At 38.6% G+C, this 125,465-nt stretch overlaps 3 protein-coding genes and 1 pseudogene across 5 annotated transcripts; 2 read left to right on the top strand and 2 right to left on the bottom strand.

Annotated features, from left to right (window-relative positions):
* Positions 1 to 47,506: 47,506 nt before the first annotated feature.
* Positions 47,507 to 125,225, bottom strand: LOC119803842 (zinc finger protein 431-like). Of its 3 annotated transcripts, none has more exons than XM_042054282.1 (5): positions 125,133 to 125,225; positions 52,672 to 52,730; positions 51,788 to 51,914; positions 51,527 to 51,587; positions 47,507 to 50,400 (listed from the first exon to the last, which is right to left on the bottom strand). In XM_042054282.1, exons 3-5 carry the CDS (start codon positions 51,819 to 51,821, stop codon positions 49,452 to 49,454), a joined length of 1,044 nt encoding a protein of 347 aa, XP_041910216.1. In that variant the 5' UTR covers positions 51,822 to 51,914; positions 52,672 to 52,730; positions 125,133 to 125,225; the 3' UTR covers positions 47,507 to 49,451. The 3 variants fall into 3 exon arrangements, with proteins under 3 accessions (XP_041910216.1, XP_041910215.1, XP_038171201.1); XM_042054281.1 differs by lacking the exon at positions 125,133 to 125,225 and adding an exon at positions 59,140 to 59,248; XM_038315273.1 differs by lacking the exons at positions 52,672 to 52,730; positions 125,133 to 125,225 and adding an exon at positions 59,140 to 59,275.
* On the top strand, positions 78,815 to 82,616 carry LOC119803841 (zinc finger protein 239-like). The gene is made up of 3 exons (XM_038315272.1): positions 78,815 to 79,964; positions 80,164 to 80,224; positions 81,448 to 82,616. The coding sequence occupies exons 1-3, from the start codon at positions 79,820 to 79,822 to the stop codon at positions 82,403 to 82,405; spliced, it is 1,164 nt and encodes a 387-aa protein (XP_038171200.1). The 5' UTR covers positions 78,815 to 79,819; the 3' UTR covers positions 82,406 to 82,616.
* LOC119803839 (zinc finger protein 431-like) lies at positions 89,600 to 107,104 on the top strand. The gene is made up of 4 exons (XM_038315270.1): positions 89,600 to 89,682; positions 104,399 to 104,525; positions 104,718 to 104,778; positions 105,805 to 107,104. Exons 1-4 carry the CDS (start codon positions 89,680 to 89,682, stop codon positions 107,102 to 107,104), a joined length of 1,491 nt encoding a protein of 496 aa, XP_038171198.1. The 5' UTR covers positions 89,600 to 89,679.
* On the bottom strand, positions 119,985 to 125,242 carry LOC119803811 (annotated as a pseudogene).
* Positions 125,243 to 125,465: the final 223 nt, after the last annotated feature.

Raw genomic sequence — 125,465 nt, 5'->3', positions numbered from 1 at the left:
AGTTGTAGATGCTCTATGAATATCCAGATTAACCATTGTTTGCAGTCCACAGACCAGGGCAATCAGGAATCTGGGAAAGGGACTGACCTTATCTTGAAACCTAATTGCTATATATACAGAAGTTCATCTAAAATAGAAGATCTGGGTAAAATGCTGTGGCCCTGCTTAACAGGACTTTTCCCTATTAAGACATTGATCCTTCGAGAAAATACATGAGAGATTTTTTAATGTGCTCTAATACAAATCCCAAGTTTCTGGAGTACATGACCATAAAGTGTGTCTCAAGTTTTCAAAATAGTTTTTGAGATGACAACTACATCATATTTACATTCTCCTTGCTGCCTCCAAGCCCTAATATGCCAGGATTGCTTTATAATTCCTAGTTTGTTTTTCTTTAACAAGTTAGAAAGTAACCACAGTTACACAGTAACACTAGTACCTTTATGGATGTGACCTGTTTGTCTGCGGGATTCTGCATCTCTGAGGCAATGGGATGGCTGCACTGGAAAGGGAGTGTGTAATGGAATGTGCACACAAAGGACCCTGTGCTTTGAATGAGCAACAGGATATGTAATAGGAGAGTGGAATAATGTGTACTAAATACAAACTGTCTAAACAGGGGTCCTGTCTGCTGGGCTGGGAGGGCAGACCTGGAAGGATTCTGCTGTCTGAGTCATTTGATCTCTGATCCTCCAGTAGAGGAGCTGCTATTATTGGGAGGTCCAGCTGGGTGGCCCTAGTCAATGAGGGATTCTGGGAAGGGTTAGCAATCAAGAGTACTAGTGGCAGACAGTTTGTTAGTTCTTTTCATGATTGTCTTCTGTCTCTGCTGTAGGGATGGTTAGGAAGACCATAAGCGATCCCGTAAAGAGTGGGGGGTGTTCAGAGCAGGTCTGTTGAAATGTCATTTCTGCTGGGACTTGGAAGGACCATGAGCTAGACTGTAGCTGTGTTGGTCCATGTGGTTCATGTTGGCAGTGGCCCTTGTTCTCGGAGCCTCTTTGTGTAATGAATCACTGGGGAAGGGAGACTCTGCAGCCCTGGAATGGAAGGAAATGATGCCGGTTGTATCTCTGTCCAGAGAATACACATGGGCACTGTTTGGTTGTGCAGTGGGAAGAGAGATTACAAAACCGAAGGTTTAGTTTCTACAAGTTCTGAATATTGCATTCCAATTTCAGGTTAGTGTTACAAAGATTAAAAATTGTTTAGGACCTGGTAGAGCAATAGTTGAGTAGAGTGCTTTTAACATGGTGCTGCCATTAGCTGCAATGGTGTGATCCAGTAAAGCTTAGTTCCAGGGGACAAAAGGAGTTTCTGATGTGCAGAGATTTCTCAGGTGTGCATTGTGTTAGACAGGTAGATACAGCACAATCCACATATTCTGCTATATGCCATGTAGCAGGAAGCAGATTTTAAACCATTTTTTAGGTTGTTTTGGGATTGAAAAAGATTAATTAGAATAACATTTCATCAGGCATCTTAAAATATATGCTCAGTTAACAGAAAGGAGTAATTAAGACCACAGAGATAGGTTACAGAATAGATTATTAACTTTTAAATTTTTAAATGCTAGGAAAAAGGAAACAACAGCTGTGGGGAGACGTTAGATAAAAAAAAAAAAAAAGCCCTGCTAAATTAAACCAACCTATATGCTTTAAAGATACATTGCATTCAGAATATAAACCAATATATGTATTAAATTGGGGAATAAAATTATAGAGACCACCTAAATCCTTAAAGATTAGTTTCAAACAAAAAGATCTCTTGAGCAAAACAGACAATAGTTCATCAGAGAGCATTACCATTCAATCTTAACTAGTAAGATAACAGATGTTTTCCTTTGGATTAAATATAATTTCCAGCAATAAATCTTCATAAAGTTAGGGTTAAGGCAGAGTTTTGTTTTGTCTTTACAAAAGTATGAAAACATCGAACTAAGGAATCTAAAAACCACTAGACAACTGAGATATCTAAAAAATAACACATCATCCAAATAAACTATCCCCCTTCAAAAGAATAAATTGGCCCAACAGTCACTTATTATAATCATGTTAGGTGTGTTTTCAAGGTGAAGCAAAAAGACATTTTGTTTCCTTTTTTTTTCTTTTAAGATAAATTCCTCTGTGTTCCTCTGGTTTTCCTGGAACTCACTTTGTAGAACAGGCTGGCCTCTAACTCAGTGAGATATATCTGCCTCTGCTATGAACGTGCTGGGATTAACGGCGTGCACCACTACAGCCTGACAAAAATTCATTTTAAATAGACAGGTGGTGTTGTTTCTTCATTTTAAATGTTGTTTGCTTTATTCTTCCTGTTTACTCAGGTAATATTATATCCTTCTGGGTTCTCTGATGGAGCTAAAAACTCGATAATTGTAATTATGCGTGTTAACAAATTGAAAAAAACGAACTAAAAATGTATAAAGTATATAAGGCTAAGAGACATAGAAAGATTATTTGAGGCTGGTAATACCAGTTAGGTAAAAAGTAATTTATGTATAACACTTGGGCTTACTAAGATATTATAGATGATCAAACATTTGCTATAAATTTACCAAATGCAAATGGATTGGACATTGTTAGTATAATTTTCCCCTCTATATATTATATATAGTTATTGTATTTAGTGTATATATAGCTTTACCGTGTTAGTTAAACCTTCACTTTTGAATTAGACAAATAGGGAAATGTGTGATATTTTGATTATATTCTGATAATAAAGCTTGCTTAGCGTTACAGCAGAGCTAATCACTACCAGACCAAAATTTACCACAGAGGTTTGGAGGACTCTGGACAGATAGGAGTCAGGATTCCTACGGCAGGCCTAAGAGAATATTAGCACGTTACTAACATGGAGAAACTGAAGAGGTGGTAGTCACTATTTGCTGGTGAACTGCTTCTCTGATCTTTCAGTTTCTTACCCTGCTGTCTGACTCCTGATTTCTTATTGTTAAATGTCATTTAGATTAATGCTTCAGCAGGGATAGAATGTTCTAAGCCCTTTGAAAATGAAGCCCATGAACCTGAGATAGAGACACAGGATTTGTCATTTGCGCTGCTGAATTTTCATCTTTCCTTGGCCCAATCTTCCCTCAGTTTTCCTCATTCCTCTCTTTCATTTATCTTTTATTTTTTCTCCTTTCATCTTGACTGCAGTGTTTCCTCCCACCATTGCTCTCTGTCCCAACCTTCCCCCAAATCTCTCTTCTTTGTTTAACTTTAGAAAAGAGCAGGTCTCTCATACATATCAACCAAACATGGTGTCTTAATTGGGTTTCTGTTGTTGCTATGAAGCACAATGGAAAAAACACAAGACTGGGAGAAACGCGTTAATTTGGCTTATACTGCTATATTGTTGTTCACTATTAAAGGATGTCAGGGAAGGAACTTAAAGAGGGCGGGATCCTTAATAGAGTTTTGTATGTTGAACCATCCTTGCATCTCTGAGATGAAGCTGACTTCATCATGGTAGATGATTTTTATGATGTGTTCTTCCATTTGATTTGCTAGTATTTTGTTGAGTATTTTTGCATCTATGTTCATCAGTGAGATGGGTCTGGAATTCTCCTTGGTTGAATCTTTTTGTGCTTTGGTATAGGGGTAACTGTAGCTTCATAAAAGGGGTTTGGCATTCTTACTTCTGTTTGCATTATGTGGAATCCTTTGAGGAGTATAGTTATTAGCTCTTAGTTCTGACAGAATTTTGAACTGAAACTGTCTTGCCATGGGCTTTTTTGGTTGGAAGGCTTTTGATGACTTCTTCTCTTTCCTTGCAGGTTATAAGCTGATTTGAATTGTTCATCTGGTCTTGATTTAATTTTGGTATTTTATTGACTTCAGCCCTCAATTTGATTATTTCCTATCCTCTACTCCTTCTGGGTGAGTCTGCTTCTTTTCGTTCTAGAGCTTTCAGGTGTGCTGTTAAGGCACTGGTGTGAGTTTTCTTCACTTTCTTTGTGTAGGGCTTAGTGCTATGAACTTCCATCTTAGCACTGCTTTCCTAGTGTCCCGTAGACCTGGGTATTCTGTGCCATCATTTTTGTTGAATTCTACAAAGTCTTTCATTTCTTTCTTTATTTCTTCCTTGACCTAGGGATGCTTTAATAGAGCACTGTTCAATATCCATGAGTTTTTAGGCTTTTTGTGATTAGTGTTGTTAAATCCTAACTTTAAAACACGGTGACCTGATAAGACAAAGGGGGTTGTTCCACTTTTTGTGTGTGTTGAGGTTTGCTTTGTTACCATGTTTGTGGTCCATTTTAGAGAAGGTTCCATGGGGTGCTGAGAAGAAGGTATATTCTTCTGTGTTTGGGTGGAATGTTCTGTAGATGTCTGTTGAGTCCATTTAAGTCAAGACATCTGTTAAGTGTCTCATTTCTCTGTTGAGTTTCTGTCTGGATGACCTGCCCACTGGGGAGAGTCGGGTGTTGAATTCTCCTACTATCCTTGTAAGGAATTTGATGTGCAATTTAAGTTTTAGTAATGTTTCTTTTACATATGTGGGTGTTCTTATATTTGGGGCCTAGATGTTCAGGATTGAGACTTCATCCTAATGGATTATTCCTGTTATGAGTATAAAGTGTCCTTCATCTATTCTGATTGTCTTTACTTTGAAGTCTATTTTGTTCGCTCTTAGGATACCTATACTTGTGTGCTGCTTAGGTCTAATTGATTTGAAAATCTTTTTCCAACACTTTAGTCTTCAGCAGTATTTGTCTTTGAGATTTAGGTGTGTTTCTTTTATAAAGCAAAAAGATGGAATCTGCTTTTGTATCTATCCATTTTCTTAGCCTGTGCCATTTTATAAATTAATTGAGTCTATTGATATTAAAAGATGTAAATAATGAGGGATGGTTAGTTCCTGTATTTTTCAGTAGTGGTGTTTGTGTGTTTCCCTTCTTGTTTGTGTGAGAATATCTGTTGCCTGTGTTTACAGTTACCTTCCTTGGGTTGGAATTTTCCCTCTAGTACTTTCTGTATGACTGGATTGTTCTTTTAGATCTTGCTTGATCAGAACAATAGATTTGCTCTGTAAATCTCCATCTGCCTACTTGGTTAGACATGCCTTCTCCTGTCTCCCTCCCCTTTTTCTTGTTTTGTTTTTCAAGACTAGGTTTCTCTGTAGTTTTGAACCCTGACCTGGAACTAGCTCTTGTAGACGAGAGTGGCCTTGAACTCACAGAGGTCTGTCTGCCTCTGCCTCCCTAGAGTTCAAATTAAAGGTGTGTGCCACCACAGCCTGACTTCTCCCATTCCTTTTTCTGTTGTTCACCTTGGTCCTGAACTCAAAAGAAACTTCAAGATGATAGCATATGTGGAGTGCAGAATCTGTTCCAGGCTGGCTCCTCTTTTTAGCATGAACCACTACTAGATGCCTGCTGTTGTTACAGCAATTTATGTTAATTAAATGTTTAAGTTTGTGAAATGATTTGTGCCTGGGAAGGCATATTAATTCTAGAACATCAGTCTTGTAGAAAAATGTTTCTGAGACAAAAATTCTTTTGTTGGATCATGTAGCCTTGATCCCACTCCATTGCTCCCCAGGGAATTGACCTTGCTCTCCTGGTGATTAAACCAACTAAATTTTTAGATTAAAGAACTCAGTCACCACCGAGTTGTGAAATTTCAAATTGAGTCATGGAGTCAACTGTTCATTTCAGTAACAGAAAAAGGATTTGTGTAGAGCATGATTTTGGCCTTCAGACCTTAATAGTATACACAAGCTGTTTGTACCATAGCGGAAACGCTGTAGGCAAACAGCTGTGAAGTCACCATTATGAAATAAGATATGGTTGTAGATGGATAAGTGATTCTGTAATTTCCCGGCATGTATTGATCCATGTCATGTAGTGAAGGCAGGCCAGATTTGGGTATACAATGTGGGAAGTTTAATTGAGCCAGTGAATATTGAAATTCCAACAAGGAGCTGTCATATACAGATGTGTTCAGTCTTGCTTGTCATGGCTATACCCATTAGCTCTAGCTGTGTTTGTCAGGTGACAGGTCCAGCAGCTAACATTGCATTTAAAAACAGGGTAGAATACTATCTTATTAACGCCATTTCCTCTGCCAGAGGATGGTTTTGTGTTTTTCAAAGCCACTCTACCTGTGTGGTTTTTTTCAGCTACATCTTTTTTAGAACAAACTATGCGTTTTAATTTTTAACTTAGAATTTCTTTAAATGAATCATTGCTCTAATCTCTTATTTCTTCCTATTCCCCCTTTTCCAGGTCATTAAGGATTTCTTTCCATTTTTTATCGAGTCTGTTGTTTACTTATTTATGTTTAGAGCAATATCTTCTGTAACTTAGGCTGGCCACACACTGTGCCATTGAGAATTCCATTGCACACCTAATCCTGCTCTGCTTCCAAGTGCTGAAAAGTCCTGCAACTGCTTCATGGCTGGGCCTTATGTGGTCAGTGAGAAAATAAATAGACAGTAAATGGGCCCCTCCTACTTCTCTGGGTAATATAATATAATATAATGCAAACTTAAAAATGAAGATGGATTATGTACAAATTGAGTTCAATGACCAACTTAAAGCATGCATAGTCCCAGCAGAGAAAGGGCTGGACAAGAAGAAGCATGAAAACTTACTAAAGTAGTGTGCTTCAGAAATAAGTAGTGAGGTGATAAGTTCTAGATTGATTATTGATTTCTGTGTTGAACAATGTCTCCTATAGTTTAGGCTTGCCTCGTGCTACGTAACTGAGAATCATTTTGAACACCTAATCCTGTTTCTGCTACCCAGTGCTGGAAAAGCAAACCTGCGACTTCTTCCAGGTTTGGGCTGGAGGAAGAAAAATAGAACAGTTAATGAGTGTCTGCTGATCTTTCTGGATTTTATTGGGCACTAAGAAGAAGAGGGACCTGTGCAAGGATTTAGCTCATTGACCAACTTTGAAGCTGTGGAGACACAGTGCAGAAATAGAGAGGAGGGTGAGAGCTTTCCTCCTTCAACAGTAGTTGAGATTACCTGTGTGGAATCAGCAGTCCACTGTAGATGCGGTATGATTATCCTGATTGACCATTGCTTGCCATGCACAGACCATGGCAATCAAGAATCTGGGTAAGTTACAGACCTTATCTTTAAACCTAATTGCAATATTTAATATAGCTCATCCAAAATAGAAGATCTGTGTAAAATGCTTTGGTCCTGCTGAACAAAACTGTTACTTTTCTGGATTAATATGTTCCTCTTTAGAGAAAATATATAAGACATCTTTACTGTGCTCTACTACAAATCCCTAGTCTCTGGAGCACATGGCCATACAGTCTGTTTCAACTTTTCAAAATGATTTTTGAGATTAAACCTGTATCATATTCACATTGTCTTTGCCCCCTCCAAGCCCTAACATGCCCCCAATTGTTTTCTAATTCCTTTCTGTTTTTCTTTAACAACAGTTACACAGTAACAGTAGTTACGTTATGAATGTGACCCGTGTTTGTCTGCAGAATTTCCCATCTCTGAGGCAATGGGATGGCTGCACTGGAAAGGGAGTGTGTAATGGAATGTGCACACAAAGGACCATGGGCTTTGGATGAGGAAGAGGATGTGCTATAGGGGAGTGGAATAAATACAAAGTGAACTAGGGAACTGTCTGCTGGGCTGGGAGGGCGGAACTGAAAAAACTGTGCTGTCTGAGTCATTTAATCTCTAGTCATCCTGTATGGGAGCTGCTAATATCCTGAGGCCCAGCTGGGTGACCCTAGCCAATTAGGGATTCTGGGAAGGGCTAGCAATCAGGAGTACTAGTGGCAGGTTTGTGGGTTCTTTACATGTTTTTCTTCTGCCTCTGTTGTAGGAACAAAAAGCTATACCATGTTGCGTGGAAGTTGTTCAGAGCAGGTGTGTTGAACTGTCATTTCTGCTGTGACTTGGATGGACCATGAGACAAACTGTAGTCATGTTGGTCCATGTGGTTCATGGTGGCAGGGGCCCTTGTTCTCTGAGCCTCCTTTTGTAGAGATTTACAGGGTAAAGGGAGACTCTGGAGCCCTGGAAATGAAGAATATGATGCAGGATGTACCACTCTCCAGAGTGTCCACATGGGCACTGCTTTTGTTGTGTGGTGGGAAGTGAGATTGGAAAACTGAATGTCTAGATTCCAGAAGTTTTGAATATCTAATTCTAATTTAAGGTTTGTGTTATAAAGGTTTTAAATATTTTGGTACCTCATAGGAAAATGATGATATTAAACTTTTTACAGCAGTATATATTTAGAAGGCTTTTAATGTGATGTTGCTGCTAGCCACAATGATGTAATACAGTGAAGCTTAGTTGCAGAAGACAAAAGGAATTTCTGATGTGCAGAGACTTCTCAGGTGTGCATTGTTTTAGGTAGATGGGGCACAATCCACATCTCTTGCCATATTCCATGTAGCAGGAAACCATTTTAAATCATTTTATGCTTGTTTTGGGATTGGTCATCAGTGGGGCTGCATTTCCCAGAAACCCATTTATTCTTTCACAAATTTTTTACACATTCTTGATTGATGTGCATTTGTGGAAAGTAAAAAAAGTCATATATGAATCTGTTTTTTTCTGTAATGTATGACTGTAATTTAACTATATTATTCATTTTCTTTAAAATGGTAGACCTTCACAAATTTTATTCAGAAAGTCTCTTATGTGATCAGTTTCTTAAGTTTTTTTTTATTGGTACATTTTCTGTGGAGAGACTCATTCTTTTTTTTCTTTTTTTTTTTTTTTTGGTTTTTCGAGACAGGGTTTCCCTGTAGTTTCTAGAGCCTGTCCTGGAACTAGCTCTTGTAGACCAGGCTGGCCTCGAACTCAGAGATCCGCCTGCCTCTGCCTCCCGAGTGCTGGGATTAAAGGCGTGCGCCACCACCGCCCGGTGAGACTCATTCTTTTATCTTAGATGCCTGCCTCTTTCCATTTCCTGGTGTATCTGTATGTTTCAGTTGTTACTATCTTCATATTTGAGTCTTTGCTACTTAAGTGTTGGTATGATCAATACATAATCCCCTTGAGTGTTCTTTGTGTTTCCATTGTGAATGTAGCTTTGTATTCACCTTTCCTGTTGTAAATTGTTGGACAAACTCATTGGATTCCATTCATATAATTGTGGAAATTTACCAGACACAAAAACTTAATTTTGATGCATCATCTTTTTAAAGATCATTTCTTTAGTTCTTTATTTATGATTTGTTTTTCTTGTTTTTATCAATCTTAGATAGACTTAATTTACTGGATAAAAGGTTTTATGTGTCCTGACAAGTGGCTCAACATGTATTCTTTTTGTGGGTGACGTGAGTTCAGATAGTTACACCAAGGTGGGAGGTTAATAAATCTCTATTATTCTCAATCCAGCAGATCTGACAACCTCCTTTTCTATATGTCGCCTGTGTATATATGCAAGACATTCTCTCTCATACACAAACATATAAAAGAAATAGCAGTAACCTTGTTTTCAAAAGTGCTTGTGACTTAAAGTCGGAGCAAAGGAAGTTGCTTTACATGTCCCTGATTCTTCAAAAATCTGTTCTTTTGAAATTTCTTTTAAAAAGTTTTCATTTCCTCACTGTGATGCAGATTTATATTCAATCACCGATAGTAGGTAACAGAATGTTATCTAAGTGATCTGAAAACACATTTTTTATCATAAGAGAATGTGATATTTTAGTAATCAAAACATTTTCTACAAAGTAAAACCATCAGAAGGCTTCAAGTGAATCCTGTGACATTTTTAGAGCAGCCCTCCTCACCCAAGCCATTTTCTGTCCTTGCTAAAGGAGAGAACTGGAGTGGATAGGATGCCCGTGATTTCTTGGAGTTTGATTTTGATGGGTATCTTGTAGTTCTTGTTTAATGTAGATCTGTGTTTGTGTCTTGTTCTATATTTTTGCGATCTATATTTTTGATTTTTTTGAACCATAAACTTATTATATCATTCATTTTCTTGAAAATTATAGACCTCCAATTTGTATTCAGAATATTGCTTACTCTATTTGATTCTTAATTGTTCATTTATAATAGTTTCTGGGATGAACAGTTTTAGTTTTCTCCTAATGATCTTAGATGCTTGCCCCTTTCCATTTCCTGGCATGTCTGTGCTTTCTGGTTGTTGCTGTCTATGTGTTTGAGTCTTTGCTGCTTAGCTCATTGACTAGACTAATACATTGTCTTTGGTTCTCTAAAACCTCATATGTTACTGTGTCTGTGTGCTAATTAGCCTCAGCTGTCAACATGACAAAGCCAAGGTTCATCTGAGAGCACATCAATTAAGCAGGTGATTAGATGAGAATGTCTGATCTCTGTCTGAAAGACATTGTGTTGACTGACTATTGATGTTGGAAGATCTTCCACTGAGTTGGCAGTGTCTCTAAGCAAGTGGGCCTGGGCTGATTAAGAGAGCTCTCTGAGCACAAGACCGTGACAAAGCAAAAGAGAAAATTAGGCAACAATGGTTCTGCATGTTTTGTCTTCAGTGATTAACTTGAGTTTTGATCCTAAGCTCCCACCGCGGTGGACTCTGACTTAGGGGTAACAACCAAATAAACCCGTTCATTTCCAGAGTTCCTTTTGGTTAGATAATTTACTCACAGCAACAGAGATGAAAGTTGGTATAAAAATGGTAACTCAAAATTGATTTTGTTGCTGCAGTGGACTTGGAAATATGGACTTTGGAAGAATTTTGAAGACATCGAGACTTTAGATGGCAAAAATCCAAGTCACAGAAAGCTCTACACAGAGCATAACTGACTGTTCTTGTAGGACCTAAAAGCATGGAATGTTGACTGTATTGGCAGGCATTGGAGGTCAAGGTCATAGGATGTTAGAGGGGGAAATGCCCTACAGGGAAACAAGGAGTTGACTTGGCCTATCCCTCCTGAGAGATCTGTGTCTCAGGGTTTTCAGGTTAAGTCAATGGCTACTGGGGCACAGTGTGACTTCCAGTTCCTGACAGATTGATGGACTCACTCAGGCAGAGACATTCAAGCTAATTTGTGTTTCTCTTCATAATCCCTTAGTAGTCAAGGAAGCTCAGAGGCTTTATAGGGTAACTGGTCTGAGACTATGCACTTGTATTCCCTGTATAGCTTACAATCTTCATGGCATCTGGGGAACTACAACTGTATTGAGCCCAGGAATTTCCATTAACTTCTGATTCTGATAAATATATAAAAGTTTTGATTGCTCTCAATAAGCTTTCATAGCCTCATCTAGCTCTGGTTTCTCCAGCCCAAGCCTGGCCTCTTTCCTTGTGGCTCTATTAGGTGATATTGGTCTGATACAGGTGCTTAGAAGACTTTATAGAAATTTTCCTAGAGATTATTTTTGTGATCCTTTGGCCCCAAATCTTTTTTAAATATTTCCATGTGCCAAGAAGGTTGTTAAGGCAGAATTAAAAAGTAATAGACTGATACCTTAGAAAAAATATTATTTCTGTTGGATAGTTATTACTGCTGACTCCTTTAGGTCTACACTGAAAAAGAAACACATAGAAAGGAATGAAAGAAAGAAAACACTAGGTAATTTCAGATGGCAGTCCAGTGGTGAAAAAGAGGGATTTTCAAGGATTTTGCACTATTAAAGGGAAGACTCTTGCTCTGCATTGAAAGCCAAGTAATGTGCCCTACAGTGTAAGACTCTATCCAGCTAATCTCTTAATTTATGCAAGGCATATGCAACAAAATTCCTTATCTCAGGGCAATATCATACAGAACCTGTAGTCAATTTTTTTCAAGCTTGGTAGAATACCCCGTATGGTCTGTCCAGCAGAATTCAGTTGGGGTTCCCTGGGAAGGCACACTGAGACTGAGGAAAATTTAGATCAAGAGAAATGAAGACAGCAACATAGGTTAGACCAGGAGGACTGAAGGTCACTACCAAACAGCTCCGAGTTTATTTCTCAGACAGCATATATACTGTTTTCAAGTAAAATTCAGTCTCTGAATCTCTTAAATGTCTCCCTACAGTTGTCACCAATTGAGAATCAAAATCTTGAAACAATTCATCAGGTTTTGGTTTTGTCTTAGACAATTCCTCTCTTTTCTTTCCAGTGCAAGGTAATTTATACTGGGCCTTTTTGTTTCCTGGAATATTAAGTTGAGCATATACTTCCATATCAAAGTTCACCTGATGATCTAAATCTTTATAATCACCTTCTCCTGCTCACATATCAAACTTGATAGGCATTTTAAAAATTCTTTTATGGTTTATTTAAATTTATTTTATGTGCATTGGTGTGAAGGTGTCAGATCCCCTGCAACTGGATCTTCAGACAGTTGTGAGCTGCCACGTGGGTGCTGGGAATTGAACTTGGGTCCTCTGGAAGAGCAGTCAGTGCTCCCAACCACTGAGCCCTCTCTCCAGCCCCAGACAGGCATGTTTTGAGCTTTTTTAATATTAGCTCTAAGTTCGTATACTCATGCAATTATGATTCCACAATACATAATCTCCTCCGGACAAACAAGCTCTAGCCATTTTTTTCCAATCCGTCAGTGGCAAAGCTTCAACTGCTGTTGTGTATAAAATTGCTCGAATAAATAGAGTTTTTGGCCTATATTGAGAACCGGCATTTTTAGTTCTTTAAGTTGTGTAAAAGCTAAAGGCATGTGAACTCTCAGAACATTTCCTTGAGCATCCTGATGTTCTATAACTGGAAATAAATTAGATCCTTGAATGACTTCTTTCTTGGCTCCTCTCCTAATACTTCTATATAATGGGCTCATAGTCAAAGTCTGTTAAGAATTTGCAGGCTTCTGGACCATAGACATCATAGGAAATTTCTTTTCTTTAATAGATAATCCTCAGGAGAATCTAAATCTGTCTCCTCTCTGGGGGAAGGTGAGGGAGTGCTCCTTCTTGAGCTTCTCCATGAACTCCTTTGTGAGATCCTTCATGAGTTTTTGTTTGTTTGTTTGTTTTTTTAGCCAGGAAGAAATTTGGGCTGCTTCCAGTTTTTTATTTTAAGAGTCCATCAGATTCCTCAGCCCCTTAGTCTCTGACTGTTTTTCAACTTAGATCTTTTAGATAACTGTTCTTCAACATTCATAAATACTCTGGGAAATCTGAATCAGGACATTTAGAAGTCCCTTTTTTTAAATTTCACCTCATTATCAGGAACCTCTCTTTTAAATTTTACTTCCTCATCAGTATCTGATGTGATATCATCAGATGACTTTTCAGAAGCATTTGCATTAAACAGTTCCTTCATGGAAACAGAAACTTAGTTTTACTTTTACTTCAGTTTGGGTGCAATTTCTGTCTTTCAGGACAAAAATCTAAGCTGTCATGAATAAGTGTCGAGAGGCTGAAAATATCTACTGAAATGTTCTCTGGACCATGTACCTCATAGTATTGCTGTATTTTAGCTCCAATACACCTCCTCATATCCGCATTGAAGGTTCCCTGTACAGGAAACCAAGGACAAATTCTTTCAATAAATTCCAAAAATTTATACAGTTGCTGACACCCTACCTTCGCATCTATGGGTTTTGAAATATACTTAAATAAATGTACAAACAGCTGTTTGCTGTTTTTTGTTCCATAATTAATTTTTACATTTATATAAAAGTTACTTCTTATTCAAATTACTTCTTTCCTTATTTTACAGGTACGCAGCAATTACTAATTATTGTTTCATGCTGCATAGCTAACCTCTTTTGTCTTGTATGTAGACTCCTGTGTTTACTTTCCTTGGTGTTTACAGCAATGGCTCCCTGAGAAAACTCACTGTAGATGTCCCTTTAACTGAGTACTGAGTACACTTTTTCATTCCTGAGGTGTCCTTGTGTTGTTCCTCCCACCCCCTTGTGCTTCCCCGCATTTGGTGCCAATCTCTTGAAGCCCACTCATTGGAATTTCCCTGGCAATTCCCTGTGAGTGGATACTGAGACTGAGAAAATTTAGATTAAGAGAAATGAAGACAGAAACATAGGAGACTGGGAGGACTGAAGGCCAATACCAAATAGCCCTGAGTGTATTTCTCAGCCAGTATATATACTAGATACAGTCAATAGGCAGAACAAAGAGCAGTTGAGTCAGGTACCCATTTTTCTGCACTGTCCTTGGAATACAGTTCAAAGAGGTGCATTATCTTATTCAGCTAAGCAGCTTCTAATCTCTAAGGATGACTTGCTATTACTGCCCCACACCAGCCCAAATCTTAATTTAAAATGTGTGCTCTTTGAACTGGGCAAAATGTTCTTTCTATGGGCTAACACAGACATTACTTATAGCCCTCAAGGTTACTGGAAAATGCAGAGCAGGTGAGCTTGAACTCAAATGACTTCTTTAAGACAGAAAGGACTCTAAACAGAAACTGAGTAATACGTGGACTCCCACATTGGTCTCAGGATTTCATAGAGCTAAGAACTAGTGGCTGGCTGCTCTGCTTCTCTGATCTTTTAGCTTACACCCTAATATCTGACTCCAGGTTTTATGAATGAGACCAATTAGAATTTGCGCTATAACTACTAATTCGAAAATAAGTCTTCTTCTTACTTCCTATCCATTAATTTGTGTTTAAGTTTCTATCAAGTAAGTTAAAATTAAGTTTTTGAATTCTACACATACATCACAAATTTTGGTCTTTTAATCTTTGAACTTTACTACATATAACATTTTCTTTTTCTGTTCTTTGGTTGAGGAGCATCTAGGTTGTATCCAGGTTTGAGCTTTTACTAATAATGCTGCTATGAACATAGTTGAACAAATATTCGTGTAGAATTATTTGGTTGTGCATCTTTTATGTATATGCCCAAGAATTGTATTTGTTTGTCCTGAGGTAGGTTGATTCCTAGTTTTCTGAGAAAATGCAATAATTTCCAGAGTGGTTGTACAAGTTTGCATTCCCACTAGCAATGGATGAGTGTTCCCCTTTCTCAACGTCCTCTCCAGCCTAAGCAATCATTGATGTTTTTGATCTAAGCCATTCTGACTGGTGTGAGATGGTATTGCAGAGTCATTTTGATTTGCAGGGTGTGGTGCAGTAGGATTGCTGGAATCTGGTAGTGACACATTGCTCTGTCTGTTGCTGATTGTGTTCTTTCCTTTTGTCCAAGTGTTTAGGCTTGCAATTGTGGTTTAAGTGCCAATCTCTCAGTTTGTCTTTGTTGGGTGGGTGTTTGATCTCCTGATTTCTGTTTACTCTCAGGTAATCTAGTCTGTGTGGCATATGGTTGAACTGAGGTTCTTTTTTTAAAACATCTTTTGGCACTTTATTTTTTTAAATAAAAAAAAACAAACTCTTTTTTTATACATACCAATCAAAGTTGCTGTTCCCTCTCTTCCACTCATTGTCTCCACATAACCTCCCACCCCGCTATCCAGTTTTCAGAGAGGGTAAGGCACATTGCTTTGGGGAAATTCCACAGCCCTCCCTACTGTATCTAGCCTGAGCAAGGTATCATCCAAAGAGACTAGGTTCCCAAAAGGCCAGTACATGCAGTACACCCATTTTGGGACTGAAAGTCTTGCAGTATGTCTAGCCTTTATTATAAAGTGGAGTATATGCCTAAGGAGGTTAGGACTGCAAACGGAAAAGAGGGGGGGACTTGGGGAAAGTGTTGAGGGTGTAAGGAAGATTTGGGGAGGTCTGTGGGCTGGTGGCCTACATGGAATTCTGGCAGGTGATTGGTTAGTCCTTTGAGGCTTGGGTCTCCACCCGAGTTGGAAGCTACAATACAGACATGATAAGGGAAGTGGGTTTTTGGTTTAGTATTGATGGTTTTTGAAAGAATGGAGGAAGTCTATATGAATTTTTGATGGGTATAATGGCCTCTGGTCCAGTATGTGGTGTTTTCCTCAGTTTACCTACTTGTTCTTCATGTGGTGTGTCCCGTACTTGAGCAGAGGCTTTCCACCCAATGTGTAGGTTGTGGTAACTGTAGAGTTGGTTGGGAATTGTGTCTGGGAATGCAGTGAGTGTGTTAGTTTCAAAGACTGGTGGGCTTGTGTTAGTTTCATAGACTGGTGGACTGCCTACCTGTTCTTCTGGCTGGGATGCTGTGCACATGAGCAAGGATTTTCTGCTTGAATTTGGGGCTGAAGCACAACTATATTCCTTTTTCTGAATGGGAGTTTATCCTATGCCACTGCATGTTGGAAATCCTTAATTTGTTATGTGGAATTTCAAGATGTGTCAGACAAGATGTTGGCCTCAATTCTAGAAGAATTTTTAGATATTTGTGCTGTATGGGTTATTACAGATTATGAAGATCAAAGAAATCAGACTAAATAAATTTTCATTTTTTTCTTTTCTCTTTTATTTATTCTTCTCTCATACAATACATGTTGACTGCAGCTTCCACTTCATTCTCTCCTTCCAGATTCCCCCACTCCTTATTCCCCCAGGTCCATTGCTTTTTTTTCCCATCTGTCATAAAATAGAAAGTCTTCAAGGGATGGATATCAATGAAACCCTTCATAAAAAGGTCCAGGAAACCTAGGTAAACTTTCTTATGAAAACTGGACAAAGCAAACAAATAGGAAGGAAAAGGTCACAAAAATTGGCAAGAGTAAGAGACCAGGAGTTCTACAGTTAGTAATCACACAAACACCCCAAGCTAACAACCAAAGCATGCATGCACAGGGCATGCACAGAGCTGTTCATGTGCCGTGACTGTCACTTCATTTTGTCTGAGACCCTATGAGACTTGTTTTGTTGATTTTGTAGCTTTGGTTTTCCTGGGTCCCTTAACCCCTCCAGATCCTACATTTTTTACCCCTTCCTTCCACAGGATTCCAAGAACTCAAGGTAATGTTTGGATAGGGATCTCTGCATGTGCAGCCATCAGCTGCTGGAAGAATTCTCTCAGGTGACAAATATTTGGCCTGTGAATCAATCTATGATTTTAGATATGAATCATTTCATTTCTTCTTTTCTTGTTTAGTTGTATTTGGTTCTATCCTAATTCTGGAAGCCATCAAGTTCTGGTTCCTGGCCATCCTGGCAGTATCAAACATTGGCTTCCTCTCCCAGCTTGGACTAAAAGTTAGACCAGTCATTGGTTGGTCACTTCACAAACTCTGAGGCACCTTTTCCCCAGTGTATCTTGCTAGCAGAACAAGTGTAGTTCTAAGTTTAGTGACTGACTTTGTGTCCCAGTCCTACCATTGGGAGCCTTCTGTATTTACAGAATAAGGCTGGTGCAGCCTCTGTATTCCTCATTACTAGGAATCTGCAATAGTCTTTCTTGTAGTTCGGGAAGTTTGCAGTGTACTGTTTCCACATCTCCTGCAAACAGCTCCATTATTCCTGTCATCTCTCCCTCCTATTCTTCATCTCCGTCCCTTGCTTACTTGATCTGTCCTGTTCCCATCTCCACCTGCCTCCAGTGCACCCACAAAATCTATTGTTATGTCTTCCCAGAGAAATCCATGCATGTCCCCCAGAGCCGCTTTTGTTACTTAGCCTTTCTGCATCTATGGATTGTACTGTGATTGACTGTGATTACTACGGTTGTACTTTACTTAACTGCTCACATCCACTTGTAACTGAGTATACCATGTTGGTTTATGTGCTTCTGGGTTGCCTCAGTCAGGTAAAAAGTAGTCGTGCAACAAGACAGCAACCAAATAATTCAAATATGGTGCGGTACACTTCTAAACAATTCTCAGTAGAGGAATCTAAAATAGATGAGACACATTTAAAAATATGTTCAGTATCATTAGCCATCAGGAGATTTCATCATAAACCCGACAGAAAGGATGAGTTCAACAACACAAGTGACAGCTAAGGCTCCAAGTATGTGGAGCAAGGGTACTCATTGCTCTTGCAGTGCAAACCTGTCCAGCGCTGTGGAAATCAATATGCAATTCTCAGGATGTTGGGAGTCACTCTACCCCAAGACCCAGGTGTACCACACTGTGCATATTCCCAAAACATGGTCTTCCATCCTACCACACGGACCCTTGCTCGACTCTGCTCATAATAGCCAGAAACTGCTGTGTCTGTGAGAGATTGTGTTGACTGGTGATTGCTGTAGGAAGCCCCTAAGAAGGTGGACCTGTGCTGGGATATGGAGCATTCGGAGCATGAGGTAGAGACTAGACAAGAGAGAAAGGCTGTAAACAGTCTTCGCAAATGAGTTTTGCCTTCAATTGTTAGCTTGCAGTTTTTCCTACACTTCCAAAATGATTGTGATTTGACACAATCAATGAAATAATCCCATTTATTGCCAGAGATGCTTTCAGTTTGAGGATTTAATCACAGTAACCTAAAAGCAGGCAGCACAAACAATTACAACACAAAAGTTAATTTTGTCAGTGGACTATAGGAATGATGACTTTTGCAAGAATGTGGAAGATATCCAGATTTTTTTTCTTCTTTTTTTTAATTTTTTCCATTCAATTATTTACACTTCCTTCCCTCCTCCCAATCCCCTTCCACTCCCCCACAACCTCTTCTCCCTCTCCCACCCTGGTTGACAGAGGGCAGGGACCCCTGCCCTTTGGGAAGTCCAAGGCCCTCCCCCCTACATCCAGGCCTAGGGACCTGTGCATCCATATAGACAAGGGTCCCAAAAAGTCAGAAAAATGTGGTAAAAACAAGTCCCAGTGCCTTTATCAATGGCTTCTCAGTCAGCCCCCATTGTCAGCCACAATCAGAGAGTCCAGTTTGATCACATGCTCATTCAGACCCGGTCCGGCTGGATTTGGTGAGCTCCCATTTGAACAGAAAGTGTGGAATATATATGCATTAGAGTACTAAGCAGTGCTAAAAAAATGACATCTTGAATATTGCATGCAAATGGACAGAAATAGAAAACACTATCCTGAGTGAGATAACCCAGACCCAAAAAGATGAATATGGTATGTACTCACTCATTTTTGGACTCTAGCCATAAACCAAGGTCATTAAGCCTATAGTTCACAAGCCCAGAGAAGCCAAATAAAAAGGTGAACCCAAAGAAAAACATTTATAGATCCTCCTGGAAATTGGAAGCAAACAAGGTTGCAGGGCAAAGTTGTGAGCATGGGGGTGGGGGCAGAGGTGGGGTTGAGGTTGGGGGAAAGGTGAGAAGGGGAGAGGGACCGGAGAAGGGAAGGACTGGCCAGAGCTTGGGGGAGTGGGAGGGTGGAGATGGAGGAAGGGCAGATATAGGAGCAGGGAAGAAGATACTTACATTAAGACATCCATTTTAGGGTTGGCAAGAGACTTGGCTCTAGAGGGGATCCCAGGTGTCCATAGGGATGTCCCCAGCTAGGGCCTTGAACAGCAGAGCAGAGGGTACCTGAACTGGCCTTGCCCCACTGTCGCGCTGATGATTATCTCGAATATCACCATAGAATCTTCATCCGGCGGCGGATGGAGATAGAGACAGAGACCCTCATCAGAGGAACAGACTGAGCTCCCAAGGTCCAGTTGAAAGGCAGAAAGAGGGAGAAGATGAGCAAAGAAGTCAGGATCACGAGGTCCACCAACTGAGGCAGATATCAAGATTTTTATGTGACAAAAAATAGAAACTTGAACATAATTAACTGTTCTTGTAGGACCAGGAAAATGGAAATGTAATGGCAGAAAGTGGGTATTGAGATCATAGGATTTCAGTTGAAAATAAACTTGACAAAAAAAAAAAAACCCAAGCCCGCCAGGGAGTGGTGGCGCATGCCTTTAATCCCAGCACTTGGGAGGCAGGGGCAGGCAGATCTCTGTGAGTTTGAGACCAGCCTGGTCTACAGGAGCTAGCTCTAGGACAGGCTCCAAAGCTACAGAGAAACCCTGTCTCAAAGAACAAAAAGAAAAAGGAAAAAAAAAAACCAAAAACAAACAAAAAAACCAAGCCTGAGGTCTTTTGTCTGTTTTTTGTTTGTTTGTTTGTTTTGTTTGTTTGTTTTTGGTTTTCCAAGACAGGGTTTCCCCGTGTAACAGTCCTACTGTCCTGGAACTAGCTCTTGTAGACCAGGCTGGCCTCAAACTCAGAGGGATTCATCTGCCTCTGCCTCCCCAGTGCTGGGGTTAAAGGCGTGTGTCACCACCACCCAGACATTTGTGTATTATTTTAGCTCCAATTTTTTTCTTATTCTCCCTATGCTCTAGAAATTTGGTAATGCCAACTTAAAATGTAATGGGCTCATGTCTTTAATGGAATATTGAAGCTGTTCAGTGGTTATCACTGATGACTCATTTCGGTGCACAGCAACAACCCAAGTAGGGCAGAAATACATGAAAATACAGAGGTAGCTTCAAAGGGCATTTTGTGTTAAAACAGGCAGGAATTTTCAGAGTTTATTATTATTACAGAAAAGCCATTCCTGTGCAGTGGAAGCTTATCAAGGTGCCTAAGGGTAACACTCCACACACAGAAACCTTCAATTTAGGGATGGTTGAGCAAAGTGATTCATAGTCACAGGAAGCTACTTCATTCAAAACCTTCTGCACCTGTGGTCCAAGCTTGTCAGTGTTCTTTGCAATTAAGAAATTCAACTTCTCAGCATCACCAGTCATGTGTTGGTTTTGGGAACATGAAAGAATCAAAATTTAAGATCATGGCTTTTTAGCTTATGGCTACAGTTTACCATTGTTGCAGGCCTCTGTGATTGGCAGAGTCAGAGGCCCAATGAGGAGACAGTGAGAGTTCATTGCATGAAGCTGTGAGGATTGAAGCTGGGTGTGGTGCTGTTGGGTATTTCTTTTCCTCTCTTGTTCCTTTAGGGCCTGCCACCCAGTCTCAATTAAATTTCACACATGGAGGCTTATTTTTTTTTCTTATAAATGCTAGACTTTGGCTTGTTTCAAGGCAGGTCGTTTTTAATTTAATTGTTCTGCCCACATTCCCCCCACCCCGGCCTTTATCTTTATTCTGTGTTCATCTCTCTATTTCTTACCCCATGGCTTGCTGTGGAGCTGGATTAAAGGCTCCCGTTGTTCTCTTCTTTTGTTTCCTCTTCTTTCTTTTTTCCTCCCAGGTTTTCCCTCCCATTTATGCTCTTTTCCCAGCAGCCCTGCCTGTCCTTTCTTGTCATGTGATAGGTCATTCAAATATTTTTTAGACCAACCAGTTAGATAGACAAAGTATCACAACTTCACAGAGCTAAACCAATGCAGCAAGCACTTCTTTGCATCATTAAAACAAATGTTCCACAGCATAAATAAATATAACACATTTAAAAATGTGGTTCACAACACAGTGGGTTCCATTTTGAGCCCAAAGATGTTAAGATGCCTAAGTTATGACACAACTTCCATGGAGACCTAGCTGCTTATAGTGAGTGGAAGTTACCAAAGAGAGAAATGCATGAGAAGTTGCAAGGATAGGACCATGTAAGTCATTTGAAACTGAAGCCCATACATCTGAGAAGAGAGCTACAGGATTTGACGTTTGTCTTGCTCTGCTTCCGTCTTGTCTTGGTCCAGTCTTCCCTTACTGTGTTTTTATTTTTCTCTTTTGGAATGTTAATGGGATTTTGTGCCACTGATGTTAGAAGGAGGTAACGTGTTTTCAGGTTTTATAAGATGTTGCTGTCAACAGATTGTCTTCGGTGCCAGAGGAGACATTACACATTTGGACATTGTAGGGACCATCGCAGTTGAAAATCATTAAATGTCTATCCTTGAAATGACTAAATGCAATTTTTCCATTGTTGACCATGAACCAGTAGTGGCTGGGGTCAGAATGAACTTGATTGAATGAACAACCTCCCAGAAACGATCATGTATTTGAACAAGTTTCTCTCCTTGGTGGCTTTCTTTCAATTTCCTGTGAATCGTGACTAGGAGAAGCCTGTCTAGATGAAATTCCTCATTGTATGTAATGAGTCACAATACCATGAAATAATTTCCTAACATTTATATCTACTGTTTTGTGTTTGACATTAATCAGCCAACATCCTACCTATACTGAAATGCTTTTGCCTTCATTATACACTTGATCTCTGCATTCTATATCTTACCTATCTTGTATAGGTAAAAATGAGATATAGCAGAAACAGTTGCTATTAAGGAGTTTGGCAACCTGCTATTTTAATTGCTTTGTTTGCTTGTCTAAGTAGCCCTTACCGTGTAGCTCCAAATTCCTGAAAGTAAAAGGGTGCATCATTTCTGGCTCTATTCATTTTTATATTATTGGGTGATAGCCGTGGAATATTGGTTTTTATTTGTCAAGTATATGCTGCTCTGCTGAGCTTCACACATATCTTGAATTTTAAAATTTGACAGAGGGTAACACTCTGATTCCCAGGATGCCATGTATTCATGACATTAATACTGCCAGAGCATTCTGAGTCAGTTAATTGCAGGTGCATGAACTTCTTCTGGCTTGTTATGCTTGATTTGATTTTCTTTAAATCAATATGACTATTTAAATGTCTGCATGGATATTTATTACCGGGGTACCTTGTCATCAAGGTGATCTAAAGATCTCAGAATTTCTGATCATAGAACAATGGAAAGTTGTGATCCCCATATAAGTACTGGAAAATGTGCCCACCTCCATTCAAGACCAGCAAGAACTCTGAATTACTCTGCCCTCTCTCCAGCTCTGTGTTATTTATGAGCAAAATTTATATTTCTAGTGCTTTCATCTGTCTATCTTAACTGCTTTATACATGAAATTCCTTTCTACAAAATGTTATTGGAACTACAGTTTCAACTATGGCACTTCAGATATCTGTAAGATGAATACAGAACTGGAGTGACTGCAAAATTATTTGTAAGAACTTCAATACAAGCCTTTCAGTGCTTTCTATCCCATTTGTTTGTTTCACTGAGTTTTGCCATGGAGACAGTGGCTTACTGTGTACTTCCACCTGTCCTGGACAGGATTGCTTAGACTTGACTGGCATTCAACTGAGAGAAAAATATACCCACCTCTGTTTTCTGAGTGTTGTTGTGAAAGGCACAATATACTCAGTGTATCCACATTACTTTTTCGTGTGGTCTGTAACTCTTCATACAATTTTCTCATGCATGCTACATACTGTTGATCTTTTTTGTTGTCTCTTCCTCTCAATAGACATTGCTCTTGTGAGGTGGTATCCCATACAAAGGGTACAGATATTGCAGAGTTCACTCTGCTTTTCAATTTCCCTCTACAGTGATGTCTGTGTCGTGGCATAAGACTAGGGAACAGCAGAACCATATGTCTACGCTCTGAAGGAAGTATGCATTTCCAACTTTGTCACTGTCATGCTTTCCATTTTACACATGTGTGGTATATTTTAGAAGGCAGTGACCTATGATGATGTGCATATCAACTTCACTCGGGAAGAGTGGGATTTGCTGAATCCTTCCCAGAAGAATCTCTATAAAGATGTGATGCTGGAGACCTACAGGAACCTCATTTCTATAGGTAAAAATGAATTTCCTTCATGTTTCAAAATATGGAAACAACTTTTCCTTGGTTAAGGATGTTGTTCTGCAATTTGATTTAGAAAGCAGAATGAGGTGAATACAGCAGTCATAGTTCTTAGGTGCACTTAAGATAATAAGCTAAATGTTGCACATTGTTAAATGATATAACATACATTCTGGTCCTGTATTTTAGGATACATTGGGGAAGACAACACTGAAGAACATTGGCAATGTTCTAGAAGACATGCAAGGTAATTTTCATGTGCAAGTTGATAACAATGTGCCTCTGATGAGATTGCCCTTTTTTCTAGAACTTTTAAACAAAAGCAACAGTGCAAATAAGCACAGCTTTAAGTGCATAGATGGTTATTAAATCCTCACACATCCATATACCTCAATTTCATGTATGTGAATTATTCTTCCTTTCCTATGTGTATTATATACTACCCTTGATATAAGCTTATGAGCATAGGGATATGGAAAGATTTAATATACCTCTCCTTAAGAACAAAAAGAAGGTAAGCAGTAGTTTCCATGTAGAGTATACTTGTTGAATTTGATTCAAGTATACAATACTGATGGTTTGCTACCATCATTATCAATATATATAAACATTACAAAAATGCCCCATGAGTTCTAGGTCTGTGCAAATACTTCTCAAAGTCCTAGTTCACTTAGCAAATGTAATATGATTCACAGTATAGTAAGATGTATGAAGTCAGTAACGTTGGTAAAGCTCCAGTGTGTTCAGTTGTCTTCAAAAAGGTGAATAATATATAAAAATAGTTTTGCAAATGTGAAAAGCTAAACCATAAAACGAAGGAATTTATCATCATACATATTTTCCTAGATGTAATCTGACCCCTAATTAAAAAGCAAACATGATTTTAAACACAGTTATGAAACCTTAATAACTAATTCCTTCTTAGAATTGGAACAAGTTATGAATTAATTCATACAGCTATAAGGTTCAACAGTGTATTGAATGTGGTAAAGCTTTTAAATGTGCCAATTATCCTTGCAGGATTGAAAGAAATCAAAATGGTGAGAAGAAATTTTCAGTGTATACTCACTGTGTTAAAGCCTTGTCTTATGACACTCACCTTCTAAGGAATGAAAAAAGAGATACTGGACAAAAACAGTCTACAAGTAAGCAGTGTGGTAAAGCCTTTGCTTATCACAGTCATATTCAAGTGCTTAAAAGAAAACATACTGGAAAAAAACCCTATGAATATAGTCAAGGTGATAAAGACTTTGTTCTTTATGAAACTCATCAAAGTCATAAAAGACAACATACTGGAGAGAAACCCTATGAATGTAATCAGTGTGGTAAGGCCTTTGCCGCTCAGAGTAATCTTCAAAAGCATAAAAGAAAACATACTGGAGAGAAACCCTATGAATGTAATCAGGGTGGTAAGGCCTTTGCAGCTCAGAGTAATCTTCAAAAGCATAAAAGAAAACATACTGGAGAGAAACCCTATGAATGTAATCAGTGTTGTAAGGCCTTTGCACGTCACAGTGATCTTCACAGGCATAAAAGAACGCATACTGGAGAGAAACCATATGAATGTAATCAGTGTGGTAAGGCCTTTGCACGTCACAGTGATCTTCAAAGGCATAAAAGAACACATACTGGAGAGAAACCATATGAATGTAATCAGTGTGGTAAGTACTTTGCAGCTCAGAGTAATCTTCAAAAGCATAAAAGAATACATACTGGAGAGAAACCCTATGAATGTAATCACTGTGGTATTGCCTTTGAAACTCAGCGTAATCTTCAAAATCATAAAAGAATACATACTGGAGAGAAGCCCTATGAATGTAATCACTGTGGTAAGGCTTTTGTATGTCTCAGTGATCTTCAAAGGCATAAAAGAACACATACTGGAGAGAAACCCTATGAATGTAATCAGTGTGGTAAAGCTTTTGCACGATACAGTCGTCTTCAATTGCATAAAACAACACATACTGGAGAGAAACCCTATGTATGTAATCAGTGTTGTATGGCTTTTGCATGTCACAGTGATCTTCAAAGACATAAAAGAACACATACTGGAGAGAAGCCCTATGAATGTAGTCAGTGTGGTAAAGCTTTTGCACGACACAATCATCTTAAATTGCATAAAACAACACACACTGGAGAGAAACCCTATGAATGTAAACAGTGTGGTAAGGGCTTTGCAACTCAGTGTAATCTTCAAAAGCATCAAACAACACATACTGGAGAGAAACCCTATGAATGTAATCAGTGTTTTAAGGCTTTTGCACGTCACAGTGATCTTCAAAGGCATAAAAAAACACATACTGGAGAGAAGCCCTATGAATGCAATCAGTGTTGTAAGGCCTTTGCACGTCACAGTGATCTTCAAAGGCATAAAAGAACACACACTGGAGAGAAACCCTATGAATGTAATCAGTGTGGTAAGGCTTTTACAGTTCAGAGTAATCTTCAAAATCATAAAAGAACACATACTGGAGAGAAACCCTATGAATGTAGTCAGTGTGGTTAGGCCTTTGGAGACCATTGTACTCTTCAAGGTAATAAAAGAACATACTTATTGTGTAAGTAGGGAAACTTTATGAGTATATATCTGTGTAAGAAAGACTTTTCACATTTTATTCATCTTCAAATGCATAAAAGAACACAGACTGAAGTATAACTGAATGGAATCTGTGGTAAATCCTTTGTCACAATCATCTGCAAATACAAAAAATAAAACATCTTGCAGAAAAGCTTTATGAATTTAATATGTGTATTCTTCAAAACCATGAGAAAAATCATAGTATAGTGAAACTCTATAAGTGAATTTAGTGTTTTAATGTTTTGTTCTTTATATAGGAGTAAGATTTTTGTGTGTAATCAATCTGATAAAGCTTATGCATCTTACCCTAATCATTTGAACCTGTGGAAGAAACTGAGGGCTTATTATAACTTACTTTTTAAAGGTCTTAAGCCAACACACACATACAGTCAGTTAACCAACATCAGTTATTGTGTAGAAAAATGGGTAGTGTAAAAATCTGTTCAAGCACTATGATATCTCTTTATTTTGTTTGAACCAGCAAATGAATGGGCAAAACCTATTTTGGAGCTTTATGGGTAGGAGAAAGGGCTAGTCAAAGGTACACACTTCAAACCTGAAAGCAGAGCCAAATAGAAAGCACTTTTTCTCTTAATCTATACTAGTTAAAAAGACAACTTCTCCCTGAAAACAGCCCGAATATTAAAAAGTGCCAGTGAAAGAAACACACTCTCAAAACACAACCAAATAACAAAGCCCCACACTCTACCGTTCTCCAAGTGAGCACAAAATAACCAATCCTTCAGTATGAAATCCAGCCCATGTGTGATCTTGTTCAGGATCGGGGATTAAAATCTAACAAATTCCCTCCATCAAAATCTCCTTTGATGCCCCCTGGTCCTAAGAAGCCCTATATGAGCCATATGCACATTCAGTATGCAGCTGCCCCATGCCACACTGGCATGGGTATTTATACTCCTGGTTTCTTTTCTCTCAAATCTCTAGATTGGAGATTTGTGTGAAGACATTCTTTCACTGAGATGTTTAAAAACTCTTCAAGCTGTGCCGACATACAATTGTTACTTCCATTCAGAAACCCTTATGAGAACTGAGCTCATCCCAGATGTGTGGATCACTTTTAACTTATGATCACAATCAAAGATTTTTTGTTTCACATCCATGCAGCTCTTTAACTGCAAGCAGACAATTCTTTGCTGCTGCCCCAATTGCATGAGCATGACTCCCTGTAGGATCTCTGGCCACGTGAGCATGCTCATGCACCCTCTGCCCTCTGCAGGAGCTGCTGGCAGGCTGTGGTGTGAAGAATAATGAAGGAATGTGGTCAGTGTCAGCCTCTCCTTAGAGAAGCTTTTCTTTTGGTACCTGAAGTTCTGGAACTGATCCAATAAAAATTCACAGGAGGCTAAAGGCAGAGGTGCCTGCCTCATCTCTTTCAGGATAAAAGAGAAGGTGAATAGACAGAAATGTACAGTAATGACAGACAAGCAGGTACTGGTACCACTTAACATTTTTAGAAATATAATCACATTAAACAGCAACATAGTAACAGTCAAAACACAAACCAAGAAAACGTGCACTCATTCATTCACACACACCTTTTTAAAGCTCTAGATTTATACTCCATTCTGTGGGATCCAGGAGCACACATCTAAATTACATTTCAAAAACTGAAGCCATTGTTGTTGTCTTTCCTTAGTACCCCTGACCTTTAAAATATCTATAAGTAATATATAGACGCCTGTTTGCTATTTTCCTGGCCTATATTTACCTTTTTTAAAATTAAGTCCCAGTTGCTTCTTTTTACTTTTACTTATTTTGCAATTATACTCGAGTCACTTGGTTTTCATGCTGCGCAGCTAACCTCTTTTTTATACTTACACCGTGCAACTGCTGATACTCCCGGGATATCCTTAATGCACCTCAGAGCACCCTTGGAATTTGTGGTGTCCCTATGAAGACGCCCCTCCCCAGAAAGATGCACAGCTGGACGTCACCTGTAGGAGCTGCTCCTGCAAGGTCAGCTATGGTTTCTGGATAGGGGATTCTTGAGGCCAAATTAAAGTCAGAAGAAACAGAAGACAGGATAGAATTGGGAGTTGTGTCCAGCCATGCTGAAGCAGCCAAACAGCCCAGGGTTTCTTTCAGAACTTCCTTAAATACAAAAGCAGAAGAAAGCACAGCACAATGACCACAAGGTCATTGCTGTCCTTGAGTTAGCAGCCTCCTCTCCGCATTTATCTGAACCCAATCCCAATTTTCCATATCCATTTAATTCTCGTCTGAGGAAAACCAAGGAATATATTCCTTGATAGTTTCAAGACACATCTCTAAGTCTGATTGAGATATATATATATATATATATATATACACATACATACATACATACATACATACATACATACCTGGGTGCCATGAGTTTCCAGCAAATGGCTTAGGCATAGACAGAAACAGAGAAAAGCTATCTTGTCCCATTACCCTGTAATTACTTTTCTTATTTGACACTCTTGACATTTTTTCAGGGTCCCTGTTTCAGTCACCAATATTTGGGGTCCCTTCCCCAACTACCTTGGTTATGGATGACCCTGGGTAGTTCCACAGAAATCAGAACACAAGGGATGCCTAGTAGAAGATACAACTGCTAACTTTAATGCAAAGCCAGTGCTCTCTAATAATACTCAAATCACACTCCAAGCTAGGGCCACATAATACTTGAAATAGTTACAGAAACTACCAACTTTGTTACAAATTATTTCAAGAGTTTTGTGCCCTAGTTAATCTAAAGGAGAAGCCTGTTGTTATGGAAATAACTTTAGCTGTAATAGAATATATAAAAACACTTTATCAGGAGAGAAACCACAACCTAATATAGCAAGTGAATTACAGTGCACTTCTGTGTACTCAAGGACTGACTATTGTCGGCATTCTACTGATAGAGCAGGTATGTTTCCTCCTTACTTGGCCTGCCAAGCATGTCAGCAAGAGTGCCACCTCAAGTCACCCCTGCATAGAGTTTCTATGAAGTTCAAAATAGCCCTCCGCAGTGGAGTTGTGTTTCTGCATTAGCATAATCTTTGACTGGACCTACTGAACCTCTGACTTCTTTCTTTTCTTGAGTTGTTCTCATGGGTATCTTTGTCACCGTCACTGAAATCTAACCACTACAGCTATTTATTGTATATATATTTATTGTATATATTAAGCATACCATGAAGTGAACTATGACAGGCATGAAAAGTCAAATCTCTCATGAGTTCATTTGTATATTTTGTTTAAAATTTCTCTTAGAAGTTGGGAGTATAATTATGGTTACCAGAAGATTGTGAGTGGTCATCAGGAAGGTAGATAGAAGGTAGTTACAAGGAATAATTTTTTGAAATAGAAAGATGGCTACAATTAATAGATCATGGAAACATCACCCTTAACAATAGCCACAAATAAAATACAATATTGTGGAATAACTCTAAAGAAGTGGAAGGCCTGTACGACAAGAACTTTACACTTCGGAAGAAAGAAATTGAAGGAGAGACCAGAGAATGGGAAGATCTCTCATGCCCTTTGGTAGGTTGAAATCAATATAGTAAAAATGAAAATCTTTCCAAAAGCAATCGACTGGTTCAATACCATTCCCATGTAAATCTCAGCAAAATTTTTCAAAGACCTTAAAAAAAAAAAAACTCAACTTCATATAGAAAGGCAAAAAACCCACAGCATAAAACCAACCACAGTGAATCACAAAAAAAGAGAATGTGGAAAGTATATTTGAACTCATACGCACAGGAGACCATTTTCTAAATATAACCCCAGTAGCACAGACACAGAGAGTAATAATTAGTAAATGGGACCTCCTGATACTGAGAAATTTCTGTGAACCAAAGAACATGATCAACAGTACAAAAAAGGCAGCCTATAGTATGGGAAAAGATCTTCACCTTCCCCCTACTGGACAGAGGACTGATCTCCAAAAACTTATAAAAAACTAAAAAGAAATTGGTCATCAGAAGAACAAATAATTCAATAAAAATGGGGTATAGACCTAAACAGAGAACTCTCAACACATGAATCTAAATGGCCTGAGAGACACTTAGGGAGATTTCCAACATCCTTAGTGATTAGAGATGAAAATCAAAAGAACTCTGAGATTTCATCTTGCATCTGTAACAATAGCCAAGATCAAAAACACTGATGACAACTTAAGCTGGAGAAGATGTAGGGGTTAAGGAAACACTCCTCCATTGCTGATTTGAATGTAAATTGGTAGCCACTTTGGATATCAGTATGGTGATTTCTCATAAAATTAGGAAGCAAACTGCCTGGTGATGGGGCATGCCTTTAATCCCTGCACTTGAGAGGCAGAGACAGGCAGATCTCTGTGATTCGGAGGCCAGCCTGGTCTACAAGAGCTAGTTCCAGGACAAGCTCCAAAGCTACAGAGAAACTGTGTCTTAAAAAAACCAAAAAATAAAAAAAAGAAGGAAGATAAGGTAACAACCTATCTCAAAACACAGCAATATGACTTGGGTATGGATCCAATGGATGCTCAACCATACTACAAGGACAAGTGCTCAACTATGTTCACAGCATCATTATTTGTCACAGCCAGAACCTGAAAACAACCCCTCCACTGAAGAATTGATAAAGAAATTATGGTACATTTACAAAATGGAGTACTACACAGTGGATAAGAATAATGAATCTTGAAATTTATGGGCAAATTGCCGGATCTAGAAATCATAAAAGGGTGAGTTAACCCAGACCCTGAAAGACAAATAAAATGTGTTCTCACTCCTAAGTGGCTTTTAAATATAAAACAAAGGACAATCATCTTACAATTCACAATGCCAGAGAACACAGACAACAAGGAGCCTGAGAGAGACATACATGGATCTATTCTACATGGGACATAGAGAAAAACAATATCTGTGTAAACATGGAGCATGTGGATCATGGGAGAAGGGGAGTGGAGAGGAAAGGAGAATAGTGGAAAATATATAGTTGAATAAACAGTTAAAAAAATCCTTGCTACACTGAAGATCATGGATGAATTATCCAAAGTGATAGTAATAAATGAATATCAGAAATATGGAACTTTGTTAATTATGTAGCTGAATAAAATAACTCCTCATGCCAAGGAAAACTGATTTATGACATCTGATTAAAAATAATCCACACATATTTTGCAACAGAAAATAGAAGATTCTGCTTTTGTTGCCTCAGACCTTCCAAGCTAATATTATGTCCTTCTGGGTTCTTTGAGTTCAAAACTATATAGTTATAGTTTTCCTTACTTATGGTGTGTGTAAATTAGATATAAAAGTTGAGACTCACAAAGGTAGGATAGATGATATACTTTAATTTGCCAAATGTAAGTTGACTAAATGTTGTAACTATAATTAAAACAATTAAAATGCTCATGTCTTCTTAAGCACAGGGCTCTTGGGTGGCCTAGAACATGGCAGGGAAGAAAAAACCTGGGAGCACATGCAAACCTGGGACTATGTGTTCCTCCTTCAGAAGCCCACTTAAATACCCTGTAGGAGTGGACTTGACCCTCCCTTGAGGAGGGGTCAGGACCTGGCATGCTGGGATTTGGAGTCCAAATCAAGGCAACTCCCAGGCTGGGGTCTGAGATGGATGCCAGGGGCTAGGGTTATTCTCCCAACTTAACATTCCAGATTCTTCGGATATAGGGGTCACAGAAAATTGAGATGATAATTATGACTGATATTTTAGACTCTCATTGGAAAGAGGGTGTAAACTCAAATTTGGCTACTTCCTGTGGGCATGGGATGACATGGGAGGGGCAGAGTTGGATGTTGAAGGGTGTAGAGAGGCATTCTGTTCACTATCATCCCAGAAATGACAGGCACCTGCTTCTTGAGGGAGGTAAGAAGGTAGGTGTCTAGGAGAAAAAAATATTGTTATTACTGGCCTCATAAAATGGAACTATCCATGGGGTTTGACACAATAGCAGGTGAAACCAGATTTTTAGTTGGCAGGTGTTCTTAATCCAGAAGAACTGGCAGGTGTCCTTGATCTACGAGAGCTGGTACCAATGGTAAGGGCCCAGAAGCTGATACAGGTGCTTTTGTCATTATCCTCAGAGTGCCTTGTAGGTTGGTCTCTGGTTAAGCAGCGGGAGTGACCTACAAAATATGCTTAAACTTGGCTGGGGTTAGTGTAACAGTGAAACAATTAAAAATTAAAAACCTTGAATTTTACCAGACATGATTCTGATGTAGCAATTGAACCTTTCCAGGAACCTCTAAGAGAACCAGAACAGATTTTATGTCTTGGTGTAATAGCAACAGGCTAGTGCTTCAGGTTAAAAGGCATAAAGGAAATTGGAAACTATGAACCTCTGAAGATTGAAACCTGTTAAACCTGGACTCTGAAGCCTGTTAGAGAACCTTGCATTGTCAAATGCCTTTAGACAGATCTGGGAGGAACTAATGAGCAAAAAACGAGACAGCGTTTTGCTAGCAGGCAATCGCAAATCCTCTCCCTGTCCTTGGAGAACACCAGTCTTAGAAGCAGTGCTTGCTATTAGCTGCTGTGTGTGAGAGGCCCAAAGACTTTCCTGTGAGGGGGAGATTTAGTGGAACTGTCTTGCCAAGATGAGGGATCGATTCCCTGGGTGAAGCATCCAGGAGACTGGTGTGGTAAAGGCCTCTTCTTGCTTCTGTGTGGGTGACTTTGCCAAACCCTGAACAAGTCTGGAGACAGCAGGTCTTCTGTCTTCTTGAAGAAGCCATAGGGTGCTGCAAAATCTGGTATGTCTATGCGTGAGAAGCTCTTATTGTTCAAATGCCATGAAAATAGATCTCTAAAGACACTTGAGAGCCAGGTTTCATTACCTGGTATTTTTAAACTGGGCATATAGGCTAAATTTTTAGAGCTGTTATAATTTGGAAGCACACATGTACATAAAACTTATGTTTTGGCCGGGCGGTGGTGGTGCACGCCTTTAATCCCAGCACTCGGGAGGCAGAGGCAGGCAGATTTCTGATTTCGAGGCCAGCCTGGTCTACAAGAGCTAGTTCCAGGACAGACTCTAGAAACTACAGAGAAACCCTGTCTTGAAAAACCAAAAAAAAAAACAAAAAAAACAAAAACAAAAACTTATGTTTTGAGTCCCTGTTAGTCATGCCACAGCCGTGGCTGACAAGGCTGAGTGCTGGCCTATGCTGCGGCTTAGGGGACAGGGCGCATCAGTCATGCCAGAGCCCATCTGCTGGGCTTATGGTGTGGCATGAGAGTGCTGTCTGTGTTCAAGCAGGAGGGGGGAAATGGAAGTTGGGGCAGGACAAAAAGGCACTTGAGAACCAGGTCCCAACTGTGAGGAGGCAGCCAAGTGGGAGGGGGCTAAGTGGAAGTTAGGGCAGAACAAGAGATCCGTCCTTGACTAAGCACACAGAGAGATGGAAGTGGAGGCAGGATGAGAGAAGTGTACAGACAAGGCAAAACACAGAACCTGAGCATCCTAACATTGGACCAGAGAGCTGTCTACGAATGAGCAGACAAAGAAAGGCAGAAATAGGTATGGGGCCAACCGCTTGGTTGTATGGTTGCAAATAAACAGAGAAAGAAAAGCAGAAGGGGAGGGTAAGGATGAGGGCGCACTTAGAAAAATTTGGATTTTGGAGCGTAATTGCTTTAAGTTGGATAGTCTCAATTAAAAAAATTGTAATTGGCTAGGAATCACAAGAAACCCACTTTAAATGCAGGCCTGTGACGCAAGGCCATTGCAGTGCATCCACTGGACTGGCTTTGAGTCAGGAAACCGGGGTACATGAGAAAATTGGCCAGGGATATCTCCTTCCCAAATCGCATCTCAGCAAGAGGCCTGCCTCTACCGCCTGTGTGTGCCAGGCTTTTGGCATATCCGAGTCTTCAGCAAAAGCCTGAAAAGTGAATGGGTCACCCCAAATCCCTACCCACATTCAGTTTAAAAAGGGGAACTCACCAAGTAAAGCCAACGTGCTTGGTGGAGTACATGCACAGGAAGGGCAATTTCCAGCATTGTCCTGGAACCTGAGTCCGCAGGAAAAACTGAACCTCCTTGGTGGTACCACCATGTTAGGAAAAAATTCTAAGACAAGCCACTTTGCTGGCATACAAAAGTCCAATTAAAACAGATTAAATCAAATTAAAATGTCCATGGTTTATTAAGTGCAATGCTTTCGGGTGGCTGAGACCATGGCAAAGGAGACAGAAAATGGGGGAGCATGTGTAAAGTCAGGACCACTTGTTCCTTGCTGGAAACCCACTTAAATACCCTGTGAGAGGGGTCAGGACCTGGCATGCTGAGTTTGGGGTCCAGACCACTGCAACTCCCAGGCCATGGGTCTCAGATGGATGTCAGGGGCTAGGATGACACTCCCAACTTAACCATAGTGTAGAACGGTAGGATTAGTGATATAAAGGATTTACCAATGCTTAGGAAATAGTTAAATCTCATAAAGTAGAATGGAGCTCAGAAGTGACTGCATCTAAACACTCAAAAAGATAAGAATATGTTAATCAGGGCTGTTAGAGATAAGAATACTTGGGTCCACATTGTTTACCAGGATTGTCCAGTGGCACCAAACCATTATAAAGAAGCCATCACTGATTTAAAACTAGTCACTTTGCCCATCTCCATATCAAAGAACAGACCTCTAACTAGCTGCTCAATGAGGCATTACAGGGTCACAACCAATCTTAAGGCCGATTAGCCATAGAGTTCCAGTTTTCTTTTTGAGAAAAACATAGTTCTGCCAGATGGACAATATGACAGCAGGTGACATGTGTTTGGATTGTAAAACACTGTTGTGTGAAGGACTGGCCTGATCAATGAAAAATTTTATTTTGGACCTCAAACAGGGAAGAGGTATAATCTTGGGAGACCTAGTATAATTTGGGACCTAAGCCTTGTGAGTATCACTAAGGACCTGATGTATTGATAATAAAACAGAGCTCCTTCAGTAAAACTAGGAATATACTTTGGAGAGCTGGTAAAAGGCCTTTGTGGATGAGTTGCTTCAGATCTTGAGAAAAGAGTTCTTCCCCATATATTGAGCTATGGTTATCAGCTCAAGGCAACTATGCTCTTAGTAAATATTTCAAAATACCCTGTAACTCTTTTTTTTTTTTTTTTTTTGGTTTTTCGAGACAGGGTTTCCCTGTAGTTTCTAGAGCCTGTCCTGGAACTAGCTCTTGTAAACCAGGCTGACCTCGATCTCAGAGATCCGCCTGCCTCTGCCTCCCGAGTGCTGGGATTAAAGGCGTGAGCCACCACCACCCGGCTCCCTGTGTAACTCTTGTGTAGAGTTGTTGGACTAGCATCCTCCTAAACTTGTCTCATTGTGTGAAAGTTCCTACTGACTTCATATAATTCATATAATTCTTCCATTTCCTTCTTGGAAGTAGTATGCAAAATGGTAATATTTTCGTTCTTTCTTTATTCCTTTCTTCTTCCTCTTCCTCCTCCTCTTCCTCCTTTTTCTTTTTTATTTTTTCAAGATAACATTTCTCTGGGACAGTCCTGACTATCCTGGAACTCACTCTGTATACCAAGGTGGCCTTGAACTCACTGACAACCACATGGTTCTTCACCCTGAGTCTTGAGATTAAATGTGTGAGCCACCAACACCAAGCAAGATGCTATTTTTCTTTAGAAGCTTACTAGGGGTGGGATGTATCTTCTGCAACACCTCCCCACCCTACCCTTTTTACCTTCTACTTGTCCTGTCTTTCTCCTCCCTTGTGATCTTCACATTAAAACCCTGTCAGTGAAGAATGACATGCTGTTTCAGCTCACTGGTGTACTTAAGAAAATATTCTGGGAATATCTTTGCTTTGTGACTCTCCCATCTGCCTAAATGTCCAGACTGGAAATTTCCTGTTTCTATTTTAATTGTTCAAAATATAATCTGGATCATGAGCCTAAAGGACACTTAAGGATAATAGCATATATGGAATGCCAAATCTGTCTAAGATGTCTCCTCATTGAGCATTAACCAGAGATTAATGCATTTCATCATTAAGGAGATTTTTCTGTATTAATCTCCTAAATGTGTAAAGTGATTTCTCAATGGAAAGGCATATTAATTCTAGAACAGTTGTATTTCCCTCCTGTTAGAAAAGTTGTTTCTAAGACAACTTCTCCTAGGTAGACTCAAGTGGCCTTCATCCCTGTCTGTTGGTTTTCAGAGCAATTACCTCGAGTGTCCTCTATATTTTATCTTCAAAATTCTTAAATGATTATACCACCTCACAGTTTTAAAATTATATATTTGAGTCATGTAGTTTCCATGCAGTCACAGGAAAATGATTTACATAAGGAGTATTCTTTCTGTCTTCAAACCAGAATAGGAGGAATAGTTTATTGTGTACTCTGCAGGTGAATCATCATTGACAATCAGTTGTTGGAGCCACCATTATGAAAAAATTGCACGGTTGTGGTAGGAGGAGTGATTTTGTATTTTCCCTGCATGTTTTAATTAATGTCATGTGAATGAACACAGACCAGATTGTGTGGTTATACAGATTGGAGAGGTTATCTTGAGCCAAAAACATTGAATTATTAATTAGGCAACTATCCTATGCAGATATGATTGATCTTGCTTGACACAATTATGCCAGCTCAGAGATTTGAGATACAGGCCACTGACTGTAACTCTGTGTCAGGTTCAGATCTCAGCAGCCAATATACGTATATAGGCAGCTGTAGGTGATGAGATGAGCACAGGCCTGCTTTTCGTCCCACCCGGCTCCCACATGGCTAGCTTAGCCCCGGAAATAATAATACACAAACTGTATTCATTTAAACACTGCCTGGCCCATTAATTTCAGCCTCTTATTAGCTAATTCTCACATCTTGTTTAACCCATATTTAATAATGTGTGTAGCACCACAAGTTGGTGGCTTACCAGGAAAGATTCAGCATGTACGACCTGGTGGCTGGCTCCATGGCGTCTGTCTCAGAGAGGAGAGGCATGGTGACTGACTCACTTTCCCTTCTTCCCAGCATTCTGTTCTGTCTACCCCGCCCACCTATGTTCTGACCTATCAGGCCAAGCAGTTTCTTTATTAACCAATGAAACAACAGATAGATAGAAACACTCCTACATCATTTTCCCTTTTTCTGTTTAAACAAAAAGGAAGGCTTTAACTTTAACATAGAAAAATTACATATAGCAGAATAGTTATCAAGCAAGAATTATAGTTACAATATTTATATCTACTTTATCTTTTATCATAACTAAGGAAAACTATAACTATCTATTCTTCAACTCCATCAAAGACTCCAGAAGGATATAATATTACCTAAGTAAACAAAAAGTAAGCAACTTCCAAAACTCTAGAAATGACTGAGACATCTTGCTACCTGGACAGTCACCCAAAGTTTCTACAGGCCCATAGTATCTAGCAAACTTTTTCCATGAAGCAGGAAATTTCAAAGACAGTTCAGTCACTATCTGCTGTGTCCTGCAGAAAGTCTCGCAGGACTCTTTCATGAATCAGGAACCCCGAAAGACTGTCTCACCTTTAGGCAAGTTCAGCAGTCCTCTTTCTGCAGGTTCTTTGTGTCCAGTTTATGCAACAGTCCAGGCAAGAGCAGCTTCTTGCCCAAATGGCTATCAAACTCCGTAAGGATCCACTTCGATGCCCATCATCCTCTTGAAGTAGATTGGTGCTGCCAGGAGCAGACATGTCTCATTGTCCTGAAAAGCCCTAAGTTATTAAAATATTTAAAATGCCACATTCTGTGGTCTTTGAAAGATATGAAGAATGCCTATTTAACTGAAATATATTTCTATATATCCAGAAAATCTAACTAACATGACTACAAGCTTGACTATTATCCATGATTATCCATTAACAACCTATATTTCCTAATTATATATTACATTTTTAGTGAACTACACAATCACAATACCTTAATCAATATCAGAAATACATATACATATAACAAAACTGACCTTAAATTTCTATCAAGGCAAAATTTATACCAATGCAAATTATTCATATCTATATCATATCCCTCTTTAAATGTAAAAGAACATTTATAAAAAATATCTGGGAATATGGGCGCAGTTATTTCTCTCCAAACTGCTTCTTGCTGAATGGGGGCGCTGTTATTTAGGTCTTTTATGGTTAATAACCTATGTGCTAGGTTCATCTCAGTTGGAAGTTGAGTGAAGTAATTTTTTGAGGGTGTTCACAGCAATCTTTCAGGAGGGCATGGTCTATCATACCATATTGGGATGGAAGAAATCCACAGGGTCTCATCCTCTGTGAAAACAAAAGTAGACCCTCTCCAAAGCATCATATCCTTAGATCCAAATTCTGAAGTCAAGATACTTTTAGAACATATATGTTGGTTTAGTTTGGCAGCCCATACAATGAAATGTTTTTCTGTACTTAGCTCCTTCACAGTCAAAACATTCAAAGAAAACACAATAATACAAAGAATCCAGATTCTCTGTGGATTTTCCATTTTTATGTGGCTTATTTTTCTTTACTTCTTTTAATCTATAACTATCTGTACTCTGTCTCTTTAAAGACTTTACCCCTTTTTAAGGCATTAACTTTATTCTCTCTATATTTTTTTCTCTCTCCCAAGCCTACGTACACTCATCCAACACTGTGACCCATTTAAAGGTCTTTTATGTCTGAATCCATCCTATTGTGAAACTGTAATTCCTTATTGTCCAGGAGCACTTCTTAAAAGGCTAAGCACTTCTTAAAAACTTAAGTTGCACCATGTAGAGGTAATACAGTACCGCCTGTGTCCTGCCCAGTCTAAACCTTAACTACTTTGTTATTATGGTAATTACGATAGTTCCCACCTGAGGTCAGCACAGTTCAGCATGGCAGAGCAGAGCCAGAGCCACTTGTGACTGAATCAGTTGCAGCTCTGGGCTGCAGAGTGGCAGCTGTTCTGGATGTTGGCTCCACCTCTCTCCAATTTCAAAATGGAGGATGTACCATTTTCTACTAGCTCTGGGGCTGCCATGTAGGAGCTGCACTCAGCACTTTAACTCTTGAGAATGAGCTTTTTATCTCAATTACAGCCTAATCTGCCAGGCAGACCACTGCACAGCCTGGAAACATCACTGTGTATGGCGGCAGGAGTCTGCCATACTCTCCCGCTTGTGTGTGCCTAGTGAACCTGATCCAGCTGTCTGCCCAGGTGCAGGCAGGGAGCACTGAGCCATTGGCATGGTCTCAGAGTACTTTCTTCCCAATCCCGAGCAGGCACACAAACATCCAGTCCCATAAATGCCATTGAAATGCTTTATAGCCAGAGTTTGCGCTGGTGGCACAGCATAGGAAGCTGCATTTTAAAACCGAGCAGGTTGTTTCCTGCTACGGCTGCTGAGTCAGGGAAATTTCTCTGTGGCACGCCAGCAACAAACAGCAAAAATCTTTGTTAAACTCTCTCTCCCTTTTTATAAAGCCCTCTCAGGTTTTTAAGTGGATTTAGTTACCACATTGGGTGCCACTCTGTAGTGATGAGAGGAGCAGGTCTGCTTTTTATCCCGCCCGGCTCCCGCATGGCTAGCTTAGCCCTGGAAATAATAACACACAAACTGTATTCATTTAAACACTGTCTGGCCCATTAGTTTCAGCCTCTTATTAGCTAATTCTCACATCTTGCTTTAACCCATATTTAGTAATGTGCGTAGCACCACAAGTTGATGGCTTACTAGGAAAGATTCAGCATGTATGACCTGGTGGCTGGCTCCATTGCATCTGTCTCAGAGAAGAGAGGCATGGCGATTGACTCACTTCCCTTTTTCCCAGCATCCTGTTCTATCTACCCCATCCACCTATATTCTGACCTATCAGGCCAAGCAATTTCATAATTAATTAACCAATGAAACAACAGATATATAGAAACACTCTTACATCAGGCAACAGCAACCTATCTCTTATTAATGACATCCCCTCTCTCAGGGAAGGGTCTACTCTTCTTTCAAAGGCAATATAGGAAAGTTTTATTTAATTTTAGAAGTGCATTATTAGGGCTGGAGAGATGGTTCCGTGGTTAAGAGCTTGACAAATGAGACAGATTTCATCTGGGCACATTGTTCCCCACCAATAATCCCAACACATTGAATATGGAGAAAGGAGGATTTTGCCTTTCAGGTCAGTCTAGTCTACATAGCAAGAACCTGTCTCAAAAGAAAGCATTAAACAAACATCGTGCATGCCCATATCGGTGGTTCATACCTCAAATCTCAGGACATAGTGAGCTGATGCAGGAGTATCACGAACAGTTTCAAACCAGGCTAATGGAGCCGGTGAGACCCTGTGTCAAATGATTTCCCTTTCCCAAAAGCTTCAGATTGCTGTTCCTTTTACTATTTCTTAAACCTAACAAAGTTCACCCATTTATTTAGAAATGCTGAAACAAATACATAAAATGAAAATCAAGGGCTGGTTAACACTTATTGTAGGTTCTAGCTCTAGAATTCTCACCAAGAAAAATTATCTGAGCACTTTTTACTCCTTTCAATAATCCAGTCTGTTAAAAATACTATTAAATTCTTTTTACTAAATACACAATTATTTACTATTTAGAGAAATTATATAAGTAAAAAATATCTAAAAAATAATTTCATATTATAAATTCAGCACATCCAATACAAAAAGTCAGTGGTTTTTACTTTGCTGTGATTTCAGGATAGTTTAAATTAAACCAGGATGAAATTTCATATTTTCCACAATAACATAAATAACAATAAGGAATGAAATAAATCAAACAGTAGGAACAATGATATCTTGGTAAAAATATTTTTCATTTGTGGACTTAATAATATATTTCTGACTGATGTATATTACACAAGTATTACAAAACAATTAGGTAGTAGAATATGAAGTCCTTTTTAATTAAATACATATGTACCCTTAGAAGTAATTTTTGATATATAAGTTTTCATTCATGAATGCTTATATTTTATAGAAAGACACAATATAAGTTATCCTCCCAAATACTGCACTTAGTAGCAAAAGCATACTGGATACTCTACCTTATTCTAGTTAAGTAACTACAGAGACAAGCCCAAATTCCTCACAGGTTGAATCCACCACATACACTCTGGGAGCCAGCACCATCTACTGATCCCGGGTAGTCAGTTCATCATTTCTGCAATACAGACTGTCCTTGCCACAAGCTATTAAATTTCCACTTGGAAGATATCAACAGTTTGCAGGACACATTCATCTTCACAGAAAAGAATGCCATTACAATTATTTTTAACTTCTATTATTGTTAATCAATCATTGCATTTTTTTATAGTCAGCTCTTTCTGAGACTCTGATTTACAACTCACTGTATAACATATGTATCTTAACATTAGCAGAGCTCAGTCACTGTAAATTTCACAGAAATCACAGGTCTTTCTTATACTACATTATGGATTAATTTGTTATAAAATGTAATTTGAGATGTGTTTCATGAATTTATGATACGGAATATTTCTTTAATGATTAAGACATGTGTTCTTTTCCTTCATATGTTTAAGTCTATAATGCTGTGTTAATTTGCCTGCTTGAAACACCTGAATAATCTAATATAGAGCTTATCAGTCAATAGCTATGCAAGAGAGAGAAATATGTGGGGATGCTGGGCAGAGAGAATGAAGAGGAAGAGGTATCTAAAAGTGCAGAACAGAGAGAAACAAAGAAGAATCCACAGGACAGCACCCCAACCATCCAGCCAGCTGCAGATTCAGGAGGAAAGAGAGATATATAGAACAAGGAATACTAAAACTGCCAGTGAAAAAAGTAGTTAAAGAGAAATGGGATAATTTAAGTTAGAAAATCTGCCTAGTAACAAGCAAAGTCAAGACTGGGTATTCATAATTAAAAGTAAGTCTCTGTGTATTTATTGGGGAGCTGGGTGGTGGGTCCCCAAAGATTAAATGAAAAGCACGTACAAATTTATGCACACAAAAAATCCTAGAAACAGCAAATATTTAAAACATTAAATAAAGGAAAATGTCAGTGACTATCCATTAAATAACAAGCTTTGTGTAAGAGAGAGTTCATAGAAAGTTCACAGATTGTGGGTTGAAGATGTCTCAGTTGCTTTATATTTTCAAAGTTAAAAAAAAAAACATGAGATGAGAATTTCTTTGTGATCTAAGAAATAAAGCTTGCATGAAGATTAGAAAGTGGAAAAAAATTAAAAATTAACTATAGAAGCCAGGTATGGGACAAAAGAAAAACAAAAATTTAGGGACTATTTTATTACCACTACCTTCCTAATCTTCATCTTATTTTGATTCCTCAAAGTGATTCTTAAGGTATAAATATCATCTCAAAATTGTTGAGATTAGTATATACATGTATATATTTAAAATTTTTATCATGATATTAATGGTCATCTTGAGTGCTAACTAACTCTAGAAAAAGGCTTCATCTACCTCCCTGTACATGATTTCGAGTTTGAGTCTATCTTTTTTCTCTTGTGAACCATGTCTATGCCTAACAGCAGCCTTTGGAGTCTTCAAAAGAATGATGACTCCCCACAAGGAAGATTCCACAAGGACTCTGATAAGAGCACAAAGCTGAAAAACACCACCTAAAGATCTGATTTGGAATACAAACTGCTCAGGAGGATTTTGAGGTACCTAGCTGAGATGACCCAGCCTCTCAGTCTACTTTAGCCAGGGCTTGAGACTAGTCCTACACTGTCCCCTTACACAGAGACTGGACATAAAGTGATATAGCTACCTCTCCCACAATGTGATGATTAACCCACATTTTTCTTTTAAGGATCTCATGAAAATATCATCACCCCCAGGCAGCAGGAAATAAATTGAAGAACGAAACAGTCATATTCCCAAGTAGATGAGTGATGTGGGATATGCTTTTGGATATGTGTTGCTTTAATCAGTAGATGAGTAATGCTCTTTTGGTCAATGGTTGAGCAGAGTAAAACCAGGCAGGAAATCTGAACAGAAATATATAGAGAGAGTAGGTGGAGTCAAGGAGCCACCAGTCAGGTGCCAAGGAAAGAAGACATGTAGAAAATGAGGTATTGCCGTGGCCATATGACAATACATAGACTAATAGAAATGGGTTAATTTAAGATGCGAGCGTTAACAGAAATATGCCTGAGTTATTGATTAAACTGTGTGGAAATTAATATAATCAGTGTGATTATTCATCATGGGTGGCCTGAAATGGAAAGTGCAGTGCTGTTTAGAGCGGGGCAGGTGGTTTTGGTGTCCAGTGGGTTATGTATTATTAAAGTGGGAGGGAAATGGAACCCACAGCATTCAGTCTGAGGATTCATGGAGACAGGATCTTTCCCATTTGTGTCTAAGAATTCCATAGAGGTAAAAAGAGCTTTATAGTGACTGGCTCCTTTATTTCTCTGATCTTTCTCAATATCGGACAATGGCTTTTTATTATTGAGACCAATTGGAATTTGTGCTACAGTGCTATGTAAAATAAATCTCATTAATTTCCAAAAAGACAATAAAACTTTCTTGTTCATATTGCTTTTTAGAGTCTAACATCATTAACCCATCCTTTAAAAGCTTTTTTTTAACCTGCCAAGATAGCTTTCTTTATTAAAGGGGAAATTGAAACAACTGTTATTGCTGAATTATTTGGACATCTGGTAGAAATAGGCCCTAAAATCTGATTGGAAGAGCTTTGGTAACTCCTATGATCAACTCTGGTTCTAATTTTATATCTTCAGCTTTAGCAACTAAAGCATACACACATACCTCTAAAAATCACTTTAGTTGAGATGATACTAGAATAAGATCCTTCCATTTAGCAAGTGATGTTGAATTCCATTCAGTATGTTTATTCAGTTGATTTATTTTATGTGCATTCGTGCTACATGTGCATGAATGTCTGTGTGATGGTGTCATGTTCCCTAGAACTGGAGCTAAACACAGCTGTGAGGTTCCATGTGGGTGCTGACAAGTGACCTTGGGTCCCTAGAGGAACAGTCTGTATTCTTAGCCAAGTGTCTTCTCTCCAGCCCCATCAATCAACTACAATTCTAAATGCGGCTTTAGAAATGGGGACAGGCCGGGCGGTGGTGGCACACGCCTTTAATCCCAGCACTCGGGAGGCAGAGGCAGGCGGATCTCTGTGAGTTCGAGGCCAGCCTGGTCTACAAGAGCTAGGTCCAGGACAGGCTCTAAAAAAGCTGCAGAGAAACCCTGTCTCGAAAAACCAAAAAAAAAAAAAAAAAAAAAAAAAAAAAAAAAAAAATAGAAATGGGGACAGAAGTTACTTTCTCATTCCTTTGTGCTTGGAGCTTTAATAGTAGTGGAATTTCCCTTTTAAGCATCAATTTTCTTAATTCTAAATTTCAATAGACTTGAACAAATGACAGCAAGATTAAATTAATGGGTAAATATCTTTCCACTAACAAGAACCAATTACCTTGATCAAAACAATTAACCAAATCTTGTCATGGATCTAATGGTTCTTACTCTTTAATAAATTTTTCATCAGAAATAACACTCAACACTATGCTTCATGGTTTCCTGTATTCTTTAACTTATTGCAATACTAAGGTAATTTTATGACTGAGTGGTGAATGAGTTGTTTAATCTAAAAATTTAGTTGGTTTAATCATGAGAGCAAAGATTTTCCCTGAGGAACAAAGATTTTCCCTGAGGAACAATGGAGTGGGATCAAGGGTACTTGATCCAAAATAAGAACTTTTGATTCAGAAACATGTTCTTATGAACTGGAGATACTGATGTTCTAGAATTAATATGCCTTCCTCTGGATAAATTATTCCACAAAATTAAGTTTAATTAACAAAATCTCTTTAAAAACTGCATGCATTTGGGGTGATTACTTTTAAAAAGAGGAGCCAGCCTGGAAAAAAATTTGCATACCACATAAAATGTCATTTTTAAGTCTCTTTTATGTTCAGGCCCAAGGTTATACTGTGAACAATTTAAAAAGGAACAAGAGAACCTAAGCAGTGGTTGCACATGCCTTCCATCCCAGCACTTTGGAAGCAGAGGCAGGTGGATCTCTGTGACTTCAAGGCCAGCCTGGTCTACAAGAGCTAGTTTCAGGACAGGATCTAAAGCTACAGAGAAATCCTGTCTTGAAAAACAAAACAAAACAAAAAACTAACAACAACAACAACAAATAAAGACAGAAGGCATGTCTAACCACGTGGGCAGATGGAGATTTACAGAGCAAAACTATTTTTTTGATCATGCATAATGATCAGAAATTCTGAAAGAACCAAGTCTAAGTTAGATTCTGGTGCTGTCAATCTTTAGTTCTTCTGGGTCATGAAGGCTGAGGAAAAGATAAACTTTTATCAGCCTTTCCCACCTATTATTAATGACATGGTCATGAGGCTGAAGACTAAGCACTTAGAACACTGGATACTCATGCACAGGGCCTAACATTGATACCCAGCACCCACAGCTGTCTGTACCTCCAGACAAAGAGGATTAGACACCATCTTTTTATCACCACTGATACCTGGGATGTGGGGCTATAAACCAAGCTTGGGTACCCAAGAGGAGCAGTACTTTGAGATAACTCTCCAGTTCCCACATATGTCATTATAATATGGAAGGTGAAGGTGTCCCACGGTTTCTTCTGTCTCTTAGCACATAAATGCCCTCTAGATGGTTGTCAAATGATTCAACGGATTGAATGTGAATATCTATAATGCTTATGTTATTGTTATCACAGTTTTTTTTGTGTGAGTAAAGATAACAAAAAGTTGGTTGAAATCAATCTGAGTCCAGCCAGATTTTATTAGCAAAAGTTACATAATTTTAGATGGACTGTGTTAGAATTCCTGAGACAGGATACTTCCTCATAGCCATGGATGCCATGAATTTATTATGGGCAAGAAGCTAGCCTCACTAAGATCAGGCCCAGCCACAATCTCGTGTGCTGTAATTATAGTGATACACGTAAGTCCAGATGAAATATGTTTTTTATATTTATTTATTTATTATGTATACAATATTCTGTCTGTGTGTATGCCTACAGGCCATAAGAGGGCACCAGACCTCATTACAGATGGTTGTGAGCCACCATGTGGTTGCTGGGAATTGAATTCAGGACCTTTGGAAGAGCAGGCAATGCTATTGACCTCTGAGCCATCTCTCCAGCCCCCGAAATATGTGTTTTTAAAGGACTTATCATTGAATCAGAGAAAAAAAATAAGATTTAAAAAGGAGCATTATTGTTTTGATGAATAGTAATGATTCTTGAAATTCTACAATTTAAATGGCCAAATGATTTCATGTTATCAATAATGGGTTATTTGCTTTGCATTGCTAATTTCATCAATTTAAAAATGTTTGAGGTGTGACCGTGTGAATACACCTGTGCCATGATGTAGCATGACTGCAAAACTAACAGGGGTCTATGATTTACTTCCGCTTTGTGAGTTCTAGTGATTAAACCTTTGGAGTTATTTGGCCACAAGTGACCTCAATGGCACTTCTTGTGAAGTGAAGAATATGAGGAAATTTGTAGCAGTATTGTGCATAACCCAGAGATAGAACCCAGGTCAGACTTAGCAGCAATGAACTTTACTAAATGAGGCAATTTTCTGGTATATAATTTTGGTTCTAAGAAAGTGTTACAAATAAATGTGTAGTCCTCAAAATGAACAAATTTTCCTGTTGTAATATTTCTTCAAATTGAATTTGAGCACCAGTGTATTGGCTCAGGGGGAAAGGACTGTTGTGTGTAAGACTAAAAACCTATCCTCAATTTCTATAGAACATCAAGCTGTGGTATTAAGATACACAGTTGTTTGCTGGTTCTCATACATTATTACATTCATATCAGATAAATGAAAATCTTTGAATACACACATGAGGTATTTAATATTTCTTATAATTTCTTTTATTAGTCGTTTAATTATTAACATTGTTAAATTCTTTCGAAAACACAGCACGCTTGAGTTCATCGTCTACCCTTGGACTTGTACTGAAGCGTAAGACAAATGAGCACCATGAGTTCAAATGTATCCCTGAATCATTACTGACATGCAAAGTCAGATGAACAAACAACAAAATCTCAAGGGAATTTGTGAAAACATGAAAATCACCCCAGGAACACAAACCACCACCCTTATGTGTAACGCATGCTCAAACATGGCCTGATGTTTCCATAGCCAATAGGAAAATTTTATGATGGAGGCTCCATTCTATACATTACAGAAGAAAAATACCTACCACTAGGTACAGACACAACAGAATATGTACAAACGTCATAGAAGGAATATAAGGTCTACAAAATGAACTTTGCTAAATGGATTTGCCATGCATACAGCACACTTTAGTGACTCCCTCAAATATTTTAAAATAGAATCCACAATACAATGATCTCCTCCATCAGTCTTGAATGAACATGGTATGCAATTTACTTCCTTTAATGCTATGATGAAAAATAATTTTTCTTGATGCTAAAGAAATCCGTGGTGTTTAATGTCATTAACAGAATTTTTTCATGAATAGGAATGTCTTCTTTATGAGTTTGTTTCTATTGCAGACTTAAAACTGACCTAAATAGAATTTAAAACATTTATAGCACTAGAGTCATGGCGAGGTGACTAAGAAATGTTTATTCCCAAGACTAAGATCAAATTTTTAACAGCTTCCTGTAATTCCTGCTACAAGAAGTGTTAATTTTCTCAAGATACAGAATTCACACATACACACACGCACTGCGTAATTACAATTAAAACAACGTTTTAATCAGTTTTTTACTCATGAACATATATCTCCTGTAAGCATTTATCACTCTAAATGAGGAGTTGAGGTATCTGACAGCTCACTTACAGAGTTTTTCTTCATGAACTGGTTCATGAAAGAGAAAGCAAATTTAAGCTTGAAGTAAGAGAAATTAGTCCTTCTAAGTTGGTGGTATCATTTGGGAAGATTTAGAACATGCTGAAGGAAATATGTCACTGAGAGTAGGCTGTGAGAATTTACATCGATACACCAGTTCCAGTTCCTACTTTCTGCTTTATGCAGGAGATTAAGGATGTGACTTCTTAAGCTCCTGCTTCAGGTGCCATGTCTGACAATTTTTGCCATGGAACTTTCATGGTGATCCTTTTATCTTCGAGGACCAAGGGCCAAATTAAATGCATTTATAATTTGAAATAGAGATGGTATCACAACAAAAAGGAGTGATTACACATGTGAATTACTTATGCCTTGCAATTGAAGAGAAGTATAAAATCTAAAAGGGTTTCATTATCACTCAGATTCATAGCACAAGAGTTACAGTTCTGGAGGGAAAGGTACCCTTACTGCCTGAAGTCAGGACACACCTACAGTTGTGAAGAGAAGGGCACCCCACTAGATGAGGGAATAATGTTCCTCTCTGAAAGAGAGCCATCACAGCTGGGATCTGTTCCATTCTTCTAAGAGTTTCCAAGCAGACATGTCTGTTACTGATCTGCTCCACCCCCCTAACGGAGTGCTTCAAAAGAGGTGTCCATTGCTGCTGTGCTCCTCTGGGTTAAATGAGTTTCTAAGTAGAAGTATCAATTATATCTCAATTCAACTCCACTAGGGAGTTTCTGATCCATTCCAGTGAAAGAAGTTCTTCACAGAAATCACAATCAAGAGCTTTATTTGGGAGGGAAGAGAGTGACTGTCTCTGCCACAGTGGAAAAGGACAGCTGCCAACTGAATGAGCATATGGCTCATATAGGGCTTCTTAAAACCAGATCTCTTCTAAGGAGAATTTGAAGGTGGAAACTGGTCAGATCTCAATCCATGAGTTGAACAAGCTGAGACATGGGCTGGATTTTGTGCTCAGAGAGTGGTTGGCTTTGTGCTCAGTTGGACAAGGCTAGAGTGTGTTTTAGCTCTAGTTTGAGAGCCAAAGTGTATTTCTTTCATTGGCTTTTGGCTCTGTCTTCAGGGTGATGTTGTCTCTATAACTAGCTCAAGATTCAGGGACAAAGTGTTTTCCTTTGGATGTCATTTCAGTACCACGGTGTGATTCTTTGACTGGCTCTTTGTCTTGCCCACAGGTCAGCATAAATTCAATAATTACGTTTTGTCCATTAGTTTGCTTGTGCAAAAAAAGGTATTATATTCAACAGAATTATTGACACTATCAAATTTTTTCTACAGAATGAATGCTGTTAGTTGTTTGATTGTAAGTGTATTTGCTTACGATCTTGAAAAATAATTTAGAATAAGCCCTCAGGCTGTTCTTCAGGTACACAAAGACTATTGTAATTTGCAAAAGCTTTCTCAGATTGATTACACAAAAAAGTTTATTTATAGAATTTCACTGCAGTATGATTTTTGTCATGTTTTTGAAGACATTTATTACAATTATAATTTCCTTCCTTGATTGTTTATTTAATGTATTTGTAAATTGTTGTGACAAAGGATTTACCACATAGATTCTCTCCATGGTTTTTCTCCTATATGTGTACATTTATGCACTTTAAGATGAATAAGACATGAAAAGGCTTTATCACACTGATTTCATTCATACTGTTTTTAAGCCTTGGAAGATTTCTGTCATCTGCAAAGGCTTTACCACACTGAATACACCCATGGGGTTTCTCTCTTTTGTATGTTCTTTTATGCATTTGAAGATCACTGTGCTGTGCAAAGCTCTTACCACACTGATTACATTCAAAGTGTTTCTATCTAGGGTGAGATCTTTTATGCATTTTAAGATTACCAGAAGCTGCAAATGCCTTACCACACTCATTACGTTCATAAGGTTTCTCTCCAGTGTGTCTTCTTTTATGGGTTTGAAGAGTACTGTGAGCTGCAAATGCTTTACCACACTGATTACATTCATAGGGCTTCTTTCCAGTATGTGTTTTTTTATGATGCTGAAGACCACTGTATTGTGCAAAGGCCTTCCCACAGTGATTACATTCATAGTGTTTCTCTCCAGTATGTGTTTCTTTATGGCTTTGAAGATTACTGTGAGCTGCAAAGGCCTTACTGCACTGATCACACGCATATGGTTTTTCTCCAGTGTGTGTTCTTTTATGGCAGAGAAGAGCACTGTACTGTGCAAAGGCCTTCCCACAGTGATTACATTCATAGGGTTTCTCTCCAGTATGTGTTCTTTTATGGTTTTGAAGAGTACTATGAACTGAAAAGGTCTTACCACACTGATTACATTCGTAGGGTTTCTCTCCAGTATGTGTTCTTTTATGCTTTTGAAGATTAGTCTGAGCTGCAAAGGCCTTACCACACTGATTACACTCATATGGTTTCTCTCCAGTATGTGTTCTTTTATGGGTTTGAAGATTATTGTGAGCTGCAAATGCCTTACCACACTGATTACATTCATAGGGTTTCTCTCCAGTGTGTGTTCTTTTATGGCATTGAAGAGCACTGTACTGTGCAAAGGCCTTCCCACACTGATTACATTCGTAGGGTTTCTCTCCAGTATGTATTCTTTTATGGATTTGAAGATTATTGTAAACTGCAAAGGCCTTACCACACTGATTACATTCATAGGGCTTCTCTCCAGTGTGTGTTCTTTCATTCCATTTAAGCTGACTGTCATATGTCAAGGGTTTACCACATTGAATATATACTGAAAGTTTCTCTCCAGTTTGAATTCTTTCAATCCTGCAAGGATAATTGGCACATATAAAAGCTTTACCACATTCAATACACTGTTGTCCCTATACATTTATATGAATTAATTTTATAATATGTTCCAATTATAAAGAGGAATCAGATACTAACTTTTTATAACTGTGTCTAAACTGATGTTTTGCTCTTTAATTAGGCACTGTTTTCCAACTCAGAAGACACCTCCAATGGTCAAGTCCTTTCTATTATGGCTTACCTTTTTACCTTCACAGAAACTTTTCTGTATGATATTTTACACATATGTGAAGAAAACTGGATAAACTCAGAGCTTTAACAGTCATGAATTCTCCTATACTGTGAATGATATCACATACATATGCTATGTGAACTAGGACACCCAGAATTATTAGCACAGTTCTAGAACTCATAGGGCTTTTTTGCAGTCTGAGTTTGTTCTTGTAGTAACAATGATGGTGGAAAACCAATGACTTGTATACTTGAATCAAATTCCACAAGTTTACTCAACATGGGGACTACTGGTGATCTAATTGTTCTCAGAGAGTGGTATGTTATATCTGTCTATATCCGTATGCTAATACAGTTGTATCAAGAATAATGTATGGTATACATAGTAAAGAAGAATAACAAATAAAAGATTTCCACATTGAATTCTCAGGGTTTGACTTGCTGTTCCTCACAGACTTGTGGTATAGACAGCAAGGTTTCTGCAGAACAACTGCCACTTGACTCAACTCGAACTGCTTCTCTCACTTAACTCAGCACAGTCACAAGAAGTGTATGAGTAATACAAGAGTTACTATGGGCTATTGGTTTAGTACAAAGTTTTGCAGATATACTTATCATCTTTATAATGTGTATACCTTTTGTATTATGAGTAGCAAGAAAGATTTATTTGCAGATCTACAACAAAGCTCTCATCTCAAAAGATGATATCTTTCTAGCCTTTGCTTTCCTGACTTCTTTCTTTAAAAAATGTCATTCAAATGCACTCACATATATGAAATATGGATTTGTTAAGAATTTGATAACCATTAGAGCACTTAAAACTGTGCTTTTTTATTTTGCTTTAGACTAAAACTTTCAGGACACAAAAACTTCATCAGAGGCACATTGTTATCAGCTTGCACATGAAAATTACCTTTCAAGTCTTCTAGAAAATAGACAATGTTCTTTAGTATTATGGTCTTCCCAAACGCATCCTAAAATATAATACCAGAAAATATATGTTATATTATTGAAAATTGTGCAGTATTTAAGCTGTTATCTTAAGGGATCCTTAGAACTATGACTGTTTTATTCAACTCATTCTTATTATTTTTAAATCAAATTACAGAAGAACATTATTAACCAAGAAAAAGTTGTCCCCTTATTTTGAAACATGAAGGAAATTCATTTTTACCTACAGAAGCGAGGTTCCTGTAGGTCTCCAGCATCACATCTTTGTAGAGATTCTTCTGGGAAGGAGCCAGCAAATCCCACTCTTCCCGAGTGAAGTTGATATGCAAATCATCATAGGTCACTGCCTTCTAAAATATTTCATTCATGTGTTTAATAGAAGCATGATGGTGACAACATTGTAAATATGTACTCTGATAGTATAGTCATAAAATTCTGGTGTTCAACACTAATATTCCATGACACGGACAGTCACTTTTGAAGGAAATAGGAGAGCCACCTCTGTCATTTCTGTACCCTTTGAACAGGGTATCACCTTAAAAAAGAACTGTCTATTAATAGAGACAGCCAAGGAAATAGATCAACAGGACATAGTACACTGAGAAAATTGTTTGAAGAAATACTAATTGCAAAATAGAAAAATACAGTGGACAAACTGGGTTATTAACTCATGCCTTTAAGCACAGCACTCAGAAAGCACAAGTGTGTATATTTGTCTCTGAGTTGAATGCCAGCCAAGTCTATGAAATCATATCCATGACAGGTGGAAGTATACATTAAGACCCCATCTCCATTGCAAAAATCACTGAAACAAATCAGAATGAAAGAATTCAGAGATGTTTACTGAAGTTACTACAAAGAATTATGCATTCACTCCAGTTCTGTATTCATATTCCAGACAGCTAAAGTGTCCAATTTAATAGTGTAATACCAAAAACATTTTATAGAAAGGCACTTCATGTTTAAAATAATTACAAATGGACAGATGAAAACATTAGCAATATTAATGTTGGGCATAACAAATTGACACAGTTCCGGAAATATGGCTGAGTACTACTGAACTCTTCCTGCTCTTGGAAAGAGGTGGGCAGAATTGTCAGTACTTACATGGGGATCACAACTATTTATAATTCCAAGTTCAGGATTTCTGAGAAGCTTTGATCACTCTGATGACCGGGTACCCATATGGTGCATATCCATGGAGACACATAAAATAGTCACATTGAGTGAAAAATTAAAAGCAAGCACAACAAGCAGAAAGAAGTTCATGCACCTGCAATAGAATGACTCAGAATGCTCAGGCAGTATTAATGACATGAATACATGGCATCCTGGGAATCAGAATGAAACCCTCTATCAAATTTAAAATTCAAGATATGTGGGAAGCTGAGCACAGCAGCATGTGTTTGACATGTAAAAAGCCTACGTTCCAGGGTTATCATCCAAAAACATAAAAACAAATAAAGCCATGAATGAAGTCTCCCTCCCTTTGCTTTCAGGAATTTGGAGCCACACAACAAAGGTTACTCAGACAAGCAAACAAAACAATTCAAACTGCAGGCTACCAAACTCCTTAGCACTGAACAGCAACTGTTTCTTCTATATCTTATGTGATTTACAGGTCAAGCCTATAATGATGGTAAAAGCATTTCAGTATGAGTGGGAAGTTGGCTGATTAATTCCAACCACAACACAGTAGACATAAAAGTCAGAAAATTAGTTAAAGATATTGAGATTCATCACATACAACAAGGAATTTCATCTAGAAAGGCCTTTCCTACTAAAGGTTCATAGGAAATTGAAAGCCCACCAAAAAGAGAAACATGATCTTTTGTGGGAGATTGTTCATTCAATGAGCTGCACAGGCTGGACCAAGAGAGTGACCCAGGAGAGCAGACCAAAAGAGCAGGCCAAGACAGAGGACAAAGACAGACCTCAGAGGTGTGGCTCTCTGAAACACAGAGTAGGCCAAGAACAGGTCTCAAAAACAAAAACAGCTACTTTAAGGATTGGGCCAAGAGGCAAAGACACTGCTGGCACCAACGGAAGGATGAGATGGGTAGGCGCCAATGAAAGATTTCATCCAACAACATAGAAAGCAACATGGTAACACCAGAACCCAGTGGTCACACAACAGGAAGATTTGATCATCCTAACTCAGAAGAGGCAAAAGAAAATGATTTCCAATGTAACCTTGTGAGGATGATGAGGAAATGAAAATTCCCTTAAAGAAATTGAGGAAAACACAAACAAAAAATTGGAAGACATCAATAAATCTCTCAAAGAAACCCAGGAAATCAAGAAAAAAATTCAAACAGGTGAAGCAAACAATTTAAGACTTGAAGACTGGGGTTGGGTGGTGGTGACATGCACGCCTTTAATGCCAGTACTTGGGAGGCAGAGGGAGGTGGAACTCTGTGAGGTCAAGTCCAGCCTGGTCTTCAAGAGCTAGTTCCAGAACAGGCTTCAGAGCTACAGAGAAATCCTGTCTCAACCCCCCACCCCTCAAAAAAGACTTGAAGACTGAAATAGAGGAAATGAAGAAAACACAAATGAAGGGAATTCTGTATATGGAAAATCTGGGTAAACAAACGGGAACTACAGCAGGAAGTGTAACCAACAGAATACAAGAGATAGAAGAGAGAATCTCAGGTACTGACGATACTATAGCAGAAATCAAATCATTGGTCAAATTCCTTACACAAAACATCCTGGAAATCTGGGACACCATGAAAAAATCCAAACCTAAAAATAATAGGGATAGAAGAAAGAGAAGAACACCAACTCAAAGGAACAGAAAATATATTCAACAACAACAACAAAAAAATCATAGAATTAAACTTTTCCAACCCAAAGAAGGATATACCTATGAAGATACAAGAAGCTTAGAGAACACCAGATAGACTGGACAAAAAAAAGTCCCCCAACATATAATGAGTATAATGCAAAACATAGAGAATGAAGAAAGAATATTAAGAGCTACAAAGGATAATAGTCAAGTACAATATAAAGCAGACTTATCAGAATAACACCCAAATTCTTCATGGAATCTATGAAAGCAAGAAGGTCCTGGACAGATGTGCTGAAGACACTAAGAGACCATGGACTCCTCTATACACAGCAAAGCTTTCAACCACCATCAATGAAGAAAACAAGATATTCCATGACATAACCAGATTTAAACAATACTTATCCACACAAATCCAGTCAAACAGAAAGTACTAGAGGGAGAACTCCAACCAAGGAAGCTAACTGTAAACACAGGTAATGGATAACCTTATATCTGCAAACACCAAAGAAGGGAAACACAAACACTATTACTGAAACATAATAGGAACTAACAAAGACTGGTCATTTACATCTCTTACTATCAATAGACCCAATTCACCTATAAAATGTCACAAGCTTAGAGAATGGATACAAAAGCAGGATCCATCCTTTTGCTTTATAAAAGAAACAAACCTAAATCTCGAAGACAAACATTGCCTAAGAGTAAACTGTTGGGAAAAGTTTTTCAAATCATATGGACCTAAGCAACACACAAGTATAGGTATCCTAATAGTGAACAAAATAGACTCCAAAGTAAAGACAATCAGAATAGATGAAGGACACTTTATACTCATAACAGGAATAATCCATTAGGATGAAGTCTCAATCCTGAACATCTATGCCCCAAATATAAGAACACCCACATATGTAAAAGAAACATTACTAAAGTTTAAAATGCACATCAAATTCCACATATTACTAGTAGGAGACTTCAACAACCTACTCTCCCCAATGGACAGTTCAATTAGACAGAAACTTAACAGAGAAATAAGACAACTAACAGATGTCTTGACTTACATGGACTCAACAGACATCTACAGAATATTCCACCCAAACACAAGAGAATATACCTTCTTCTCAGCACCTCGTGGTATCTGCTCTAAAACGGACCACAAACATGGTAACAAGGCAACACTTGACACACACACAAACTTGGAATAACCCCTGTGTTTTATCAGATCACTGTGGTTTAAGTTACCAGTTAACAACAACACTAACCACAAAAAGCCTAAAAACTCATGGAAATTGAACAGTGCTCTATTAAACTACCCCTGGGTCAAGGAAGAAATAAAGACATGCTATAAAAAAGCTGTTCTCCACAAAATTGAAAAGGTTAAACACATCTGGACAGGGTTAGTCAGCAAAATAAAATCAACCTAATGACAGCAGACAACTTATCCATCTGTTTTTGGCCAACTTTGATGAGGCCTGATTTTGAAACTCGGGAGTTTCTGTCTACCGCTATAATCCATCAATCTCTCCTTGAAACATTCATTCCACAGTGTCAGTTTTTCTTTTACAATGGAGACATTGTAGAAACTACGAACACTGTGGCTCCTCCCCCACCCACAAATCCAGGACACTTGGTGGAGCCAATGGAGCCGCTTCAGTTGCTACCACCATTGCAACCGCAGCCGCAGACAGATCCTCTTGATGTCATATAAACAGAATGTGATTGCAAATGGCCTGAAACTGGACAAAAGTAAATCTAGACATGCATGTTTCAGGGTTTAGTAGTATATTTCATTTTTCAGACAGATAATCCACATTCAAAATGACAAGACATTTTCTCATTGAACTATGTGGTATTCCCTGCTAACTTACATTGCAAACCTAAAAATGTGGTAGGCATGACTGGAGAGGCTTTATTTTTATAAACAAATAATAGTTATAAAAATGCAAAGCTGCTGCTGCATGCAGCCTTATTGAATCAGTATATCATTTCTGTGGCAATTTCTGTCACATTATATTGTGAATAAAATTGTTCTATCGAAATTAAATGATTTAAAAATCATATATGAAATGTTTAATGCTTTCAGCCTGCTTTATGGCTGGTTTTGTTATTTGACGTCCTAATTTGGGAACTTAATTGACATTCATCAAGTCTGCATAGATAACTAAAGCCCAGTTAAGTATTTTATAATTTCAGGCTGCTATGCCATGCTTGGGATGTGGTTTGAAAGAAAAAAATAAAATACATGTAACATATTTCACATTTCTACCCCTTCACCTTCTAAGTAAAGCTGTGGATGATTTGATGAGGAGGGAATGAACCTGTTTCTTGTACTCACATACCAAGGACACACTTGTGGTTAAAGTGAGTTGATAATGTGCTGTAAAGGATGGTTGTCCCCAACTCATTATGATCTCTACTGAGAAATACATTTTGTATACTGTTAATTCTGTAAAGAGTTGCATGTTCATAATATCTATAATAGTCTTATAATCTTAATCTAATATATTTTAGATATTTTAACTTTTCCCTCATGGGAAAAACATTTAGTATAGTGTAGAAAAATGCTTCATGACATTTTCAGATAAGGTTATATAACTTTTCATACATAAACATGAAATTTACTGTAGAAAATTTTTTAAATGAAACAATTAATCTAGGACTTCAATTTAATCTGTTCCTTGAATCTATTTTTATGTAGCCCTTGAGAATATATCCCAAAAAATCCATTGCTAATACAGCAATAAAAAGAATTTGAGTACTGACAAACTTCTTGGAGTATTTATATATAAAAGTACAAACTTGTATTCATTCTCTTTCTGTGATATGTTGTTTTATAGTCCAGAATGGCTTTTGCAAAATTTTTTAAACCAGTTTTCCCCTTTGACGTTGGCACCAGAGTTGCTATAAATGACTGCTGCTTTAGGGGTTAAATATTTTGTTAGTGGAGATACAAACAATACACTAAATTATGATAAAACTTTCTGACTGGATAATAGGTAAATATAGTTGGGCTATATTCAAAATTATTTTAAAACCCTAATTATACCATTTGTTTTACTGGAAAAAGGAAAATGGTTTTTTTTTTTACTGCTGGGTCATGTTTTGTGTAGTAAAGAAGAAATTCTTTGGTCAATATTGTAATCTTTGTATTTCAATGTTAAGGTTTCCTTATTTGTATTACAGTAAATCAATGATTTTGAGAAAAAAAAAGAAATGAACAATTTTCTGAATAGGTATCACATACCAAAATTAAATCAAGACCAGATGAATAATTTAAATCAACCTATAACCTGCAAGGAAAGAGAAGTCATTCCAACCAAAAAAAGCCCAGGGCCAGGGAGTGTCAGTGCAGAATTCCATCAGAACTAAGAGCTAATAACAATACTCCTCAAAGGGTTCCACAGAATAGAAACAGAAGAAACATTGCCAAACCCCTTTGATGATGATACAGTTACCCCTATGTCAAAAACACGCAAAGATTCAACAAAGAAAGAGAATTACAGACCCATCTCACTGATGAACATAGACACAAAAATACTCAATAAAATACTAGCAAATCAAATCCAAGAACACATCAAAAAATCATCAACCATGATGAAGTCAGCTTCATCTCGGAGATGCAAGAATGGTTTAACGTACAAAAATCCATTAAGAAATCCTGCCCTCTTTCCTGACATCCTTTAGTAGTGAACAACAATATGACAATATAAGCCAAATTAACCCTTTTCTTCCACTAGTACTCTTGATTGCTAATGCTTCCCAGAATCTCTCATTGGCTAGGGCCACCCAGCTGGGACTCACAATATTAGCAGCTCCTCTACTGGAAAATCAGAGATCAAATGACTCAAACAGCACAATCCTTCCAGTTTTCCCTCCCAGCCCAGCAGACAGGACCCCAGTTTAAAAAGTTTGTATTTAGTATACATTATTCCACTCCTCTAGAGCACACCCTGTTCCTCATCCAAAGCACAGGGTCTTTGCCCATCTGAAAGAACTGTGCTTTTCTCAAATAGAAAACTGGAACTTTATACCGCATCAGGCTTAAAGAAGGTTAGGAACCTGTCATGCCTCCTTTAAAAGCATGTTAGAGGTTGTTTTTTGATATGGTGATGTGCCTGGTGTCTGGTTTTAAATCAGTGGTGGCTTCTTTGTAATGGATTGGAGCCAAATATCTGGACAATCCAGTTGAACAATGTGTACCCTAGCATCCTAATCTCTAACAGCCCTGATTAAAATACATTTATCTCCTGGGTGTTTTAGAGTCAGTCCTCCCTCAGCTAAATTCTACTTTGTGAGACTTAACTATTTACAAGGCATTGGCCAATCCTTTATATCACTGCCACCAAGCAGTTAAAGATGGTCATATCATCTCAACTCTTCTATGTTGCAGCTTAGAAGTGCAGCGCTACCCAACAGGTGAGCTGCCTTGATACCCTCCACATAGTTAAATATAAATGGAGATTGTATGTAAGGTTAAATGCAAAGTGCTTGATATCGAGAAGATACTGGAGAAACTAGGCCTCTCTGACTTTGGCATATCGAAGTTGACAAGAAAGATGTTTGTACACGCAGCACCCTGCTCCCAATTCTCTAAGCAGATTAAGACCAAAGCGCAAAGTTATTCAGAGGCCCGTCGCAAGGTCTAAGAATTAACAAGGACCGCACTGGCCTTCACAACACAGGGAATCTGGCGGCCGCTTCCCTCACGGATCCCGGGAGGACGCACCACGCTGTCTCCCGCACCTCACCCTCTGCTCCTCCCCATCTGGAGACAGCATTCCCCCGCTCACCATGTTGTGGTTTCTCAGCTCGCCAAAGCTCTCAGTTCATCAACTTCCAGCAGCGGCAAATTCACCACGGCACAGGAAACCACTTAAGACAGCTCCTCTGCAAAGCCGAGTCTGAACGTGTCTGCCCGGAAGAGCCCTGCACTGCGTATGACTGGCAGGTCACCTGGACGGCCTGATTGGCTAGTGCAGTCTGAGTGACAAGCACACTGTCCACAGGGCTGTAGTGTGCTTAAAGACACAGCAGAGTGCTTCCTGACCATTTCCCCCAACCCAGTCAAAGCTCTTTTCTAGATTGGTCGAGATATGCATTTCAATAGCACTTGCCCCTGGCTACAAAAACAGACGCTGTCAGAATCCTGCACTCCACAGGACCTTTGCCTTTTTCGGTCCAGGACACGACGTGACCAGCTGGCTTGCACAGTGCACTGTGCTAGGTGGGGACAGGAATTTCCTGTCCCACACGGGGAATGGTGCACAGAGTATTAACAGCTAAAGAGAGTTAAGGTAACAAAAAAAGATGATTGTTATGGTGTTAAAAGTGTGCACTGCCACCAAGCAGTTAAAGATGGTCATGTCATCTCAAATTATACAGATTAATAGAGGTTTTTCCATTTTAAAACGTTTAAGTAAAATCTTTCTCTCAGGTATAATCAATTTTTAGATAATCCCAGAGGTAGTCAGTATGACTACCCAAAATCAACATCTCAACAGCCAACAGAGAAGAATTGAGAAAAAATACTTGCCTGCAGGAGGCACAAAGTGCATGGGAGTTATTTTCAAAACAGTGTTTTTCCTCAACAAAGGAAGCATGGGGATTTTACTTAGGGAGTCTGAACTTGCTCATGTATCTTCTCCCTTTTTTAAGCATGCTCAGTTAACAAATCCACTTCTGAACATGATCACAATGTAAAAATAGAGATACTTAGGGACATTCTTACCTCAAAGTCATGTAAGAACATAAGTTATCACTGGTGGTTTTAATCTTAGCCATTCTGACTATTGTAAGATGCTATCTCAGAGTCCTTTTGATTTACATTTTCATGATTACTAAGAATGTTGAACATTTCCTTAAGTGTCTTTTAGACATTGAGATTCTGCTGTTGAAATTTCTCTATTTAGATCTGTATCCTACCTTTATTTGGAATATTTGGAATTTGATGTCTAATATCTTGAGTAGGTTATATATTTTGGAGATCAGTCCTTTGTCTGATGTGGGGTTGGGAAGATCTTTACCCATTCAGTGGGATGCCTTTTTATCTTATTGACTGAGTTCTTTGCATTACAGAATCTTCTCAGTTTCAGAAGGTCCCATTTACTGATCAGTGCTCTTAGTGTCTATGCTACTGACACTATATTTAGGGAGTAGTTTCCTATGCCCATGCTCTGAAGGCTACTTCTCACTTTCTCCTCTACCATGTTCAGTGTGGCCAGATCTGTATTGAGGTATTCAATCCATTTGGACTTGAGTTTGTGCATTGGGCTGGATATGGATCTATTTGCATTTTTCTTCATTTTGATATCCAGTTATGCCAGCACCATTTGTTCAAGATGCTTTCATTTTTCCATTGTATAATTTTAGCTTCTTTGTCAAAAATTAGGTGTTCATAAGTCTGTGGATTCATATCTGAGTCTTTGCTTTAATTCCATTGGTCAACCTGTCTACTTTTATGCCAATACCAATCTGTTTTCATTCCTGTAGCTCTATAATTCAGGTTTATATTAGGCATGGTGATACCTCTAGTTCCATTACTGTACAGGATATTTTGGCTTGACTTCTTCCTTTCCAGTTTAGATTCCCATGATCTTCTTTTGTTTTCTCTTTGCTCTAGCTAGAGCTTCAAGGACTATGTTTACTAGGTATGGTGACAGAGGACAGGCTTGTATTGTTCCTGATCTTAGTGGGATCATTTTGAGTTTCTCCCCATTTTTTTGATGTTTGCTGTAGGCTTTCTGTCTATTCCTTTTATTATGTTAAGATACCTTCATTGTATCCCTGATCTCTCCAAGACCTTTATCATGAAGGGGTGTTGAATTTTGTCAAATGCTTCTCAGCATCTAATGAGATGATTATATTTTTTCTTTCAATTTATTTATATGGTGGATTACATTGCCAGACTTTCATATGTTAAACCATTCTGCATCTCTAGGATGAAGCCAATTTCATCATGGTGAATAATTTTTTTGGTGTATTCCTAGATCCAGTTTGTCAGTATTTCACTGGATAATTTTGCATTAATGATCATGAGGGAGACTGGTATGTAATTCTCCTTTTTGATACTTTGTGTGGGATTAGTATCACGGTAACTGTAACATCATAAAATGGATATGTTTGTATGGAAATGTTCCTTCTGTTTTTAATTTGTGTAACAATTTGAGGAGTACAGTTGTTTCCTCTTTGAAGTTCTGGTAGAATTCTTCACTGAAACCATCAAGTTCAGGGTTTTTTTTTGTTTTTTTTTTTTGGAGGGACGTTGAAGGAAGGCTGTTGATGTCTGCTTCTATTAACTTGAAGGGTACAGGTGTATTTAAATTGTTCACTGTGTCTCGATTTGATGTTGGTATGTGGTACCTATTCTAAAAATTGTTCATTCACTTTACATTTTCCAAGTTTGTGGAATACAGGTTTTGAGGTATGAAGAAATGACTCTCTGGATTTTCTCAGTGTCTCTTGCTCTGCCCACCTTTTCATTTATGATTTTGTTAATTTGGATGTTTTCTCTCTGCCTTTTGGTTAACTTGGATAAGGGTTTGTCTATCTTCTTGATTTTTCTCATAGTACCAGCTATTTTTTAACATTGATTCTTTATAGTCTTTTCCTTGTTTCTATTTTATTGACTTCACTCCTAAATTTGACTATTTCCTGTCATCTACTCATCCAGGGTGAGTCTGCTTCTTTTGTTCTGTATTTTTCAGGTGTGCTGTTAACTCACTAGTGTGAGATTTCCCCACTTTCTTTATGCAGGGACTTAGTGCTATGACCTTTCTTCACAGCACTGCTTTCGTAGTGTCCCATAGGTTTGGCTATGTTGTGCCTTCATTTTCGTTGTATTCTAGAAAGTCTTTCATGTCTTTCCTTCTTTCTTCTTTGACCCATTGTTGATTCAGCTGAGCATTATTCACTTTCCAATGGGTGGAGACGTTCTGGGAGTAGTGTTGTTGTTGAATTCTAACTTTAAAACGTGGTGATCTGATAAGACACAGGTGGTTATTACAATTTTTTGTGTCTATTGAGGTTTGCTTTATTACCATGTATGGGGTCAATTTTAGAGAAGGTCCATGAGGAGCTGAGAAGAATGTATATTCTTTTGTGATGGGGAGGAATGTTCTGTAGATGGTTGTTCAGGCAATTTGAGTCCTGACATCTGTTAATTGTCTTATTTCTCTGTTAAGTTTCTGTGTGGTTGACCTTGCCACTGGAGAGAGTGGGGTGTTGAAGTCTCCTACTATTAGTGTGTAGGGTTTGACTGTGATTTAAGCTTTAACACGGTTTCTTTTACATATGTGTTTTCTCTTGTATTTTCGGGCATAGATGTTCAGGGTTGAGATTTAGTATTGATGGATTTTTTTCCTGTGATAACCATGAAGTGTACTTCCCCATCTCTTCTGATTGATTTCAGTTTGAAGGCTCTATTTTGTTAGATATTAGGATAGCTATACCTGCTTGTTTCTTAGGTTCATTTTATTGAAAATCTTTTCCCAACCCTTTACTCTGAAGCAATGTCTGTCCTTGAGGTTGAGGTGTGTTTCTTATATACAGCAGAATGATATATTCTGCTTTCGTATCCATTCTCTTAGCCTGTGTGTGTCTTTTAATAGGTGAATTGAGTCCAATAATATTTGGAGATATTAAAAACCAGTGATTGATTCGAGAGCAGCCTGGTCTACAAGAGCTAGTTCCAGGACAGGCTCCAAAGCTACAGAGAAACCCTGTCTCGAAAAACCAAAAAAAAAACAACAACAAAAAAAAAAAAACAAAAAAAAAAACAAATAAAACCAGTGATTGATAATTCCTGTTATTTTTGGTGGTAGTGCTTGTGTTTCCTTTCTTTGGGGTTTGCTGATAAGGGGTTATCTGTTGCCTGTGTTTTTGTGGGTACAATTAGCTTTCTTGAGTTGGAGTTTTTCTTCTATTTCTTTCTTTATGCTAGAATTTGTGGATAATTATTGTTTAAATCTGGGTTTGTCGTGGAATATTATGTTTTCTCCATCGATGGTGATTTAAATATTTGCTGGGGCTAATTGTCTGTGTTCTATCCATGGTCTCTTAGTGTCTACAGCACATTTGTCCAGGACCTTCTGAGTTTCCTGGTTTCAATTAAGAATTCAGGTGTAACTCTGATAGGTCTGCCGTCATATATGACTTGGCCTTTTTCTTTTGCAGGTCTCAATATTCTCTCTCTATTCTGTATGCTCTGCATTTTGATTATTATATGGTGAGGGGACTTGTTTTTGCTTCAGTCTATTTGGTGTTCTGTAAGCTTCTTCTACCTTCATAGTGATGTACTTCTCTAGGTGGAGCTTCTTCTACCTTCATAGTGATGTACTTCTCTAGGTGGAAAAGTGTTCTTCAACGATTTTGCTGAATATGTATTCTGTGCCCTCGAGATGGAGAAGTCTTCCTTCTTCTTTCCCTGTTATTCTTAAGTTTGAATTTTTTTCGCGAGACAGGGTTTCTCTGTAGCTTTGGAGCCTGTCCTAGAACTAGCTCTGTAGACCAGGCTGGCCTCGAACTCACAAAGGTCCACCTGTCCCTGCCTCCCAAGTGCTGGGATCAAAGGCTTGCGCCACCAATGCCCTGTGCTAGGTTTGAATTTTTCACGATGTTCCAAATTTCCCGAGTGTTTTGTGTTAAAAATTTGTTGAATTTAAAATTTTCTTTGACCAATGAATATATTTCTTTTTCTGTACCTTCAAATACTGATATTCTTCTTTCCATCCCTTCTATTTGGTTAGTTATGTGTGCATCTGTTGTTCCTATTTGTTTAAGTGGATTTTCCATTTCTAGAATTCCCCTTTTTGGTGTTTTCTTTATTATTGCATTTATTTCAGTTTTCAAGTCTTGAAGTGTTTCAACTCTTTGCTTCATGTGTCTGATTATTTTTTCTTGGTTTTCTTTAAGAGTGTTGTTGATTTCTTCCAATTTTTTGTTTGCCTTTTCCTTTATTTCTTTAAGTGAACTTTTTATTTCCTCTTTAAATCTGTCCTTTATCCTCTTTAGGTTATGTTTAAAATTATTTTTCTCCCTCTTCTGTGTTAGGCTGGTAAGGTCTTCCTGTAGTATTTCTATTATGAAAAGTCCTCCTGTCTACTTGAGTATTGAACTCCTCCTCAGCTGAATTCACCTTTTGATCAGCATTTACATGGAATACAAGGATCTTTATACCCCTTTCCCATTTACAGAGATTATTCACTTTCTCCTTCCTCAGATGTCTTCTCTCACCAATTTTCTAATCGTGCTTTTTACTAATCCCTCAGCATTCAGTCAAACCACTGAATAAAATTCATCAATCAGTGCAATGCTAATTGTAGATTAGACCATTTCTCCTTCCAAATAAACCAAATTAAAATGTTTATTGTTTGAATTTCTGCCCACTGTGAACATTTTCTTTCACAAGCATCTTTCAGGGTTGTCCCAGACAGGGATTGTAATCCTGCAGCTGCCTAATTCTGGGTGGTTCGTGCATGATGTATTGAACCATCAGCCAGGGCCTAGTCATCTGTTTCTCATTCAACCAATCATAGGGAATAGACTATAGGTATATGCTTGACAGCAGAAGGCATTGTAACAGGAGTAGAAACCATTGGAAGTTGTCCATTTCTTCTTATCTTCCTTGTGTCTTCAGGACCGACTTGGTCCTGATCTCTAATATACCACTTCCATTGGATAACAGGCTGCAGCTGTAAATGTCCTACTTTATAACTTGATAGATCCAGTAATGTCCAGCTCATGATGGGCATTTCACATCACTTGCTTATGTGGTGAATGTAATGATTTCAGCCATATCTGGTTGATAGTTCTAGGTCCTAGGGGTCATGCAGGGGCAGACAAGCCCTCAGCCAATCGGGGATGTTAAAGGCTCCCTCCTGCATTATCCACGTATGACTCAGCTAAGCCCTTGCCCACTTGCATGAGCCCCATCACCTGCATATGTTGTAGCCATGCCAACCCACTATTTGCATGTGCTAGGCAGTTTTTAAAAGCTGGGTGAGCCATCTTCCTCCCTCTCTCTGCACACTGACTTCCCAGGCCTGTGCACCTCCCCTCTAATAAACTCCTAAGAGTGTTTGTTCTGTGTTCTGTGTTTCCTTCTTGCTAAGAAAAAATCCTTAGAAGGGGCAGTTCTGCTAGCACATGGAAGTCCAATTAGGTGAAATAAAACCAAATCAAAATGCCCATCATTTTATTAAATACCGCGCCCTCTGGTGGCTGAGCACATGTTGGGAGACAGGACGGGGTGAGCCCATGCAAACCCAGAACCACGTGTTTCTCCTCTAGAATCCCACATAAATACACTATGGGAGTGGGTATGACCCCTTCCTAGGGGGATCTGTACCTGGCATGCTGGGATTTGGAGTCCAGGCTATTGTAACTTCCAGGCCAGGGTGGGCTGGGATGGATGCCAGGGGCTGAAGGCTAAGCTCCAGACTTAACACTTCCCACTTGTGCTCAGTAATTTCAGTGACCCCCTGTCAAATGTTCAGTTTTTCCCAGTGAATTGAATTAATGGTATGTGCTTGCATATTTGAGTATATTTATTTTTGCAAATGCTTTTATGGGCAGCAGTGGCAGATATTTGGAATGAATTTAAGAGGTAATATTGTTCCAATTCTCCAGGGCTCCTTTTCTTGTATGTTATTCAGATTTCTTGTTTTCCTGGGTTGTGTGATTTTTTTTTTGTTTGTAGACTATGTAGTAGCTGTGGCCTTCTGCCTAGTCACCCTGCTCAGAGCAAAAGCAGCTTTTCTGAGATGAATAGAGATCATCATAACTGTTCATCCAGCAGAACTGTACAGAGGGCTGTTAGGTGACTTTCCCTTGAAGTTTTCTGGTTTTGTGTTCTCTATCTTCTGTGTTTGTGAAAATTATGGTGTTGGTGAAGTTATCTTTTAGAATAAGCATCAAGATTGATAATTGACTTTTCACAGTGTCATCCACTTGAATTGAAAGCAAGACCTTCTGGTACAGTATGAACATGCCAGAGGCATTTCTTCCCATCGTCTGTCTCATTTACATTTGTTCCTACATGATTTTGAGGTAAGAACGTCCCTAAATGTCTCTGCTTTTACATTGCGATTATCGTTAACGTGGATTTGTTGACTGAGCATGCTTAAGGAAAGGGAGAACATTGCATGAGCAGGTTCAGACTCCCTACGTAAAATCCCCATGCTTCATTTGTTGAGGAAAAACAGTTTTGAAAACAACTCCCACGCTCTTTGTGCCTCCTGCAGGCAAGAATTTTTTCTCATTTCTTCTGTTTTGCCTGTTGAAATGTCTGGCCATTTTTGTTAGTTAAAACTGACTACCTCAGGGATCATCTGATACACAAAGAATTGAATATACCTGAGAGAGATTTTACTTAAAGGTTTTTGAAATGGGAAAATCCTCCATTAATCTGTATAATTTGAGATGATAGGACCCATCCTAAGCTGCTTGGTGGCAGTGCACACTTAACCAGTGAGCCATCTCTCCAGCCCGTGTCTGTGCTGTCTGTGCACAGTTTTAACACCGTCCCTCATAAGCAGAGGTAGTGGGATTTTCTGCATTTGTGACCAGTCTGGCCTATAGAATGAGTTCTACAACTAAACAGAAAAATCCTGTCTTGAAGTAAAAAAGAAAAAAAAAACCTGACTCAAACAAAGTCAATGACCCAACTTTAATCAGCATCTTACATTCTGGCAGCAGCAGTCACATATAAAGTATTTTGAAAAAGAAAAGTCTCTTTTTTGCCTCTGTGCTCTAGCTCTGGTTACCAAACTCATTCCTTTACTAGCACTAGCGCCTACTTCATTGTAATTTTGGTAAATACTTAAAACCAGCTGAGTCCCAGAGTCTTGTGGGCAGAACAGCTACTGGATTCTTCACTTGACCTTAGACAAAAGGCTGAGAAGCAAGCTATTGGATTTTTCAATTGCCATTGGTAGGCAGCTGTTCGTAAGTTACCTGAACCACAGCTTGTGAGACATTCTAATAAGCTCACTTTTTACATCCATGGTGAGATTCATTCCACCTGTCCCGTTGATGTAGAGAATCTTAAATACTGCAGTTGTATATTTTATTCACCTGATTATGGAGGATGATGTGCTGGCTAACAATAGTGCTTATGAAGACATTCCTTCTAGCTCCATTATTCTCTACGTATTCAAATTTCCATGAATACTGCTCTTTTTATTATTATTCATTTGCCTGGAGTTTGCTTCGAATTTAAGGAATAAAACCCATAAAGCAATGGAGCCATCATCCAGCTTTTTGATGGGGGGAAAGACCAATCATCTTGATTGAGATCTTGTTCCTGCTTTTCTCTTTCCTGTTGTGTAAAATCCCTTTGAAAACTATGTAAAAAGTATCTTCAGTTCATCTGACCTCAGCATGAAGCCACAGAGCAAATATTTAATTTTGTAACTTTAAAACTCTCTTTAGTTGTTAGTGTTCTAGGCATCCTTACCCGTGTGGGACAGGAAATTACTCCACCCACCTAGCGCAGTGCACCGTACAAGTCACGTAGTGTGCTGGAAGAAAAAGAGAAAGTTCCTAGGAGTGCAAGAAGATGACATTGATTGCTTTTGTAGGCAGGGGTAAGTGTTATTGAAATGCATATGTTCTCAGATCTGGAGAAGTTCTCTGTTGGTGTGAATGGAATGGACAGGAACCAGTATTCTGTCTCTTTAAGCACACTATAGCCCTATGGAAGGTGCTCTTGCCACTCAGGAATCACTAGCCAATCATGCACTCCAGGTGACCTGCCAGTCAGAAGCAGGGCAGGTCTCTTCTGGGCAGCCGCCTTCAGTCTTGGCTTTGAAGAGGAGCTGGTGCCAGTGGATTCCTGTTCTCGGGTGCAGTTGCTGTTGCAGGGAGACGATACGCTGAGTGAGAACTTTGGTAAAATGGAGAAGCACAACATGGTGAGTGAGGGAACGCTGTCTCCTGATGGGGAGGAGCAGAGGGTGAGGTGCGGAAGACACTATGCTGTTACTTACGTGGGTCTGGGTGGGAACCTGCCGCCATATTCCCTGTATTGTGAAGTCCCTCGTTGTCCCTGCTAACTCATGGGCCTAGGGCAGGCCTCTGAATAACTTTGCTCTGTGGCTTCATCTGCTTAGAGTATCGGGAGCAGGACGCTGGGTGTAGAAACACCTTCCTAGTCAACTTCAACAGGTTTGATGCATTCATGGAAACAAGTTGCCAAACTCAGAGAAGCCTAGTTTCTCCAATATCTTGTCGATATCAAGCACTTTGCATTTAAGCTTTAGGTATAATCTGAATTTATATTTAAATTTGTGGAGGTTATCAAAGGCATCTCACGTGTTTTGTAGCTCTCCCCTACTATACCATAATGTAGAAGAGTAGAATTGGTGATACAGTAGATTTACCAGTGCTTAAAAAATAATTAAGTCTCACAAAGTAGAATTTTTCAGAGGGAGAACTGCATCTAAAACACCCAAAAAGTAAGTATATGCTAATTAGGGTTGGTAGAGATTAGAATGCCTGGGTATACATTGTTTACCAGGATTGTCCAGATATTTGACTTCAAACCTTTTCAAAGAGCCATCACTGATTTAAAGATAAAAAGTCACTGTCAGGTGGTGGTGGTGGTGCAAGCCTTTAATTCCAACACTCTTGAAGCAGAGGCGGGTGGATTTCTTTGAGTTCAAGGCCAGCCTGATCTACAAGAGTTCCAGGACAGGCTCCAAAGCTACTGAGAAACCCTGTCTCGAAAAATCCCCGAGAGCAGGGATTAAAGGCGTGCCCCACCACTGCCCAGCTAAGACGCTATTTTTCTTCAGAAGCTTACTAGGCATGGGATGTAGCTTCTGCAACACCTCCCCACCCTATCTTTTTACCTTTTACTTGTCCTGTCTTTGTCCTCCCTTGTGATCTTCAGCTTAGAACCCTGTCAGTGAAGAATGACCTGCTGTAACAGGGCACGGGCATACTTAAGAAAATAGTCTGAGAATATTTTTGCCTAAATATTTAGACTGGCAAGTTGCCTGTTTCTATTTCAATTATTTAGAGTATAATCTGGACCATTATCCTAAGGGATACTTATGGATAACAGCATATATTGAATGGAAAATCTATCTAACCTAGCTCCCCTTGAGCATTGGACAGAGATCAATGCATGATATCATTAAAGAGACTTTTCTTTATAAATCTTCTAAGTGTGTGTTGTGATTTCTCAGTGGAAAGGCATATTAATTCTAGAAGAGCTGCATTTCCATCCTGATAGAAATATTGTTTCTGAGACAACTTCTGTTATGTTGACTCAGGTGGCCTTGGTCCCTGTCTGTTGCTTTGCTGGACAGTGACCTTGAGTGTCCTCTATATTACACCATCAAAGTTCTTAAATGACTGTACCAATTTACAGTTTTAAAATTATGTATTTGCCGGGCAGTGGTGGTGCATGCCTTTAATCCAAGCACACGGGAGGCAGTGGCAGGCAGATCTCTGTGAGTTTGAAGCCAGCCTGGTCTACAAGAGCTAGTTCCCAGAAAGGCACCAAAGCTACAGAGATACCCTGTCTCAAACAAAACCAATAAAATAAAATAATGCATTGAGCCATGTAGTTGACTGCCCAATGCAGTTGCAGGAAAAGGATTTGCATATGGAGCATTTCTTCTGTCCTCAGACCACAATAGGAAGAATAGATTATTGTGTGCACTGCAGAGGGCACAGCGTAGGCAATCAGCTGTTGGAGACACCACTAGGAAAAAGGGCCCGACTGAGGTAGCAGGAGAGGTTTGTAATTGCCCATCATGTGTAAATTAATGTCATGTGAATGAACACAGACCAGATTGTGTGGGTGTCCAGATTAGGAAGGTTATCTTGAGTCAAGGAACATTGCATTTGCAATTAGGCAACTATCCTCTGCAGATATGATCCATCTTTTTTTATTGATATTTATTGAGCTCTACAGTTTTCTTTGTTTCACTCCCTGCCTCTCCACTCCCCACTTCAACCCTCTCCCAAGGTCCCCATGTACCCAATTTACTCAGGAGATCTTGTCTTTTTATACTTTATACTTCCCATGTAGATTAGAACTCTATAAGTCTCTCTTAGCATCCTCATTTTTGTCTAAGATCTGGGATTGTGTTTTGTAGGCTGGCTTTCTTTGCTTTATACTCAAAAACACCTATGAGTGAGTACATGTGAAAATTATCTTTCTGTGTCTGGGTTACCTCACTCAAAATAATGTTTTCTAGCTCCATCCATTTTCTTGCATAATTCAAGATGTCATTATGGTTTTTTTCTGCTGTGTAGTACTCCATTGTGTAAATGTACCACATTTTTCTTATCCATTCTACTATGGAGGGGCAGTTAGGTTGTTTCCAGGTTCTGGCTATGATAAACAAAGCTGCTATGAACATAGTTGAGCACATGTCCTTGTGGATGTATGAGCATCCTTTGGTTATATACCCCAAAATGGTATATTACTGGGTCTTGAGAAAGGTTGTTTCCTAATTTTCTGAGAAATTGCCACACTGACATCCAAAAGGACTGTAACAGCTTGCATTCCCACCAGCAATGCAAAAGTGTTTCCATTTCCCCACAACCTCTCCAGCATAAGTTGTCATCGGTGTTTTTAATCCTGGCCATTCTTTCAGGTGTAAGATGGAATCTCAGAGTTGTTTTGATTTACATTTCTCTGATTAACAATATTGAACATTTCCATAAGTGTCTTTCAGCTATTTTAGATTCCTCTGTTGAGAGTTCTCTGTTTATGTCTTTACTTCATTTTTTTATTGGATTATGAGTTCTTCTGGTGTCCAATATCTTGAGTTCTTTGTATATTTTGGAGATCACATGTCTGTCTGATGTGGGGTTAGTGAAGATCTTTTCCCATTCTGTAGGCTGTCGTTTTGCCTTGTTGATCATGTCCTTTGCTTTACAGAGGCTTTTTAGTTTCAGGAGGTCCCATTTAATTATTTCTCTCAGTGTCTTTGCTACTGGGGTTTTATTTAGGAAGTGATTCCCTGTGCCAATGCCTTCACGTGTACTTCCCACTTTTTCTTCTCTAAGTTTCAGTGTGGCTGGCTTTATGTTGAGGTCTTTGATCCATTTGGACTTGAGTTTGTGCATGGTGATAGATATGAGTCTATTTTCATTTTTCTACATGTTGATATCCAGTTAACCACTAGTTAAATATGCTTTCATTTTTCCATTTGATATTTTTTGCTTCCTTGTCAAATATCAGGTGTTTGAAGATATGTGAATCCATATCCGGGTCTTCTATTCAGCTCCATTGATTCTCCTGTCTGTTCTTATGCCAATACCAGGCTGTTTTCAGTACTGTAGCTCTGTAGTAAAGATTGAAGTCAGGGATTGTGATGCTTCCAGAAGTTCTTTTATTGTATAGGACTGTTTTGGCTATCCTGGGTTTTTTGTTTTTCATATGAATTTGAGTACTGTTCTTTCGAAGTCTTTGAAGAATTTTGCTAGGATTTTGATGCATTTTGTATTCAATCTGTAGATTGCTTTTGGTAAGAGATATGATTGATCTTGCTTGACAGAGTTATGTCAGCTCAGAGATTTGAAAAATAGGCCAGGTCAGGTTACAGATCTCAGCAGTCAACATATGTAAGGGCACCATCAATCTATCTCTTGTTAATGACATCCCCTCTCCTAGGGAAGGGCCTACTCTTTTTTAAAGTCAATATAAAAATTGTATTTAATCTTAAAAGTGCATTTTTTGGTGTATTTTTTTTAAATATTTATTTATTAATTTATTATGTATACAATATTCTGTCTGTGTGTATGCCTGCAGGCCAGAAGAGGGCACCAGAGCCCATTACAGATGGTTGTGAGCCACCATGTGGTTGCTGGGAATTGAACTCAGGACCTTTGGAAGAGCAGGCAATGCTCTTAACTGCTGAGCCATCTCTCCAGCCCCTTTTTGGTGTATTGAGACAGGGTTTCTCTGTAGCTTTGGAGCCTGTCCTGTCCTGGAACTAGCTCTTGTAGTCCAGGCTGGCCTTGAACTCAGAGATCCGCCTGCTTCTGTCTCCCGAGTGCTGGGATTAAAGGCATGCACCACCACTGCCCAGCTAAAAGTGCATTATTATCATCACTTTAAAAATCACTGTTTGGTATCAGTTTCAAATACTTTCTTTAAGTGTATTGCTGCTCTTATCTCTATTTGTTTCTGTTCTCCAATGTTTCTAAGTCATTGATCATTTCATTTCTTTCAAGTTATCTTGATTTCTGTGTAGAGCAATGTCTCCTATACTTTAGGCTTGCCTCATGCTGTGTAATTGAGAATTATTTTGAACACCTAATCCTGCCTCTGTTTCCCCGTTATGGGAAGACAGTCCTGCCACTCCTTCCAGGTTTGTCCTTCACTAGTCAGTGAGAAAGAAAAATAGAGCAGTTAATGAGTGTCTGCTGATCTTTCTGGCTTTTATTGGGGACTTAGAAATGAAGAAGAATTGGTAAGAATTGAACTCACTGACTAACTTTGAAGCTGGTGGAGACACAGTGCAGGAAGTGAGAGGTTGGCCTGAGGGTGAAAGCTTTCCTCCTTCAACCGAGATTACTTATGTGGAATCAGGTAGGCAGTTGTGATGCTGTATTATTATCCTGATTGACCATTGTTTGCAGTCCACAGACAGTGGCAATCTAGGTATGGGACTGACCTTATCTTGAAACCTAATTGCGATATTTACAATAGTTCATCAAAAATAGATGATCTGGGTAAAATGCTGTGTCCCTGCTTAACAGGGCTGTTACTTTTCTGGGATAAGTTCTTCATCTTTAGGGAAAATACATGAGAAATATTTATTGTGCTAGTCTCTGTATCTAGGGGATAAATATTTATCCCCTAATCTCTGGAGCACATGGCCATAAAACCCATTCCAACTTTACAAAATAATTTTTGAGATTAAAACTGCTTCATATGTTACTCACCGCCATCAAGGTCACTGGAAGAAGAACATCAGGCATAATGAAATTCTGTATAATGTTGAAAACATACCTAACTTGATTATATTTTCAACTGTAATAAGTAACAAACTACTAATATGCAGTACTTTGTATCTTAAATAGTTGATAATAATAACTTTCAAAGACCAGACATTTTCATTACATGTTTAAGTGAGTTGTTTTAAGTAAAATATCTTGAGTAAGAATATAACATCATAGACAGTATGTTTTAACAAAAATAATGTCAAATAATATCAAAAGGAAGCATACATATCTATACCAATGTAAAATATTTAAATAAGTAGTTACTTTTTAAAATTAATTTTAATGATCTACCCTTTTATCTCATCATACATATATATGCCTCTTTATTTTTTAAGAGCAGAATCAATAATCTACACTTTTATCCTATCATTTTCTTGGGTGCCTTTGTAGGTGGATAAATGTTTATGAATATATAGAGTTGGCTTTGGAGTTGGACACTGGCTCTGTCCCTCTATAAATCCAAACATGTTAAAAGAAAAATTCAGAGTTTCTGTCTCATGTCAGGAGCATGGGACAGAAAGAAAAAGGAATTTAGAAAAAATTTTACTTTTCTTTATATCTATTTTTGTCTCTATTGTGTAGTGAGAAGCGGCGGGCTGTGTCCCGCCACCCGGCTAGCTTTACCCAAAATGATTACACGGAAACTGTATTCTTTTAAACACTGCCTGGCCCATTATCTGTAGCCTCTTATTGGCTAATTCTCACATCTTTCTTTAACCCATATTTAGTATTCTGGGTAGCACCACGAGGTGTGGCTTACCAGGAGAGATCTTAACCTGCGTCCATCTCGGAGAGGAGCAGCATGGAGACTCACTATGGCGAATGCCTCAAGCGTCTCCCCCACTCTACTTCCTTGTTCCCACAATTCTGTTCTGTCTACTCCACCTACCTAATTTTCTGTTCTCTTAAAGGGCCAAGGCAGTTTTCTTTATTAATTAACCAATGAAAGAAACATAGACAGATAACTCTCCTCCATCATTTCCCCTTTTTCTGTTTAAACAAAAAAGAAAGGCTTTAACATAGTAAAATTACATGTAACAAAACAGTTATCAAGCAAGAATTACAGTTACAATATTTAAATCTATTTTATCTTTTATCATAACTAAGGAAAACTATAACTATTGAACCATTCTTCAACTCCATCAAAGACTCCAGAAGGATATAAGACTACCTAAGTAAACAAGAAGTAAGTAACTTTCAAACTCTAGAAATGACAGAGACAACTCGCTGCCTGGACAGTCACCCAAAGTTCCTCTGTACGGTTGGGGCATCCATCTTCAGCCTACAGGCCCATAGTGTCCAGCAGACTTTTTCATGAAGCAGGAAATTCCAAAGACAGTTCAGTCACTTTCTACTGTGTCCTGCAGAACGTCTCGCAGACTCTTTCATGAATCAGGAACCCCGAAAGACCATCTCACCTTTAGGCAAGTTTAGCAGTCCTCTTTCTGTGGGTTCCTTGTGTCCAGTTTATGCAACAGTCCAGGCAAGAGCAGTTTCTTGCCCAAATGGCTAACAAACTCCATAAGTAGCCTCTTCGATGCCCATCTTCCTCTCGAAGTAGATTGGTGCTGCCAGGAGCAGACGTGTCTCATTGTCATGAAAAACCCTAAGTTATTAAAACATTAAATGCCATATTCTGCAGTCTTTGAAAGATATGAAGAATGCCTATCTGAAATATATCTATGCACATCTAGAAAATGACTAACATGACTACAAGCTTGACTATTAATCGATGATTATCCATTAACAACCTATATTTCCTAATTATACATTACATTCTTTAAAATGAACTACAATCACAATAGCTTAATCAAAATCAGAAATACATATACATATAACAAATTGACCTTAAAATCCATACCAATGCAAATTCATATCTATATCATCTCCCCCTTTAAATGTAAAAGAACATTTATAAACAATATTTGGGAAAATGGGCGCAGTTTTTCCTCTCCAAACTGCTTCCTGCTGAATGGGGGCGCTGTTATTTAGGTCTTTTATGGTATAAGCTGTCTGCTAGGTTCCTCTCAGTTGGCAGTTGAGTGAAGTAATTTTTTGAAGATGTTCACAGCAACCTTTCAGGAGGGCGTGGTCTATCATACCATATTGGGATAGAAGCAATCCACAGAGTCTCGTCCTCTGTGAAAACAAAAGAAGAAACTCTTTTCCAAAGCATCATGTTCTTAGATCCAAATCCTGAAGTCATACCGTTAAGATGTCCATTCTGGTCTAGCCTGGCAGCCCATATAATGAAATGTCTCTCTGTATTTAGCTCCTTTACAGTCAAAAATTTCAAAGAAAACACAACAAAATACATAATCCAGACTCTCTGGGAATTTTCCATTTTTACGTGGCTTATTTTTACCCTATCACTTTACTTTATTCTGTCTCTTTAAAGACTTTACCCTTTTTTAAGACATTAACTTTATTCTCTATATATTTATTTTTTCTCTCTCTCAAGCCTACGTATATTCATCCAACATTGTGAGCCATTTAAAGGCCCTCTATGTCTGAATCTTTCCTATTGTGAATCTGTAATTTTTTTTTACTATCCAGGAGCACTTCTTAAAAGATTAAGCACTTCTTAAAAACTTAAGTTGCGCCATGTAGAGGTAATACGGTACCGCCTGTTTCCAGTCAAGTCTAAACCTTAACTGCGCTCTGTTATCATGGTAATTACAATAGATCCTGCCTGAGATCAGCACAGTTCAGCATGGCGGAGCAGAGCCAGAGCCGCTCCTGCCTCAGTCATTTGGTGCCCCTGAGCCTCACACAGTTCCAAGCACACAGCAGTCCACATTGGAGCTGCACTTAGCAGTTTAATTCTGAGACTGAGCGTGCAGCACAGAAACTCTTTTAATCCAAGTTACAGCCAAATCAGATGCGCAGAGCACTGCGCAGACTGAAAACACCTCTCTCTCTATGGCGGCAGGAATCCGCAAACGCTGTCCAGCTCGCCTAAGCCTGATTCCGCCATCTGCCCAGGTGCAGGCAGGGAGCAGTGAGCCATTGGCATGGTCTCAGAGTACTTTCTTTCCGATACCAAGCAGGCAAGGTTTTTAAGTGGATTTAGTGACCACGTTGGAGCGCCAATCTGTAGTGAGAAGCGGCGGGCTGTGTCCCGCCACCCGGCTAGCTTTACCCAAAATGATTACACGGAAACTGTATTCTTTTAAACACTGCCTGGCCCATTATCTGTAGCCTCTTATTGGCTAATTCTCACATCTTTCTTTAACCCATATTTAGTATTCTGGGTAGCACCACGAGGTGTGGCTTACCAGGAGAGATCTTAACCTGCGTCCATCTCGGAGAGGAGCAGCATGGAGACTCACTATGGCGAATGCCTCAAGCGTCTCCCCCACTCTACTTCCTTGTTCCCACAATTCTGTTCTGTCTACTCCACCTACCTAATTTTCTGTTCTCTTAAAGGGCCAAGGCAGTTTTCTTTATTAATTAACCAATGAAAGAAACATAGACAGATAACTCTCCTCCATCACTATTGTACATGTCATTGAATGTATTTGTCTGTATATGTCTATATAATTAATGTTGAAGTTTTGCACAATGAACAATAAGTTTTTCTGCAGTAAATTTTGAAGTTTCCAGGAAGAAAATGGGGCCCCAGAACATCAACTCCACCTGGTTGATATGACGTCATGATGATGATAGCGCTACTACAAGATCTGTTTTGAGTACCAGCCGCTCAAGATGGCTCCAACTTGGTTCGCTGAAATGGTGCACTTTTTACAATGTTCTGGACAGAACTCCTAAAAGGAAGCTCAGAAAAACCTTACCAAATACACAGAGACTATTTGCAATTATACGAGACAGTAATCTTGGAACTTAACCATCATTTTACTTTCACAGGATCCCGTAGAAAGAAAATCACCCCCATGATAGCGGGAAGTAATCCTAAAAGACAGCGTCCCCTCTCCCAACAAAGTTTGTTCTCAGAATTAGGGACATCATTTAGGGGTTGATTATAATTGGTATAGGGTTGCAGGTTGGAGAGAAAATTTTAGAGGCTGAGGGATCTCTTTGAAAAAAATGGGAAAATTGAATGGGATAATAGATTAGTGTGAGCTTACTCACACTAATAATAATCGTGAGTAATAGAGTGAATATTTGTGTTATTATTTATAGGCAATTGCATTGGTATAGATTCTTGTATATTGATATATTGTGAAATATATTGAATCTTATATGCATTCGTGCTTCTACCTCTGCTTAAAACATCTTTATGGATTGATATATATCATATTCCAACATACATTTCTACCTCTGATCAAGATACTTATACACTGTTTACATTTTGAGGTCATTGTCCTCATGTGTTTCACAGTTGTTTATTGTATAATATTCTAATATGAGTCTTAGTTTTTAAGTTTATAGGTATTAAGAATTATAGATCAATAGTCATTTATTTTTGTTATAGTTAGAATAATCAGGTTCTTTAGATATGTAGAGATTATATTCTGCATAGATAGGTAATCTTCAACCACTTCAAAGAGCTGTAGACTATGGCATTTAAATAACTTTGAGTTATGTTTAAGTGAGACACAATTGCTCCTGGTAGCATCATTCTATTCCCGAGAGAATGTTGAATACCGGTCACTTCAATTGGAGCTTGTTTTCTTCTTGGCAAAACTGGCCTTTGGGCAAAGACATATTCATGTCTCAAACACTGACAAGATACATGATATCCAAAAATGGATAAGTAGGACTGTTCAGTCTTGCCAAGACAGGATAAGATGGTTTTTTTTAAAAATTTCCTACCTCCTTAAGTGATCGGTCAGTTATTCTAGGTCTTTGCCAAAGTTGGTTGCTTCAACATTGCAAATGAGACTTTGGATGATTGCACAGGTAGCCAGTTGTCTCCGTCATTTGTTGCACATCTTGAAAGTTGCTTGATTGCACTTCCTGCTTACTTCTTGGATCTTCGATGGTGTTGAAGACTAGATAGTTGAAGTTACTTTCCTCTCATGACTTGGCCAAGTTATTATACAAGACATAAACTAGTTAGGATAGGATAATTAATGAATATATTGTTCTTATTGTATATAATTGTGTATTGGGCTTAGAACTCTCTTATTTAAACAAAACGGGAGGTGATATAGGAAGACTTACAGCCAGTGGTTTCCCTACCACTGGGGCATGGCCTCTTATACTATATATGCCAGTATAGAGCATGAGTCCTCTTTTCTGGCTGCATGATTCGGTTTCTGATCTCAGTTCAAGCATATGATTCTGATTTGTGAGTCTATCCCTAATAAATAAACATCTCTTTCTCAATTCTGAGCTAGTGTTGCATTTCTTTTAAGAGTCCTTCTTTAGCCAGGCGGCGGTGGCGCACGCCTTTAATCCCAGCACTTGGGAGGCAGAGGCAGGCGGATCTCTATGAGTTTGAGACCAGCCTGGTCTACAAGAGCTAGTTCCAGGACAGGCTCCAAAGCTACAGAGAAACCCTGTCTCGAAAAACCAAAAAAAAAAAAAAAATTTGACAGAGGGTATCTCTCTGATTCCAAGATGCCATCCCATGGATTGATAGCATTAATACTGCCCGGGTATTTTGAGTCGTTAAATTGCTGTTGTATGACCATCTTCTTGCTTGTTATGCTTGCTTTGATTTTTTTAAATCAATATGACTGTTTTCTATGCCTGCATGGATATGTACCATATGGATACCTGGTCATGAGGGTGACCAAAGGATCTCAGAAATTCTGACCCTGGAAAAATGGATAGTTGTAATCCCCATGTAAGAATAGGCAAATTTGTCCATCTCCATTCAAGATCAGCAAGAGTGCTGAGTTAATCTGCCCTCTCTCCAGGTCTGTGTTGATTATTTACGACCAACATTTATATTTCTACTGTTTTCATCTGTCCACTTGTAATTGTTTTATACAGGAAGTTCTTTTTCTGCAAAATGTTATTGGTATTGCAGTTTATATTAGGGTACTTCAGGGTCTGGAAGATGAATACAGAACTGTAGTGAAAACAACTCTTTGTAGGAACTTCCATAAAAGCCTGTTAGTTTTTCTATCCCATTGTTTGTTTCATTGAGGTTTGCAATGGAGACAGGGTCTTCATGTGTTGCCACCTCTCCTGGACCTGATTGCACAGACTTGACTGCCATTCAACTCAGAGACAAATATACCCACCTCTGTTTTCTGAGTGTTGTGGTTAAAGGCACAATACACCAACACACCCATTTGTCTATCTTTTTTCCTTTCTGTAATGAGTAGTTTTTCATACAATTTTCTCATGCATACAATTTACTGCTGATCTTTTTTCTTGTCTCACCCTGTTAATAGATATTGTTCTTATAAGGTGAAATCCCATTCAAATTGTATAGAAATGACAGAATTGGCTGTCCTTTTCAATTTACTTCTAAAGTAACTGACTGTATCATGGAATAAGCGTGGGGAACACCAGAATCATACAACTATACTTTCAAAGAAGTATGCGTTCCAATGTTGTCACTGTCATGCTTACATTGTACCCATGTATGGTATGTATTTGAAGGCCGTGACCTATGATGATATACATATCAACTTCACTCAGGAAGAGTGGGATTTGCTGAATCCTTCCCAGAAGAATCTCTACAAAGATGTGATGCTGGAGACCTTCAGGAACCTCATTACTATAGGTAAAAATGAATTTCCTTCATGTTTCAAAATATGGAGACAACCTTTCCTTGGCTTATAATGTTGTTCTGTAATTTGATTTAGAAAGAAGAAAATAAGATGAATAACACAATCATAGTTCTTAGTTGCACTTAAGATAATAAGCTAATTGTTGTACAATATTAAATAATATAACATACATATTCTGGTACTGTATTTCAGGGTACATTTTGGAGGACTGTAACACTGCAGAACATAGTCAATGTTCTAGAAGACCTGCAAGGTAATTTTCTTGTGCAAGTTCAGAACAGTGTGCCTCTGATGAGTTTGCAATGTGTCCTGGAACAATTAATCAAAAGCAATAGTGTAAATAAGCACAGCTTTAAATGCATTGATGGTTATTAAATTCTCAAAAATCCATATTCCTCAATTTCTTGTATGTGAATTGCATTTGCAAGGCGTTCATTTAAGAAAAAGTCAAGGAAGCAATGACTAAACAGATATCACCATTTGAGTTAGAGCTCGATGAGAGCTATGTAGTAGATCTGCCAGTCCATTTGTTTTTTGCTACTCGTGACAAAAAATGTATACCCATTTCAGTGATGAGTAGAGCTGCAAACTTTCTACTACATCAATAGCCCATGTTAAGACTTGGATTACTCATATACTTTTGTGACTGTGCTAAGTTTGGTGAAAGTGGCAATTAGAGTCAAGGGTCAAGAGGCAGTTGTTGTGGAGAAACCTTAATATCTATACCACAAGTCTATGAGGACCAGCGAGTCAAACCATGAGGATTCAATGTGGAAATCTTTTACTCACTATTCTTCCTTTCCTATATATATATATATATATATATATATATATATGATATAACATATGATATATATATATATCATATGTTACACTTGACACAAGCGTATGAGAATATGGATATGGAAAGATGTAGCATACATTTCATTAAGAATAATTAGAACATAAACTGTAGTTCCTATGTAGAGTATACTTGTTCAATTAAATCCAAATATACAAGTAATTGGTTTTCTACCATCATCGTTAATACATAAACAACCTCACATTACAAAAAAGCCCCATGAGTTCTAGTTCTGTGAAAATACTTCTGGGTGTCTTAGCCCATGTATGATGTTCACTTAGCCAATGTATGATGATTCATAGTATAGTCAAATTTATGAATGCAGTAAAGTCAGTAAAGCACTCAGTGTATGCAGTTCTTTTGAAAAATGTAAAAAATATCATAGAAAAAATATAGGGATAGGTATAGATGAAATGGTAAACCATGACACAAAGGAATTTATCATCACAAATATTTTTCCAGATGCAAAATAACCCCTAACGAAAGAAGAAAACATGATGTTAAAGTTATAAGACCTTAATATTTGATTCATTTTTTACAATTGGAACAAATTATGAAATTAATTCATATAGATATGAGGTTCAACAGTGTATTGAATGTGGTAAAGCTTTTACATGTGTTAATTATCCTTGCAGGATTGAAAGAAATCAAACTGGAGAGAAGTTTTCAGTATATTCTCACTGTGCTAAAGCCTTGTCTTATGACACTCACCTTCTAAGAAATGAAAAAACACATACTGGAGAAAAATGCTGTGAAATTAAGCAATGTGGTAAAGCCTTTGCTTATCACAGTCATCTTCAAATGCATGAAAGAACACACGTTGGAGAGAAACCGTATGAATATAGTCTAGATGATAAAGACTTTGTTCTTTATGAAACTCATCAAAGTCATAAAAGAACACATAATGAAGAAAAATCATATGAATTTAATCTGCTTGGTAAGGCCTTTGCCGATCACAGTCATCTTCAAAAGAATAAAAGAACACATACTAGAGAGAAACCCTGTGAATGTAATCAGTGTGGTAAGGCCTTTGATCAACACAGTCATCTTCAAATGCATAAAAGAGCACATAATGGAGAGAAACCCTATGAGTGTAATCAGTGTGGTAAGGCCTTTGCACGTCACTATGAACTTCAATTGCATAAAAGAACACACACTGGAGAGAAACCTTATGAATGTAATCAGTGTGGTAAGGCCTTTGCTCAACGTGGTAATCTTCAAATGCATAAAAGAACACATACTGGAGAGAAACCCTATGAATGTAATCAGTGTGGTAAGGCCTTTGCTCAACGCAGTAATCTTCAAATGCATAAAAGAGCACATAATGGAGAGAAACCTTTTAAATGTAATCAGTGTGGTAAGGTCTTTGCTCACAACTGTGCTCTTCAAAATCATAAAAGAACACATACTGGAGAGAAACCCTATGAATGTCATCAATGTGGTAAATACTTTGCACGTCAGGATCATCTTCAATTGCATAAAAGAACACATACTGGAGAGAAACCTTTTGAATGTAATCAGTGTGGTAAGGCCTTTTCTCAACACAGTAATCTTCAAACGCATAAAAGAACACATACTGGAGAGAAACCCTAGGAATGTAATCAGTGTGGTAAGGCATTTGCTCAACACAGTCATCTTCAAACACATAAAAGAATATATACTGGAGAGAAACCCTATGAATGTCATCAATGTGGTAAGGACTTTGCATGTCACAGTAATCTTCAGTTGCATAACATTCTGGAGAGATACATGTGAATGGAATCTGTCGTGAATCCTTTTTCCCAATCATCTCCAAATATATAAATAAAACATCCTATAGAGAAACTCTGAGTTTAATGTGTGTATTCTTTAAAAACATGAGAAAAATCATACTGTAGTGATACTCTATGAATAAAATCAGTGTCGGAATGTTTTGTGCTTCATATATGAATAAGACTTTTTGTGTGTAATTAATCTAATTAAGCTTGTGCATATTATCATAATCTTTGGACCTGAGGAAAAAACGGAGGGCTTATTGTAAATTATTCTTTAACCAAAAGCAGTTTTTTATAGAAAAGAATTTTATAGTGTCAACAATTTGTTCAAGCATCATGATACCTCTTTTTATTTTAGTTTGAAGTAGCAAACTAATGGACAAACATTTTATGAAGCATTATTGGTTGGAGAAAGGGTATTCAAAGAAACACACATTAGTCCTGAAACCAGAGCCAAAAGAAAGCACCTTGTCTCTGAATCTAGAAGTACTTAAAGAAACATCTCCCTGAAAACAGCTAAAACATTAAAAGGGGCCAGTAAAGAAACACAATTTGGCTCTCAAACCAGATCCATAAAAATAAACACTATCCTTGTCCAACTGAGCACAAAAGCAACGAATCCCTCAGCATAAAATCAAGCCCACCCTGAGCTTTTACAGGATCAGGGATTGAAATCCAGCAAAATCCCACCATCAAAATCTCCTTTGCTCTCTGTTACTAAGAAGTCCTATTTGAGCCATATGCTCATTCAGTGTGCAGCTGCCCCTTTCCCCACTCTGCAGAGGTGTTCATACTCATGTTTTCTTCCTTCTCAAATAAATCTGATTCAAAATTTATGTGAATACCTCTTTCACTGGAATGGTTCAGAAACTCCTGGAGTTGAGTCAAGATACAATTGATACCTTTGTTTAGAAACTTACTTAGTTCAGAAGATGACAGAAGAATTGGACATATATTATAAAATATTTCCTTGGCAGTGGAGGAGATCAGCACCAGATATTTCTACTGGGAAACTTTCTTTTTTTGTTGTTTTTTGTTTTTTTTTCTTCTGGAGACAGGGTTTCTCTGTAGCTTTGGAGCCTGTCCTGGAACTAGCTCTTGTAGACCAGGCTGGTCTCTAACTCACAGAGGTAGATCCACCTGCCTCTACCTCTGCCTCTGCCTCTGCCTCCCAAGTGCTGGGATTAAAGGTGTGCACCACCACTGCCCGGCCTGGAAAACTTTCTTAGAAGAATTAATTTCTTTTACTTCAAGTCTAAGTTTGCTTTTTCTTTACATGAACCAATTCATTATGTAAGTAAGCTGTAAGATGACTCTTAGCTCCTCTTTTACAGGAATGGATGTTTACAGGAGAAAAGTGTTCATGAGTGAAAAAGTGTCTTAAAAGTTGTTTTAATTGTAATTATGTGATGTTTGTGTGTGTCTCTGTGTGTATTTGAATGTGCATTCTGTATCCACATAAAGATAATACCTTGGATATTATTGCAGAAGAAATTACAGGAAGCTGTCAAACATCTGACATTAGTTCTCACCTAGGCATGACTCTGGTGCCATAACTATTTTAAGTCTATTTTTATCTTTTTGCAGTCTGGAAATAGAAACACACTCTTAGAAAAAAGAAAGTTCAATTCATGACAACAATTGGTTAATTTCTTTAAACATCACAGTTTTCTTTAGCTTTAATTTTTTTTTATCATAGCCTTGAAGGAAGTAAATTGCATACCATGTTTAATCAAGACTGGTGGAGATCATTGCATTGTGGTCTCTACATTGAAATACTTGAGGTACGTACTAAAATGTGCTATATGTGTGGCAAATCCATATAGTGAATTCTACTTTGTAGTCTTTATATTACTTCTATGGATTTTGTTCATCTTTTATTGTGCCTTTACCAAGTGATGGGTATCTTTCTGCTGTAATGTGTAGAATGGTAAACCCATCATGCTTGTGTCCCATTGGTTACTGTAGTGTCAGGCCATGTGGGAACATATTTTTCAAGTAAATGTTTTGAGTTGTTTCTGGTTTCGGGTTTTATCTTTTCACCAATTCCCTTCAGCGCTTGTTTGTTATTAATCCTAGCTTGGATGTCAGTAAAAATTCAGGGGTAGTTTTGAACTCATGATGCTCATATGTCTGCCCCCTGAATGACAGTCCAAGGGTCGATGAGGAACTCCAAATGTGTGTGGTTCTTCAACAGAATTTGACAATATTCACATTAAAATCACTGATCAAAGAAATAATAAGAAACATTAAATACCTTATGTGTAGTCAAAGAAGTATTTTCATTTATCTTTTATAGATGTAACAAAGTACTACAATCAGCAATCAACTGTTTATCTGACACCATAACTTAATGTTCTTTTCAATTTTTTTGATATTTATTGAGCTCTACATTTTCCCTGCTCCCCTCCTGCCACTTCCCTTCCCTTCAGCCCTCCCACAAGGTCCCATGCTCCCAATTTACTCAGGAGATCTTGTCTTTTTCTACTTCCCATGTAGATTAGATCCATGTATGTCTCTCTTAGTGTCCACATTGTTGTCTAACTTCTCTGGTCCTGTGATTTGTAGGCTGGTTTTCTTTCTTTATGATTAAAACCCACTTAATGACTGAGTACATGTGATAATTGTCTTCTATGTCTGGGTTACCTCACTCAAAATGATGTTTTCTAGCTCCACCCCTTTTCCTGAAAAATTCAAGATGTAATTGAGGTTGGGATTCTAGTCTTGCCCATAAGAGTCGTTTCCCACTGAGTCATCTCATTGGTGCTCAAATTCAATTAGAAGAAATATTACAACCGTAAAGTCTTGTTTTCTTTTCAAATTGTAAATGTAATTTCATACAAGAGTAGAGGACCATGGGAGAATTTGAATAGTCAATCCTCTTTGCATGTGAAAACATTCTACCAGCACAGATTTTTTTTAAATTTCTTCATTCTGAGAACAAGACATGTATTTATTCTTTCTCAGAACAAAAATTACCTGCCAGAAAATTGTATCATTTATTAAAGTTCATTGCCTCTAAGTCTGATAACCTGGCTTCTATATCTTGTTTACCCTAATACTCTTACAAATTTATTCATATTTGTTGACTTCATCTGTTACTTATACCCACTCCTACCTCATCTCATTAATAAATAATTTTTAAACCAAAGGAAGTGTCTTTGAGGGTATTTGCAGCCAAATGACTCGTTAGGTTTAAGGACTAAAACTCACAAAGTGGAAGTAGATGATAGACACCTGTTAGTTTTCCTATCTGTGCTACAGACACAGCGTGGCACATGTGTATTCACAAAAACACACCAAACATTTTTAAATGGATAGAATTGACAATGCAATAAACATAACCCATCATTGTGAACATACAAAATGACTTGGCGATTTAAATTATAGAATCTCAAGAAATACTGTTATTTCTCAAAACAATGATGTTTCCTTTTAAGTCTTTCATTATGTTTTTTTGACCCAATACATCCTTTAAAAACACATTTGAAGAGGGATCTGTGTGATAACTGAGAACACTGACCAACTTTAATCAGGTATAGACAGCACAGAAATGTATGGGCAAGAAAGATGATGAAAACTTTCCTCCTGTGAACATAGATGATATTAGCAATTAATACTGAGATAATAAATGTTAGAGGATCATTAAGTGTCTTGACTAGTCACTAGGCAATCAAGAATATGTATAAAGAGCTGGAAGGTTGTTGCTTGTGCCTTTAATTCCCACACTCAGTAGGCAGAGGCAGACAGATCTCTGTGAGTTTGAGGCCAGCCTGCTTTACAAGAACTAGTTCCTGGACATGCTCCAAAGCAACAGAGCAACCCTGTTTCAAAAGACCAAAAAAAAAAAAAAAAAGAAGAATATTGAGAAATAACTGAACTTTCATAAAACCAGATTACAGCAGTTATTCTACTTCAAACAAAAAAGAATGTCTGGATAAAATTGTTTGGTCCTGCTTAATAGGAATAAAATTTTGCAGGTTTAGGATGTTCAACCTGAGAGAAAAGTATATAAGTTGTCTTTGGTGTGCTCTATTACAAATCCTAGCTTTTAGAGCACATACATGGCCATAAAGCTTGTTACAATTTCTTAACATATTTTTTGGGAATTATAATTACATCATTTCCACCACCCATCTTCTGCCCCCTAGTCCAAATGAGTCAGATATTCCAGGGAGAACCTTGACTTCACAGTAAGGAGGCAAAAGAGAGAGGGGAATTCGTGTTCTAATGATGTCCAGATTTCATTGTGGAGTAGTGATACAGAGGTACTTTAGTAAAAGTTGGAGTTCACTGTGCAAGAATTTCAAGCCATCATAGTCACAGTCCAGAAACTGGGGTAGGAAGGAAGCTTAAAATTTTGTAGCTTCTTTCTAGTTGTGGTTGCTAATGTGAAATTAGTTAAACAATTATTTCTGATAGATAAGTGTCCTGAGTTGCCATTTCTTGAGCTCCACAGACTAGGCTCTTTTGCCAGGGGATTGACATAGCCACACTGAAATGTTAGGTTTGCACCTAGGATAGAGATTAATGAAGGGTCCTTTTCTCCTTCCAGGCCTTCAATACCACTTTAAACTTTCCTGTTTCCTAAGGACCCTAGAATCACTTAGTAACAACAATCATACCTCCTAAAATACTTTTGATGTTTTTGGTCTCCTATCAATGATGAAATTGCTAAGACCTTCGGTAACATTTCTGGCTTTTTGTCTAGAAAGCTGTTGACAATCAACTTAGTGTCATCTACTTGGTTTTCCACTAAGACCTTATGGTACAATGAGAACATGCCAGAGACATTCTTTCTATCATTTGTCTAATTCACATGTGTTCCTACATGACTTTGAGGTAACTTTGTCCCTAAATATCTTTTTTTTTATATTGGGATCATGTTCAGAAGTGGATTTATTAACTGAGCATGCTTAAGGGAAAACATTACATGAGCATGTTCAGACATCTTAAGTAAAATCCCCATTCTTCCTTTGTTGACAGAAACCACTGTTTTGAAAATTACTCCCGTGCATGCACTTTGTGCCTCCTGCAAGCAATCATTTCTTCTCATTTCTTTTGTCTTGGCTGTGGAAATGGCTATTTTTAGTAGTCAAATTGACTACTTCTGGAATTAACTAACACACAAAGAATTCATTATACCTGAGAGAGATTTTACTTAATGGTTTTGAAATGGGAAAATCCTCCATTAATCTGGATAGTTTGAGATAATAGGAAACACTTTTAGCTGCTTGGTGGCCATGCACACTTTTAACACCACGACTCAAGAGCCAGAGGTGTGGAATCCTTACCCCTTATTCTCAAAGGGGCGAGAAGAAATTTCCTAGCAGAATGCTTTCCCAGGAAGATAGTGGCCTTCCCCTCTCCCACCTGGGAGATTCCAAGCAGAAGGTCTCTTAGCTCAGTCCAGCCAGCCACCTGGTACAAGCTCATAAAGATGGCCTAACTCAAGAACATTGGCCTTGCTCTAAGAACAAGGAGAAAGCTGACTTAACAGAATTTGGAGGGAGCAAAAGTCCTTGTACCCATGCCAAAGCAGCTTCAAAGATTCTCTTTGTAGTTATGTTTTTAAAAGCTCACCCGGCAGAGGAGATACAGTCCTCCCTACCTTGCTGTAAGGGGAATGGAGATGAGTTCCAAACATGTTTGCCTTATGCTGATTAAACTTTGCTTATTACAGTCTGGCCCTCTCTGGTGGTCTCTCTCTGGGGGTCATAATATGGGCCCAACAAGAGGCACTGGGATTTTCTGAGTTTGAGACCAGTCTGGCCTACAGAATGAGTTCCACAACTACATAGAAAAATCCTGTTTTGAAATCACCAAAACAAGAAAATCGGAATCAAACAAGACTATGATTTAACTTTAACCTTCTCACCTTCTGGTAGCAGCAATTACATATAAAGCATATTGAAGTAGAAAAGTCACCTTGCTCTGTCTTGTTTTGTCACCTTGCTCTGGCTACCAAGCTCATTCCTTTACTAGTACTAGACACTACTTCTTTGAAATTTTCGTGAATACATAAAACCAGCTGAGACATCAAGCCTCATGGATTAAACATCTACTGGATTCTTCGCTTGATCTTTGGGAAAAGGCTGAGAAGCAATCTACTGGATTCTTCAATTGTCATTTATAGTAGCTATTTTTAAGCAACCTAAAACACAGCTTGTGAGACATTCTAATAAGCCCACTTTTTACGTACATGTTGAGCTTCATTTTACGTGTCCTGTTCATGTAGAGAATCTTGAATACTGCAGTTGTATATTTTATCCACCTGACCATGGAGGAAGATGTGCTGGCTAACAATAGTGCTCATGAAGACATTCCTTCTAGCTCCATTAATCTCTACGTATTCACATTTCCATGAACACTACTCTTTTGATTATTCCTTTTCCTGGAATTTGCTTCGAATTTCAGTAATAAAACCCATAAAGCAATGGAGTCATCATCCAGCCTTCTGATGGGGTAAAAGACCTATCATCTTGTTTGAGATCTGACTCCTGCTTTTCTCTTTTCTGTTGTGTGAAATCCCTGTGAAAACCATGTAAAAAGTACCTTCAGTTCATCTGACCCCAGCATGAAGCATGAACAATCATCTCCTTTTGTGACCTTAAAATTGTCTTTAGCTGTTAATATTCTGGGCATTCTTCCCCCCATGGGACTGGGAAACCCTGCACCCACCTAGCACAGCACAGTGCACTGTACAAGCCAGCTGGCCACGTTGTGTCCTGGAGGAAAAAGGGAAAGTTCCTATGGAGTGCAAGGTTTTGAATGTGTCTGCTTTTATAGCCAGGGCAAGTGCTATTGAAATGCATATCTCAGCCAATCAAGAAAAGATCTTTGACTCTGGTGGATGGAATGACCAGAAACCTCTGTGCTGTCTCTTTAAGTACACTTCAGCCCTGTGGAAGGTGTTCTTCTCACTCAGGCCACACTAGCCAATCAGGCTCTGCAGGTGACCTTCCAGTCAGAAGTCATGCAGGGCTTTTCTGGGCATCTGCATTCAGAAAGGACTTTGCAGAGGCGCTGTCCCGTGGTTTCCTGTGTGGTGGTGAAGTTGCTGCTGCCTGGAGATGATGAACTGAGAGCTTTGGCGAGCTGAGAAACCACAACATGGTGAGCGGGGGAATGCTGTCTCCAGATGGGGAGGAGCAGAGGGTGAGGTGCGGGAAACAGCATGGTTCGTCCTCCCGGGATCTGTGTGGGAACCTGCCGCCAGATTCCCTGTGTTGTGAAGTCCCATGCGGTCCTGTTAATTCCTAAACCTAGAAACAGGCCTCTGAATAACTTTGCCCTTTGCGCTTAATCTGTTTAGAGAATTGGGAGCAGGGTGCTGTGTGTACAAACATCTTTTTTGTCAACTTCGATATGCCAAAGTCAGAGAGGCCTAGTTTCTCCAGTATCTTCTCGATACTGAGCACTTTGCATTTAAACTTTACATACAATCTCCATTTATGTTTAACTATGTGGAGGGTATCAAGGCAGCTCACCTGTTGGGTACCACTGCGCTTCTAAGCCGCAATGTAGAAGAGTAGAATTGCTGATATAAAGGATTGGCCAATGCCTTGGAAATAGTTCAGTCTCACAAAGTAGAATTTAGCTGAGGGAGGACTGCCTCTAAATCACCCCAAAAATAAATGTGTTTTAATCAGGGCTGTTAGAGACTAGGATGCTGGGGTACACAATGTTCAACTGGATTGTCCAGATATTTGGCTTCAAGCCATTACGAAGAAGCCACTGTTGATTTAAAACCAGACACCAGACACGTCCCCATATCAAAAAACAACCTCTATCAAACCTTTCAAGGAGGCACTACAGGTTGGCACCATAAGTGTGTGAAGTGATTTCTCAATGGAAAGGTATATTACTTCTAGAACAGCTGCATTTCCATCCTGTTAGAAAAACAGATTCTGAGACGAGTTCTCTTATGTTGACTCAGGTGGCCTTGGTTTGCTGCTGTCCAGGGCAATGACCTTGCTCTCCTGTACATTAGACTTTCAAAATTCCTAAAAAAAAGACTGTACCACCTGACAGTTTTAAGATTATGCATTTGAGTCATGCAGTTGACTATGCATTGCAGTTGCACGGAAAGGATTTGCATATGGAGCGTTCCTTCTGTCCTCAGACCACAATAGGAGGAAGAGTTTATTGAAGCTGCTGGAGACACAGTGCAGAAAAGGAGAGGCTGGACAGAGGGTGAAAGCTTTCCCCCTTCAACAGTAGTTGAGGTTAGCTATGTGGAATCAGGTAGTCAGTTTGTAGATGCTCTATGAATGTCCTGATTGACCATTGTTTGCAGTGCACAAACCAGCACAAAAAGGAATCTGGGAAAGGGACTGACCTTATCTTGAGACCTAATTGCTATATTTACAGTAGCTCATCTAAAATAGAAGATCTGGGTAAAATGTTTGTGGTCCTACTTAACAGGACTTTTCCCTATTAAGATGTATTTCTTACGAGAAAATACATGAAAAATTTTTAATGTGCTCTAATACAAATCCCTAGTCTCTGGAGTACATGACCATAAATTCTGTCTCAAGTTTTCAAAATAGTTTTTGAGATGACAACTACATCATATTTATATTCTCCTTGCTGCCTCCAAGCCCTAAGATCCCTGTTGTTTCTAATTCCTGGTCTTTTTTCTTTAACAACAGTTACAAAGTGAGCACACTTACACAGTAACAGTAGTTAGGTTATGAATGTGACCTGCGTTTGTCTGCAGGATTTCCCATCTCTGAGCCAATGGGATGGCTGCACTGGAAAGTGAGTGTGCAATGGAATGTGCACACAAAGGACCCTGTGCTTTGGATGAGGAACAGGATGTGCTCTAGGGGAGTGGAATAATGTGTACTAAACACAAACTGTCTAAACTGGGGCCCTGTCTGTAGGCCCATATTTCAGTTTGGCACAAGAGCCAAAGGCCCTGCCTGAGGCAGTCAGGTAGCTTTGCAGACAAACTGTCTCAGCCTAACAACAGCAGGATGTGCTGCTCCTCTTTTCTTTTGTTATTAATGTAGATCACCTGAGGAGAGGTGTTGGCTGAAGCTGATCAGGATGTTTGGTGCTCCTTCCTTTCTGGATTTGGAGGATGTCTTATAGAGATGCTAATTCATGGCCTAAGTGACAGCTAGCATCCTCACAAACAGGTAGATCCAGAAGTGACAAAAGGCCATTCACCTGGTTACCTAGGAGACAGCCTAAAGTATTTTCCCCACTCAATTGATGGGATGATATATAAACTGTTTGGAGAATAAACGAGGGATCTGGCCCTTCAAGGATGACCATGTAAATTGTGTCCGATTATCCCTCATGTCTGTTCCAGTCAAGTTAGGGAAGATAGTTATCTATGTTGGGGCCCACAGGAGCCTTGATACCAGTCTGCTGGGCTGGGAGGGCAGAACTGGAAGGACTGTGCTGTCTGAGTCATTTGATCTCTGATCTTCCAGTAGAGGAGCTGCTATTATTGTGAGGCCCAGCTGGGTGGCCCTAGGCAGTGAGGGATTCTGGGAAGGGTTAGCACTCAAGAGTACTAGTGGCAGACAGTTTGTGGGTTCTATTCATGATTGTCTTTTGTCTCTGCTGTAGGGATGGTAAGGAAGACCATAAGCGATCCTGTAAAGAGTGGGGGGTGTTCAGAGCAGGTCTGTTGAGTTGTCATTTCTGCTGGGACTTGGAAGGACCATGAGCTAGACTGTAGTTATGTTGGTCCATGAGGTTCATGTTGGCAGTGGCCCTTGTTCTCTGAGCCTCTTTGTGTAATGTAACACTGGGGAAGGGGAGACTCTGCAGCCCTGGAATGGAAGGAAATGATGCCGGTTGTATCTCTGTCCAGAGAATACACATGGGCACTGTTTGGTTGTGCAGTAGGAAAAGAGATTGCAAAACCGAAGGTTTAGTTTCTACAAGTTCTGAATATTGCAATCCAATCTCAGGTTTGTGTTATAAAGATTACAATTTGTTTAGGACCTGGTAGAGCAATAGTTGAGTAGAGTGCTTTTAACATGGTGCTGCCACTAGCTGCAATGGTGTGATCCAGTGAAGCTTAGTTCCAGGAGACAAAAGGAGTTTCTGATGTGCAGAGTTTCTCAGGTGTGCATTGTGTTAGACAGGTAGATACAGCACAATCCACATATTCTGCTATATGCCATGTAGAAGGAAGCAGATTTTAAACCATTTTTTAGGTTGTTTTGGAATTGGAAAAGATTAATTAGATTAACACTTCATCAGGCATCTTAAAATATATGCTCAGTTAACAGAAAGAAGTAATTAAGACCACAGTGATAGGTTACAGAATAGATTATTAACTTTTTAATTTTTAAATGCTAGGTAAAGGGAAACAACAGCTGTGGGGAGACATTAGATAAAAAAAAAAAAAAAAAAAAAAAAAGCCGTGCTAGAGCCGGGTAGTTGTGGTGCAGGCCTTTAATTCCAGCACTCGGGAGGCAGAGGCAGGCAGATCTCTGAGTTCAAGGCCAGCCTGGTCTACAAGAGCTAGTTCCAGGACAGGCACCAAAGCTACAGAGAAACCCTGTCTTGTAAAAATACCAAAAAAGCCCTGCTAAATTAAATCAACCTATGTGCTTTAAAGATACATTGCATTCAGAATAAAAACCAAGATATGTATAAAATTGGGGAATAAAATTATAGAGACCACCTAAATCCTTAAAGATTAGTTTCAAACAAAAAGATCTCTTGAGCAAAAGAGACAGTAGTTCATCAGAGAGCATTACCATTCAATCTTAACTAATTCGTAAGACTAACAGATGTTTTCCTTTGGATTAAATATAATTTCCAACAATAAATCTTCATAAAGTCAGGGTTAAGGCAGAGTTTTGTTTTGTCTTTACAAAATTATGCAAACATCGAACTAAGGAATCTAAAATCCACTAGATTTTAATAAAACAACTGAGATATCGAAAAAATAAGACATCATCCAAATGAAATATCCCCCTTCAACAGAATAAATTGGCCTAACAGTCACTTATTATAATCATGTTAGGTGTGTTTTCAAGGTGAAACAAAAAGACATTTTGTTTCCTTTTTTTTTTTTTTTAAGATAGATTCCTCAGTGTTCCTCTGGCTTTCCTGGAACTCACTTTGTAGAACAGGCTGGCCTCTAACTCAGTGAGATATATCTGCCTCTGCTATGAAAGTGCTGGGATTAACGGCATGCACCACTACAGCCTGACAAAAATTCATTTTAAATAGACAGGTGGTGTTGTTTCTTCATTTTAAATAGACAGGTGGTGTTGTTTCTTCATTTTAAATGTTGTTTGCTTTATTCTTCCTGTTTACTCAGGTAATATTATATCCTTCTGGGTTCTCTGATAGAGCTAAAAAATCGATAATTGTAATTATGCATGTTAACAAATTGAAAAAAGTGAACTAAAAATGTATAAAGTATATAAGGCTAAGAGACATAGAAACATTATTTAAGGTTGGTAATACCAGTTAGGTAAAAAGTAATTTAGGTACAACACTTGGGCTAAGATAGAATAGATGATCAAACATTTGCTATAAATTTACCAAATGCAAACGGATTTTACATTGTTAGTATAATTCTCCCCTCTATATATTATATATAGTTATTGTATTTAGTGTATATATAGCTTTACCGTGTTAGTTAAAACCTTCACTTTTTAATTAGACAAATAGGGAAATGTGTGATATTTTGATTATATTCTGATAATAAAGCTTGCTTAGCGTTACAGCAGAGCTAATCACTACCAGACCAAAATTTACCATAGAGGTTTGGAGGACTCTGGACAGATAGGAGTCAGGATTCCTACGGCAGGCCTAAGAGAATATTAGCACGTTACTAACATGGAGAAACTGAAGAGGTGGTAGTCACTATTTGCTGGTGAACTGCTTCTCTGATCTTTCACTTTCTTACCCTGCTGTCTGACTCCTGATTTCTTATTGTTAAATGTCAATTAGATTAATGCTTCATCAGGGATAGAACGTTCTATGCCCTTTGAAAATAAAGCCCATGAACCTGAGATAGAGCCACAGGATTTGTCATTTGCGCTGCTGAATTTTCATCTTTCCTTGGCCCAATCTTCCCTCAGTTTTCCTCATTCCTCTCTTTCATTTATCTTTTATTTTTTTCTCCTTTCATCTTGACTGCAGTGTTTCCTCCCACCATTGCTCTCTGTCCCAACCTTCCCCCGAATCTCTCTTCTTTGTTTAACTTTAGAAAAGAGCAGGTCTCTCATACATATCAACCAAACATGGTGTCTTAATTGGGTTTCTGTTGTTGCTATGAAGCACAATGGAAAAAACACAAGACTGGGAGAAACGCGTTAATTTGGCTTATACTGCTATATTGTTGTTCACTATTAAAGGATGTCAGGGAAGGAACTTAAAGAGGGCGGGATCCTTCATAGAGTTTTGTATTTTGAACCATCCTTGCATCTCTGAGATGAAGCTGACTTCATCATGGTAGATGATTTTTATGATGTGTTCTTCCATTTGATTTGCTAGTATTTTGTTGAGTATTTTTGCATCTATGTTCATCAGTGAGATGGGTCTGGAATTCTCCTTCTTGGTTGAGTCTTGGTGTGCTTTGGTATAGGGGTAACTGTAGCTTCATAAAAGGGGTTTGGCAATCTTATTTCTGTTTGCATTATGTGGAACCTTTTGAGGAGTATAGTTATTAGCTCTTAGTTCTGACAGAATTTTGAACTGAAACTGTCTTGCCATGGGCTTTTTTGGTTGGAAGGCTTTTGATGACTTCTTCTCTTTCCTTGCAGGTTATAAGCTGATTTGAATTGTTCATCTGGTCTTGATTTAATTTTGGTATTTTATTGACTTTACCCTCAATTTGATTATTTTCTATCCTCTACTCCTCCTGGGTGTGTCTGCTTCTTTTTGTTCTAGAGCTTTCAGGAGTGCTGTTAAGGCGCTGGTGTGAGTTTTCTCCACTTTCTTTGTGTAGGCGCTTAGTGCTATGAACTTCCTTCTTAGCACTGCTTTCCTAGTGTCCCGTAGACCTGGGTATTCTGTGCCAGCATTTTTGTGGAATTCTACAAAGTCTTTCATTCCTTTCTTTATATGGGTGGTTTAATAGAGCCCTGTTCAATTTCCATGAGATTTTAGGCTTTCTGTGATTAGTGTTGTTAAATCCTAACTTTAAAACACGGTGACCTGATAAGACAAAGGGGTTGTTCCACTTTGTGAGTGTGTTGAGGTTTTCTTTGTTACCATGTTTGTGGTCCATTTTAGAGAAGCTTCCATGGGGTGCTGAGAAGAAGGTATATTCTTCTGTGTTTGGGATGAATGTTCTGTAGATGTCTGAGTCCATTTAAGTGAAGACATCTGTTAGGTGTCTCATTTCTCTGTTAAGTTTCTGTCTGGATGACCTGCCCACTCGGGAGAGTGCGGTGTTGAATTCTCCTACTATTCTTGTATGGAATGTGGTGTGTAATTTAAGTTTTAGTAATGTTTCTTTTACATGTGTGGGTGTTCTTATATTTGGGGCCTAGATGTTCAGGATTGAGACTTCATCTTCATGAACTGTTCCTGTTATGGGTATGAAGTGTCTTTCTTCATCTATTCTGATTGGCTTTACTTTGAAGTCTATTCTGTTCGCTATTAGGATACCTATACCTGTGTGCTGCTTAGGTCCATTTGATTTGAAAATCTTTTTCCAACACTTTACACTTTGGTAATGTTTCTTTGAGGTGTCGGTGTATTTCTTTTATAAAGCAAAAGGATGGATCCTGCTTTTGTATCCATTTTCTTACCCTGTGCCAATTTATATTTATTTATTTATTATGTATACAATATTCTGTCTGTGTGTATGCCTGCAGGCCAGGATAGGACACCAGACCCCATTACAGATGGTTGTGAGCCACCATGTGGTTGCGGGGAATTGAACTCAGGACCTTTGGAAGAGCAGGCAATGCTCTTAACCACTGAGCCGTCTCTCCAGCCCTAGCCTGTGCCATTTTATAGGTTAATTGAATCTATTGATATTAAGAGATGTAAACAAGAGGGGTTCAAGAGATGGACTGAACAACTACAGGACTCTTCACTTGATCATAGTCAAAAGGCTGTGCAGAAATCTACTGGATTCTTCCAATTTCCATTGGCAGACAGCTATTTTTAAGATGACCTCTACCACAGCTTGAGAGACTTTGTAAAAAGCCCACTTTCTACTGTAATGGTGAGATCGATTCTACCTGTCCTGTTCAAATAGTAATGCAGCTGTATATTTTATTCACTAGCCCATGGAGGGAGATGTGCTGGCTAACAGCAGTGCTCATAAAGACATTCTTCCTGGCTCCACTGTTCTCTATGTATTCAAATTTCCATGAACCCTACTCTCTTTAATATTTTTCATTTGCCTGGAATTTGCTCTGAGTTTCAGGACTAAAACTTGTAAATCCATGGAACCAACACCCAGCCTTCTGATGGGGGAAAGATCTTTTTTGAGATCTGGTTCCTGCTTTTTTCTCATGATTGTCTGAAATCCCTGTGACAACCAGGTAAAATGTTCCTTTAGTTCATCTGACCTCAGCATGAAATCACACAACAAACATTTCCTTTTGTGATCTAAAAATGCTCTTTAGTTGTTAATATTCTGGGCTGCCTTCTACTTGTGAGACAGGAAATCACAGCACCCACCTAGCACAGTTCACTGTACAAGCTAGCTAGCCACGTTGTATCCTGGAGGAAAAAGGCAAGATTCCTATGGAGTGCAGGATTGTGGCAGTGTCTGCTATTGGAGGCTCAGGCAACTGCTTTTGAAATGCCTATCTTGGCAGATCTAGAAAAGACTTTTATTTTTTTTTTTAAAGGGGGGAGGCCAAATTATTATTGATTTAAAATTTGATTACAACCAATTTTGTTGGCATTTAAAATTTGAGGCGTTTTAAATCTCAATAATGGCTATATATTGATATCCAGAAATCAAGTTTGGTAAAAACAAGAAATTTTCTAGTAATTACAGATTAAAAGGCAAGTCAATTTAGAGAAACACAGACAAAGTCCATGTTTACAGTGATTGTGCCAGATTTAACTTTCAGTAGTACATTGTAAATTGTTTCACATTTAGGTCTTCACTTTTGACATTTGAGAGCTATTCTTAAAAAACTTTCAGTACCTATGCAGTCTTCCACGTGCCTTAAGCACCCACTTAAAATATCTCCACTGTATATATACAAAACACCCACCACATCTGCAGGGCAAAATACATACTTTCATAACAAAACTATAATGTACCTCTCAAGTATGAACAATATACACATAATACATGGTATACAGTATTTACAAAATATAAAATATAATACAAGTTTCTTGTGTGTGACTTAAGCTCATCTCCTGTCGTATGCTGCAACACGGCAAGTTTCCACGGTTGTATCCATTTTCGTTTAGAGTCCAAGGAGGTGGGAAAAAAAATCTATGTTTAACATACATATTAAAAACTAAAATCTACGTCTGAACTTTGAGGAGCGTCTTCACGTGCACCGCCATGAGCTCCCGGCTGTGGCTGGGATTTTCAGCAGTGCTTCCCATCCAGTGACTCGGAGGCTTTGGAAGAACACTAGGGGAAGGTGGGTCGCTAAACTTCGCTCCCGCGATGGGAAAATCGGAGAAAACTGTCCTCCCCCAATAGAAAAGACTTTTAATGGGAGCAGAAAGGAATGGCCAGGAACCACTGTGCTGTCTCTTTAAGCAAACTATAGTCCTTTGGGAAGGTTCATCCCACTCAGGCCTCACTAGCCAATCAGGCCCTCCTGTCGACCTGCCAGTCAGAAGTGGTGCAGTGCTCTTCCTGCGACCTGCCTCCATGTTAGGCTTTCCAGAGGAGCTGCTGCCAGCCATTTCCTGTGCTGTGGTGCCTTCGCTGCTGCAGGGAGGTGATGAACTGAGAGCTTTGGCGACCCGGTGGAACCACAACATGGTGAGCGGGGGAATGCTGTCTCCAGATGAGGAGGAGCAGAGGGTGAGGTGCGGGAGACAGTATGATGCTGCCTTCTCCCTGGACCTGGGTGGGAACCTGCCGCCATTTTTCCTGTGTTGTGAGGTCCCATGCGGTCTTTGCTAATTCGTGGACCTGCTGGCAGGCCTCTGAATAACTCTGCTCTGTGGGCTTAATTTGCTCAGAGAGTTGGGAAGCAGGGAGCTGTGTGTACAATCCTCTTTCTAGTCAATTTCTGCTGGCATGATGCATTCATGGAAACCAGTTGGCAAACTTGGAGAGTCCTAGTTTCTCCAGTCTCTTCCTGACATTCAGTACTTTTAATTGAAACTTCACATATAGTCATCATTAAGTTTAAGTGTGTGGATGTTATCAACGGCTTCTCATGTGTTGGGTAGCACTCCACTGCCAGTGCTTAATACATAGGCTAACACAGTAGAATTAGGTAAAATTCTACTGCATCTAAAACATTCAAAACCTAAATATATGTCAGCCAGGGCTGTTAGAACTTAGACTGCGCGTGTACACATTTTTCACCCGAAATATTCAGATATTTGGCTTCAAATCATTACAAAGAAGCCATTTAAGCCAGTCACTAGGCCCTTCCCCATATCAAAAAACAGGCCTTTAACAAGCAACTCAAAAAGGCACTACAGGGTGACAACCAACCTTAAGGCCTGGTGTGCGTTAAAGTTCCTCTTTCTTTCTGAGAAAAGCATAGTTCGGTGAGATGGGCCACATGGTATCAGGTGACAAATATTTGAAAAGCAAAATACTGTTTTGGTGAGGACTGACGTGATCAATCAAGGCTTTCATTTAGGATCTCAGGCAGGGAGAAAGAACATTCCTGGGAGCATTCCTTAAGGGCCCGATGTATTGATAATAAAGCAGAACTCCTTCTCTAAAACCAGGAATATGTTCGGAAGAGCTGGTAATGGGGATAAGCCCTTTGTAGAGAAGTTTCTTCAGGTCCTGAGAAACCAACTCTTCCCAGCATATGGAGCTATGATTTTCAGTCCCAAAGCCAACTCTGCACGTAGGAAAGTTCTTGAGATACCCTGTGTTCCCCTTGTGTACAATTGTTTGACTAGCCTCCTCCTAAATCTTTTGCATTGTGTAATAGTTTCTACTGACTTCATAAAATTAATCCATTTCTTTCCATTTACTTCCTGGAAGTATACAAGAAACAGGATGCTTTTCTTCTTTCTTTTTTATTTTGTTTTTGGTTTTTTGGGACAGAGTTTCACTGTAGGACTGACCTGACCATCCTAGACTGTCCTGATTATTCTAGAACTCTCTCTGTAGACCAGGCTTGATTTAAAGTCACAGAGATTACTTGGTTCTCTCTCTTGAGTCTCAGGATTAAAGGCATGTGCCACCATTGCCTGGCAAGATGCTACTTTTCTTAAGAAGCTTACAAAGCATAGGACATATATTCTCCAAGAGCACCTTAACCTAGCTTCTATGCTTTTTACATTTTCCTTGTCCTGTCTTTCTCATTCCCTGTGACCTTCACCTCAGAACCCTGTCAGTGAAGAATGCCCTGCTGTTTCAGGTCACCCTTGTACTTAAGAAATGATTCTGAGAATAACTTTTTCATGTAGCTCTCCTGTCTGCCTAAATGTCTAGCCTGGCATTTGTCTGTTTTTTTTTTTTTTTTTCAGTTTTTCAGGGTGCAACATGGAGCCTGAACCTAAAGGACACTTAAGGATAATAGCATGTGTGGGACTCAAAATCTTAGTTTGCTCCTCTTTGAGCATTAGCCAAAGATAGATGCATGCCACCATTAAACAGATTTTTTTTTATTAATTTCCTAAGTGAGTGAAGTGGTTTCTCAATGGAAAGGCATATCAGTTCTAGAAGAGCTGCATTTCCATCTTGTTTCTGAAACAACTTCTGTTATATTGACTTAGGTGGCCTGGGTCTGTTGCTGTCCAGGGCAATGACCTTGCTGTCCTCTATATTACACTTTCAAAATTCTTAAATAAAAAGACTGTACCACCTCAAAGCTTTAAAATTATGCATTTGAGTCATGTAGTTGACTATCCAATGTCGTCACAGGAAACTAAATGTAGCCACAGAACAACTGAAGAATTCCAGTCTCTCTGTAGAAGTGTGTGGCACGGGTGGGTTAGGCTTTTATTGGGCAGAAAAGGCAGCTTTTGGGATGGAAAAATTCCACCTGTAAGCGAGTTCTCCTGCAGTTTCAAGGTAATCTCAAAGCGGTGAATGCCAGCAGAAGTTCACATGTTGACAGTCTCTTCAGAAGCTCCCCTGCTGTAGGAACTCCTTCATTAAAAAGTTTTCATTTCCTCTCTGTGATGCAGACTTAGATTCAATCACCGATAGTAGGTAACAAAATGTTATCTAAGTTATCCAGAGACACACTATTTTTTAGCATAAGAGAATGGAATGTTTTAGTAATCAGAACTATTTTCTACAAAGTACAACCATCAGAAGGCTTCAATTGAATCCTGTGACGTTTTTAGAGCAGCCCTCCTCACCCAAGCCATTTTCTGTCCTTGCTAAAGGAGAGAACTGGAGTGGATAGGATGCCCGTGATTTCTTTTTTTTTTTTTTTTAATTTATTTATTATGTATACAATATTCCATCTGTGTGTATGCCTGCAGGCCAGAAGAGGGCACCAGACCTCATTACAGATGGTTATGCCCGTGATTTCTTGGAGTTTGATTTTGATGGGTATCTTGTGGTTCTTGTTTAATGTAGATCTGTGTTTTTGTCTTGTCCTATATTTTTGTGATCTATATTTTTGATTTTTTGAATCATAAACTTAATTTACATAATTCATTCTCTTGAAAATTATAGACCTCCAATTTGTATTCAGAATATTGCTTATTCTATTTGATTCTTAATTGTTCATTTATAATAGTTTCTGGATTGAACAGTTTTAGTTTTGTCCTAATGATCTTAGATGCTTGCCCCTTTCCATTTCCTGGCATGTCTGTGCTTTCTGATTGTTGCTGTCTTCATGTTTGAGTCTTTGCTGCTTAGCTCATTGACTAGACTAATACATTGTCTTTGGTTCTCTAAAACCTCATATGTTACTGTGTCTGTGTGCTAATTAGCCTCAGCTGTCAACATGACAAAGCCAAGGTTCATCTGAGAGCACATCAATTAGGTGTTTAGATGAGAATGTCTGATCTCTGTCTGAAAGACATTGTGTTGATTGACGGTTGATGTTGGAAGATCTTCCCCTGAGTTGGCAGTGTCTCTAAGCAAGTGGGCCTGGGCTGACTAAGAGAGCTAGCTGAGCACAAGACAGTGACAAGGCACAAGAGAAAATTAGGCAACAATGGTTCTGCATGTTTTGTCTTCAGTGATTAACTTGAGTTTCGATCCTAAGCTCCCACAGCGGTGGACTCTGATTTAGGCTTAACCAAATAAACCTGTTCATTTCCAGAGTTCCTTTTGGTTAGATAATTTACTCACAGCAACAGAGATGAAAGTTGGTATAAAAATGGTAACTCAAAATTGATTTTGTTGCTGCAGTGGACTTGGAAATATGGACTTTGGAAGAATTTTGAAGACATCGAGACTTTAGATGGCAAAAATCCAAGTCACAGAAAGCTCTACACAGAGCATAACTGACTGTTCTTTTAGCACCTGAAAGCATGGGATGTTGACTGTCTTGGCAGGCATTGGAGGTCAAGGTCATAGGATGTTAGAGGGGAAAATGCCCTACAGGGAAACAAGGAGTTGACTTGGCCTATCCCTCCTGAGAGATCTGTGTCTCAGGGTTTTCAGGTTAAGTCGATGGCTACTGGGGCACAGTGTGACTTCCAGTTCCTGACAGATTGATGGACTCACTCAGGCAGAGACAGTCAGGCTAATTTGTGTTTCTCTTCATAATCCCTTAGTTGTGAAGGAAGCTTGGAAGCTTTACAGGGCAACTGGTCTGAGACAATGAACTTGTATTCCTGTATAGCTCACAATCTTCATGGCATCCAGGGAACTAAAACTTTATTGAGCCTAGGAATGGCCATTAAGTTCTGATTCTGATAAATATATAAAAATTATGATTACTCTCAATAAGCTTTCATAGCCTCATCTAGCTCTGGTCCCTCCAGCCCAAGCCTGGCCCCTTTCCTTGTGGCTCTATTAGGTAACATTGGTCTGATAAGTAACTACAGGTGCTTAGAAGACTTTATAGAAATTTTCCTAGAGATTATTTTTGTGATCCTTTGGCCCCAAAGCTTTCTTAATATTTCCATGTGCGTAGAAGGTTGTTAAGACAGAATTAAAAAGTACTAGACTGGTATCGTAGAAAAAATATTATTTCTGTTGGATAGTTATTACTGCTGAGTGCTTTTAGGTCTACAGTGAAAAAGAAACACATAGAAAGGAGTGAAAGAAAAGAAAAGTTTTAGGTAATTTCAGATGGCAGTCCAGTGGTGAAAAAGAGGGTTTTTCAAGGAATTTGTACCATTAAAGGGAACATCCTTGCTCTGCATTGAAAGCCAATCAATGTACCCTGCAGGGTAGAATGTATCCAGGTAATCTCTTAATTTCTGGAAGGCATTTGCAACAAAATTCCTTATCTCAGGGCAACATCATACAGAACCTGTAGTCAATTTTGATATGCTTTTGCCATCATTATAGGCTTGATCTCTACATTCTATATCTTACCTATATTCTATAGCTAAAAATGAGATATAGCAGAAACAGTTGCTATTAAGGAGTCTGGCAACCTGCTATTTTAATTGTTTAGTTTGCTTGTCTAAGTAGCCTTTACTGTGTAGCTCTAAATTCCTGAAAGAAAAGGAGGGGCACCATTTCTGGCTCTAATCATTTTTATATTATTGTGTGATAGCCCTGAAATATAGGTTTTTTTGTATGTCAAGTATATGCTGCTGTCGCTAGCTTTTCACGCATATCTTGAATTTTGAAATTTGAATGACTCCCAGGATGCCATGAATTTATGACATTAATACTGCCTGAGCATTCTGAGCCAGTTAATTTCAGGTGCCCAAACTTCTTCTGGCTTGTTATGCTTGATTTGATTTTCTTTAAATCAATATGACTATTTTATAAGTCTGCATAGATATTCATTACATGGGTACCTGGTCATCACAGTGATCAAAAGATCTCAGAATTCTGGATCATGGAACAATGGAAAATTGTGGTCCCCATGTAAGTACTGGAAAATGTGCCCACCTCCATTCAAGACCAGCAAGAACTCTGAATTACTCTGCCCTCTCTCCAGCTCTGTGTTGATTATTAATGACCAACATTTATATTTCTAGTGCTTTCATCTGTCTCTTTTAACTGCTTTATACATGAAATTCCTTTCTACAAAATGTTATTGGAACTACAGTTTCAACTATGGCACTTCAGATGTCTGGAAGATAAATACAGAACTGGAGTGACTGCAAAATTATTTGTAAGAACTTCAATACAAGCCTTTCAGTGCTTTCTATCCCATTTGTTTGTTTCACTAGTTTTGCCATGGAGACAGTGGCTTACTGTGTACTTCCACCTGTCCTGGACCGGATTGCTTAGACTTGACTGGCATTCAACTGAGAGAAAATTATACCCACTTCTGTTTTCTGAGTGTTGTGTTTAAAGGCACAATATACCAATATACCCTTTCTTTTTGTGTGGTCTGTAACTCTTCATACAATTTTCCCATGCATGCTACATACCGTTGATCTTTTTTGTTGTCTCTTCCTCTCAATAGACATTGCTCTTGTGAGGTGGTATCCCATACAAAGGGGACAGATATTACAGAGTCCACTCTGCTTTTCAATTTCCCTCTACAGTGATGTCTGTGTTGTGGCATAAGACTAGGGAACAGCAGAACCATATGTCTATGCTCTGAAGGAAGTATGCATTTCCAACTTTGTCACTGTCATGCTTTCCATTTTACACATGTGTGGTATATTTTAGAAGGCGGTGACCTATGATGATGTGCATATCAACTTCACTCGGGAAGAGTGGGATTTGCTGAATCCTTCCCAGAAGAATCTCTATAAAGATGTAATGCTGGAGACCTACAGGAACCTCATTTCTATAGGTAAAAATGAATTTTGCTCCTGTTTCAAAATATGGAAACAAAAATATGCTTAAGGATGTTGTTCTGCCATTTGATTTAGAAAGAAGTATGAGGTGAATACAGCAGTCATAGTTCTTAGGTGCACTTAAGATAATAAGCTAAAAGTTGCACATTGTTCAGTGGTATAACATATATTCCGGTCCTGTATTTTAGGATACATTGGGGAAGACAACAACACTGAAGAACATTGGCAATGTTCTAGAAGACATGAAAGGTAATTTTCATGTGGAAGTTGATAACAATGTGCCTCTAATAAGATTGCCCTTTTTTCTAGAGCTTTTAAATAAAAGCAACAATGCAAATAAGCACGGCTTTAAGTGCATAGATGGATATTAAATCCTCACAAATCCATATTCCTAAATTTCATGTATGTGAATTAGTCTTCCTTTCCTATGTGTATCACACACTACCCTTGATATAAGCTTATGAGCATAGGGATATGCAAAGATTTAACATACCTCTCCTTAGGAACAAATAGAAGATAAGCAGTAGTTCCCAAGTAGAGTATACTTGTTGAATTTGATTCAAGTGTACAATCCTGATGGTTTGCTACCATCATTATCAAAATATAACCATTACAAAAATGCCCCTTGAATTCTAGGTCTGTGCAAATACTTCTGAAAGTCCTAGTTCACTTAGCAAATGCATATGATTCCCAGTATAGTAAAATATGAATGCAGTAAAGTTGGAAAAGCTCTCAGTGTATTCAGTGGTCTACCAAAAATGTAAATAATATATAAAGTTATTTTTGTAGGTGTGAAAAGGTAAACCATGAAACAAAGAAATTCATCATTATACTTATTTTCCTAGATGCAAACTGAACCCCAATTAAAAAGCAAACATGATTTTAAACAGGGTTATGAAACCTTAATAACTAATTCCTATTTAGAATTGGAACAAGTTATGAATTGAGTCATATAGATATAAAGTTCAACAGTGTATTGAATGTGGTAAAGCTTTTAAATGTGCCAATTATCCTTGCAGGATTGAAAGAAATCAAAATGGTGAGAAGAAATTTTCAGTGTATACTCACTGTGTTAAAGCCTTGTCTTATGACACTCACCTTCTAAGGAATGAAAAAACCTATCCTGGAGAAAAATGGTCTAAAATTAAGCAGTGTGGTAAAGCCTTTGCTTATCACAGTCATATTCAAGTGCTTAAAAGAAACCACACTGAAAAAAAAACCCTATGAATATAGTCAAGGTGATAAAGACTTTGTTCTTTATGAAACTCAGCAAAGTCATAAAAGAACACATACTGGAGAGAAACCCTATCAATGTCATCAGTGTGGTAAGGGCTTTGCCCAGCCCAGTTATCTTCAATTGCATAAAAGAACTCATACTGGAGAGAAACGCTATCAATGTAATCAGTGTGGTAAGGCCTTTACCAAGCACAGTCCTCTTCAAGTACATAAAAGAACACATACTGGAGAGAAACCCTATGTATGTAATCACTGTGGTAAGGCCTTTTCCCAATACGCTCATCTTCAAGTACATAACAGAACACATACTGGAGAGAAACCCTATGCATGTAATCACTGTGGTAAAGCCTTTGCACGTCTCAGTCATCTTCAAGTGCATAAAAGAATACATACTGGAGAGAAACCCCATGAATGTCATCAGTGTGGTAAGGCCTTTACCCAGCACAGTCATCTTCAAGTGCATAAAAGAACACATACTGGAGAGAAACCCTACGAATGTAATCAGTGTGGTAAGGCCTTTGCACAGTACAGTGCTCTTCAATACCATAAAAGAACACATACTGGAGAGAAACCCTATGAATGTAATCAGTGTGGTAAGGCCTTTGCACAGTACCGTGCTCTTCAATACCATAAAAGAACACATACTGGAGAGAAACCCTATGAATGTAATCAGTGTGGTAAGGCCTTTGCACAGTACAGTGCTCTTCAATACCATAAAAGAACACATACTGGAGAGAAACCCTATGAATGTAATCAGTGTGGTAAGGCCTTTGCACAGTACGGTGCTCTTCAATACCATAAAAGAACACATACTGGAGAGAAACCCTATGAATGTAATCAGTGTGGTAAATACTTTGCAGCTCGGAGTAGTCTTCAAACCCATAAAAGAACACATACTGGAGAGAAACCATGTGAGTGTAATCAGTGTGGTAAGGCCTTTACTGATCAGAATAGTCTTCAAAAGCATAAAAGAACACATACTGGAGAGAAACCCTACGAATGTAATCAGTGTGGTAAGGCCTTTTCCCAGCACAGTAATCTTCAAGTGCATAAAAGAACACATACTGGTGAGAAACCCTATGAATGTAATCAGTGTGGAAAGGCCTTTACTGATCAGAATAGTCTTCAAAAGCATAAAAGAACACATACTGGAGAGAAACCCTACGAATGTAATCAGTGTGGTAAGGCCTTTTCCCAGCACAGTAATCTTCAAGTGCATAAAAGAACACATACTGGTGAGAAACCCTATGAATGTAATCAGTGTGGAAAGGCCTTTGCATATCAAAATAGTCTTCAATTGCATAAAAGAAGACATACTGGAGAGAAAGAAACTCTATGAATGTTATCAGTGTTCTAAGGCCTTTGCATGTGACTGTAATCTTCAATTGCATAGATCACACACTGGATAGAAACACTGAATGTCATCAGTGTGATAAGGCCATTGCAAGTCACAGTCGTCTTCAATTGCATAAAAAACACATTCTAGAGAGAAACACTGTGAGCATAATCATTTTGGTAACGCCTTTGCACAACACAGTCTTCTTCAAATGTACAAAAGATCACCGAGTAGAGAACCCATATGAATAGTCAGTGTGGTTAGGCATTTGAAGACCACTGTACTCTTCAAGGTAATAAACACACTTTTATTGTGTAGTGTAGGGAAACTTTATGAATGTATATCGGTGTAAGACTTAACATGTTATTCATCTTCAAATTCTTACAAGTACAGACTGGAGAGAAAACTGTGAATGGAATTTGTGGTAAATCCTTTGTCACAATCATCTGCTAATACATAAAATAAAGCAGCTTGCAGAAAAGCTCTGAATTTAATATGTGTATTCTTCAAACCATGAGAAAAATCATAGTATAGTGAAACTCTATAAGTGAATTTAGTGTTTTAATGTTTTGTTCTGCATATAGGAGTAAGATTTTTGTGTGTAATCAATCTGATAAAGCTTATGCATCTTACCCTAATCATTTGAACCTGTGGAAGAAACTGAGGGCTTATTATAACTTACTTTTTAAAGGTCTTAAGCCAACTCACACCTACAGTCAGTTAACCAACATCAGTTATTGTGTAGAAAAATGGGTAGTTAAAAATCTGTTCAAGCACTATGATATCTCTTTATTTTGTTTGAACCAACACACTAATGGGCAAAACCTTTTTTGAAGCCTTATGGGTAGGAGAAAGGGCTAATCAAAGAAATACACTTCGGACCTGAAAGCAGAGCCAAATGGAAAGCACTTTTCCTCTGAATCTAGAACTAGTTAAAGAAACAACTTCTCTCTGAAAACAGCCCGAATATTGAAAAGTGCCAGAAAAAGAAACAAACTCTCAAAACAGAACAAAATAACAAAGCCTCACACTCTGCCCTTCTCCAAGTGAGCACAAAATAACCAATCCTTCAGTATGAAATCCAGCCCATGTGTGATCTTGTTCAGGATCGGGGATTAAAATCTAACAAATTCCCTCCATCAAAATCTCCTTTGATGCCCCCTGGTCCTAAGAAGCCCTATATGAGCCATATGCACATTCAGTATGCAGCTGCCCCATTCCACGCTGGCAGGGGTATTTATACTCCTGGTTTCTTCCCTCTCAAATGAATCTCTCCATTGGAGATTTGTGTGAAGACATTCTCTCACTGGAATGCTTCAAAAACTCCTCGAGTTGTGCCGACATACAATTGTTACTTCCCTTATGAAACCCTTATGAGAACTGAGCTCATCCCAGATGTGTGGATCACTTTTAACTTATGATCACAATCAAATATTTTTTTTTTTGTTTCACATCCATGCAGCTCTTTAACTGCAAGCAGACAATTCTTTGCTGCTGCCCATTTGCATGAGCTTGACTCCCTGTAGGATCTGTGCCCACATGAGCATGCGCATGCACCAAATGCAGGAGCTGCTGGCAGGCTGTGGTCCAGAGAATAATGAAGGAACGTGGTCAGTGTCAGCCTCTCCTTAGAGAAGCTTTTCTTTTGGTACCCGAAGTTCTACAACTGATCCAATAAAAATTCACAGGAGGCTAAAGGCAGAGGTGCCTGCCTCATCTCTTTCAGGATAAAAGAGAAGGTGAATAGGCAAAAAATATACAGTAATGACAGACAAGCAGGTACTGGTACCACTTAACATTTTTAGAAATATAATCACATTAAACAGCAACGTAGTAACAATCAAAACACAAACCAAGAAAACGTGCACTCATTCATTCACACACCTTTTTCCTTAAAGCTCTAGATTTATACTCCATTCTGTAGGAGCCAGGAGCACACATCTAATATACATTTCAAAAACTAAAGCCATTGTTGTTGCCCCTCCTTAGTACCCCTGACCTTTAAAATATCTATAAGTAATGTATAGACGCCTGTTTGCTATTTTCCTGGCCTGTATTTACCTTTTTTAAAATTATGTCCCAGTTGCTTCTTTTTACTTTTACTTATTTTACAATTATACTCGAGTCACTTGGTTTTCATGCTGCGCAGCTAACCTCTTTTTTATACTTACACCGTGCAACTGCTGATACTCCCGGGATATCCTTAATGCACCTCAGAGCACCCTTGGAATTTGTGGTGTCCCTATGAAGACGGCCCTCCCCAGAAAGATGCACAGCTGGACGTCACCTGTAGGAGCTGCTCCTGCAAGGTCAGCTAGGGTTTCTGGATAGGGAATTCTTGAGGCCAAATTAAAGTCAGAAGAAACAGAAGACAGGATAGAATTGGGAGTTGTATCCAGCCATGCTGAAGCAGCCAAACAGCCCAGGGTTTCTTTCAGAACTTCCTTAAATACAAAAGCAGAAGAAAGCACAGCACAGATGGTCAGTCAGTATCTGACCACAAGGTCATTGCTGTCCTTGAGTTAGCAGCCTCCTCTCCACATTTATCTGAACCCAATCCCAATTTTCCATATCCATTTAATTCTCGTCTGAGGAAAACCAAGGAATATATTCCTTGATAGTTTCAAGACACATCTCTAAGTCTGATAAAGATACATGGGTGCCATGACTTTCCAGCAAATCCTTAGGCATACAGAGCAGCAGTGAAAAGTTACCTTGTCCCATACCCTGTAATTACTTTTCTTATTTTGTTTTTGTTTTTTTTTTTTTTTTTTTTGAGACAGGATTTCTCTGTAGTTTGTAGAGCCTGTCCTGGAACTAGTTCTTGTAGACCAGGCTGCCTCTGCCTCTGCTGGGATTAAAGGTGTGCGCCACCACCAACTAGCATTATCCAACATACCTGACATTCTTTCAGGGTACCTTCCCCAACTACCTCAGTTATGGATGACCCTGGTTAGTACCACAGAGATCAGGACACAAGGGATGCAGAGTAGAAGATACAACTGCATACTTTTTTTCAAACCCAGTGTTTTCTAATAATACTCAAATCACAACCCAAGCTAGGTTCTCATAATACTTGAAAGAGTTACAGAAACTACCAACTTTGATACAATTATTTCAAGAGTTTTGTGCCCTACTTAATCTAAACAAGAAGACTGTTCTTATGGAAATAACTTTAGTTGTAATATAATATATAAAAACACTTCATCAGGAGACAAACCACAACCTAATCATAGCGAGTGAACTACAGTGCACTTCTGTGTACTCAAGGACTGACTATTGTCGGCATTCTACTGATAGAGCAGGTACGTTTCCTCCTTACTTGGCCTGCCAAGCATGTCAGCAAGAGTGCCACCTCAAGTCACCCCTGCACAGAGTTTCGATGAAGTTCAAAATAGCCCTCCGCAGTGGAGTTGTGTTTCTGCATCAACATAATCTTTGACTGGACCTACTGAACCTCTGATTTCTCTCTGTTCATGAGTTGTTCTCATGGGTATCTTTGTCACAGTCACTGAAATCTAACCATTACAGCTATTTATTGTAGATTTAACTCAATTGTAGGTTTATCTCAAATAGAGTCTTCTGTGAATGAGGAGACATAGAAAGGTGGAAATGGGGGTGGGGCCAACCGCTTGGTTGCATGGTTGCAGAGAAACAGAAAGAAAAGCAGAAGGGGAGGGTAAGAATGAGCTGCCTGGCCAATTAGTTTCAGCCTCTTACTCACATCCTTACTAATCCATATCTAATAATCTGTGTAACACCACGAGAGGTGTCTTACCAGGAGGATTCAGCACATCTGTCCTGGTGGCTGGCTTCATGGCGACTGTCTCCCTGAGGAGAGGCAGGGCAGTCTGGCTAACTTAGGAGAGATGTGGAATCTGACTGAGCCATCGACCTCACTTCCTTCTTCCTGTTCTGTCTACTCCACCCACCTAAGGGCTGGCCAAGGCAGTTTCTTTATTAAAACAGAAGACTCTCCCACATCAGCGTTGAGTCAGGAAACTGGGGTACATGAGAAATTGGCCAGGGACGTCTCTTTCCCAAATCGCATCTCAGGAAGAGGCCTGCCTCTGCTGCCTGTGTGTGTCAGGCTTTTGGCATATCTGAGTCTTCTGCAAAAGCCTGAAAAATGAATGGGTCTTAAGCTCACTGAAAACCAATGGTTCTTCACCCTGAGTCTTGAGATGAAATGTGTGAGCCACCAATGTCAAGCAAGATGCTATTTTTCTTTAGAAGCTTACTAGGGGTGGGATGTATCTTCTGCAATAGCTCCCCACCCTATCCTTTTTATCTTTAACTTGTCCTGTCCTTCTCCTCCCTTGTGATCTTCACATTAAAACCATGTCAGTGAAGAATAACATGCTGTTTCAGCTCACTGGTGTACTTAAGAAAATATTCTGGGAATATCTTTACTGTGTATCTCTCCCATCTGCCTAAATGTCCAGACTGGCAATTTGCCTGTTTCTATTTCAGTTGTTCAAAATGTAATCTTAAGTAAAGGACACTTAAGGATAATAGCACATACAGAATGCCAAATCTTTCTAAGATGTCTCCTCTTTGAGCAGTAGCCAGAGATTAACGCATACCATCATTAAGGAGATTTATCTGTATTAATCTCCTAGATGTGTGAAGTGATTTCTCAATGGAAAGGCATATCATTCTTGAACAGTTGTACTTCCCTCCTGTTAGAAAAATTGCTTCTGAGACAACTTCTCCTAGGTAGATTCAAGTGGCCTTCATCCCTGTCTGTTGGTTTTCAGAGCACTTACCTTGAGTGTCCTCTATATTTTATCTTCAAAATCCTTAAATGATTATACCATCTCACAAATTATATATTTGAGTCGTAGTTGACTATTCAACGAGGTCACAGGAAAATGATTTACATATGGAGTATTCTTTCTGTCTTCAAACCAGAATAGCAGGAATAGTTTGTGTACTCTGCAGGTGAATCAGCATTGGCAATCAGTTGTTGGAGCCACCATTATGAAAAATTGCCTGATTGTGGAAGGTGGAGTAATTTTGTATTTTCCCTGCATGTTTTAATTAATGTCATGTGAATGAACACAGACCAGATTGTGTGGTTGTACAGATTGGAGAGGTTATCTTGAGCCCAAAACACTGAATTACCAATTATGCAACTATCCTATGCATATATGATTGATCTTGCTTGACACAGTTATGTCAGCTCAGAGATTTGGGAAACAGGCCATTGACTGTAACTCTGTGTCAGGTTCAGATCTCAGCAGCCAACATACGTATATGGGCAACAGCAACCTATCTTATTAATGACATTCCCTCTTTCAGGGAAGGGTCTACTCTTCTTTCAAAGTCAATATAGAAAAGTCTTATTTAATTTTAGAAGTGCATTATTAGGGCTGGAGAGATGGTTCAGTGGTTAAGAACACTGGCTGCTCTTCCGGAGTTCATGAGTTTATTTTCCAGCCACCACGTGGTGGCTTACAATCACATAAAATGAGATCTGGTGCCTTCTTCTGGCCTGCAGGCATGCAGGCCGGCAGAACACTATATGCATAATATATAAATAAATCTTTTTAAAAAGTGCATTTTTCTCATCACTTTAAAAATCACTTTTTGGTATCATTTTCAAACACATTCTTAAGTGTTTTGCTGCTCTTATCTCTATATCTTCTGTCATGTTCCTAAGTCATTGATATTTTCATTTCATTTCTCTAGACTTATCTTGGTTATTGATTTCTGTGTAGAGCAATGTCTCCTATACTTAAAGCTTGACTCATTCTACGTAAATGAGAACTATTTTGAACACCCAATTCTCCCTCTGCTGCCCCGTGATGGGACACCTGTCCTGTAACTCCTTCCGGGTTTGATCTTGAGTAGTCAGTGAGAAAGGACAGTAGAGCAGTTACTGGGTGTCTGCTAATCATTCTGACTTGTACTGGGGACTTACAAGTGAAGAGGGACTGGTCCAAGACTTGAGCTCATTGACCAACTCTAAAGCTGGTGGATTGTGGGTTGAAGATGTCTCAGTTGTTTTATATTTTCAAAGTTAAAAAAAAACATCCCGGGCGGTGGTGGCGCACGCCTTTAATCCCAGCACTCGGGAGGCAGAGGCAGGCGGATCTCTGTGAGTTCGAGACCAGCCTGGTCTACAAGAGCTAGCTCCAGGACAGGCTCTAAAAAAGCTGCAGAGAAACCCTGTCTTGAAAAACCAAAAAAAAAAAAAAAACAAAACAAAACATGAGATGAGAATTTCTTTGTGATCTAAGAAATAAAGCTTGCATGAAGATTAGAAAGTGGAAAAAAATTAAAAATTAAGTATAGAAGTCAGGTATGGGACAAAAGAAAAACAAAAATTTAGGGACTATTTTATTACCACTACCTTTCTAATCTTCATCTTATTTTGATTCCTCAAAGTGGTTCTTAAGGTATAAATATTATCTCAAAACTGTTGAGATTAGTATATACATGTATATATTTTAAATTTTCATCATGATATTAATGGTCATCTTGAGTGCTAAGTAACTCTAGAAAAAGGCTTCATCTACCTCCCTGTACATGATTTCGAGTTTGAGTCTATCTTTTTTCTCTTGTGAACCATGTCTATGCCTAACAGCAGCCTTTGGAGTCTTCAAAAGAATGATGACTCCCCACAAGGAAGATTCCACAAGGACTCTGATAAGAGCACAAAGCTGAAAAACACCTCCTAAAGATCTGATTTGGAATACAAACTGCTCAGGAGGATTTTGAGGTACCTAGCTGAGATGACCCAGCCTCTCAGTCTACTTTAGCCAGGGCTTGAGACTAGTCCTACACTGTCCCCTTACACAGAGACTGGACATAAAGTGATATAGCTACCTCTCCCACAATGTGATGATTAACCCACATTTTTCTTTTAAGGATCTCATGAAAATATCATCACCCCCAGGCAGCAGGAAATAAATTGAAGAACGAAACAGTCATATTCCCAAGTAGATGAGTGATGTGGGATATGCTTTTGGATATGTGTTGCTTTAATCAGTAGATGAGTAATGCTCTTTTGGTCAATGGTTGAGCAGAGTAAAACCAGGCAGGAAATCTGAACAGAAATATATAGAGAGAGTAGGTGGAGTCAAGGAGCCACCAGTCAGGTGCCAAGGAAAGAAGACATGTAGAAAATGAGGTATTGCCGTGGCCATATGACAATACATAGACTAATAGAAATGGGTTAATTTAAGATGCGAGCGTTAACAGAAATATGCCTGAGTTATTGACGAAACTGTGTGGAAATTAATATAATCAGTGTGATTATTCATCATGGGTGGCCTGAAATGGAAAGTGCAGTGCTGTTTAGAGCGGGGCAGGTGGTTTTGGTGTCCAGTGGGTTATGTATTATTAAAGTGGGAGGGAAATGGAACCCACAGCATTCAGTCTGAGGATTCATGGAGACAGGATCTTTCCCATTTGTGTCTAAGAATTCTATAGAGGTAAAAGAGCTTTATAGTGACTGGCTCCTTTATTTCTCTGATCTTTCTCAATATCGGACAATGGCTTTTTATTATTGAGACCAATTGGAATTTGTGCTAGTGATATGTAAAATAAATTTCATTAATCCATTAACTTCCAAAACGCCAATAAAACTTTCTTGTTCATATTGTTTTTTAGAGTCTAACATCATTATTAACCCTTTCTTTAAAAGCTAGTTTTTAACCTGCCAAGACAGCTTTCTTTATTAAAGGGGAAATTGAGACAACTGTTATTGCTGAATTATTTGGATATCTGATAGAAACACACCCTAAAATCTGATTGGAAGAGCTTTGGTAACTCCAATGATCAACTCTGGTTCTAATTTTATATCTTCAGCTTTAGCAAGTAAAGCGTATATACATACCTCTAAAAATCACTTTAGTTGAGATGATACTAGAATAAGATCCTTCCATTTAGCAAGTGATGTTGAATTCCATTCAGTATGTTTATTCAGTTAAGTTGACTTATTTTTATGTGCATTTGTGTTACATGTGCATGTATGTCTGTGTGATGGTGTCATGTCCCCTAGAACTGGAACTAAACACAGTTGTGAGTTTCCATGTGGGTGCTGACAAGTGACCTTGGGTCCCTAGAGGAACAGTCAGTATTCTTAGCCACAGTGTCTTCTCTCCAGCCCCATCAATCAAGTACAATTCTAAATGTGGCTTTAGAAATGTGTACAGATATTATTTTCTCATTTCTTGGTGGTTGGATATTTAATGGTGGTATTTCCCTTTTAAGCATCAATTTGCTTAATTTTAAATTTCAATAGACTTGAACAAATGACAGCAAGATTAAATTATTGGGTAAATATCTTTCCACTAACAAGAACCAATTACCTTGATCAAAACAATTAACCAAATCTTGTCATGGATCTAATGATTCTTACTCTTTAATAAATTTTTCTTCAGAAACGACACTCAACACTATGCTTCATGGTTTCCTGTATTCTTTAACTTATTGCAATACAAAGGTAATTTTTTAAAATATTTATTTATTATGTATACAATACTCTGTCTACATGTATGCCTGCAGGCCAGAAGAGGGCACCAGATCTCATTACAGATGGTTGTGAGCCACCATGTGGTTGCTGGGAATTGAACTCAGGACCTTTGGAAGAGCAGGCAATGCTCTTAACCTCTGAGCCATCTCTCCAGCCCCAATACAAAGGTAATTTTATGACTGAGTGGTGAATGAGTTCTTTAATCTAAAAATTTAGTTGGTTTAATCATGAGAGCAAGGTTATTTCCCTGGGGAACAATGGAGTGGGATCAAGGGTACTTGATCCAAAATAAGAACTTGATTCAGAAACATGTTTTTATGAACTGGAGATACTGATGTTCTAGAATTAATATGCCTTCCTCTGGAGAAATTATTCCACAAAATTAAGTTTAATAAACAAAATCTCTTTAAAAACGGCATTCATCTGGGGTGGTTACTTTTAAAAAGAGGAGCCAGCCTGGAACAAAATTTGCATACCACATAAAATGTCATTTTTAAGTCTCTTTTATGTTCAGGCCCAAGGTTACACTGTGAAAAATTTAAAAAGGAACAAGAGAACCTAAGCAGTGGTTGCACATGCCTTCCATCCCAGCACTTTGGAAGCAGAGGCAGGTGGATCTCTGTGACTTCAAGGCCAGCCTGGTCTACAAGAGCTAGTTTCAGGACAGGATCTAAAGCTACAGAGAAATCTTGTCTTGAAAAACAAAACAAAACAAAACAAAAAACTAACAACAACAACAACAAAAAGACAGAAGACACATCTAACCACTTAGGCAGATGGAGATTTACAGAGCAAAACTATCTTTTTGCTCATGCATAATGATCAGAAATTCTGAAAGAACCAAGTCTAAGTTAGATTCTGGTGCTGTCAATCTTTAGTTCTTCTGGGTCATGAAGGCTGAGGAAAAGATAAACTTATTATATCAGCCTTTCCCACCTATTATTAATGACATGGTCATGAGGCTGAAGACTAAGCACTTAGAACACTGGATACTCATCCACAGGGCCTAACATTGATACCCAGCACCCACAGCTGTCTGTACCTCCAGACAAAGAGGATTAGACCCCATCTTTTTATCACCACTGATACCTGGGATGTGGGGCTATAAACCAAGCTTGGGTACCCAAGAGGAGCAGTACTTTGAGACAACTCTCCAGTTCCCACATATGTCATTATAATGTGGAAGGTGAAGGTGTCCCACGGTTTCTTCTGTCTCTTAGCACATAAATGCCCTCAGATTGTTGTCAAATGATTCAACGGATTGAATGTGAATGGAATATCTATAATGCTTATGTTATTGTTATCACAGTTTTTTTGTGTGAGTAAAGATAACAAAAAGTTGGTTGAAATCAATCTGAGTCCAGCCAGATTTTATTAGCAAAAGTTACATAATTTTAGATAGACTGTGTTAGAATTCCTGAGACAGGATACTTCCTCATAGCCATGGATGCCATGAATTTATTATGGGCAAGAAGCTGGCCTCACTAAGATCAGGCCCAGCCACAATCTCGTGTGCTGTAATTATAGCGATACACCTCTAAGTCCAGTTGAAATATGTGTTTTTAAAGGACTTATCATTGAATCTGAGAAAAAAACATAATAAGATTTAAAAAGGAGCATTATTGTTTTGATGAATAGTAATGATTCTTGAAATTCTATAATTTAAATGGCCAAATGATTTCATGTTATCAATAATGGGTTATTTGCTTTGCAATGTTAATTCCATTCATTTAAAAATGTTTGAGGTGTGACCGTGTGAATACACCTGTGCCATGATGTAGCATGACAGCAAAACTAACAGGGGTCTATGATCTACTTCCGCTTTGTGAGTTCTAGTGATTAAACCTTTGAGTTATTTGACCGCAAATGACCTCAATGGCACTTCTTGTGAAGTGAAGAATTTGAGGAAATTTGTAGAAGTATTGTGCATAACCCAGAGATAGAACCCAGGTCAGACTTAGCAGCAATGGACTTTACTAAATGAGACAATTTTCTGGTGTATAATTTTGGTTCTAAGAAACTGTTATAACTAAATGTGTAGTCCTCAAAATGAACAAATTTTCCTGTTGTAATATTTCTTCAAATTGAATTTGAGCACCAGTGTATTGGCTCAGGGGGAAAGGCGTGTTGTATGTAAGACTAGAAACCTACCCTCAATTTCTATAGAACATCAAGCTGTGGTATTAGATACACAGTTGTTTGCTGGTTCTCATACATTATTACATCCATATCAGATAAATGAAAATCTTTGAATACACACATGAGGGATTTAATTTTTCTTATAATTTCTTTTATTAGTCATTTTAACATTTACCTTGTTAAATTCTCTGGAAAACACAGCACACTTGAGTTCATCATCTACCCTTGGACTTGTACTCAAGCGTAAGACAAATGAGCACCATGAGTTCAAATGTATCCCTGAATCATTACTGACATCCAAGGTCAGATGAATAACAACAAAATCTCAAGGGAATTTGTGAAAACATGAAAATCAAACCAGGAACACAAACCACCACCCTTATGTGTAAAGCATGCTCAAACATGGCCTGATGTTTCAATAGCCAATAGGAAAATTTTATGATGGAGGCTCCATTCTATACATTACAGAAGAAAAATACCTACCACTAGGTACAGACAAAACAGAATATGAACAAACGTCATAGAAGGAATATAAGGTCTACAAAATGAACTTCACTAAATGGATTTGCCATGCACACAGCACACTTTAGTGACTCCCTCAAATATTTTAAAATAGAATCCACAATACAATGATCTCCTCCATCAGTCTTGAATGAACATGGTATGTAATTTACTTGCTCAAATACTATGATGAAAAATAATTTTTCTTGATTCTAAAGAAATCCATCATGTTTAATGTCATTAACAAATTTTTTTCATGAATAGGAATGTCTTCTTTATGAGTTTGTTCCTATTGCAGACTTAAAAGTGACCTAAATAGAATTTAAAACATTTATAGCCCTAGAGTCTTGGCGAGGTGACTAAGAAATGTTCATTCCCAAGACTAAGGTCAAATTTTTAACAACTTCCTGTAATTCCTGCTACAAGAAGTGATACTTTTCTCAAGATACAGAATGCACGTTCAAATAGACACACATACACACACACCACATAATTACAAGTAAAACAACATTTTAATCAATTTTTCACTCATGAACATATTTCTCCTGTAAGCATTCATCACTCTAAATGAGGAGTTGAGGCATCTTACAGCTCACTTACAGAGTTTTTCTTCATGATTGGTTCATGTAAAGAGAAAGCAAAGTCAGGAAACACCTACAGTTGTGAAGAGAAGGGCACCACACTGGATGAGGCAACAATGTTCCTCTCTGACAGAGAGCCATCACAGCTGAGATCTGCTCCATTCTTCTAAGAGAGTTTCCCAGCAGACATGTCTGTTACTGATCTGCTCCACTCCCCTAATGGAGTGCTTCAAGAGAGGTGTCCATTGCTGCTGTGCTCCTCTGGGTTAAATGAGTTTCCAAGTAGAAGTATCAATTATATCTCAATTCAACTCCACTAGGGAGTTTCTGATCCATTCCAGTGAAAGAAGGTCTTCACAGAAATGTCAATCAAGAGCTTTATTTGGGTGGGAAGAGAGTGACAGCCTCTCCCAGGGTGGAAAGGAACAGCTGCCAACTGAATGAGCATATGGCTCATATAGGGCTTCTTAAAACCAGATCTCTTCTAAGGAGATTTTGAAGGTGGAAACTGGTCAGATCTCAATCCATGAGTTGAACAAGCTGAGACATGGGCTGGATTTTGTGCTCAGAGAGTGGTTGGCTTTGTGCTCACTTGGACAAGGCTAGAGTGTTTTTTTTTTACCTCTAGCTTGAGAGCCAAAGTGTGTTTCCTTCACTGGCTTTTGGCTCTCTTCAGGGTGATGTTGTCTCTATAACTAGCTCTAGATTCAGGGACAAAGTGTTTTCCTTTGGATTGCATTTCGGTAACAGGGTGTGATTCTTTGACTGGCTCTTTCTCTTGCACATAGGTCTTCATAAACTCAACAATGATGGTTTGTTCATTAGTTTGCTTGTGCAAAAAACGTTATTATAGTGAACAGAATTATTGACACTATCAAATTTTTTTCTACAGAATGAATGCTGTTACTTATTTGACTGTAAGTGTATTTGCTTACAATCTTGAAAAATAATTTAGAATAAGTCAGGTACACAAAGAATATTGTAATTTGTAAAAGCTTTCTCATGTTGATTACACGAAAAGTTTATTTATAGAGTTTCACTGCAGTATGATTTTTGTCATATTTTTGAAGACTAAATTTATTAAAATTATAGTTTCCTTCCTCAATGGTTTATTTAATGTATTTGCAATTATTGTGACAAAGGATTTACCACATAGATTCTATCCATGGTTTTTCTCCTATATGTGTACATTTATGCACTTGAAGATGAATGAGACATGAAAAGGCTTTATCACACTGATTTCATTCATACTGTTTTTAAGCCTTGGAAGATTACTGTCATCTGCAAAGGCTTTACCACACTGAATACATCCATGGAGTTTCTCTCTTTTGTATGTTCTTTTATGCATTTGAAGATCACTGTGCTGTGCAAAGCTCTTACCACACTGATACCCTTCAAAGTGTTTCTATCTAGGGTGAGATCTTTTATGCATTTTAAGATTACCAGAAGCTGCAAATGCCTTCCCACACTCATTACATTCATACGGTTTCTCTCCAGTGTGTATTCTTTTATGTACTTGAAGTGTACTGGGAGCGGCAAATGCCTTCCCACACTCATTACATTCATAAGGTTTCTCTCCAGTGTGTGTTCTTTTATGCACTTGAAGAGTACTGGGAGCGGCAAAGGCCTTCCCACAGTGATTACATTCATAGTGTTTCTCTCCAGTATGCGTTTCTTTATGGATTTGAAGATTCCTGTGAGCTGCAAAGGCCTTACCACACTGATCACACTCATATGGTTTTTCTCCAGTGTGTGTTCTTTTATGGCACTGAAGAGCACTGTACTGTGCAAAGACCTTACCACACTGATTACATTCATAGGGTTTCTCTCCAGTATGTGTTCTTTTATGCCTTTGAAGAGTACTATGAACTGAAAAGGCCTTACCACACTGATCACACTCATATGGTTTTTCTCCAGTGTGTGTTCTTTTATGGCATTGAAGAGCACTGGACTGGGAAAAGGCCTTACCACATTGATTACATTCATATGGTTTCTCTCCAGTGTGTGTTCTTTTATGGGTTTGAAGAGTACTATGAACTGAAAAGGTTTTACCACACTGATCACATTCATAAGGTTTATCTCCAGTATGTGTTCTTTTATGGGTTTGAAGACTACTTGGAGCTACAAAGGCCTTACCACACTGATTACATTCATATGGTTTTTCTCTAGTATGTGTTCTTTTATGGGTTTGAAGATTACTGGGAGCTGCAAAGGCATTCTCACACTGATTCCATTCATAGGGCTTCTCTCCAGTGTGTGTTCTTTCATTCCATTTAAGGTGCCTGTCATATGTCAAAGGTTTACCACATTGAATATATACTGAAAGTTTCTCTCCAGTTTGAATTCTTTCAGTCCTGCAAGGATAATTGGCATATATAAAAGCTTTACCACATTCAATACACTGTTGTGCCTATACATTTCTATGAATTAATTTTATAATATGTTCCAATTATAAAGGGGAATCTGATACTAACTTTTTAAAAAAATATCTGTTTGTTTATTATATATACAATATTCTGTCTGTGGTTATACCTGCAGGCCAGAAGAGGGCACCAGACCCCATTACAGATGGTTGTCAGCAACAATGTGGTTGCTGGGAATTGAACTCAGGACCTTTGGAAGAGCAGGCAATGCTCTTAACCTCTGAGCTATCTCTCCAGCCCCTGATACTAAGTTTTTATAACTGTGTCTAGACTCATGTTTTGCTCTTTAATTAGGCACTGTTTTCCAACTCAGAAGACACCTCCGATGGTCAAGTCCTTTCTATTATGGCTTACCTTTTTACCTTCACAGAAACTTTTCTATATATTTTATACATATATGAAGAGAACTGGATGAACTCAGAGCTTTAACATTCATGAATTCTCCTATACTGTGAGTCATATTGCATATGCTATGTGAACTAGGACACCCAGGATTATTAGCACAGTTCTAGAACTCATAGGACTTTTTGCAGTGTGAGTTTGTTCATGTATTAACAATGAGGGTGGAAAACCAATTACTTGTATACTTGAATCAAATTCAACAAGTTTACTCAACTTGGGGACTACTGGTTATCTAACTGTTCTTAGCGAGTGGTATGTTATATCTGTCTATATCCATATGCTAATACAGTTGTATCAAGAATAATGTATAGTATACATAGTAAAGAAGAATAACAAATAAAAGATTTCCACATTGAATTCTCAGGGTTTGACTTGCTGTTCCTCACAGACTTGTGGTTTAGATAGCAAGGTTTCTGCAGAACAACTTCCACTTGACTCAACTCGAACTGCTTCTCTCACTAAACTCAGCACAGTCACAAGAAGTGTATGAGGAATACAAGATTTACTATGGGCTATTGGTTTAGTACAATGTTTTGCAGATATACTTATCTTTTTAATGTGTTTAACTTTTGTATTATGAGTAGCAAGAAAGAATTTTTTTGCAGATCTACAACAAAGCTCTCATGGTGCTATGCCTCAAAAGATATCGTTCTAGCCATTGCTTTCCTGACTTCTTTTTTAAAAGAATGTCATTCAAATGCAATGCACATATATGAAATATGGATTTGTAAGGATTGGATAACTGTTAGTACACTTAAAACTGTGCTTATTTATTTTGCTTTAGACTAAAACTTTCAGGACATAAAAATTTCATCAGAGGCACATTGTTATCAGCTTGCACATGAAAATTACCTTTTATGTCTTCTAGAAAATAAACAATGTTCTTTGGTATTACAGTCTTCCCAAATGCATCCTAAAATATAATATCAGAACATGTATGTTATATTATTGAAAACTGTGCAGTATTTAAGCTGTTATCTTAAGAGACCCTTAGAACTATGACTGCTTTATTCAACTCATTCTTATTCTTTCTAAATCAAATTACAGAAGAACATCATTAATCAAGAAAAAGTTGTCCCCTTATTTTGAATCATGAAGGAAATTCATTTTTACCTACAGAAGCGAGGTTCCTGTAGGTCTCCAGCATCACATCTTTGTAGAGATTCTTCTGGGAAGGATCCAGCAAATCCCACTCTTCCCGAGTGAAGTTGATATGCACATCATCATAGGTCACTGCCTTCTAAAATATTCCATTCATGTGTTTAATAGAAGCATGATGGTGACAACATTGTAAATGTATACTTCTTTGACAGTATAGTCATAAAATTGTGGTGTTCCCCACTATTACTCCATGACACGGACAGTCACTTTAGAAGGAAATTGAATACAAGAGTCACGTCTGTCATTTCTGTACCCTTTGAATGGGATACCACCTTACAAAAGAACTGTTATTAATAGAGACAGCCAAGGAAACAGATCAACAGGACATAGTACACTGAAAAAATTGTTTGAAGAAATACTAATTGCAAAATAGAAAAATACAGTGGACAAACTTGATGTATTGACTCATGCCTTTAAGCACAGCACTCAGAAAGCACAGCTGTGTATATTTGTCTCTGAGGTGATTGCCAGCCAATCTATGGCATCATGTCCATGTCCATGACGGGTGGAAGTACACATTAAGACCCTGTCTCCATAGCAAAAGTCACTGAAACAAAAAAAAAAAAATCAGATTGAAAGAATTCAGAGATGTTTACTGAAGTTCTTACAAAGAATTATGCATTCACTCCAGTTCTGTATTCATATTCCAGATAGCGAAAGTGTCCTATTTTAAAGTACAATACCAAAAACATTTTATGAAAAGGCACTTCATGTTTAAAATAATTACAAATGGACAGATGAAAACACTAGCAATATTAATGTTGGGCATAACAAATTGACACAGTTCAGGAAATATGGCTGAGTACTACTGAGCTCTTCCTGGTCTTGAAAAGAGGTGGGCACAATTGTCAGTATTTACATGGGGATCACAACTATTTATAATCCCAAGTTCCGGATTTCTGAGAAGTTTTGATCACTCTGATGACCAAGTACTCATATGGAAAAACTACATCTTGCTGGGCATTGGTGGCACACACCCTTGCTGGGCCAAGTGATCTCTGTGAGTTCAAGGACAGCCTGATCTACCCAGTGAGTTCCAGAATAGTCAGGACATTCTACAGAGAAACCTTGTCTCAAATAAATTTTTAAAAAAGAGAATAGCATCTTGTATACTTCCAAGGGAGAAATGAAAGAAATGAGAGAATTATAAGTACAAACTATCACATGAATTTAGGAGGAGGCTATTCAAACAAATCTATACAATGGGTACACAGGGGATCTCAAGAACTTTACTAAGAGCAGAGTGGCTATGAAGAGTTGGGTTCGTAGGATCTGAAGCAACCCCTCCACAAAGGCATGGCACCAGACCATTACCAGCTCCCCTAAGCATATTCCTGGTTTTAGAGAAGGAGCTCTGTCTTATTATCAATACATCAGGTCCTTAGGGAAACTCACAAGGCTTAAGCCCCAGGCTGTTACTAGAATTCCAGGATTGTTCCTCCTTCCTCAAGAGAGCGCAAAAGAAAAGCCTTGATTGATCAGGTTGCTCCTCCACACAACAATGTTTTGCATTTCAATCATAGGTCACCTGCTGTCATATTGCCCATCTGGAAGAACTGTGCTTTTCTCAAACAGAAAACTGGAACTTTATACCACATCAGTCCTTAAAGTAGGTTAGGAACCTGTCATGCCTCCTTTAAAAGCTTGTTAGTGGTTGGGTTTTTTTTTTTTTTTTTTTTTTTTTGATATGGTGATGTGCCTTGTGTCTGGTTTAAATCAGTGCTGGCTTCTTTGTAATGGTTTGGAGCCAAATAATTGGACAATCCAGTTGAACAATGTGTACCCTAGCATCCTAATCTCTAACAGCCCTGCTCACGTTTATCTTCTGGGTGTTTTAGAGGCAGTCCTCCCTCAGCTAAATTCTAATTTGTGAGACTGAACTATTCCCAAGGCATTGGCCAATCCTTTATATCAGCTATTCTACTCTTCTACATTGCAGCTTAGAACTGCAGCGCTACCCAACGGGTGAGCTGCCTTGACAACATCCACACAGTTAAATATAAATGGAGATTGTATGTAAGGTTAAATGCAAAGTGCTCAATTTCAAGAAGATACTGGAGAAACTAGGCCTCTCTGAGTTTGTCATATGGAAGGTGTCAAGAAAAATGTTTGGACACACAGCACCCTGCTCCCAATTCTCTAAGCAGATTAAGGCCACAGCGCAAACTTATTCACAGGCCTGTCCCTAGGTCTAGGAATTAACAAAGACCGCACTGGCCTTCACAACACAGGGAATCTGGCGGCCGCTTCCCTCACGGATCCCGGGAGGACACACCAAGCTGTCTCCTGCACCTCACCCTCTGCTCCTCCCCATCTGGAGACAGCATTCCCCCGCTCACCATGTTGTGGTTTCTCAGCTCGCCAAAGCTCTCAGTTCATCACCTGCCAGCAGCGGCAAATTCACCGCGGCACAGGAAACCACTTAAGACAGCTCCTCTGCAAAGCCGAGTCTGAACGTGGCTGCCCGGAAGAGCCCTGCACTGCGTATGACTGGCAGGTCACCTGGACGGCCTGATTGGCTAGTGTGGTCTGAGTGACAAGCACACTGTCCACAGGGCTGTAGTGTGCTTAAAGACACAGCAGAGTGCTTCCTGACCATTTCTCCCACCCCAGTCAAAGCTCTTTTCTTTTTTTTCTGTTTTTTTTTTTTCAAGGTAAGCATTTCAATAGCA

Source organism: Arvicola amphibius, chromosome 18 (assembly GCF_903992535.2).
Source record: "Arvicola amphibius chromosome 18, mArvAmp1.2, whole genome shotgun sequence".
In the NCBI taxonomy this organism is placed as follows: Eukaryota; Metazoa; Chordata; class Mammalia; order Rodentia; family Cricetidae; genus Arvicola; species Arvicola amphibius.
Note: the sequence above shows the minus strand (reverse complement) of the source record. Positions and strands in the feature narration are given on the sequence as shown.

Coding starts and splice junctions, on each gene's coding strand:
- LOC119803842 (XM_038315273.1), bottom strand. Junction 51,588..51,787: donor CAGGAACCTCGCTTCTGTAG/GTAAAAATGAAT, acceptor ATTATATTTTAG/GATGCGTTTGGGAAGACCAT. Junction 50,401..51,526: donor TTTTCTAGAAGACTTGAAAG/GTAATTTTCATG, acceptor TTATCCTTGCAG/GATTGAAAGAATTCAAACTG.
- LOC119803841 (XM_038315272.1), top strand. CDS start 79,820: ATGTATGGTATGTATTTGAAGGCCGTGACCTATGATGATATACATATC. Junction 79,965..80,163: donor CAGGAACCTCATTACTATAG/GTAAAAATGAAT, acceptor ACTGTATTTCAG/GGTACATTTTGGAGGACTGT. Junction 80,225..81,447: donor TGTTCTAGAAGACCTGCAAG/GTAATTTTCTTG, acceptor TTATCCTTGCAG/GATTGAAAGAAATCAAACTG.
- LOC119803839 (XM_038315270.1), top strand. Junction 104,526..104,717: donor CAGGAACCTCATTTCTATAG/GTAAAAATGAAT, acceptor CCTGTATTTTAG/GATACATTGGGGAAGACAAC. Junction 104,779..105,804: donor TGTTCTAGAAGACATGAAAG/GTAATTTTCATG, acceptor AACTCAGCAAAG/TCATAAAAGAACACATACTG.